At 35.4% G+C, this 118,870-nt stretch overlaps 20 protein-coding genes and 3 pseudogenes across 27 annotated transcripts in view; 16 read left to right on the forward strand and 7 right to left on the reverse strand.

The window, feature by feature from the left end:
• Positions 1–1,127, reverse strand: part of LOC9322172 (protein EXORDIUM-like 5) — a 1,548-nt gene extending 421 nt beyond the window's left edge. The window contains exon 1 of the mRNA XM_021032832.1: positions 1–1,127. This exon is cut by the window's left edge and continues 421 nt beyond it. Coding sequence (XP_020888491.1) covers positions 1–942 — 942 coding nt within the window. The 5' untranslated portion in view covers positions 943–1,127.
• A 2,724-nt stretch (positions 1,128–3,851) lies between these two features.
• Positions 3,852–4,305, reverse strand: LOC110230443 (annotated as a pseudogene).
• Positions 4,306–4,325: 20 nt separating this feature from the next.
• Positions 4,326–5,788, reverse strand: LOC110230159 (annotated as a pseudogene).
• Positions 5,789–10,087: 4,299 nt separating this feature from the next.
• On the forward strand, positions 10,088–11,262 carry LOC9322173. The gene is made up of 2 exons (XM_021033404.1): positions 10,088–10,375; positions 10,837–11,262. Exons 1-2 carry the CDS (start codon positions 10,136–10,138, stop codon positions 11,023–11,025), a joined length of 429 nt encoding a protein of 142 aa, XP_020889063.1. The 5' UTR covers positions 10,088–10,135; the 3' UTR covers positions 11,026–11,262.
• Positions 11,263–18,055: 6,793 nt separating this feature from the next.
• On the forward strand, positions 18,056–21,777 carry LOC9320111 (uncharacterized protein C1604.06c). The gene is made up of 15 exons (XM_021033620.1): positions 18,056–18,579; positions 18,671–18,763; positions 18,842–18,915; positions 19,000–19,058; positions 19,155–19,206; positions 19,347–19,447; positions 19,532–19,593; positions 19,704–19,805; positions 19,893–19,951; positions 20,038–20,212; positions 20,299–20,469; positions 20,611–20,752; positions 21,100–21,157; positions 21,247–21,352; positions 21,482–21,777. Exons 1-15 carry the CDS (start codon positions 18,208–18,210, stop codon positions 21,602–21,604), a joined length of 1,749 nt encoding a protein of 582 aa, XP_020889279.1. The 5' UTR covers positions 18,056–18,207; the 3' UTR covers positions 21,605–21,777.
• A 2,238-nt stretch (positions 21,778–24,015) lies between these two features.
• LOC9320112 (glutamate receptor 3.1) lies at positions 24,016–27,832 on the forward strand. Of its 2 annotated transcripts, XM_021032211.1 has the most exons (6): positions 24,016–24,812; positions 24,913–26,539; positions 26,627–26,658; positions 26,740–27,134; positions 27,224–27,693; positions 27,729–27,832. In XM_021032211.1, exons 1-5 carry the CDS (start codon positions 24,554–24,556, stop codon positions 27,674–27,676), a joined length of 2,766 nt encoding a protein of 921 aa, XP_020887870.1. In that variant the 5' UTR covers positions 24,016–24,553; the 3' UTR covers positions 27,677–27,693; positions 27,729–27,832. The 2 variants fall into 2 exon arrangements, with proteins under 2 accessions (XP_020887870.1, XP_002884045.1); XM_002883999.2 differs by having other exon boundaries at positions 27,224–27,794.
• A 77-nt stretch (positions 27,833–27,909) lies between these two features.
• Positions 27,910–29,266, forward strand: LOC9320113 (homoserine kinase). The gene has a single exon (XM_002884000.2). It carries the CDS (start codon positions 28,036–28,038, stop codon positions 29,146–29,148), a length of 1,113 nt encoding a protein of 370 aa, XP_002884046.1. The 5' UTR covers positions 27,910–28,035; the 3' UTR covers positions 29,149–29,266.
• Positions 29,267–29,473: 207 nt separating this feature from the next.
• LOC9320114 (mitochondrial phosphate carrier protein 1, mitochondrial) lies at positions 29,474–31,702 on the forward strand. The gene is made up of 6 exons (XM_002884001.2): positions 29,474–29,982; positions 30,168–30,517; positions 30,599–30,642; positions 30,782–30,996; positions 31,099–31,223; positions 31,324–31,702. The coding sequence occupies exons 1-6, from the start codon at positions 29,842–29,844 to the stop codon at positions 31,376–31,378; spliced, it is 930 nt and encodes a 309-aa protein (XP_002884047.1). The 5' UTR covers positions 29,474–29,841; the 3' UTR covers positions 31,379–31,702.
• Positions 31,703–32,618: 916 nt separating this feature from the next.
• LOC9320115 (phosphoglycerate mutase-like protein) lies at positions 32,619–34,537 on the forward strand. Its single transcript, XM_021032214.1, has 9 exons — positions 32,619–32,809; positions 32,913–33,020; positions 33,094–33,173; positions 33,299–33,461; positions 33,545–33,619; positions 33,707–33,795; positions 33,885–34,004; positions 34,109–34,153; positions 34,240–34,537. The coding sequence occupies exons 1-9, from the start codon at positions 32,756–32,758 to the stop codon at positions 34,316–34,318; spliced, it is 813 nt and encodes a 270-aa protein (XP_020887873.1). The 5' UTR covers positions 32,619–32,755; the 3' UTR covers positions 34,319–34,537.
• A 2,505-nt stretch (positions 34,538–37,042) lies between these two features.
• On the forward strand, positions 37,043–40,226 carry LOC9320116 (calcium-dependent protein kinase 6). 2 transcript variants are annotated; one of them, XM_021032213.1, is made up of 8 exons: positions 37,043–37,164; positions 37,472–38,282; positions 38,530–38,673; positions 38,758–38,910; positions 38,992–39,107; positions 39,201–39,368; positions 39,453–39,677; positions 39,761–40,226. In XM_021032213.1, the coding sequence occupies exons 2-8, from the start codon at positions 37,535–37,537 to the stop codon at positions 39,869–39,871; spliced, it is 1,665 nt and encodes a 554-aa protein (XP_020887872.1). In that variant the 5' UTR covers positions 37,043–37,164; positions 37,472–37,534; the 3' UTR covers positions 39,872–40,226. The 2 variants fall into 2 exon arrangements, with proteins under 2 accessions (XP_020887872.1, XP_020887871.1); XM_021032212.1 differs by having other exon boundaries at positions 37,475–38,282.
• Positions 40,227–46,507: 6,281 nt separating this feature from the next.
• Positions 46,508–64,324, forward strand: LOC110230550. 4 transcript variants are annotated; one of them, XM_021033881.1, is made up of 12 exons: positions 46,508–46,876; positions 47,105–47,202; positions 53,063–53,199; positions 53,865–53,955; positions 57,895–57,990; positions 58,330–58,478; positions 58,631–62,170; positions 62,276–62,336; positions 62,717–63,248; positions 63,333–63,432; positions 63,507–63,896; positions 63,970–64,324. In XM_021033881.1, exons 7-12 carry the CDS (start codon positions 60,797–60,799, stop codon positions 64,255–64,257), a joined length of 2,745 nt encoding a protein of 914 aa, XP_020889540.1. In that variant the 5' UTR covers positions 46,508–46,876; positions 47,105–47,202; positions 53,063–53,199; positions 53,865–53,955; positions 57,895–57,990; positions 58,330–58,478; positions 58,631–60,796; the 3' UTR covers positions 64,258–64,324. The 4 variants fall into 4 exon arrangements, with proteins under 4 accessions (XP_020889540.1, XP_020889539.1, XP_020889543.1 ...); XM_021033880.1 differs by having other exon boundaries at positions 58,336–58,478; XM_021033884.1 differs by having other exon boundaries at positions 58,336–58,478; positions 63,507–63,850; positions 63,970–64,097.
• Positions 64,325–67,780: 3,456 nt separating this feature from the next.
• Positions 67,781–68,683, reverse strand: LOC9322174. Its single transcript, XM_002886062.2, has one exon. It carries the CDS (start codon positions 68,454–68,456, stop codon positions 68,049–68,051), a length of 408 nt encoding a protein of 135 aa, XP_002886108.1. The 5' UTR covers positions 68,457–68,683; the 3' UTR covers positions 67,781–68,048.
• Positions 68,684–70,977: 2,294 nt separating this feature from the next.
• LOC9322175 (putative F-box/LRR-repeat protein At5g54820) lies at positions 70,978–72,755 on the forward strand. The gene is made up of 3 exons (XM_021033124.1): positions 70,978–71,581; positions 71,778–71,951; positions 72,082–72,755. Exons 1-3 carry the CDS (start codon positions 71,042–71,044, stop codon positions 72,379–72,381), a joined length of 1,014 nt encoding a protein of 337 aa, XP_020888783.1. The 5' UTR covers positions 70,978–71,041; the 3' UTR covers positions 72,382–72,755.
• A 1,060-nt stretch (positions 72,756–73,815) lies between these two features.
• Positions 73,816–75,124, forward strand: LOC9320118 (protein SUPPRESSOR OF NIM1 1). The gene has a single exon (XM_021032701.1). It carries the CDS (start codon positions 73,856–73,858, stop codon positions 74,987–74,989), a length of 1,134 nt encoding a protein of 377 aa, XP_020888360.1. The 5' UTR covers positions 73,816–73,855; the 3' UTR covers positions 74,990–75,124.
• A 1,111-nt stretch (positions 75,125–76,235) lies between these two features.
• Positions 76,236–78,583, forward strand: LOC110230516 (annotated as a pseudogene).
• A 4,508-nt stretch (positions 78,584–83,091) lies between these two features.
• Positions 83,092–86,282, reverse strand: LOC9320119 (uncharacterized protein At2g17340). Of its 3 annotated transcripts, none has more exons than XM_021031880.1 (12): positions 86,154–86,282; positions 84,934–84,999; positions 84,738–84,804; positions 84,589–84,657; positions 84,353–84,493; positions 84,135–84,263; positions 83,949–84,035; positions 83,774–83,848; positions 83,621–83,698; positions 83,452–83,529; positions 83,314–83,376; positions 83,092–83,194 (listed from the first exon to the last, which is right to left on the reverse strand). In XM_021031880.1, the coding sequence occupies exons 1-12, from the start codon at positions 86,195–86,197 to the stop codon at positions 83,114–83,116; spliced, it is 978 nt and encodes a 325-aa protein (XP_020887539.1). In that variant the 5' UTR covers positions 86,198–86,282; the 3' UTR covers positions 83,092–83,113. The 3 variants fall into 3 exon arrangements, with proteins under 3 accessions (XP_020887539.1, XP_002886109.1, XP_020887538.1); XM_002886063.2 differs by having other exon boundaries at positions 85,321–86,282; XM_021031879.1 differs by lacking the exon at positions 86,154–86,282 and adding an exon at positions 85,164–85,299.
• A 128-nt stretch (positions 86,283–86,410) lies between these two features.
• On the reverse strand, positions 86,411–89,261 carry LOC9322176 (uncharacterized protein At2g17340). The gene is made up of 12 exons (XM_021031877.1): positions 88,985–89,261; positions 88,551–88,616; positions 88,262–88,328; positions 88,115–88,183; positions 87,886–88,026; positions 87,674–87,802; positions 87,488–87,574; positions 87,319–87,393; positions 87,161–87,238; positions 87,004–87,081; positions 86,846–86,908; positions 86,411–86,727 (listed from the first exon to the last, which is right to left on the reverse strand). The coding sequence occupies exons 1-12, from the start codon at positions 89,152–89,154 to the stop codon at positions 86,647–86,649; spliced, it is 1,104 nt and encodes a 367-aa protein (XP_020887536.1). The 5' UTR covers positions 89,155–89,261; the 3' UTR covers positions 86,411–86,646.
• A 1,421-nt stretch (positions 89,262–90,682) lies between these two features.
• On the reverse strand, positions 90,683–91,511 carry LOC9322177. Its single transcript, XM_002886065.2, has 2 exons — positions 91,120–91,511; positions 90,683–91,031 (listed from the first exon to the last, which is right to left on the reverse strand). The coding sequence occupies exons 1-2, from the start codon at positions 91,297–91,299 to the stop codon at positions 90,858–90,860; spliced, it is 354 nt and encodes a 117-aa protein (XP_002886111.1). The 5' UTR covers positions 91,300–91,511; the 3' UTR covers positions 90,683–90,857.
• Positions 91,512–91,588: 77 nt separating this feature from the next.
• LOC9322178 (40S ribosomal protein S4-1) lies at positions 91,589–93,403 on the forward strand. The gene is made up of 5 exons (XM_002884006.2): positions 91,589–91,742; positions 92,139–92,216; positions 92,299–92,479; positions 92,558–92,655; positions 92,813–93,403. The coding sequence occupies exons 1-5, from the start codon at positions 91,740–91,742 to the stop codon at positions 93,236–93,238; spliced, it is 786 nt and encodes a 261-aa protein (XP_002884052.1). The 5' UTR covers positions 91,589–91,739; the 3' UTR covers positions 93,239–93,403.
• An 8,614-nt stretch (positions 93,404–102,017) lies between these two features.
• On the forward strand, positions 102,018–104,470 carry LOC9320120 (3-hydroxy-3-methylglutaryl-coenzyme A reductase 2). Its single transcript, XM_021033335.1, has 4 exons — positions 102,018–103,225; positions 103,311–103,492; positions 103,583–103,923; positions 104,045–104,470. Exons 1-4 carry the CDS (start codon positions 102,306–102,308, stop codon positions 104,294–104,296), a joined length of 1,695 nt encoding a protein of 564 aa, XP_020888994.1. The 5' UTR covers positions 102,018–102,305; the 3' UTR covers positions 104,297–104,470.
• Positions 104,471–105,120: 650 nt separating this feature from the next.
• LOC9320121 (AP-1 complex subunit sigma-1) lies at positions 105,121–107,298 on the forward strand. Its single transcript, XM_021033780.1, has 7 exons — positions 105,121–105,227; positions 106,140–106,226; positions 106,312–106,403; positions 106,499–106,607; positions 106,708–106,743; positions 106,836–106,922; positions 107,008–107,298. The coding sequence occupies exons 1-7, from the start codon at positions 105,225–105,227 to the stop codon at positions 107,077–107,079; spliced, it is 486 nt and encodes a 161-aa protein (XP_020889439.1). The 5' UTR covers positions 105,121–105,224; the 3' UTR covers positions 107,080–107,298.
• A 2,546-nt stretch (positions 107,299–109,844) lies between these two features.
• Positions 109,845–112,196, forward strand: LOC110230341 (ankyrin repeat domain-containing protein 2B). Its single transcript, XM_021032956.1, has 9 exons — positions 109,845–109,980; positions 110,096–110,152; positions 110,250–110,389; positions 110,484–110,696; positions 110,794–110,942; positions 111,014–111,170; positions 111,296–111,388; positions 111,667–111,806; positions 111,906–112,196. The coding sequence occupies exons 2-9, from the start codon at positions 110,113–110,115 to the stop codon at positions 112,003–112,005; spliced, it is 1,032 nt and encodes a 343-aa protein (XP_020888615.1). The 5' UTR covers positions 109,845–109,980; positions 110,096–110,112; the 3' UTR covers positions 112,006–112,196.
• A 1,318-nt stretch (positions 112,197–113,514) lies between these two features.
• Positions 113,515–118,348, forward strand: LOC9320122 (AT-rich interactive domain-containing protein 3). The gene is made up of 13 exons (XM_021031927.1): positions 113,515–113,732; positions 114,421–116,049; positions 116,148–116,187; positions 116,365–116,417; positions 116,520–116,565; positions 116,768–116,860; positions 116,967–117,074; positions 117,197–117,251; positions 117,345–117,411; positions 117,495–117,561; positions 117,647–117,697; positions 117,794–117,886; positions 117,967–118,348. The coding sequence occupies exons 2-13, from the start codon at positions 114,434–114,436 to the stop codon at positions 118,066–118,068; spliced, it is 2,391 nt and encodes a 796-aa protein (XP_020887586.1). The 5' UTR covers positions 113,515–113,732; positions 114,421–114,433; the 3' UTR covers positions 118,069–118,348.
• Positions 118,349–118,870: the final 522 nt, after the last annotated feature.

Raw genomic sequence — 118,870 nt, forward strand, 5'->3', positions numbered from 1 at the left:
TCCGCCGCTTCCATACAATCCTTCACACAAATCACCAATCTCCGTCGGAGCCGTCGGATCTTCTCCGGCGTACCAAGCATTAATCAACGGATTCGATACAACTTCAGCTAACTCATGACCAATCACACTAACCATCCCATCTACACCAGTCTCTCCGTTCGGTGGCCGGAGCTCTCCCGGACCACCGTGTCCCATATAACCCGGTAATGCAAACGGATAAGCACAAACCTCAGGACATTGTTTTCCCGATTGACCAACCCAAGCGTAAGGCATAGTGTAACCAACCATCGACGGGAAAGTGAAATAGTGAAAACCACAGACCGCGCGGCAAAAGTCTTGCATCGTGACGTCGTGTGACGTCAGAACTAAATACATTCCGTTTTTGTGATCCACCGGAAACGAAGCGGATCTCGCGGCGGAGGCGATAACGTCTTGAATCGTCAGACGAGTTAGGTGTTGGCCGTGGGAGTAATTCGAATCGGAGTATTCACCGGCGATTAAAACGGATCTTGACACGTTAGCTCCGGTTTGATCTGCGTAGAGAGAAGCGGTGCGCCACCATTCAGCGACGGAGGGAGAAGGAGCTTTAGCGTCGAAGATTGAATTGAGGAAATCTCTGATTAAGGATTTGTGTGGACGAGACCAACGTCCGTACCAGATAACGTAGATGTTGATCGGAGAAGAAGAGAGGACTGGTCCCATATGGTAACGGAGGTGGATTAGATTGGAAGATCCTTCGAATTTTTTGGAGGATGTGAGTGAGAGACTCCGCGGCGGAAGTTTAGGGTTAACGAGCTCAATCTCCGCCGCGGCGGAGGGGATGTTTAAGGAGTTAACAGTTGTTGTGTGTTTGTTGTTGTTTTCGAGAGAAGAAGAGATGTAGAAGAAGGAGGAGAGAGTGATGAAGTAGAAGAAGGAGGAGATAGTCGCCGGAGACGACATTGTTATTTTGAAGAGTGAGGTTTTGTTGGTAAGAGAAGAAGAGAGAGAGATTTGATGATTTAAAGGAGAAATGAGAGATTTTGGAGAAGAAAGGAATGAGAGGGAAATTGGCTGTTGCCAGCTGCTGTGAGCGTGGGCTTCACGCGCTAGCCTTGTTGTTGTTTGTCTGTCTTCTTATTAGGAATGACATAAATATGGGATGGGATTGATTTCTCACTTTTTTTTTTTTTTTTCAAGTCCTATACAGAATTAAAGAAAATAAAAGGTATATATAAATTTAAATAATAAATATGAACTTCTTGCCCAAAAAAAAAAAAATATAATTATGAACTTCAAGAGTAATTGTTGAAATAAAATTATAAAATAATACAGTATATTTTGTATGAAAATCTGAAAAATTAGAAATTATCATCGAAAATAGTATATAGAAGTATTATATGTTAGAGTTTAATCAAAAATTTGATAGTCAAATCTAATATTTGTATTGATTAGAATCGATTATGAATAAAGAAAATAACATTATTATTGTTGGTTTTTTTCATTAAATCATTTTTTGTATTTGATGTTTATGACTTGTATGTATATCATTAATAGTATTCAAAAGGCTTGAACAAAGTTTGTTATTACACCAAATGTCAATAGTTTAACTAGTAAACAAATTTAGACAAAGTCTAAAAATTATCAGTTCGAGTGATATTTGAGAAAAATCATATAAAATATTTTGGTGATTCAAAAAAAAGTTGTTACTATTAGATAAGTGTTTTTTTTTTAATTATGAACTAGATCTTGACCCGCACGTACGTGCGGGGTTTCATATTTCAAAAACATTTCTTACAAATTTTCATACAATATAGATTATTTTATTGTTTTTATGATGTATATTTTAGTGTATTAGATCTAGATCCACATGTACGTGAAGAGATATTTTTTTTAGAAATTGTTATATAGATTTTAAAAATATAAAATATTTTGTTGTGTTAGTGAACTTTGTAATAATATAGATATTATAAAGTTAGAGTAATGAACGAAATTTAGTTGCGTTAGTGCATAGTTATATTTTAAGATTCGGACCTACACGTACGTGTGAAATTGTATTTAATATAAAATTAAGATATTATTTAGTTGCAAAAGTTAAGTGATGTTACGTTTTTATTTTCTAAACTATTCAAAACATTTCTAATAGTTTGATTACATGTGTTAAATAGGATACATATTCGGTTTAGTTTGGATTATTTCATGTATATTAGCTAGGCGTAACTATTTTGGAACATGAAACCTATCCCGTCTTGTATATGTCATAAATTTTTCGTCCCATAACCCGTCTCGTATACGTGAAATAAAAATATTACGGTCCCGTATCTGTCATAAATTGTAACTAAAAACGTACGTATAAGGTTATGTGTGTAAACAAATTTATTTTATATAGTGCTCATAACACAAACTCATACCAGTTGAGTATTAAGTTTGATTTTTAATTTATGTCCCCCTGCCATCCCGTCTCGTAATTCGAATTCTCATTTCATTCCATTAAAACCATATTCCAAATTCTTGTTTGCTTACTTTAAAATACCATAAAATATATACTGTGAGTTTTGCGGATTAATATGTATGATGTTAAAGTTACAAATATTTTAACAAATTTATTAATGTTTCTTTCCTTAGCTAAATTTTGCATATTCTTCTTTTCATTGTTTAATCATATTTAGTTGAATATTTGGACTAAAAATAAAAGTTTTAGATACATCTATAAAAGGGATATGCTATTGCTGCATAATTTGTGTTGAATGCAAAATATATAATTAGTTTACATAATTTCAAAAACTGTGTGCAATATATTATGGATTTATTTAAGGAAGATCTGAGTTGAAAAGAAAAAAATAAAACACAAAATATTTCAAAATTAATATGTACATTCTATTGTTTAGATTTTTTCGAAAATTGCTCTAAACGAAAACCATTATGATAATTACTTAAAATTTATTATTATTTGAGTTTATTTCATAGTAAAAATAAATATTTGTTAATATTTAATATGGTTTTTTAGAAATTATGAAATAAAATTTCGTTTTATATTTCAAAATTTGTAATAAAAATATTATAACAAAACTGAATATTAAAATATTTGCATTTAATTTTTTTACCAAATTTCAAATTCAATCTTAAAATCCTCCATTGATAAATCTTTTTAAATGATAGTTTTTTTTAATTTTGAATTAAAATGATATTATTTTTATTTGTATTTTTGATATAGAATAGTCTATTAGGATTGGTTTAGAAAAAATCTTAGTTGGATATCAAATCTTAGTTTTTCAATTCCTATTGGTTAACAATTTTTAAAAAATTAATTTCAAATTTTCGTTTATAATTAATAAGAGAGAGAAAATTAGTTTATTTTTTTGGAAATTAATAAGTATTTAAAAGAATTAAACTATTTTTTATTTAAATATATTAATTTTGTGATTACTATTGTACCCTTAATGAAGTTATTTAAAAACACTAAAAACCAATGGCATTTTTTATAATTCTTTACCCTTTATAAGGTTATTTATTATCTAATGCTTCCCAATTAATAATATAGATTGTGACTCACGATTTGGGTACACGAGATAACTAAAGTATTCTATCGGTATTGAATGAAAAAGGATGATAATGGATATTGTTACATGTATTTGAACCGAATGTTTTAGTTAATTCTCGGAGTACCATTATTTTAAATCTTTGGTTTAGCTTGAATAGCCAAAAAAAGAAATATCTACTCCCTTTACTGTTTTCGAATTTGAATATCCAAGTCAATGCAAATACTGGCTCTCTTTTTCTATATGTACTTCCTTTTGACACTGACTATATTTTTTTTTTTTTTTTTTTTTTTTAAATAACTACTTATATATATATTTTTTTTTCTCCCAAATGGGCTTGGGCCGAATCTACAAAAGTCCAATCCAGTTACAAAAAGGAAATTGGCAATTCACCGGAAAAACAAAAGAGGCTCGCCGTTTGTTGATAGATGCCCGCAGAGCAACCGGAACCTGAAATCCGGCGGGCTCAAGACCCACAGTTTTGTGGCTACAACCGAAGACCGTGAAATTTCGGCGAAAGAGACCGGTTTCCGCCATCCATTACATGCCTCCGACGAACCAGCCCACCACAAGTCTCCCGGAAAGCTAGTCACTCCGACTAAGCACATCGACGGCATCAGATCCTGAAGAAGCAATCCGACACACTGGACGGAAACCCCTCTTTTCCAGACCGGAAAAACAAACCAAGATCCCTGAGCTTTGACGAATCAATCCGGCTCGAATGGATGCTAAGTTGTGGCGGATCTAAAGGATGGTGGCTCAAATCCAAAACCCTTACACCCGACATCCACAACCGCCCTCTAAGATCCTACGGATCTGCAGCTAACCACCGAGCAAACAACGAACCCACCTTAATCCCCCCAACTTCCGCCGTGAACGCAACTTGAGACTGACGGTTGAGCCGGAGGAACTGAAGCCACCCACGACGTCCCAACCATGAGAGATCCGCTGCAGTAGCCCTCCTCCATCAGACCCGAGTCACCTCCACATCGAAGGGAAAACGCCACACCACCGTTGACGGAGATACGCCTCGACTCTCTCCTGAATCGTCCAAGAGTAGATTCGGCTGGTTATTGAAGCGCTACAAGGATCTGCGAACTAGATCTAGGAAAAGAAAATCGTCTTCAAGGCGAGAGAAAAGCGCGGATTTCAAGGCAACGATTGTGCCGACACACTGACTATATTAAATTAAAGGAAAACTAGGATCGGATCCGCGGTCCACCGCGGGAGAATATTGGTTTACATATGTTGCATTTAATATTGTGTATGTTTTTTAGTAGAACGAATCGTGTAGTATACTTATAAATATTCATAATAACGAATTGTAGAGAAAATGTAAAATTGTTTATAAATATACCCATCGTAATAATTATAATTTACAAAATAGAATTTTGTGTTTTAAAATTCTAAAATTAGACGATTCATGAGATTGGGCTCTATCTGTTATGATGTGATAGTTCTCGTGGGGAAATAGATCGTTTTCCCCTAGATGAGAGATTGAAAGATGAAGTATAATGATTAAAAATTAATTATTATTTTTCATGATTCACAAAATTTAATAAATACTTATCATCTTGTTGAATAATTCTAAAATCATATTCAAGAAATCTTTATAAATTGAAAATTAAACTTCTTTGGTAAGCTATAGGTATGAAAATATCATAATTTCGATTTAATCTAATTAAATTAAAATTAGTTACATGGATTTCATATCTATTTAATTTACATGACCAAAATAAAAATATCTATTTAATTTACACGACCAAAATAAAAATATTAATTTAATTTATAAAACAGATGGGTTATTTGTGATAAATTTTTTAGAAATCTTTAGAAGTAAGTAAAATATCTTTCAATTAATGATAGTTGGCTAAAATAAGCGAAATTAATGACAAAAACGTTGATTGTTATGGAATTAGTCCAAAAAACATATGAACAAATTTATTATACGTAATTAATGTATAATATTTTTTGGAATATGCTTTTATTATTAGTTACCATAAGTACAATCATATTTTATTTGATTTCCATAAATATTTGATTTTATTTCGATTTTTCATTATTAATTCGAATTTATATTATAAAAAAATTTCAAAGATCCGATTTCAGAATTTCGGGTCAATTTCTGATTTTAACCCGACCCATTTTCATTTGTACTTCTCTTTTAATAGTATAGAGATTTTCTTGAGATATGTGGATGGAGAAAATATCTTAAGGTTTTATTGAAACTTTTGTGTCTTAATGCATGTCTTTTTTCTTTATTTACACATTTGAGTTTGGGTTTTTGTTTCCTTCTAAAGCTAAATCACATGTTTGTCAGTATCTTTGCTAAATAATGAAGAAACAGTAATAAATATAAAATCTACTTTTCTTTTTTTGGTTGTAAAAAGTAGGCATGAGATTTATATCCGTTATCCGGTTTTTGATATGAAAAACGGATATCCGGCCAAACGGATACGGATAGTAAAATGACGGATATCCCGGATATGGATACATATAGGAATAATCCTAAAATTTGGGCCGGATAATAGATATCCGGCAAAAAAAAAATATATATATAAAACTTAAAAGCCTTATGACTCTATTTTCAAGTGTTAAAGCCTAAAAAAACTTGTAAGTCCAACTTTTTTAATTTTTTTTATTTATTTTCAATGTTAATAAATAAATCATATGAAAAAGATATAAAAAAAATTTCTAAGAAAAATTTAAGAAGTTGATTGATGTCTCTTTTTTTTTTTCAAGAACATCACTTAAATCTTTTAAACTTTTTGCTACTTTAATAAATTATTTTTTTTTGTAATGTTTTGTATATATAATCAACTTTTAGATATTTTATAAAATTTTTAAGCTTTTTATGTATGATTTTAATGAATTTAGGATTTTAAAACACTATTTCCGGATCCGGATACGGATACTAAATTGGCGGATAATGCGGTTACGGATACGGATATGGATATCATAAAAAACCGGATATCCGTTCCGTTTACAGGCCTAGTAAGAAGAGGGGAGACAATAATCGCATTAGAATTTAGAAGAAATTTAATTTCTTTATGAATTTTTTTTATCGTCGTATACTCGTATTACTACCAAATGAAATAGTAATACGACGATAATTTATGCTTTCTTCTGTCTCTCCCTTTTTTTTTTGTTTAATTTGTATCTGATTTTTTTGATATAAAGATACTGTATGTCTGTATCACTGTATGTATGGACATAAAAAGTTATCATTTCGAAGAGATTTAGATTTATCTTATTATAATTTTTTGAAAAAACAGAAATAACTAAAAACTTTGAATCAAGCTAAAATTAAAAAGTTCTTATTGCTATTAGCCTATTATTAGTTTGGTTTCGAAAATCGATTAAATTGTTGTTTTTTCTTGAATTAAAGTGACAAATGCCAACATTAATTTTAGACAATAGACTAGATCATGACCCGCACGTACGTGCGGGATTTCATATTTTTTAAAAAATTCTAACAAATTTTAATTCAATATAAATTATTTCGTTGTTTTTATGATATATATTTTAGTGTATTAGATTTGGATTCACACGTATGTGTAGAGATATTTTTATAGAAATTGTTATATAGATTTTAAAAATATAAAATATTTTGTTGTGTTAGTGAACTTTATAATAGTACAAATAATATAAAATTAGAGTAATAAACGAAATTCAGTTGCATTATTGCATAGTTATATTTTAAGATCCGGACCTACACGTACGTGCGAAATTATATTTAAGATAAAACTGAGATATAATTTAGTTGCAAAAGTTAAATGATCTTACTTTTTTTATTTTCTAAACTAATCAAAACATTTCTAATAGTTTGATTACATGTGTTAAATAGGATATAGATTCGGTTTGAGTTTGGTTATTTCATGTATATTAGCTAGGCGTAACTATTTTAGAACGGGAAACATATCCCGTCCTATATCTCTCATAAATTCTTGGTCCCATAACCCGTCTTGTATACGTGAAATAAAAATATGACAGTCCAGTATCCGGCATAAATAGAATATGTGTAACTGAAAACGTACGTACAGGGTTATGTATGTAAACAAATTTATTTTATATAGTGCTCATAACCTGAACTCATACCAATTGGGTATTTAGTTTGATTTTTAATTTATGTTCCCCTCTCATCCCGTCTCGTAATTCCTATTCTCATTTCATTCCATTAAAATCATGTTCTAAATTTTTATTTGCGTACTTTTAAATACCATACAATACATACTGTGAGTTTTGTAGATTACTATATATGCTGCTAAAGTTACAAATATATTTTAACAAATTTATTAATGTTTCTTTCCTTAGCTAATTTTGCATATTCTTCTTTTTATTGTTTAATCATAATTAATTTGATTTTTGGACTAAAAATAAAAATTTGAGATACATCTTTAAAAGGGATATGCTATTGCTGCATAATTTGTTTTGAATTCAAAATATATAATTAGTTTACATTATTTGAAAACTGTGTGCAATATATTAGGGATTTATTTAAAGAAGATCCGGTTGAAAAACAAAAAATAAAACGCAAAATAATTTAGAAATTAATATATACAATCTATTGTTAGATATTTATCAAACTTGCTTTAAACGAAGGCTATAATGATAATTACTTTAAATTTCTTATTATTTGAGTTTATTTCATCATAAATATAAAGAGTTGTTAATACCTAATATCGTATTTTAGAAATTGTGAAATAAAATTTTGTTTTATATTTTAAAATTTGTGAAAATATTATAACAAAACTGAATCTTAAAATATTTGTATTTATTTTCCTTACAAAATTTTAAATTTAATTTTAAAGTCCTCCATTGATAAATCTAAATGATAGTGTTTTTAATTTTGAATTAAAATGATATTATTTTTCTTTTTATTTTTAATATAGAATAGTCTATTAAAATTTGTTTTATTTTTGAATTAAAATCTTAGTTGGATATCAAATCTTAGTTTTTCAATTCCTATTGGTTAACAATTTTTTAAAAATTAATTTCAAATTTTCGTTTATAATTAATAAGAGAGAGAAATTAGTTTATTTTTTTGGAAATTAATAATTATTTAAAAGAATTAAACTATTTTTTATTTAAATATATTAATTTTTTTATTACTATTGTACCCTTAATGAAGTTATTTAAAAACACTAAAAACTAATGACATTTTTTGTAATTCTTTACCCTTTATAAGGTTACAGGGGCGGATCCAGATTTTTTTTTAACCCAGGTCATAATAAGAAAGAAAGGTAAAAAATTTAACAAAAGATGTCCAACTGGGAATCGAACTAGTGTTTGGGGGGGGTCATTTAATGACAGATTTGCCAACTCAGCTGCAGTTTCTTTATGGAATCTTTTACCGAAAAATATTTATATGATTATTTTACCAGGTCAGTTGACCTTCCTCTCTTTTTAGTAGGTCCGCCCCTGTAAGGTTATTTATTATCCAATGCTTCCCAATTAATAATATAGATTTATGTTGATAATAATTTAGCCTTTTTGAATGGTGGTCCATAATTATGTACAGTTCTCTTGCTACATTCGAATCTTATTACATGTATAAAGTATACACATATGCAAATGTATGTATTTAATCGGAAATTGGCACACGATTTTAGATATTTCTCCATTGCCAACTGTGGGATACGTAGGCCAGCTCTACTTATTAGCACGAAGCGGTGATCCAAGTTTTTTAATTTTAACAGTGAGCTGAGTTCCCAACTAAAGTGCCACATACACTCGTTAGTAACTTGTGTAAAATGAAATTATTTAAAATATGAGATGATACTTTTATACAGTAAAATCTTTATAAATTAATATCCGATAAATTAATAAATTCTTCTGGTTCTAAATTGGGACCTGTGTAAAAAATGAAAAAAATCGATAAATTAATATGATAATAACTTTTTTGAAAATCCTATGTAAACATATGGTTCCATCAATAGCATAAATTAGTTTTTGTATAAATTTATCAATATATATATATATATATATAACATATATATTACTAGTATCATATATGTATATTATACGTAAAACATTTCGTGAAATATGTCTCTAATATTGTTTATTTTTCATAAATTTGTATTAATTTTTGGTTGATATATCAATTCTAATATTTTTACTATATCGAAAAAGTTGATGTTGTTTTCAAAACTTAATAATTACTTTTCAACTTGTAATTTGTTTAGAAAGATATTGATTATAAAGAAAAAATTATTTTTCAGAATTAATGTTTATAAGATATTACAAAATTAGTAAAATCTCTCTATAAATTAAAATTTATTAATAAATTAATACTTCTATAAATTAATAGAACTTCTCCGTCCCAAAATCATTAATTTATAGAAGTTTTACTGTACTTAGCGTCATATATATTATATATATAGTAATTTATTTATAGATTTTGATATCCATATTTTTATCTTTAAAATAAAAAATGCATAATTACGAAAGTATAGTTCACACTTCACACAAATCGTAGTATTGATGGGCCATCAAATAAAAGCCTTAAAAGCCCATTATCAAATAACGCAGACGCAGCATAAAACGTTTTTAGAAACCTGACTCGATAATTCTTGGTTGGTGGATAATCGATTTAGTTAGCTCCGTCCCGGGGAACCATGGCGTCGCTTTGCTCTGCGAAGTTCCTTCCTTCTCCATCGCTCGATGTTCTAGGGTTTCTATCTACGAAGAGGAAGATATCCTCCGACTCGCGCTCGCTTGTTTGCTCTTCGTCGCGTGTCTATGGTTTCTCTTCCATTCACCGTTCTTCGCGTCGCAATCGGAATCCGCTTCACGTTGTGTCTATGGCTCCTGAGGAAGAAAAGCTCACTCGTCGTAATCCTCTCGATTTCCCAATTGTAAGTTCCCCGGGTCGGGTCGGGTCAGGTCGGGTCTGATTTCGGATCTTTCACATTTCAATTCGCCGTGGTAATAAGTTTGATTGAGAACAAAGTGGCTTTGGTTTAAAGTAGCTATTGGCCAAACTGTTGTGAAAGAGTTTGTGATTTGTTCTGCGTTTTCGATGTTTCTGGTCCGTTCATGGCTTGTTTATGAATCTACTTGTGGTAACAGTTAAATCAATTGATACTAGTGTAGAGAAATGCTTTCTATTCATTACTCTAAATTGATTTGGTTGCTCATTAGGAGGGATTAGTGTTCATTGTTTCTCTGTAGATTTGATTATGAATGAATACCCGAAAATCTACTTAGGTTCGATGTAAAGAGCATGTCTCATTTGGTTGGCATCAAGGCATTAGCTTTCCTTTGGTATGTTCTTTACGATTCTCTCGATGTTAATTTTAATGTGATCGACTGTTAGGAGTGGGAAAGACCTAAACCTGGGAGGAGGCCTGACATTTTCCCAAAGTTTAGCCCTATGAAGACACCATTGCCACCGCCGATGCCTTATGATCCTCCGGAAGAAGATGAAGAAGAGGAAGAGAAGAAAGAAGAGGAAGAAGAGAACCCAGACCAAGAAGAAGAGGAACAACCCGAGAAGCAGCAATAGATTTTTTGGTTGGAGAAAATAAAGATGGGGAAACATGGAGAGATCAAAGAGGCTTTTTGTTTCAACTTTTGTAGTGTTTTGGAGGAGAAGAAGAATCAATCTTTTCTCACATTTAGTTGCTAGATTTAATCTCATACTCCTGTTCGTGTATTATATCTGTGTAATGCCACAGTTTCAGAAGCTATCTTTTAAGACATTCTCCTTTGGAAATTCGAACCTCTTGTTTTTGTTGAAAAATAGCATCCCAATCATACTTTAGTGGTTATAATTGAGAGAACCAAAATATCAGGGCCAAATATGATATTTTACATGATCTGGGGCGTATACTAATTTGCAAATTTTGAAATGACTCTCTTAGAAATTTGTTGTAAATTACTATATTTAATTTCGGTTAAATTTGGTTGTATTTGTTAGTTCATTTTGATTTACGGTACTTCGCTAATTTTGATTTATTTTAGCCTATTTTTGGTAATTTTGTTTGGTGTAGTTAGGAACTGAACCAAACCAATTATCTTGTGAACTGTGTCTTTCATTAATAGTATAAAGGATATATATACAAGGATAATAGGAGGATACAGAGAATAAGGTAAAATCCTAATGGGCCATGGGCCGGTTATGCAGTCCATCCATATGGTTTATAACACTCCCCCTTGGAAGACATAACCGTGTCCGATACTAAACCGGGATCTCTATAATGCGCTGGAGAATGTTGCCTCATTAAAACCTTACTAGGAAAACCCAGTGGGACAAAACCATGGTGAAGGAAAAAGAGTACAACACGCATTACTCCCCCTGATTTGAGTATCACTGTAGATCCTTAAGTCCGCGCATCCCGATCTGATGAATGAGCTTACGGAACGTTGAAGTCGGCAATGATTTGGTGAATAGGTCGGCTGAATTCTCACTTGACTGGATCTGTTGAACTTTGACCTGACCGTCCTTCTGTAATTCATGAGTGAAGAAGAACTTGGGCAAAATATGCTTCGTTCGATCCCTCTTAGTGTAGCCATCCTTGAGTTGAGCAATACAGGATGTGTTGTCTTCAAATATGATGGTCTTTGATGTAGTAGTAGATGCGCCTTAAGGAAGGCTGCCTACGTACCCTTGGAAAGGATCAAGCCACACATAGTTCCTATTCATTGACCATACCATAATCTGATCTTATGAATATCCTGCATTAGTAAATCAAACTAAACCAAAGCAAACTAGACCTTCTTTGGTTAGATCAGTATAGAATAAACCCAAGTAAACAACGCAGGAAGAATAGACTTTAAAACTTAATCAAACCTTCCTTTAAACCTTTCCAGTGCCTTTGGGTTGATCATGAACTAAATTTAGACAGGAGACTCACGGCAAAACAAATGTTTGGTCTAGTGTGTCTAGCCAAATTCATTAGAACTTCTATGGCACTGAGGTATGGCATTTCCGGACTGAATGGATCACTATCCAATCTGAGGCTTCTCACCACCATTGGGCCTGGTCAATGGGCGGGCCTGGTCCTTATTAAATCTCCTTGAGTACTCTTTCAGTGTATGCCATTTGATGCACAAGGATTCCATTATTCACGTACTCAGGTTGTAATCCCAAACAAAATTTAATTATTGCCTAGGTCTTTCAACTGTTTGATCGATTACCCAGAGGTTTAAATCATTCATATACACTGCTATGATTACAAATCCTTTGTTTGCAAACTTCTTGATAAAAATACATGGACTGATGGGATCATTTATAAACTTCTCTGATGAGATATTCGCTTAACCGGTTATACCACATACGTCCGCTTTGTTTCAGTCCATATAAGGATTTATCCAGCCTTATGCAGTGCTGTTCTCGAGAATCTTTCTTATCTTTGAGCTCAATACCCTCTGGTAATTTCATATATTATCCAGTGGACTTATATAAATATGCAAGCATTACATCCATTAGCCGCAAATCTTTCTCTTTTATATAGCAGACTTAGCACATATTTAAATGTCTTAGCATCCACCACAGGGGAGTATATCTCCTCTATTTCTGGTCTTTGTGTGAATCCTTGTGCGACAAGCCGTGTCTGATATATTACGCTTTCACTATGTTTATTTCACACAATCACAAAAACTCATTTGTCCCACTGGCTTTACATTGAATGGTGTCCTTTGTATTGGACCAAACACATTCTTCTTCTTAATGATTCTTAGCTCCACGTTTTATGGTCTTGTACCATTTTAATCAATCAGGTCTTTGAGTGCACTCTAGTATAGACGTGGGCTCCTGATCCTCATTCATTGTAGTTGCTACCTTGTGCGCAAATATTTTATCATTGATGTCGACATCTTTTCGGTTCCATTGTATTCTAGACATGATATAGTTTATAGAGATCTCTTTACACCTTCAGGACCTTGAGGTTTGGCGTCCCAAACCTCATTGATTGGTACCTTAGGGTTATGTCTATTAGCCGGCCATGTCTATGGTTTCTTGAACCTTCTCGGTTTCCCTTGCACCTTTCTTTGATTTCCGAGGGTTCTTGTCTTTGGAACCTTTTGGGTCTACCACGTTTCTTACGTGTTGTAGCCTCTGTAGCAACTTGATTATGTTCCTTGTAAACATCAATATGTACTGGTGCATTACAAGCTGGTATGTACGATTTTGTTACTCTCTTTGGGTCATTATAGGAATCTTGGCAACTGTTTTAGCTAGCTTTTGCAGATATATAGTCTTTTGGATCTCTGATGGAGTCCGAGGATCTTGCCATGTGAAGGATGTTTGATTCCATGTAAGTTCTTTGACCAGCTTGTTAGTCTCTCCACCTAGTGTTGGGAAAACGATTCATTGAGATGACAATCCTTGTATCTGGCCTTTGGCTCGAGATACTTAATGATGGTGGGAGAATCATTTTTAACGTATATTCCCATCCCCTTTTGAGGTCCCATTATTTGCTCTCTGTGGTGGTGCTATGGGTAAATAGGTGACACACCCAAATGTCTTTAGATGGGACATATCTGGCTCCTGACCTGTGAGTAGTTGGGATGGTGAATATCTATGCTCACTAGAATGGCCTGATGCGTATATGCTCTTGTTGCATGTAATATTGCGTGTCCCCAAGCAGCTATTGTGAGTTCAAGTATGGACATGTGCCACGGGGTATACTACTCTCCCCCTCATGGACATACTGTAGCCATAAAACGCTTGAGACATAATTTACCAGCATTATCTAGACATATAGTCTTAAGTATGTGGGCTCACAGACTTATGGTCTGGGCCAGCAATCTAGGAAACACCAAGTTTCTAGTTGCTTTGACTGGTGATGACCTTAGTATGGGTTTCCCTTTTGTACATGCTGCACACGTGAGGTCCTTAAGGAGTGTGCCCTTTTGATTTTAATATCAGCTTTACGCATCATGTTAGAACCAGGCTGGCCAAGCCGGTCATGCCATTAGTGAATTTCTCAGTAAACCCCTTTGTTTACTGTATTAGCCTCTATCATATTGACCTTGGCATAGTAAAGGTCTATGACGCGGGTATAGTCTCTAAGACCTTCTCATGGTCTTGGGTGCTCTTAGTAATATATGGAAATCCTTTGTTCCCTTCACCCTTAGTTTCAATGTGGAAACCATACAAACACATTTCTTTGAAACTCAACAAGCCCCTTTGAGCTGGGTGAATATGAAGCATCTGAGGCTGCGTGCCCTTGGGAATATGGGCCTACCATGGGCCTACCGTTAGCCTTCACTAAATTTAGCTATACCCGCAATTTGGCTAATGAACCATGTCTTCGTTTATTGAATTCTCATAATCATCTATCTCATGGTCGAAATCTTCTTCACCATCGTGATGAACTAAATGAGCTTCTTGATTCTTTTCAAACTCTCTTGATAGAGATCAACGAGATGCTTAGGTGTCCTGTACGTCTTAGTCCAATGGTTTCCCCATTCCTCATCAGTGGCAAACAAGTTTATTTGAGTGTTGTGGTTTGGGTATACCGTGGCCTACCTCGATTACGACCAAAGTCGGGTCGGTGGCCTTAACCATATGAATGGTTACCTTGATCATATAAATTATAATTTCCACTTCTACCACGTTCATTCCATTTACCATGACTGTGGCCATGATACTTATCTCTTTGGACGTGGTTAGACTCTTTAGTCTCTTTAGGCTCTTTAGGCTCTTCAGCCCAACGGGCTTCTGATAATGGGGTAGGACCAGGAGGTCTCATTTCACTATTTATAACTCATTGTTTTGCTCAGCAAGTAGCATATCAGAATCAATGTTCTCATCACGGTTTCTCCAAAGCCTCACTCCTTAGCACTCTCTACAGAGGAGTCCTCCCCAAAAACAAGAGTTTAGACTTGCATATGTGGTAAATACTTTTTTCACGATATTGTTGCTGAGGCAATATATTGTTTGTGTGAAAGGTCGAGAATGCTTTCTCTAGCAAGTCATTCTCAGTAACTTCCTCACCACAGAATCTCAGTATTGACACTATTTTAAATAGTGCTGAGTTATACTCATTCATGGATTTAAATTCCTGGAATCTGAGATTCTCCCGATCGAATCGGGCTTTTGGGTAATAGCACCGTTCTTTGGTGGTTATATTGATTTTTTTTTTTTTCAACTCTGTCCTGAGGTCCAGAGGATTGTTAATAGTGAGGTACTGATTTTGAGACTCTCATTGAGGTGATGGCGTATGTCAGTAATCGCCTTATATCTTTCTCTTCTGGTGACATTGTTTCCTTCCATAATAGATTCACCAAGCCCTTTTTCCTTTAGGACAATCTCAGTGTCCAAAGCCCATTTTAAATTATCACCAGAGGCATTGAGTGCCGTGTATTCATAATAGTTGATTTCTGATATCTATAATATATAGAGTTAAATGAGAACTCATGTAATCGGTTAGACCAAGTCATGCAGTATTTAAGACCGAGCCATGCTTGTCTTCAGCAAGTGTTTTCTAAACAATCATGTTATATATGGATGAAATCAACCCTAGAAGATTGATCTAGTATGCAACAACCAAACAATCGGATCATACTAGGTTAGGATATTAGGATTTCGCGGTTAAGTTTTAGGGTTTTAGCATCCGCGATTTATAGTACTAGGGTTTTTGCTAGGATTTCGGTTTTATGTATGGAACTTTCTATTTATGGAAACTTTCCTTATATGGAACTTTCCTTTTATGGAAAATTTCTATTTCTCATCTAGAAAGAAATCCTAAACAATTATGTACTTTAGTGTTTTGGAATATTTCCTTATGGAGGGGTTTCCTATTTTGGTAACTTTCCATTTTGGGAAACTTGCTATTTTAGGGAACCTTTTATTTTGGGAAACTTGCTATTTTACGAAACTTTCTATTTCTGTAAACTTTCTTCATATAGAACTTTCTATTTCTGGAAACTTTCTATTTCTGGAAACTTTCCATTTATGGGAAGCTTGATCTTAAACCTTGACTTAGGGTTTATTAAACCGGTTTAACCTAGGATTTAGGGTTTCAGTTTACTTTCGGTTTACTTTCGGTTTAACCTAGGGTTTATATTAAAACATTCAATCTATCATGCCATGCCTAAACATCTTTCCATTCACTAACTTCTCAATTAATTCTCCAATCATAAATCAAATCACATGTGCCAATTTTCATGCAAATTTTATCTTATCAAACTTTAATTGGATCATGTATATATAACATAATAAATAAATAGCACTTATCTTAATTGGAGAACTGAAACAGAGACCCGAGATCTGATATGGAGATTGGAAACAGTTATGTCTCTTAGCTGGTTGGGACCTCCTACAAAATCTCAATATATATAATCCTGATTCCTGAGAAACTCAGAATTTTGCTCATGGAAACATGGCTATTACATTAATCATCAACTTAGCCAAATAACAAACATATGTCTTCCACGGGAAGCCATAATTGAAATCAACATATGGAATAACTAAAGACATGAACGATTATATTTTCTAACAAACAAGATCTCGTCTTCGTAATAATTAAATCAACAGATCAATTATTTAAAGCATGATTCCATAAAACAGTTGAGCATGAATCGATCATGGGGTGAAACAAATCATAGAATTATTAACATGTATAGTCGTATAGAGAAAATAAAGATCTAGAACCAAACGTTTATTGAAAAGGAATAATCATATGTAATTAAATAAACAATAGTTAACATAATAACATCATCGGAAGTGGTATATTAAAGCGTGAGCATATATGAATTATTCACCCCACGTTATGATAAAAACTGTGACTGCCGAGAATAAAATTATGAATACTTATCTCGATATTGTTGAGATAGAAGATCGGAGACGCCACGTGGACGGAGACATAACTAGTTAGAGATTTCAGTGGAGATCCCGATTTTCTCAGATGTATAGGGTTTTGGTTTTTGTGAGAGAGATTTAGGGTTTCAGGATTTTTAACTTTTAGGATGAGAGGCTATCGTGCTGATAACGTGTTGTGAACTGTGTCTTTCATTAATAGTATAAGGGATATATATACAAGGATAATAGCAGGATACAGAGAATAAGGTAAAACTCTAATGGGCCATGGGCCGGTTATGGAGTCCATCCATATGATTTATAACACTTATTTTATTTTATTTTTACTGATCAACTTCACAAAATAAATCGAAATAGTTTATCAATTATCAATTATAATTGTTTCTGAGTTGATTTAAATCGCTAAATATGGAGTAGTAATTTTTGGAAACAACGATAAATGTTTCCGAATCGATTTAGATCGCTAAATGATGTGTAATGGGCTCCATCTTGAAGACAATTTATGAAAATGTTTAATTGGTTCGGTCAATGGTTGGATATTCCTTAATAATATACTAAATTTGATATATTTCAAATTTTCAATTCATTAAGGTATATTTAGTTAATCGGTTTTGTGGTTCCAAATGGAACCAATTCAATCTGTTCTGATTGATTTTACACAATAAACAGAATTAGCCTAAGAGTTCGGTTTGGTTTGGTTCGGTTTATGAGCTCTATGCTTAGTTGGAAAATAAAAACGTTTTGGGCCAAATCCTGATATGTTACATAGTTTGGGGCATAAACATAATTTAGTGTTTCTTGAGTGCTAAATACGACGTCGTCTTGTATGCAAATCACATCGTTAGGTTTTGTTGTACCTCTCGGCTAAACCCTTCTTCTTCTTCCACCGTCTCCGCCACGAACCAGAGAAAAACCTCAACAATGGCGTCAATCCTCTCAAAGAAGCAGAAGAAGAAAGAAAAATACACATTGAAAGAGCTCAAATCATTAGGCCATGACTTACTCACTTCTCGATCTCACATCAATAACCTTCCTCTCCTTCTCACCTTCGTCTCACCAGAATCTCCGCCGGAGTTCGTCGTCGAATCCCTCCTCTCACTCCAATCCTTTTTCACTCCTCTTCTCTCTCAGCTTCCTTCGACTTCTTCATCTCCTTCTTCAACCAAACGTCCTCGTTCTGAAGACGATGACCCTGAAGTTGTGTTCAAAGCTTGGCTCAGATCAAAATTCGACGAATTCGTCAAGCTTTTACTAGATGTTCTCGTCTCTCAACAATCAGAAAATTCTCTAAGGGTAAGTTTGTTCTATCTATCTTCTCTTTGCTCTCTTGAAGTTACATAGCTTTGTTGTTTTTTTTGTTATCTAATGGTTTTGGTTGATTTAGGGAATTGTGATGGGAACATTAATGGAATTTGTAAAGCTTTTGAATGTTGGAAGGTTTCATTCTTCAATCTACCACAGATTACTTCATGCTATTGTAAGTTTTAGTCTCAGACTTCTTCTTTACTTAATTGTTTTTGCAAGTGCTTAATGTTTTTGCTATTATTCTCTGTAGATTCACTCTGAAGTTGATATTGAGATATTCTTGGATATACTTACCTCAAAGTACTTCAAGTACATTGATGTCCGGTATGTTGATATCCCTTTGAGCTTATATGTAATTCTCCATATTTGGTCATTTGAGATTTGACTCTAGATTTTGATTTGTGCCAGCTATTTTACCTACATCAGCATGGAAAAGTTTGTGAAAACATTGGAAGCATCAGTGTCTGGTGCGTTTATTCGTGCTTTTCTTTCTTGACATTCTCTTGTTTTTTTTATCGTCATGATGCATAATGTAAGGTTTTATTTTTGTGTGTTACTTTTAGCTGATAGAACTGCGATCGAAAATAGTGAGGCTGAGAATGATTCAAAAGAAAGGTTAGTACCAGTAAATGCTTGATCTTTCTTTGCATATCTTATATTTGTTGTTCTTTCTTCCAGACTGTTTGAATGTAATCTTAAGCTGTTTTTTTTTAATTATTGTGTTGTTGATGATCTATAAAAATTCGGAATTGTAGCCTTGAACTCTCTGTTCGCAAGATCTATCAAGTTTTATCTCAAATTCCACCTCCTGAGAAACTAGCTGAAAAGTCTCACCACGAGATGTGGAGTGGGTCAGGTGATTGTTTCCGAGCTTTTGACTATCATGTTTTCCAATTTTGTGGAACGGAGATTTGCTAATTAGAGTTTTTGGTATTTCCAGATGAAAGTAGTAGTGAGAAACCAACAGATAAAAAGAAAAAAACTGAGGAAGGAGACAGCACTGTAAGTTTCCAGTTGCAAGTTTGCTAAATATACTGAATCCGTGAATAGGTTTTCTTCCTGGCATGTAATTGCTTACTTTTGCCTCTTAATTTATTCTGTTAAAACTTCAGCTTCTTTCTCCGACTACAATTAGCAAGAGGATGAAGTTGAAGTTCACTAAAGCATGGATTTCATTTCTCAGACTGCCTCTTCCCATTGATGTTTACAAGGAGGTAAGCCAATTTACTTTCCCAACTAACCATTCGTCTGGAATATGGATTGGATCAAGACTTACCAATATGTTATCTTCTGATAACCAGGTTCTTGCCAGTATTCACCTGACAGTCATTCCCCATCTATCTAATCCTACAATGTTATGGTGGGCAAATTTCCCAAAGCTTCTATCATTTCTGTACATGTCATTGTCCTTCAATAAACTTACATATGTTTCAACATACTTTGCAGCGACTTCTTAACAAAATCATATGACATTGGGGGTGTTGTCAGTGTGATGGCTCTTAGCAGTCTCTTCATCCTCATGACCCAACATGGTTTGGAGTATCCGAACTTTTATGAAAAATTGTATGCATTACTGGTTCCTTCTGTCTTTGTGGCAAAGCACCGAGCAAAATTTCTTCAGGTATTGCCATATTTGAGTAACCGATGAATTACTGATTACTTTATAATCTGTTATTCTCCCCTCTATATCTGAAACGCTTTCTGCAGCTTCTCGATGCTTGCCTGAAGTCGTCAATGCTTCCAGCATATCTGGCAGCTTCATTCACAAAGAAACTAAGCAGATTGTCACTTTCCATTCCTCCCGCTGGATCGTTGGTCATTACGGCTTTGATCTACAACCTTTTACGAAGACATCCTACAATCAACCATCTTGTGCAGGTACGACCTACCATTGTTAGTGCTTGAAAATGCAAAGAACATATTACCAGATGGGAAAATGAATTCTGTATAATATCAATCACAACTTAACAAAAGAATGTATATAAAACATGGACTTACAAAGAGGTCACCCTTGTTCAGGAAACCGTTGAAAACACCAATGAAGGCAACACAGAGGCTGATGAACACAATGAGAGCCAGCCAAAGACCATCAAAAAGCGAAAACTTGGTATTGACTATTTCAACAACCAGGAGAGTGATCCCAAGAAATCTGGAGCCTTAAGTAAGTGGTTTATCATTCTATTCCAAGTCTTTTTTTTTTTTTCTTTCCACGCCCCTATGTAGAAGCATGATTCATCCAACAAAAAACGATGATGTGTATGCTTTCAGATTTCCTGATTTGTACTTTCATAGCAGCGGCTTTGTAGCATAATTAGATATATTAATTTGATAAGCATGCCCGGGTTCTCTAGATTCATAGATAAAGTCATAAAGTATATTTTTACCGTTTTGAAAGTTCAAGAACAATGTGTTGTTTTGCTTTCTGTAAGTTGTTATCTTGTTAAGTCATTTTGAAAGAAAACTGATGATATTCGTTTTACTGGAAACCCCCAAACCTACTTGTTACAGAAAGTTCTCTTTGGGAGATCGACACTTTGCGCCATCATTACTGTCCACCAGTTTCAAGGTATATTTGCTCACCAAACGATTATATCCGAAATTTTTAAATTCTTTTTTACATTTGGTCATCTCCTTGATATCTCTTCACTTTTCTAGGTTTATCTCATCTCTAGAAACTAATCTAACCATCAGATCAAAAACCACTGAAATGAAAATTGAAGATTTTAGCTCTGGTTCATATGCCACCATATTTGGGGACGAGGTAATGTTACTCTGGTTCATATGATACCAACTCTTTGTTAATAAAAATCACTTGACTTTGGTCATCCATATATAGTTGCAAAACCGATACCATTAGCTGAACTAACTGTGGAGATCTTAATATTGGCAGATTCGTAGAAGGGTAAAGCAAGTTCCTTTAGCGTTCTACAAAACGGTTCCAACATCTCTGTTTGCAGATTCAGATTTTCCGGGGTGGTCATTCACCATTCCACAAGAGGAAGGCACATGCTGATTTCAAAGAGTAACCAACTCATGAACTAAAAAAACTGCAGGTTATTTGTGCTACCAAATTTTGTAGTTTTGATCGATCAGATATAGTTTTGGTTTTGATACTGAATGTGTCACAACTCACATACTTGATGTTGAGAAATTACTTTTTTGCGCCGGGTAGAAATTTTCGGCCCATGGATACGAGTCCCTGTCCAAATCGTATACGGAAATAGAGATGTGAACCATGAAAACAGGGCAGAAGAAAAATAGTCTAGATTCTTATAAAGAAATAAAAAATAGTATAAAAGCCATTATTCTAAATTATGATCTTAACATCTAAAAGTTAGATTTTAAACCCAGAATGGATGAACATATGATTGAATCATTGGTTAGTAGTTCGATGGTGTCGCCTTTAGTAATAACTAAAAAGGGTGTAAATTTGATGTAGCCTTTAGGTTTGACTCTCCCGAGTGCAAGCACTTGTTCTTGACAACTTGGACTTTGGTCCGAATGCTTTATTTGTTGTAGTTTACTAATAAAAAATTTCTATCAAAAATTTTGGATAACAAATACTGAATATACTAGGTATTTTATCCACACATGATGATATGATTGTTAAGTAAATACATTGTAGTTTTAGCTAAAAAATGTATTGTATTATCATCCAAAATCTAAAATATGAAAAACATCTAATTTTTTTTTATTCTATTCAAATTACCGATTTTTTTTTAAAAAAATTTTAAATAACAAACAATTATATACATTTTTGTGAATAGATTTTTTTTGTCAATAAATAAATTTCAAAAAAAAAATTGGATAATTATTTCACAATTTGCTTTATTTAATTTGAATTTTGTTTTATTTTATTTGCCCGAGATATCCTTATCTAATAAATCACAAGTCACTTCTCTAAAAACTGCAGCATTATTCTTCTGCCACGTGGCTTAAGTCTAAAATTATGCACTTTCACTTTTTCTTTACACTAATTTACGGGTAAATGATGACATTTGCTTTTATTCAAGGAAAAATAGGAGATTTGGTTCACTAATGGGAGTGCTTTGATAATAACAAAACAATTTTTTTACGGTATATATTATATATGTATATATGACTATATGTGGTCCAAATTTCAGTGGAGATTCCACACAAATCCCATATATTCCTTTGGATTATACTTTGTTTGCATCATTCCAAATATTACTCATTGCATTCTTTTATCAGTGCTTTGGTTGTACTATCAACACTAACACTAACACCACTACACTAGGTAAGCACAACCAAATATTTGCGAGCGTAATATTTGGAATGATGCACAGCACAAACAAAGTGTAATGAATAATATTTGGATCTACAACCTTATATTTAAATTATTTTACTTTTCAAAAATAAAGTGGTTTTCTATATACTCCCTCCGTTTTCGAATAGTTGTCATTTTAGAGCTTTTTTTTTGTTTTAAATTAGTTGTCGTTTTAAGGTAATAATGTAATTTATGCCAATAACTACCCAAATTACCCTCATTTTATTGAACACAAATTATTTGTAAATAATTACTTGTCATTTTTATGAGGTTAATATAGTCATTGTATATCTTTTCTTAATTTGTCCAAATACAGTTAAAACGACAACTTTTCAAAAACAGAGGGAGTAATATTTTAAAAAAATATTAATTCCGATTCTAAATATTTTATTTTCAAAACTTTTGTTAATTATTTTTTTTTGTTTTTTTTAAATAAGCAATTGGTGGCAAATAATAAAAATAGATAGTGTCATCAAGGCTAGGCTATAGAAAAAAAAAAACTGTTTTCAGATTTAATTTTTTTTTAAGGTTCTTTAAAAAAAAGAGGGATTATTGTGGTAAATCACCATAAATAATTTGATTAATGGTAATTGGCTAAATAGCCTTTATTGAAAACTTGATTTTGCACAAATAACCTTTCTACCAACTTCATTTAGTTTCAATATCGAATTTGTTGACATAATTTAGTTTTTAAAAGGTAATTGGTGGATATAATTTAGTAACTAATTTAGTTTCACAATTTTAAAACAGTAAAGTATGACCGGGTGTATAAAATACTTTTAATGATAAAATAGATAGTAAATTTATTAATAAATGTGAATAAAATAACAGTTTGAACGGTGGTTTACATGTAAAACATTTTCTTAATGGTTTGTGCAATCATATTTTATGCGAGACTACGAAACCACGTTTTTAAGATTTCGCAATAGTAATAATGACAAATATTTGGCTATTGATAATTTAGTTTTACCAAAATTTTTGTAAGAATGTTACAATAAATTTAAAATATAAAAATGCAAATTAGTGTATTAAATATATATATATTCTCTAACAAAAATATTTATCTATTTATTCTCTAAAAATATTTATCTATTTATTCTCAATCATTGCAATTTCTTCTCTTGTTTTTGCCTTTTTGGGGTTTGGAAAGAAAAGGGTTAGATTCAGTGTTTTGACAAGTCTTCTTCCTAATGGAGATCTTTGTTTCAGTGACCACTGTCGTAGTTGGCCATGTCATTTCCCACGTTTTCCTTCCATTAATCAAAAGTTTTCCTCTGTTTTCTCCTGAAGCAGCTTCTCCTCCATGGATTCTTTTTGTAAGAAGTAATCTAATTTCAAAACCCATTAAAAACATAAAGTTTCTTCGTTTCTCCAATCTTCAACTATACCCACGATTTATAATATTCCATGTCCTTTCATTTTCTTTTCTCTTGCTTGTTCCTCATGCCTTCCCTTTTTAGTCATTAATCTACTTCTTTAAGGATGATTTGGTTTTGGGGTTTGGTATAACCTCGGCTTCTAATTCATCTCCACCGTCTTTTGTGGTAAAAGGGTCTAAAAATTTCCCGTGACACTGGTGAAACTGAAAGCTACTTGCTTTGAATCTCTGCTTGTGAAAATTGTTTTTGGGTTTTAACTCAAAAGGTCTCTTATTGTTGTTCAGTGTTAAGCTTAATGAATTGGGTTCTATGGAGCTTTGTTATTGTTCTTGGTGGTGGGTTGTTACTTTCAGAGGGGGCTTCTAGTTCTAGGCCTCCTGTTATTAAAGTTGGTGCTATATTTGGTTTAAACACCATGTACGGTGAAACTGCGAATATCGCCTTTAAAGCTGCTGAGGAAGATGTCAATTCCGATCCTAGCTTCCTCGGTGGATCGAAATTGCAGATTTTGATGAATGATGCTAAACGCAGTGGATTCCTCAGCATCATGGGAGGTTCAAGAAGACTGAAAAATCCTATCTTGTTTCATTGTATCCATTTTCTTGATTGCTTTTTGGATGGATACTTACTTCACTTTATCCTTTGTTGTTGCAGCATTGCAATTCATGGAGACTAATGCAGTGGCTATAATCGGTCCACAGACATCAATAATGGCTCATGTGTTGTCTCATCTTGCCAATGAGCTTACTGTTCCGATGTTGTCATTTACGGCTCTTGATCCTACCCTGTCTCCACTCCAATTCCCATTCTTTGTCCAAACAGCACCTAGTGATCTGTTTCTGATGCGCGCCATTGCAGAGATGATTACATACTATGGTTGGTCAGATGTGGTGGCATTATATAACGATGATGATAACAGCAGAAATGGCGTTACAGCGTTAGGCGATGAGCTTGAAGAGAGGCGTTGCAGGATTTCTTACAAGGCTGTACTTCCGTTGGATGTTGTGATTACTAGTCCAGTTGAGATTATAGAGGAGTTGATTAAGATCCGGGGAATGGAATCTCGGGTTATCATTGTGAACACTTTCCCAAATACAGGCAAGATGATCTTTAAGGAAGCAGAAAGATTAGGGATGATGGAGAAAGGCTATGTTTGGATAGCTACAACTTGGTTGTCTTCTCTGCTAGATTCAAATTTGCCTTTGGATACCAAATTACTCAATGGAGTTCTAACACTGCGTCTTCATACGCCAGAATCGAGAAAGAAGAGAGACTTTGCAGCACGGTGGAAGAACAAGTTGAGTAATAATAAGACTATTGGGTTGAATGTCTATGGTCTGTATGCTTATGATACTGTCTGGATCATTGCTCGAGCCATTAAGACACTTCTGGAAGCTGGAGGTAATCTTTCCTTCTCCAATGATGCAAAGTTAGGCAGCTTGAAAGGTGAGGCATTGAATCTAAGTGCATTAAGCAGATTTGATCAAGGATCACAACTTCTTGATTATATTGTGCATACAAAGATGTCCGGTCTAACTGGTCCGGTTCAATTTCATCCAGACAGATCAATGCTACATCCTTCATATGATATTATCAATTTGGTTGATGACAGGATTAACCAAATAGGTTACTGGTCTAACTATTCTGGTCTTTCTATTGTACCGCCTGAATCATTTTACAGCAAACCTCCTAACCATTCTAGTTCAAACCAACATCTGAACTCTGTAACTTGGCCTGGTGGGACTTCAATTACACCTCGCGGATGGGTTTTTCGTAACAATGGAAGGCGGTTGAGAATCGGTGTTCCTGATAGAGCAAGCTTCAAGGACTTTGTCTCAAGAGTCAATGGAAGTAGCAACAAAGTACACGGATATTGCATTGATGTATTTGAAGCTGCGGTGAAACTGCTTTCTTATCCGGTTCCTCACGAGTTCATCTTTTTCGGAGATGGTCTAACGAATCCAAACTACAATGAGCTGGTCAACAAGGTCACTACTGGGGTGGACTTTGATGCTGTTGTAGGCGACATAGCCATTGTCACCAAGCGGACCAAGATTGTGGATTTCACCCAGCCATACATTGAGTCAGGCCTCGTCGTTGTTGCTCCTGTCACAAGACTTAACGAAAATCCTTGGGCCTTTTTACGCCCGTTTACTCTTCCTATGTGGGCAGTAACAGCATCTTTTTTCGTTATTGTTGGAGCTGCAATATGGATTCTTGAACACCGTATAAATGATGAGTTTCGTGGTCCGCCAAGAAGACAAATCATTACCATTCTCTGGTTAGTACACAAGAGTCATCTTATTTGTCTGCATAAAATGAAGGTTACTATAGCTAATGCAAGCTTTAATTGTTTATTACGATGCAGGTTCACCTTTTCGACGATGTTTTTCTCCCACAGTAAGTCTCAAAAACGCTCAAGCCAATTACTGCAATTTTCTGTGTGAAGTTCTTAACATCTTTATGAAATCAAACTCTCAGGAGAGACTACAGTGAGCACGCTTGGTCGTATGGTGCTTCTAATATGGCTTTTTGTGGTTCTGATCATTACATCTAGCTACACAGCGAGTCTTACATCGATACTTACAGTGCAACAGCTCAATTCACCTATAAAAGGAGTAGATACACTCATCAGTAGCAGTGGTCGTATTGGCTTCCAGGTTGGTTCTTTTGCTGAAAACTACATGACCGATGAGCTTAACATTGCCGGATCCAGACTTGTGCCTCTCGCCTCTCCTGAGGAATATGCTAATGCACTTCAAAATGGCACTGTTGCTGCAATTGTTGATGAACGTCCTTATATTGATCTCTTCCTTTCAAATTACTGTAAGTTTGCCATCAGAGGCCAAGAATTCACCAGATGCGGTTGGGGATTTGTGAGTCATCCTTACGAATTTTTTCTCTCTTTACCAGCATGTTTAAACATAATCCTGATCACATTTTTGCATTCTCTGTTAAAAAAAAGGCATTCCCGAGAGACTCTCCTTTAGCAGTTGACATGTCAACCGCGATTCTTGGGCTATCCGAAACTGGCGAACTTCAGAAGATCCATGACAAATGGCTGTCGAAATCTAACTGCAGCAGCCCGCACGGGTCTCAGTCAGGTGACTCAGAACAGCTCAACGTGCATAGCTTCTGGGGCATGTTCCTTGTGGTTGGGATAGCCTGTCTCGTTGCTCTCTTTATCCACTTCTTCAAAATAGTCCGTGACTTCTGCAAACACACACCTGAAGTAGAAGAAGAAGAAGCTATACCTTCACCAAAATCTTCACGTTTAACAAAGCTACAGACTTTTCTAGCATTTGTTGATGAGAAAGAAGAAGAAACAAAGCGAAGGTTCAAGCGCAAAAGAAACAACGATCTTTCTATGAATGCGAATAGCATTATCTCGAGGAGTGCATCTAGAAGACCTATATGAAGAAAACAGGATACTATCCTTATGATTTTGTTCATTTGTACATTTCAACACACCTCATTTGCAACCAAAATGAGATTTTGTTTAGATGCAGACTTGTTATATACACCATTTACAATCATCTAATGTCTAAACTAAAGCCATAAGAGCCAAACTGAAGTGGACAAGCTTCTCGGTTCGGTTCAATTCGGTTTGTGCTTAAACCGTTGATTATCACAGGTCACTCCACTTTTAAAAGTAATCAGCTTTACTGGAGAAAACATTAGGTTAGGTGGTCACGTTTGTTCATCTCTCTCTTTATATATCTGTTTAAAGTCTTCGTCTTTGTTCACTTGCTTTTGTGATCTCATTACTGTTCTTTAATGGCGAGTCTCTGTTTCCAATCTCCTTCCAAACCCATTTCCTATTTCCAACCCAAATCCAATCCATCGCCTCCGTTATTCGCGAAAGTCTCCGTCTTTCGATGCAGAGCTTCTGTACAAACCCTCGTCGCCGTTGAGCCGGAGCCAGTTTTTGTCTCCGTCAAGACTTTTGCTCCAGCCACCGTTGCTAATTTGGGACCAGGGTTTGATTTCTTAGGATGTGCCGTCGATGGTCTCGGTGACCATGTGACTCTCCGTGTAGATCCCTCTGTTCGTGCCGGTGAGATTTCAATCTCGGAGATCACCGGAACCACAACAAAACTCAGCACAAATCCTCTCCGGAACTGCGCCGGAATCGCCGCCATTGCTACGATGAAGATGTTAGGGATTAGATCGGTTGGTTTGTCTTTAGATTTGCACAAAGGCTTACCTTTAGGTAGCGGTTTAGGTTCTAGTGCAGCTAGCGCCGCCGCAGCTGCTGTGGCGGTTAATGAGATCTTTGGCCGGAAATTAGGGAATGATCAATTGGTTTTAGCCGGTTTAGAATCGGAGGCGAAAGTTTCCGGTTATCATGCTGATAATATCGCACCAGCGATCATGGGTGGATTCGTTTTGATTCGAAACTACGAACCGCTTGATTTGAAACCACTGAGGTTCCCATCGGATAAAGATCTCTTCTTTGTTCTAGTGAGCCCTGAGTTTGAAGCTCCAACTAAGAAAATGAGAGCTGCATTGCCTACAGAGATTCCAATGGTTCACCATGTTTGGAACAGTAGTCAAGCGGCTGCTTTAGTCGCTGCGGTGTTAGAAGGAGACGCGGTAATGCTTGGGAAGGCGTTGTCGTCGGATAAGATTGTGGAGCCGACTAGAGCGCCTTTGATTCCGGGTATGGAAGCTGTGAAGAAGGCGGCTTTAGAAGCTGGAGCGTTTGGATGTACGATTAGCGGAGCTGGACCAACAGCGGTTGCGGTGATTGATTCAGAGGAGAAGGGTCAAGTGATTGGAGAGAAGATGGTGGAAGCGTTTTTGAAAGTTGGTCATTTGAAATCTGTTGCATCTGTGAAGAAGCTTGATAAGGTTGGTGCTAGGCTTGTCAACAGCATCTCGAGGTGATCTTCTTGTGATGTTTTGATTATGCTGAGATTGGAACAAATCTTCCTATGTACTGTAATTTCTAGATGATAATAAAGATGTTTGTTTCTACACAAATAAAGGACAATGTTCTCTGAGTTTTGTTTAGTCTCTTTTTAGCACACTGCCTTTGGTTTCTTGAGTATCACAGTATCACTCTCCAAATCAGTAGCAAAATTGAGTTTCTTTCAATCTTATCAAGCTACCAATTTTAGTCACTGATTAGTGGAGCAAACCTTATAGTTGAGAGCCCAAACTCTAAGGCCCATGAAAGCCCAATTAGAAAAAAGAGAACTCATACATAATTCCGGTAACGGCAACGAATCTATCCGCCGGCATGAAACCTAAATTGAAATTACAATTTCCCTTAAAGATTCGTTTTTTCCGCCAACCTTCCCGAAAGCTTGGGACTTTATTTGTAGAAAAAGTAAAAGAGAGCCTTTGTGTTTATTTCTGAGCCTTGTCTTTGTCCGTGAGACGTGGACGAGCGATCTCCATCAGAAAATGAGAACCCTTCCACGTACACTCTTTGCCTTTTCTTCTATAGCTTCCTTGTGACGTGTTTCTTCGTTTCTGGGTTTTGGGTTTACCAGAGAAAAAGCCAAAGAACAACTTTTGTTCTGAGAGATTACGATTAGGGTTTATCAAGGATTTTGAAACGATTTTGGTAAGAAGATGACAAGAGTCAAGAGTAAACTAGACGATGAATTGTCGTCTCCTTGGTTTTATACTGTTTGCACCATGGGAGGAATGCTTAGTGCTGGAACAACCCATTTAGCTATAACTCCTCTTGATGTCCTCAAAGTCAATATGCAGGTTTGTGTTTCGTTTCTCTGCTTCTTGATGTCATCTTTGATGCTTCAAATCTCTAATCTCTTCTAGTTAGGGATGTATAATGATGGATATAGCTGCTAAATTTAGGATCTTTTGCTCTTCTCTGTGCTTAAATTGGAATCATTATGATTGATCAGTCAATGAGGATCGATCATTCTCTCTTGTAGGTGAATCCAGTGAAGTACAATAGCATTCCTTCCGGTTTCTCTACTCTCTTAAGAGAGCATGGCCATTCCTATCTTTGGAGAGGTTGGTCAGGGAAGCTTTTAGGTTATGGTGTTCAAGGTGGATGCAGATTCGGACTCTATGAGTACTTCAAGACACTCTACAGCAATGTGTTACCTAATCATAACAGAACTTCCATATATTTTCTCAGCAGCGCTTCTGCTCAGATATTCGCCGATATGGCTTTATGTCCTTTTGAAGCCATAAAAGTTAGAGTTCAGACGCAGCCCATGTTTGCAAAAGGGTTGCTTGATGGATTTCCAAGAGTGTATAGAAGTGAAGGTCTTGCTGGGTAAGCCTTTTTTCAGAACCATTCTGCTTGGCTGTCTCACTTTGCGTTTGTTTTTGAGTCTTTTTATCTCTACAAATGCAGCTTCCACAGGGGACTTTTTCCGCTCTGGTGTCGCAATCTTCCATGTAATATTACTGCTTCACGCAATACCTGTTTTCACTAAATCAATTTGAACACTCTGCATCATTTTGATCTTAATCTGTTTGTAAACTTGGTTGTTACCAAAACCATATCTTGTTGATTATATCTTCTATGTGATTTCAGTTTCTATGGTGATGTTCTCAACGTTTGAGCAGTCAGTTGAGTTTATATATCAAAATATTATCCAGAAAAGGAAGCAAGATTGCTCTAAAGCTCAACAACTTGGTGTCACATGTCTTGCTGGCTATACTGCTGGAGCCGTAGGTACAGTCGTCTCTAACCCCGCAGATGTGGTTCTTTCATCTCTCTACAACAACAAAGCCAAGAGTGTGTTGCAGGTAGATTCTTAACCATCATAAACATTCAATCTTTGAATTCATTTCACATATCATCAAAGCAAAGTATTCTTGATTGATGTTGGTTATTTGCTTGAGCTTCAGGCTGTGAGGAATATTGGGTTTGTTGGTCTTTTCACCAGAAGTCTTCCTGTTCGGATCACGATTGTTGGACCTGTCATTACCTTGCAATGGTTCTTCTACGATGCTATCAAAGTCTTAAGCGGATTGTAAGTAGACATCACTCCAAATTTCCATATCAGAAACTCTAATATTTCTGCTCCAAATTCTCACCTAACCAGCTTGATTATACAATTGTGAAAAATATAGCCCTACAAGTGGAGGAGTGAAGAAACCAGTGGATGCAACTAAATTATCAGTGTGAAGCTTAGCAGAGTAGATCAATCTCTATCAACAATAAAACCAGGAACTCAAAACATACTGTCATGTAAGATTCTCTCGCGAGTAAATACCGAGGCGTTGTGTAGTGGTTGGAAGGAACATTTTGATCTTTTTTGTTTTATGCGCAAATGCATTTGCTCAACCCCTGCCTAAAATTGGATTGTAAGTAAAGTGCTAATGAGTGATATTGCTGTAAACAGAAACTATGATCTTTAACTGATTGATGTCAAAGGAAGTGTCTGGTTTTTATCTTTGTTATGTTCTGAACCAATTTGTCTTAAGTAGAGAAGACTGAGATTTTGCTGTTTTTAGATTGTTTATAGCTTCATCCAAGTACCAAGTACTTGGTTTTAGGCTTTTAGCTGATTATGATCGGAGCATCAGCTAATTTTTATAGAAATAAAGAATTTTTTTTTTTCCAAATTAGTAACCCTAATTTTTAAAGCTTATTGGACGGCATATGTCCAGATGGGTTCGGCCCATTTGTTTGTGGACTAAATGGCTTCTAGCCCATATTGACCGCTTCGAATTTGGGCGAATTTGGGAATGACCAAATCCGGACCATTATAATTTGGAATGGTCTTGCCCATGGTCACGAAGCCCATTTGACATCCCTACATCCAAGTACCATAAAGGAATCATAAAGGAATCTCTCCACTGTAACAGTTATCACGTTCACATAACTTTCTTAAAAGTAGAAACATTCACCTTTCATTTCTCTAACATGGGTTCATTGCATCTTAACTAGGGTTAAACCCTCAAACTTATCTTTCCACTGTTCTAGGATTCTTTACTTTTTTCTTGTCTTCCTTAGTAAGCAGGTAAAGCTTTTTATTGCTACATTTGATTGACTTACTACTACTCTCTTAGATTGGCTGATTAACATTCCATTTTTGCTCTTAGTTTCATCAGTTTTCTTTCTTGGCAATGGATGTTTTGTTGTCATGAGTTTGTTATACTCTTCTTGACTATGTTATAAATGATCGAGTCTTTTTGCCAACTAAATTCCTTAGTGTTTTGGTACTATGTACATACAACAAGTATAAGCAAACAAAAAAAAACATACAATTATGATACCATGTGAAAAAAAAAAACAAAAGTGAGTTAAGTCGGCCGTGAAATACCTCTTATTGGACCAATGAAGTGACGGATCTATGGGCCTGTTTTAAGGCCCCTTTCTCTATCTCACACGTCTCTTTTTATTTTTTCAAAACAAATAAAATAATAATATTCGATTAGAGTGTGGCATATCCGGCGGTTTATTAGGATCTCTCATCTTCCCTAAACACCTGATTTCGCAAACTTTTTGCTTCTTCTTAGTTTCTCCTGTGGTCTATGAGATTCTGATCTTGTTGTAGCTATGGACGAAAGCATAGGTCTTTACCCTCTTCATCGTTGCAAAACCATTCACCTGGTGCGTTCCGTACAAACCGGTTCATCTGTGTGGTTCTTATTCTCTCTCTCTCTCTCTCTCTGTCTCTCTCCCAAGTTTCTTGACGGGTTTTGTTTTGTTTTAGGTGAGACATGCTCAAGGGATTCATAATGTAGCTGGTGAAAAAGATCACAGTGCTTACTCTTCTGAGGATTACTTTGATGCTCATCTTACCCCTCTTGGTTGGCAACAGGTATATCTCTAATCTCTGTTCTGTTCTCCATCTTATTGAACGATCTTGTTGTCATCATCTCTTTATGGCACAGGTTGATAATCTACGGAACCATGTTCTAGCTATTCAACTCTTGAACAAGGTTGAACTTGTCATTGTTTCACCTTTGCTTAGGTAAAAACGTTTCACAATCTTAAAAAAAGAAGAAGATTAGAAGCTCTGCTCTTGTGCTTTTTGGTTATTTAGAAAACTGAAATAAATATAAAGACTCAGTTCTTATGATTTGTTTCAAAATGTAGAACTATTCAAACAGCTGTTGGTGCTTTTGGAGGTGAAGAAGATACTAATGGAGGGGATGCAACACCGTTAATGGTGGCTAATGCTGGGAACAGCGATCGTCCTGCGATTTCAAGCTTAAATAGCCCGCCTTTCCTTGCTGTTGAGCTTTGCAGGGAAACTATGGTACATATGTAATTAAGGATTGTGTTGGTATATATAGATGAGTGAGGATCAAATTGTTAAAGATTGTTTATTTATGAACGTAGGGGGATCATCCTTGTGACAGGCGAAGAAGCGCCACTGAGTACAAGGCTCTTTTTCCCGCAATCGATTTCTCCATTGTAAATAAAACATCTTATTTGCGGTTAATATCTATCTCTGCGGAAGTGTTGGAGAGTTGCTTATGCTAGTTTTATCTATGGTTTTAGATTGAAACCGACAAGGATGTTTTGTGGAAGCCGAGTCCAAGAGAGAGCCTTGAAGAAGTAGCAGCCAGAGGTGTAGAGTTCATCAAATGGTGAGTTTCATTTTTGTTACTAATTTTCCAATAGAGATATGTAAACAAATGTATAGCTGAATCTCTCTACTGCCATTTGCTTTGTGAAGGATATGGACTAGGAAAGAGAAGGAGATCGCAATTGTATCTCACAGCGGCTTCTTGCACGGTCTCTTGAGTTCTTTCGGGAAGGATTGTTGCGATGACCTAAAGAAAGAGCTGTCTATACAGTAAGAGCTTAAACACAAACTTGCTGTCCACAAGCATCAACCTTTTGTATAACTTCAAGAATGCAGAAACTGTTTAACTAATCAACATCTTTAACTTTGTTCAGTTTCAGCAACTGTGAGCTTCGCTCAATGGTCATTGTGGATCGAGGGTAAGCAAAAAATGGCAGTAAGTTCTGACGTAATAAATATATAAGATTTGTGAGTGTGTTAGCTCATATTGGTGTTGGGTGTGTAGGAACCTGGGGACTGATTCTGCAGAGACCACAAACTATCCTGGAAAGCTTCCTCAAGGACTTGATAATCCAAGTGGCTAAATGGCTGAAGAGTAAGAGAGAGCACAAGTTTCTAAGAGTGTTTTTTCCTTATAAAAGAATAAATTACATGATGCTTCCATTGGACTAGAATTTGGAATTTTCAGTGATTGATGCACATTAGTGAAATTTGGTATGTAGTAGCCTAGTAGGATGACTCAATGAATTTACTGTATGATTGGTACTACCCAAACAAAATTTAGCGGTAGCTTTAATCTTTCTGCTCCAATTCTCTCATCTTAGCAGTGATTATACAATTGTGAAAATAATAGCCTTACAAGTGGAGGAACTAGTAGATGCAACTAGATTATAAGTGTGAATCTTAGATAAGTAGATATATCTCTATCAACATCAGAACCAGAAACTTAAAACATATTATTATGTATGTAGTCATGTAGATACCGAGTGTTGTGAGCATCGTGTAGCGGATGGAATGAGTGTTTCGATGTTTTTGCTTCGCGTACAGCCAAGTGTTAGGTTATCTTTGTTATGTTGTCGTCTTGTCGACCATCTTGTTTGAGAAGAGAAGACTGAGATTTTATTGTTCTTATTAGATTGCTCAAAAGCTACAGGTTCAGGTTTGTAATCGTTATTAATCCAAAAAGAAAATCGTAAATAACTAAAATTGTGATGTCAAAAAGAAAAAAAAAAGTACAAAACTAAATTTGTACCACGTGCGAGACAAATTTGTTGTCTGCGATCTTAGAGCAACCACAGTGATTAGTAAGTAAGGTTTCTATGTATTTTTTATTAATAAATTTTGATAGTTTTGTAGTTTAGAGATTTTGTAGAGTTTTTGAAAATTTATGGTCCATTGGTGGAATCCTTAAATGGGTTTCTAAAAAATAAAATAAATTTTTTAAAAAATATTTGTTAATATTTTTATTTGAACAAACATGATTATTATTAGGAATTATAAAATTTTAAACATACATGATATAAAAAAAAAGAAGACAAAAAAACATATTAAAAAAGCGAAAAAAAATAACGATTACATTTTAAGATTGATTCTGGTAATAATGTTGCCATACATGTTCAACTAAATCAGCTTTCAATTCTTCATGTTTAATCCAATCACGAACTCGGGGTTTAGTGACCATCATATTACCGAGATTTGAAGACAGATTTGTAGCATAGGTGAAATCCACTTGTGAAGAGTGTATGGTGAAAGTGACATGTCTCACGCCTTAGGGCTTCTCCAACGAGACGCCATCCCACTATATTTGGTGCAAAGTGTTCTCCAACGTGACGCCATGAACGACGGGATAATTTTTTTTTTGGTGTTTTATGAACAGTGTTACACCAAATATGGTGTAAATATGGTGTAACACTGTTCATAAAACACCAAAAAAAAAATATTATTTTATTTGTATTTTGATTTATATATTTTAATGAAATGATTATTTATCAACTTAAAATCAAATATACCTTCAATTTTTGTATGTTTTTATTTTTAATAATATGTACTTTAAAGTATAATTAATATGAATAATAATTTATACATAATTTTTAAGGAAATACTAAATTAATTAAAACTGAAAATACATATTAAAGTTCAATTAGATACTGACAACATAAAATTACAAAATTAAACTATTAGTATTTATCAAACTATTAAAAAATAGTGAAAATCTAAAATTTAATAATTTAATAATAATAAACCGGGCCTTGTGGCCTAGTGGGAAAGGGGTCACAGCTGTGACTTCCGCCACCAGGGTTCGAGGCACGGCCACTGGCATGTTTACATAGGGGGATTGCCAGCTTCGTGGGATTAGTCCTTGGGCCTAGGAAACCTTTGGGAGACCCGCGGTTATTCAAAAAAAAAAAAAAATTTAATAATACTAAATTTATTTTTGGTGTTTTGGTGTATTGTTGTTGGAGTTGCTCTTAGTTCTTGTAAGAAAAATCTTCTAATTATCGTTATTGGTCAAATTTTGCATTCCTTAATGGATTCACTACTAAATTTTTGTTTCTGAAATTTGAATTATAATTATCGCTGCAACGTACACAAACCAGAATGCTTATTCAATAGTAAATCTTATTTATTACAATCATGTTGCTAGTAAAAACATAGGAAAAGAGAAAAAGAATGTAGTACAATCTTGATGAAGCAATGTGAAAAGTCAACATAAATAACTTTACAATTTGTTTAACAACTTTTTCGTACTGTTAATCAAAGCCATTAATTAACTCTTAACTATATGCATCTAATAATAATATTTTGTAGTTAGCTTTAGCTAAGTTGGGCATAAAAAAACACATCCAACTCTTAAAAAGCTAGTATAACGTTAGTAGTATAACGTTAGGCTGATAATCATTCTCTTAAAAATAAAGTTATCCTCAATAAACCATAAACAAATTAGTACAATTTTATTCTTCCTACTTGCATTAAGTATCATTACACCAGTAAAAGAAGATATGATTAATCAAATACTAATTAAACGAGCAATTAACGAATGAAGAAGAAGGTGAGACGAAACCGCGTAAGACCTTTCTTCTCTGCACCATCCTCTCTCCTTCATCATTTCACAAATCCACAAAAGAATAAATCTTTTTAACACTCTAATGATTCAACGAATCCAATTACCCAACCAGAAACAGCAACACACACGTAGATATATCTTTCTATTAAACAAAACAAAACTAAACTAAACTAAACTAAAGAAAGAAACCATTTAAAAAAAAAAAAAAAAAGAAACCATTTTTTCTTTTGTTATTGACTTACAAAAACTATCGACGAATAATTATCCTTTTTTTGAGTTTTTCCCATTTCTTTCTTCGTCTCCCAGAAATATTAATCTTAATCCTAATTCCATTTCATCGTCTTCTCGCTGTTCTGCTATATTCCGGTACTAGATCCTCTGTTTTCTCATGTTTCTTTTATTACCAGTTGATTCTTCATTTATTGTTGTGTCTTTGATTCTTTTGTGCGATCTATAATATTGGTAATAAAAATGATCGATGAACATTTAAAGCTACGACTTTTCAGGAGCTCTTGTCTTTTTTTTCTTTAATCTTGATTAAATTACGGAAACATAATGATTTTTGAAGCTTGATCTGATGTGGGTTCTGTGATTTCGTTCCAAAGTTTGATACATTTTTGCTTCTCTGTTCTGATTCTTGTTTTTTTTTGTTTGTGTATGTTTCTTCATCAAGCAGTTTCGTTGGATGAGGAGAAGAAGAAAGTGAAAAAGGTTGTGAAATAGAGAGAGTTGTTTCATGGGCAATTCATGTCGTGGTTCTTTTAAGGACAAAATCTACGAGGGCAATAATAGTAGGCCCGAGGAGAATTCCAAATCCACCACTACTGTTTCTTCCTCTGTTCATTCTCCGACCACAGAACAAGATTTCTCCAAAGAAGCTCACAAACAGGACAACAACAACAACAACAAGAACAATCCAGCTCTTGTGATTCCTGTTAGAGAACCCATTATGCGACGTAACGTTGACAATCAAGCTTACTATGTTCTTGGTCACAAGACTCCTAACATTCGTGATCTTTACACGTTGAGTCGTAAGTTAGGACAAGGACAATTCGGTACAACGTATTTGTGTACTGAGGTTGCTACAGGTAATGATTATGCTTGTAAGTCTATATCCAAGAGGAAATTAATATCTAAAGAAGATGTTGAAGATGTTAGGAGGGAGATTCAGATAATGCATCATTTAGCTGGTCACAAGAACATTGTTACGATTAAAGGAGCTTATGAGGATCCTTTGTATGTTCACATTGTGATGGAGCTTTGTGCTGGTGGTGAGTTGTTTGATAGGATTATTCATAGAGGGCATTACAGCGAGAGGAAAGCTGCTGAGTTGACCAAGATCATTGTCGGTGTTGTTGAGTCGTGTCATTCGCTTGGTGTTATGCATAGAGACTTAAAGCCTGAGAATTTCTTGTTGGTTAATAAGGATGATGATTTCTCTCTTAAGGCCATTGATTTTGGTCTCTCTGTTTTCTTCAAACCAGGTAATGTGGTCTCTAGTTTAGTGTCGAAAGCATCTTAGGAAAATCGTAGAACCTGATTTGGTTGTAAAGTATTCGTTAGTACAACAATAGGTTTGTCTTCTCGTTTTGCTTTAGTTGCGAGTTTCTCTTATTGAAGTATCATGATGTTATTTGTGGTATACATTACTATGACTTTTTATTGATCAAATGAGTATGGTATTGTAAATGCTGCAACTTTGTATAATGTTTAGTCTTACTCTAATTTCAGGCCAAATATTCAAGGATGTTGTTGGCAGTCCTTACTATGTTGCTCCTGAGGTTCTTCTTAAACATTATGGTCCAGAAGCTGATGTGTGGACTGCTGGTGTTATACTCTACATTTTACTAAGTGGTGTCCCGCCTTTTTGGGCAGGTATGTGTGATGGCATATAGCCACTTAAATGTTCTTTTAGCGCCATAGATTTCCTGAAGTTTGGTTTTGTGTTTTTGGAATCAGAAACACAGCAAGGAATATTTGATGCTGTGTTGAAGGGATATATCGACTTTGAGTCAGACCCGTGGCCTGTCATATCCGACAGTGCTAAAGATCTGATCCGGAAGATGTTATGCTCCAGTCCCTCTGAACGTTTGACTGCTCATGAAGTCTTGCGTACGTAATCATTTACACTTAAATAAATGGTTATATTTGGCTACCACACAACTAAATCTCTTATATCTCTTTTTTTTTCAGGTCATCCATGGATCTGCGAGAACGGAGTTGCACCGGATAGAGCACTTGACCCGGCTGTTTTGTCTCGTCTCAAACAGTTTTCGGCAATGAATAAATTAAAGAAGATGGCTTTAAAGGTCAGTTTGTAGTTATACTCTATCTTCTAATGTCTCTGCATCACATTCGTTTTGAGATATGTTTACTCATATTACTTGTTATGGAATGATCAGGTGATAGCTGAAAGCCTCTCAGAAGAAGAGATTGCGGGTTTAAGAGCAATGTTTGAGGCAATGGATACAGATAACAGCGGTGCAATCACTTTTGATGAACTCAAAGCTGGCTTGAGAAGATATGGTTCAACCTTGAAAGACACCGAGATCCGAGATCTAATGGAAGCGGTAAAAATGAATTCATTTGAGAAATATACACTATTTCATTTCGCTATATAAAGGACAATAACCATATTTTGTGTTGTATCTTAGGCTGATGTGGACAACAGCGGTACAATAGATTACAGTGAGTTTATTGCAGCGACGATCCATCTGAATAAACTAGAGAGAGAAGAGCATCTTGTCTCTGCATTTCAATACTTTGACAAAGATGGAAGTGGTTACATCACCATTGACGAGCTGCAACAGTCGTGCATTGAACATGGGATGACCGATGTTTTTCTTGAAGACGTAATCAAAGAAGTAGATCAAGACAACGTAAGCTTTGCCTCTTGACATGATTCTTCCATTCCTTCACCATTGGTGTTTGCTGATAAAGTTTCGATTTTTGTTTCTTACAGGATGGACGAATTGATTACGAAGAATTTGTTGCGATGATGCAAAAGGGAAATGCTGGTGTCGGAAGAAGAACAATGAAAAATAGTCTAAACATCAGCATGAGAGATGTGTAGGCACATACACACAGCGTCTTTAAACTGTTTGCTGGGTGAGGCTGCAAATGTTTCCATGGAATAAACATTTGCAATCTTTAATCACAGAGGAGGAAGAGAAACCAGATTCATAGCTGCAGTGAACCAGCTAATTCAAGGTTTGAGTCTAAAATGTGAAAAACTACTGTATGAGTAAAAAATAGTGCAAGAACAAAAAAAAAAGTGTTTCGTTCTGTTTCATCAGTAGCTGTGAAGATTATTTCCATTTTCTCTCTGTTTTGTTTGTTTGTTTGTAACAATTCTTAAAATTTGGTGAGCTTTATTTCATCTCCATCGTTGAAAGCTTTTGACCCTTCTTGGGTTTTTGAAAGATCAATCATCTTCCAATAGAGTACAAGTATATAAGTGTGTAACAATCTTCTACCTTTTTGTTGTTGTTACAAGTTGATGTTCACTAATCACTTTCTCTAGTTACATCTTCCAATAGAGTAATTACATAAACATATACATGTATAGGAACACATGAGTATATATATGTTATACACATAATACATGTATATTTATTTATGTATGTAAATGGTGTAAAATGTGGATTGTGGAATATGATGATCGCTAAGAGGTCTCAATCATGTAATCAAAGTGATGTCTTGGAACCAAACTTAAGGTTGTTTGAAACAATCAATCATACATTGGTCCCAATGTGGTAGATTGGAACATGACAGGGAAACCATGTGCTCCCCACTTATTGATATTTTTGTATCGTATATGTATACTTTTCACACCACATGCATTGAGTTATTTATGTCACCTTTTATTAGCTTTTGGAAAAAATGGTGAAATAGATTGGTCAACATTCGCTTTGTTATCCTGCAAGTTTTTTTTTCCCCCTTAATTAAGGGGTTTCGTAATTATTCTGCGAGTTTAATAACAATCTTTTTATTTTATTTGTTTTAAAAATCGTTAGAAACATCAGAAATTAAACAAACAAAAAATAAAAAGGAAAAACTACAAAATCTATTACTTATTCCCAATTTCTTTCAAAATCTACCACATTTTTTCCCTTCTTTTAACTCATACCACATTTTGATGTAAAGTTACTATTTTGCCTTCCCTTTTTATCTTCCTTTTTATCTTTCCTCCCTAATTATTTCTCCTCCCTATTTATCTTTCTTCCCTATTTATCTTCCCTACAACATTAGCTTCTCTATTTATCTCTCTCCCTCGAAACACGTGCACTTTAACTAAGAAACATTATATCTCTTGTCCCCGATTGGAAATTCTCTGTTGCGTCTAGATCTTGTCCCCGATTTCATCATCTTGCTCTATTATCATGAATTCCACATCTTGTCCACCAATTGTTCTCATTTAAGGGTTTCGAATTTTATTTAGATTTTTCACCATCTATTTTGGTCCACAGATTAGTTGAGCATTATTGTCTTCACCTACCCTGATTATTGATTTTTTTTCCTTCTATTGCAAAATAACAAAAATATCCAGTTGTCCTCGAGTACTATTACTCATTCTATTACTCATTCGATATGAACTTGTCCCCGATCTAATTCTATTACTCATTCGATCAGAGCTTGTTCCCGATCTAATTCTATTACTCATTCGATCAGAACTTGTTTCCGATCTAATTCTATTACCCATTCGGTCTGAACTTGTCCTTGATCTATATCTATTACCCATTCGATCTGAATTTGTCCCCGATCTAATTCTCTTACTCATTCGATCTGAACTTGTCCCCGATATAACATATTCGATCTGATTCTCTTACTCATTCGATCTGAACTTGTCTCCGATCTAATTCTATTACCCATTCCATCTGAATTCGATATGAACTTGTCCCCGATCTAATTCTATTACTCATTCGATATGAACTTGTCCCCGATCTAATTCTATTATCCATTCGATCTGAACTTGTCCTCGATCTAATTATATCACCCATTCGATCTGAATTTGTCCATGATCTAATTATATTACTCATTAGATATGAATTTGTCCCTGATATAACATATTATTTAAATAACCGTGCAGCATTTATTGCAGACCTGCTCCTTCTTTGGAAACGCCAGACAAAACAGTCTCTGTCTCTGACACAGACTCTGTCCCTGACACAGACTCTGTCCCAATTAGGGGTATTTTGGTCCAGCATTCCACATGTGCTATTGAAATATGGTAGATTTTGAAAGCTTTTTGAGATTGTGGTAGATTTTGAATGCCAGTTGTTAAAATGTGGTAGATTTTGCAATATTCCCAAATAAAAAGATTATTATTAAACTCTCTTTCATTTATTTCTAAAAAAAAACATTTGGTTATGATCAAATTTGCCCAGCTGCATCCACTTTCCGGAGACCTTCCAACCGCTAATCTTAAAGGGTTTTTTCTATCTCAAAAATCATATTTTTAAGCACACCTAAAAACTAAATGCGTTTTTATTTTATTAGAAGAATTTGAGAATTGATGTTGAACAGAAACTAAAGCTCTCATGAAGAAGACGACGATAAGCTCGAGAGAATAATATGAAAATTATAATTGTTTCTGTTAAGTGTAAAATATGATGTACAAAGTATTTATATACACGATTATAAACTATCCGGTACAAACTGGTTCACTAAACCAAAATCAAATGTGTAAACCACATTATCATCTCTAATACTCCCCCTCAAGATGTAATCCCTTACATCTTGGACATGAATAACACCTAATGAATTGGAAGAGCCTTAAATTGACATCATAAAGATCTTCCGGGGGTCTTGGCAATGAACCATAAACGATTGCAGTTACCAAGCCAAAACGATCAGAAATAGCCACAAGTATACATTCAAATAAGCCATAGTCTCTGCTTTGTATCTGCAGAAACAACTGACGCAAACATTGATTCAGCAGCGTCTTATGACCAAAAATCTTTCTTCTGCAACATTGAACAATAATTTGCAGAAATTTCTTCAACAAGATAAAGCTTTGTTCAGACACTATCTCCGTCTCCTGAAGCAGTCTACCAAGCTCCTGTAGTCCATGTCTTATACGCAGAAAGGAAGACAGATCACACACCACATCACTCCAAATGTGTGGATCCTTGAAACCAGCAATCATCTTGCTATACTTCATCCCGAAATCAACTGTTGCATAAGCATGTTTCTTGACAAGAGTGATTAAACAAAAATAGAGGTTTAAATGCTGAACCGATGCAGCATCTCCAATGGTATAGAAGTCACTAAATGAACCATTATCAAGAGGAGCTATCACTTGCAATCCTCCTAAGTTCATCAACATTATGAAATCTACATCACAAGCCAGAGATTCTAAGAGCATAATCCAACTACAGACCAAGTCAGTGAATCTGTGGGAGGAACAAAAGGTGAAATAACTCTCAGGTGGCCGTGGAAGATATCCGTAGAGCAGCATAAGCTCTACCTTCAAATCCAACCATGAATGGTCTCCAAATATCTTGTCATTGACAAGAATCATTCCCGTTGAAGCAATAAGCTCAACCAAACCAGGAAACAACATATCTAAATCTATCTCAAAATCGGTCATGAGATCATTCACAATCACAGAAGTTGATCGCATTAGATCCGAAGAAAAATCTTCAGAAATGAAAGAGTTCCAAGCATACAAGCTTGCTTTACCAGCGGAACGCCCAACCTTGTGAGAAATCACCATCGAAGCAGCTGTAGAACGATCGGTGGAACAACCGAGAGATATCCAGAATCGATCCGGTTGAATGAACGAACGCGATTGCACTAGATCCAGAGATCCCGCAGATGTGACAGCGCGCGATGCTCCAGAGGCCTGATTGACAACAACTGGAGGAGAAATCGGACTCGAATCTGTCGAAACGGTGGATCGAGTCGATTTTCGCATAACTAATTCATTGAAGGAAGGCGTATGGACTGAAACCGGAGAATCTGCATTAACGGAGCTACGCGAAGCCAGAATCACCGGATTTGACTTCACCGGAATAGCTTTCTGAGCTGAAATTGTTGAAGCAGTGGATCCAATCGATTGACGCATAAATTTCTTCAGAGAAACCATCGCAAGAGGAAATCAATCGGTAAAATATACGATTGGGCTCTGCTATGGCAGAATCAAGCGGAAGATGAGCTCGATGGCTCTGATACCATATTAAAAGAATTTGAGAATTGATGTTGAACAGAAACTAAAGCTCTCATGAAGAAGACGACGATAAGCTCGAGAGAATAATATGGAAATTATAATTGTTTATGTTAAGTGTAAAATATGATGTACAAAGTATTTATATACACGATTATAAACTATCCGGTACAAACCGGTTCACTAAACCAAAATCAAATGTGTAAACCACATTATCATCTCTAATATATTTCTTCCTTTATGCACATTTTCATGTCGTAAAGTTTTCGGGAATTTTTTTATCTTTTCCTAACCATGTTGTCGTCTATGGAACGTCGTAAATGTTACAATTGAACGTCGTCCCACAGCCGGAATACAACAAAAGAAACTGAGTCCCAACAATCAACATGAGAGAACTTATCAACATGTAAAACCTAAACTTTTATGGGAAATTGTTAAAAATGCCCCTTTTGGTGTGCCACTTTTCAAAAATGCCCTTTTTAGATGCCCATTTTTAAAAATGCCCTTTTTAAATATGAAATTTTTATAAAGTTTTATTAGGTTTATAAGGTACTTATGGATTGTAACTACTACTTGAAGACTCGATCCAAGTATTTATAAGGTTTTATAAGGTGTTTTTAAAGGTTTTACAAGTTATTTTAAAGGATTTTTAAGGTTTTTCAAAGGTTTTACAAGATATTTTAAAGGTTTTTAAAGATATTTAAAATACATTTATAAGGTATTTATAAAGTATTTATAAGATTTTAGATACATAGAAATGTAGGGGGTGTTATTGGTTTATTAATTTGTAAATCTATATAGAATTTGAAAATTTCTATTAATTATGAAATCAAGATATATGGATTTTGAAATAACATGTGTTTACCCATGGATTTGAATCCTTCTATTTTTCTCTTTCAATTCCATTCAATTCTATTTAAAACATAATTTGGATTCTCAAATCCAAAAACAAATGACTAAACGAATAACATATGATTTTAACTAGTATTTATAAATCATAGAACCAATAACACATGAATTTAATTAGGATTTTAAAATCAATGATTGAATAACAAATGATTTTTGTTTGGATTTCTAATTCTATATAAATCCATGAACCAATAACCCCTCCGTAGTTTGTGTATGTTTTAATAATGTTACATACATATTTGGGTAAATCTTATATTTTTAAGAGCATTTTTTATAAAGTTTTAAAGAATGGGCATTTTTGCAAAAGCCCAACTTTTATTCTAAATGATATCTTCTACATTCTTAGCAAAAAAAAAAAAACAGAGAACTTATCAAATCATCGTGTTTTGTGTTTGAATAAAATTAGATTGTCATATTCTATTCCTTTTGTGATAAAATTTAATTTATGCGCTTTACAAAAATATTGTATAATTAATATTCCGAATATCTTCTATATTAAAAGAGAGATTTTTATGTTTAGGTGGCAAACCCACAATTTTTCTTAACTATATATATTTTTAATTTAAATCTACTATCACTACAAAATAAAACACTTTCGATAATGTCAAATAATGAAAGTCACTTAGTAAACTGACTTTAAATTTTTTACAAAGGAACTTGCCGTCGGTTTACTAACCGACTAAAAAGTTGATTTCAATTTTTTGTTTATTTTCAAAAATTTTAAAATTTGTAGATGAGTCATTGGGCCTATTACACAAAATATGTTTATTTGGTTTAATTAACTCTTATGGTTAGAGACCTTGTAGTCTTCAATTGTATTAAATATTTTTTAATAAATTAATGAAATGTATATATTCTAATAAATATATATAAATTATTTAAACTAAGTAATAATTTACTCGTGCTGTACCTAGTTTTTATATGAAAACTATATCAACACTAGCAAAAGTATTTTAAATACATCCTTAAAATCAGTCGTTACTAAAAAATACACATCCTCCCATTTCAAAGATTAAAAATAAAACAAAACTAAACAATACATGTAACACACGTAGAAGATTAGGGTTTTGAGTTAGGCGGCCTCCTACCATCTAGTATAAACTAGATGTTAACCCGCGGTACACCGCGGACATAAATATTATTTGATTATTTTATTAATTATTAATTATAATATTTTATTTGACATAATACAATTTTTTATTAATTTAGATGTATAAAACTCAATATACTTGTATATATTTAAATGTATAAAACTCAATATAGTTGTATATATCAATTTCATTTTACTAAAATAGATTTTAAAAATTTCCAATAGATCAGTTACTTGTATTCAAATTATGCCATTTCCAATTTTATAAAGTTAGAGAAATAAGATATTGTATTTGATTTCATTTGAATCTATTGAGTTTAATAAAAATAAAATTTATGGTATATATGAACATATTTTTGGTGGAAAAGATATAACAGTTTTAAAAGTGTGTAAATTTAGAAGATAAAGTGTTTTGGATTTAATTTATGTCATTAGTAATAGTTAGTTAGATACAAAAAGTTTGTATAGAATACTTAAATTAATATTACTGTATTTGGTCAGAAAAAAAAAAAAAAAAACAAACCAAAACCAAAAACAAAAAGCAAAACCGAAGAAATGGCTTGGTTAGATGATACCAAACCGGTCGGTGCCTTAACGGAATTTTCAATTCCGACAGGCTTAGATCTTCAATTCACGATCCTCTGCAATCTTCAAGCTCTGAATTAAGCTTCTCATACTATCAAGATTTCGATTAATGTTTCGGATTGCAAATAAGTTCTCTCAAATTCCGATGGGATTGTAGCAGATCAAAACCTCCGGCGATTCAAATCTCCATGCAGCATTGAATCTAATCTGGCTACTTCAGTATATGCATGTAAAGGTTGGTGCTATAAACCGAGTGCGTAATCAAGCAATGGAGTACAGAAGACAAATCAATCAATTGTTCATTTCATAATCGGATCATTCTAAAGGTTAGTGATTGTTCAACTCGATGATTGAAACTACAATTGTTTGTTAAGGTATGTTAAAAATGTAGTAATTGCTGGTGAATAATAGGTAGAATTGGTAGTAGTTTATAGAAATGAATCAATCTACTATAACTCAGGTAAACGAATATATTATAGTGTTAACTGAAATTCTAAGAGAAGCATAAACGCTTGTTCAACTATTGATCTTAAATTCACTTTGAAATATGCTAGTTTACTGAGCCTAACTCCAGCACAAAGTCTGACGAAGATGGACAGAGGAGTAAAAAAAATAGAAAGAGAAGAATGCATCAACTCCATAAGAAAGCAAGGTTAGTCTCCAGAAACCAATCATGTATGAAGAATAGTTTCTTAGTTTCAGTGTTTTATTTTAAACGGAAATTGCAGAACTTAAGAGTATGAAAATGACTTCAGATTAGTTCAGTATGAAGATAGACATTTGATTGCCGATCTCCTTGCATCTTTGAGTTTGAAACTGTCTTGTTTATTAGAAATCACGTTCCTACAATAGGAAAACAAAGACTGATGCATTAAAATGGTGTGTGGTGGTTTTTCATACCATAACTGAAATCTTAAAAAGGAAATGGTAACTAAACTTACTGAAATCATAAAAAGTAAAAGGTAATTAAACTTACCTCATTGCAGAATTTCTCTGTAGATAACATTGTTCAGTTAATGTTTTGGAAAACTTCCTTGAAAACAACATTCGTTGTTTTCTTCTCAATCTTCCCTTCTTTGTTGAGTATTAGTATTCTCAAACCTTTCTTAGAAGTCACTCTAGACAACGCAACATATAGTTGGCCATGAGAGAAAACTGGTTTAGGCAAGTAAAGTCCAACTCGCTCAAGAGATTGCCCCTGACTCTTATTGATAGTCATAGCAAATGCAACAGATAGTGGAAACTGTCTTCTACGCATCTTGAATGGCAGTTTGGTGTCTGAAGGTGTAATGTTTATGAGAGGAATAAAAACGATATCACCAATCCTGTCTCCTGTTATAACTCTTGCTTCCACAATCTGATTTAATAGCTGCGTAATCTGAAGTCTAGTCCCGTTGCAAAGGCCTCCTTTAGGATCTATATTCCTAAGCAACATAACAGGAGCACCAATCTTTAAACGCAAAGCATGATTAGGCAAACCTGAAACCTTGATACTGTTTAAGAAATCTGGAGTAATAACAGGATTGTTAAGAGCATCAGAATCTGAAGGATCTATACTATCAGCAGATAGATAAATTCTTTCTGGACCTGTAGAATAAATGGGATATGATTAGTTACAACAGTAGCAACTTAGCAACAAAGCTATATAATAAGAAAGTAAATAGGTAAGAGTTAAAGTATACTCACTATCCAAATGCTCAAGCATATACTGATTGATTGTGTTGACATCATCATTCTTTGGTGCTAAAATAGCTCTCATTTGAAAGAATTTAGGATCACGGATTTCATGAAGCTTAGTTGGATCTCCATAAATTTCCCTAGTAATTGCTTCTATTGGATTGTCTGCTTCTGTAATCAGCAAATCTTCAGGAATATCTATCACAACCTCACCATCATTAGGCTCATTGATCCTACCATCACCAACAGCCAACAACCAATCTGAGAATTCTTGTATTTCTTTAGCTTCCTGAGCACTTAAACTGTTGTTTAGAAGTCGCATGTTCTTGGTCAACTTTAAAACTTTGCAGTGATCCCAAAGGTATGAAGAATTTAGAGATGACATAACAATTTCTGCTCTACCAGCATTAGTAATAACTGGAAGTACTTGTCTAAAATCACCTCCAAATACAACAACCTTTCCACCAAATACCTTGTTCTCTGCGTGTTTGATAATATCACAGAAGCTTTTATCTAAAGCTTCGAAACAAAACTTGCTCATCATTGGCGCTTCATCCCAGATTATGAGAGATGTTTCTTTAATCAAATCTGCTAAATCTGATTTAGCTTTGATCTTGCAAACAGAAAACTCATCAGGATTCAATGGAATAGAAAACCTTGAATGTGCTGTTCTTCCTCCTTCCAACAACAAAGAAGCAATGCCACTTGAGGCGACATTAAGACATATTAGACCTTTAGACCTAATAGCCGCAGCTAGTGTCTTCCAAATAAATGTTTTCCCTATTCCTCCAGAGCCGTAAACAAAGAAAACTCCACCTAAACCATTGAAAACTGCCCCGGTTATCTCATTGTATACACCTCTCTGTTCAGGAGTTAGCTTATCTCTCCACTCTGCATGCTGTTCTTCCAAGTTGGATTCAATGTTATATCTCAACTCATCAACAATAAGACGGTTTGAATTATCAATTCCCTCTCTTGTAGGCTTAGGGAAATGTTCGAAATCTTCTAGAGTTCCTCCATTGAACAACATAATTTTCTCTATCTCCTGAAGCGTGTAGTTCTTTATTTGAGCTTCTGTGAGTGTAAGTTCTGCAAATAGTAGTGTGGAAGTTAAAACAGGCGATTTAAAAATTGTACTGAAAACAACATTTAAAAATTAGAGAAGCGTATTCTAAAACCTGGATTCTTGTACTCTAATTTCTTCTTAGCCAGGATATCTTCAGCTAATAGATGCCATGTTTCTGACCAAACATGTTCTGGTCTTGCTAGAGACATAGATAGAAGCATCATTGAAAAAAAATTCCTCAAAACAGGAGCAAAACTATGCTGACCTAATTCAATCAGACCATCAATGTAGACTTGATCATCATCTAATATGCCACGTGCGAAACATGCTTCCTTGTAAGTTGGATAAACCACACCTTGATATGTTTTTATGTCATCATAAGTCTGTGGACCTCTGACTATGTTGAGCAGTACTCGAAGATAGTATTCATCTTCCATTTTCCTAGGGACATAATTAATACGACCCAAAGCCCAGCCTCTAGATCTCTTCTTAAACTGCTTATTCTTTCCATCCCAAGTAAAATAGGCTGGTATTTCCGCATATAGACACTCTCTTGCACGCTTTCCATTCTTTCCGACTGCATTTTTTCTATTCAATGTCAACCAAGCCATAAACTGAGAATCTTCATTGGATACACGATCTAGAACATCTGCTATTTGTGACTTTGGATCGAAATATATTGGTTGCTTTCCTTCCACATGAAAAGATAATTTCAAGACTGGGGTTGATCTGTGTTGAATAGGAAATTTGAAAATTCTCCAAACCGCCTCTGAAGCTGATACATATCTATAGACATACAAAAACTGAATTCCAGAAAATTGTAACAGGATAAAAACTTTCTAATCTACATAATACTAAGTTAATAACATACCTGCAGTCAAACCAATCTTTTATTTCATCCTTCTTTTTCTCATTTGAATCTGGTTCTTGAGTTGTAGTTGTTGTATCACCAATTGCTGTAGAACCAGTTGCTGTTTCACCTGTTGTTGGCTGATTTATAGGCTCAACGATCACTGTAACCATATCTGGTCCTTTGTTTATATACTTAAATAAGTATTTGATAGAACCATTTTGATTGCACCATTCCACGTTGATATGAGCATTATATCGAAGAGAGAGCTTCTTATTATAAGGGACAACGTACCTATTGTCACATTTAACATCACCTTTCTCAATATAAGCTTCTGTGAGCCTCCTCCTATAGACAGGATAACCATCACTACCAACCTTAGTGATCTCTTGATGTTTTTTTGGGTATAGCTTAGAACACTGGCCATCAACCATACACGGAGAATTTGGATTCGCTGAGCCACATGGTCCATGAATCATAGAGTTTTTGATAACTTCATATAGCTCTGGTTCTTTTTCTTTGTCTGGAATTTCTGCAGATATGATCTTGTCAATGTCGTCCGCTGTTGGCAGTTTACTATTAACATCCATAAATAAGAGGATGTGAGCATGAGGCAATCCTCTTTTCTGGAATTCAACAGTATACATAGCTGGAAGAGGAAAAAAAGCAATAGTTAGGAAAAACAAATAGCATTTTCTGTATTCTTAAACTATAAAACCGACACTGTAAAATGAAAAACTTACATGCAGCTGTCTTTCCAAGCATTTTTCTTTCTGTTAAGTCTTTCATCAGAGAATCCAATTTCATTTTGAATATCCTCGCCACGATGTCCGGTCTATCATCAGCAGTTAACCCTCTTGCTTCACAATATCTTGTAATCTCAGGCCACTTAGGATTACATGTAAAGGTGATGAAAAGATCTGGGAAACCATAACGCTTACAGATAGCCATAGCATCGTAATAGCTTTGGATCATATATCTAGGTCCACCAGTGAAAGATGCTGGAATAAGAATCTGATTTCCTTCTTCAGCCATATCTTTGGTTCCAGAGTTAGCAGCTGCTTTAATGGAGTTGAAATTCTCACATCGTAGCTTAGACTGATTAAACTTGATATAAGAGAGGCGGTTTGATTCAATAGTTGTATATGCATCACACAGAAACTGTTGGAACAACCTCTTTGATTCAAGCAGAGTATGACACTCATTTTCCCTCTCTTGAATGCGGAAAGCAAACCACTGTCTCATACTTATACACTTTTTCTTCTTGTTGTTGCTTGATTTGTAACACTTCTCAATACCAGGCCTGTAACCATCTTCACCATAGCAAAATATTAGAGGGTATTGTAGAGCCAAATAGGAAATATGAATCTGGCTTATCCTCTTTAGGCGTCCATTTGAGGATTTTTCTAGAATTATATCACGAACTGGCATGTCAGGAATGAAATCACCAGGGATCAAAGCTGCAACCTCTCCAGCTGTAGGCATACTGTATTGCCTCCCATCAACACCTTGACGATCAGCAACAATCCGCATATGAAATGGTTCATCATCATTAGATTGAAACCTCTCTCTTGCAGACCTGAATTTCTTGACATAAGGGTTTGATTCATTCAGCATTTTTATTATTGCTTAAATCAGTTCCTTGTTCAGTTTTTTTTTCCAAGAGGTAGACTTTAGATTTTTACCCTTCCTGTAATGACCATAAGAAGACACAGAGTTAGATAACTACAGCTGAATATAGTATCGAAGTTAATATAACAGTAAATCTGCAATGTTTTTGAATACTATTATAACTCTTACCCGATGACAGTAGCTCTCTGATCAACTTCAGATTCAGTATCAACTATATAAAGTTGTGAATACTTAGCATAATCACCAGCAGCAGGTTTTAATCCCCCAATTTGATGATAGTTTCCTCCTTGCAATCGAAACATTGCAGGTCCTTTACCTTTAGGCATAGATTTATCTACCTTCCCACCAAGGGAGGTCATTGCGAAGAGCATATTATAAATCCTTAAATTCTCTCTGAAATTTCTACTAATTGCATCTTTTCCTTTAAGAAGCTTTTTAATAAGCTCTGGTGATTCCTTGAGAAATGGCAATTTCACACTGCCTTGCCCACAACATAGAGTAAATGTTGGATCCTTACTACTGTTTCTTTTGTTTATGCGCTCATCAAACCACATCAAAGCACCACAATACTTACACGTGTATGTAGGATCACCATGATCAAGATATCCTAAAGGAAAAATAGAGTGTTAGTAATATGTACGCAACAAAGGATGCTATATGTTGAGGTTTGCAAATAAATGTCTATTATGTATTATATTCTTAAGTTCTAACCTGTTTTTTTTGCTTTTGCTGCTGCCCTTTTCGAGGGGAAAGCCAATCTTGGCCTACCTATTTTCTTAGGTAGATTTTTATTTTGAGTCACTGCTTTCCTTTCTACACTTTTCCTAGTAACACTTACAGTAGGAGTAGTTAATTCTTCTCTTGATTCATCCGCTGAACTACTCAAGTCAATAACTTGTTGTGGAGAATTAAATATATGTTCAGTAGAAGGTTCCTGAACAGGAGCCGAGTAACCTTCTTCAACTTCATCTTCTGTGCTGCTAACAGAGTAGTCTTGTGTTCCATCAGATTCACTGTCATTCATTCCAATATAATTAATATGCTCCATACTTTCATCATCAGTGCTACAATCTGTTAAGGTTGGCAGTACTGGTTCTTTTCCTTTGCCTAGATAGTACAAAAACATATATAATTAAGTAATGTATTTAGATAGTAGATTGGTAAAACTCTGAAAACTAAGACAATAACTTAAGAAATGTCTGTTACCTTTGTCTGAAGGAGAAAATGATGCATTAGCAAAGGCGTCTTGTAAATTTCTGATATGGCAGTTATTTTCTTGTGGAACAGGTGTACAGTCTGACGGTTTGCCTAAGCATGAAGTAGGAAGAGCAGGACCAAGTGGTTGTTGTGTATGTTTTGAAGATAATGATTGCTGCGGACTCCTTGGGGTCTTACTTGTTTCATCATTTCTGCAAGGAAGATTGGTAATATCTCTAAACACTCTGCTAAAGGCTGATTTTAGAGGGACAACACCATTTGTGTTAAAGACAGTAGCTTGAGTAATTTGGCTCTGCGGTGTTGGAGTCTGAATAACACGTGATCTTTTAGCTGGTTTAGGAGAAGAGTTCAAGTCTATAAGAGGATAGTATTGCTTAGAGCCAGTAGCTTGAGTAATTTGGTTCTGCGATGTTGGAGTTTGACCAAACTGGACTGTTTTAGCTGTTTTAGGTGAGAAATTCAAATCTATAAGAGGGTAGTTAGGCTTAGAGCTAGTAGTTTGAGTAATTTGGCTCTGCGATGTTGGAGTTTGAGTAACACGGGATCTTTTAGCTGGTGTAGGTGAAGAGTTCAAGTCTAAAAGAGGGTAGTCTGGCTTTTTTTTCATATTTGCAAACAAAAGAAAAACAGCGAGTTTAAGCAAAATGGTTCTTCTGATAAACAATGAACTTCATACTGAAATAGCCTTTTAAAAATTAAATGGCAGATACGCCATTGATCAAGTAATATTGATCTGTTGATAAAATATAGACAGTTACTATATTCTAGGCATTGAGATCAAGTTAGATGGTTCAATGATAATATTTAGAAAATCTGTCCAATATTATCGTTAGTGATTCATATACTAACTGATATGTTTATAATTACACAGATTAAGGAAATACAGCAAGCAATGAGGATCTTGATAGATGCTTATCTTGATTGATGCTTGTCTAAAGCTAACCAATACCTTTAATATCTAGGTATGTTTTCTAAACATTTTCTTAAACCAAATCATTTAATTTACTAAAGTAAACGAATTAACCTAAATAGTTACTGTTTGAGATTTAGTTAGAATTAAATTCATAATTAATTTATAACCTTTTTTCTTTTAACAGACCTATCTTAAACTTGTAGACATCAAAATACCAAAAAACCACATAAATTGTCAAACAGATTCAATACAGATAAAATATTAAATAGAAAGAAAGTTTGCAAACTCTTGTGCAGAGTTGCCGTAGTAGTTGATAATAAACAAAAAGAAAATTAAAAACATTAAGAGTTCAAAACATAAACTTAAAACATAACACCAAAACATTCAGAGTTCTTCAAAAGAGCTAGCCACCGTAGAACATGCACAGATATCCCTCACAATAATTAGTTCTCCTCAACCATCTCCATCATGACATCTTCCTCATCACTTGAAGTATCTTCGAAAGAGCGCCTAACAGAAATATAGTTGCATTTATGTTAACACTGAAAAATGAAAAACATAAAAGAAGTGTAAAATATAAACGATACTTACAGGTAGCTTGGTAAGTCTAGCTCATAAATGGGATCAATGTAGAGACGTGAACAGCAAGATTCACTCATTAAGACATTTTTTCCTATAGTACAATAATAAACACAGTCAATATAACACTGCAAAAATAAGTTCAGCAATAGCAAAATCTCATTAAAACCTACCACAGTACGATGAGATCCTCCGGAAACGCAAGACTGCAACTATCTTATCATAGTTGTAATCTACAGAGCTAATTCTTCTGGACCAAGCGTTGATAAAGAACTCACACCACTTACCAATAGCAACGCATTTGATAGTCTCACCCCTAGATTTCATGTAGCCATCAAAGCATATTGTTTTTAACAGATATAACATGATAACAAAATTTTGAATCTTGTACAAAATTAGACAGAAATATAGTAAACTTACACATTGTTAGCAATCTTGAAACAGACATAGCGAGCTTCATAATCTGTCTCACCAGGACGACAAACAAAGGGAAACCTTTCAATGGTGGACACAGCAGAGATCACACCCATAGCATCTAAAAAAACAAAACACAAAATGGTTGGAAAGACATATAAATAGATAACTATATAACTTGAACCTAGGCTCTTTTATTACCAGTCACATAGGTTCCATCATCTGGATGAGGGTTGCTGATAGAATCATGAGTCATAAAGTCAAAGAAATTGCTATAACCCCTAGATCTAACAGGCCACATTGTTGTTTGTCTGATACACCTAATCTGAAGTGGAAATGGTGCAAATCTGGCTTGGTATTCTGAGGGTACGACTGGTTGGAAGTCAGACATGTAATACCACAAACCTTCTTTGAGTCCAGGTTGAAAGTTAAAAATGTAGTTGTTTCTAGCAATTGTTGCATCGCAGAAATTACCCTATACAAACAAAAACAAAAAAGTCAAGAGATATTAAGTAAGAGAAGAAAGTAAGTGGATGATCTTCACTATGTTTTAAAACAGAAGATAAGAATTACAAACAAACCTTTTCATCTACGAGAATCATGGTGGTTACATCACCATTCAATGGTGGATTGTGATGCCAGATACGCATTATCTTAACATAAACCCTCCACTCTGTAGAGTTAACACGAATTTGGGAAAAAAGATGCATATCAACCATGTTTTTTAACGATTCTGCTCTGCTTTGAGAAGGGAAGTTACAGTGTTTCTTTTTCAATTCTAAACGATAGGTCTACTTGGTTATATAGAGATATTGATGAAGAGGCATAATAAATTGTTAAAGAAAATAAGGGAAATCGAAACGTTATTAATTGTTTTATTAATATACTCTATATTTTTTAGATTATAGGGAATCATTGATAATGATTGAAAAGTTGTCAGTTACCAAAATGATTACTTTTGAAGATTGCATGTCAAATATGAAAGATTGAGTATACAGTATATATAGACACTATATATACATCTAAGAATTTTAATATCCTAAATATATCAAGTTATACGGAATCTTAGCACTTCACATATATGTAGATGTATCTATATTATGCTCTCTAATTAATTAGGTTTATAGATGAATTATAGGGTAAGCACGAAAGACTATATTTGCAAGGTTAATTAATATAGATTTAAGACTATAATTTTAAGAAATGATAAATTGAAATAAAATAGCATCCAACGAAGACTAACAATAGAAAGAAATCACCAAACAGAATAGCAAGCAATAATAGAAATCAAAGTCTTAGAAATCTGAAAGCAATAAGAAAACAAAGCAGGTAATAAATCAAATCATAGCAACCATTCTTCACTTCTTTTCAACCTTGACCTTCACAACACCTTTAACACATTTCCCCTCCTTCTTCACCTCATGTGTACCCACTCCACCATTGGATACAACATTGTTAGTCTTAGGCTCAGATTTGTAAGCATCATCATTAATCACCACAGCAACCTTGGCAGCTATGTCCTTCACATTTGCCTCTTGATCCTTAGTAATAGAATCTTCATCACCAAAGTCAATAGGTTCAATGCACAACTTCTTAGAAGAAGAAGAATGATCAGAAGAACCGGGATTGTCAGCATAAACACGTTTTGATGATGGAGTGACAGAGTCAGAAGTCTCTTGACTCATCTCCAGCATTAGTGGCACCTGTAATAAAACAAACGATGAAATTAATACTATAACTTAGCTTGTTTTAAGATCCATGTACTAACAATTGTTCTATGCTAAATATGTTCTGACAAAACAATCACCTGATCACCAGATACAATAGATGCAGGATTGACCAACTCATGAGAATCCTCCAGCAATTGTTCCTCAAGCAGAAGGCCATCTTTCTGCAACACTTTAGATACCTTGTATATCTCCTTCCCATCCCAAATATTCTCTTTATCAATAGACACCAGGAAAAGAAATGTCCTTCCAAATAGATTTTTAACTGCATCTGGTATGTTCTCCGGATCATCAATCTGAAATTAAAAACTATTCAGGAATTTGTGTGTCTAGAACAATGTAAAAAAGATATTAACATATATAGTAGTGCATCAAACCTCATCAACGGAACCATTAAGCACAGATGTAGCAGACTCTCCAATGATTTCAGAGCAAACTGAATCAAACAGCAACAATTTAGCTTCACCAGTGTTGTCCATCACCTTAGCATAGAGCATAAACCTGTATAAAATGTAAACAATAATGTATATGTAGATATAATTTTCGTCTATAGACTAATAACATAGCTATTTCAGAATTTTTTACCTAGCCACGACATTAGTGACCACAGATTTGCAAGTGTCACACCAGAACCTTGGCTTTTTCCCTTTGTTATTCACACCATTCACTCCATGGTGGATATGTGTGACTTTCTTATTGCAAGCACGACAGCTAATGTAATACCAAGCCCAGTCGGTATCAATTGCATAGATTGTACACATCAACCTTGCCTTGCCAATCTAGAAAAAAAGTAGATTTTAATATGGATATTTATAGACATTAAAACGTTTTCTAATGATAGTAAACATAACTAATTACCTCGACAGAGTTGAGGAGATCCACAATGGTTTTCCTGGGATGATCTAAAGAAGTATCATCCTGATTGGCAACAACAATCTCAAACTTCGGGACTCTCTCACGGAAGATACACATTGCACCATCACTTGGGAGACTATATGTCAAAAAAACATGTATATATATGTTAGTTCCATAGTACAGAAGTAAGCACAATTGGATAAACTATTAAATCACATACAAAATGTACCTTTGAACAAACACAGCAATTTCAGGGATTGCTGGATTAACAAAAACTTGTGAAGCATCAAATGAGTTAGACAGAGTCTTTACACCTGTAGATTACAAATAAGATATATGAGGCATAACTTCTATATAAACGGTCCCAGTATATTGATATGGTTGCTAAGATTATGTTTTATGTACCTTTGAAGGATTTGATCTTCACAAACCTCAACAAACAGACAACAGGACGTCCACCAGCATCCTGGCTTCCTCTGTAAACAGTCTCAGCAAATGATCCCCACAAGGTAACACCGATCCTTTCATCACTTTTATGTTCAAAACAGAACATGTTCAGTAGGATAAGTAAAGATACTAACCAAAAAATTGAAAATTCTTACGTTTCATTTCTCATTTCAAACTCAATCTTGCTAGTTAGTTTGTTATTGGCTTCAAGAGTTAACAACTCTCCAATCATAACAATCTGGCCAATTACATCTATAAAATAAAAATAGAGATAAAAATATATCATGTTCTGTTTCTAAAGTGTAGATTGATTTATTTAATATCTTTAAATAAAAAAGATACTTACCAACCAATATGTATGGATTAAGATCTCCATTTTGAATTCTTTTGAAACTGGCTAGTGACAGGTAACTTGAGTCAGAGACAGGATCACATGGAAAGACATGAGTTCCATTTGTGAAAGTCATCTTATATAGATGAGAGGTTGGACGAAATTGGCCACTGGCATAATTGAGAGCAAAGATCTCAATGAACACCCAATGACCAACAGGTAAGCTTGAGACATATCTGCTCACCAGTTCCTTCTTCACAGTAGCATGAATCTTTTTGCCCTGTTATAGTTTATAGAAACAGTAGAGTCAGATAAAAATATTAGCTTTAAAATGGTTTAATGCAAACTAATTAACAATTATTATGTAACAGATTTACCTCAATGTCAGATAACACCAACTCTAGAGTTTCACCAGTGTTGGATGTGTACTGATGCCAGGAGTGAAGTACCTTCACTTGGACTCTCCACTGTGTGGTGTATGGCCTGACATCTTTGAGGTAAGCAAATGTTGCAACAGCCATTATATGCTCGATTATGTTTAGAGAAAATAATATGATTAGAGGGGGTGAGTGCTGATGATGATGAGAGGTTTTGATATGGAACTATATATAGGGTGATAGAATAGGTTAAAGAAAACTTGATGACAAAGCATATTGGTATCGCAATCTCTTCCAAATCGGCATAAAATATATGCATTGTTAAGATTATGGAATATAGATTAATGGTTATCAATGAATTGGTTGAGGTTTCCAGAAATCTATGGGAAGGAGAGGATAACTATAAGATTCTCTTAAATGATAAGAACTGAGCGTAGGCGGGAAAATAAATTCAATTAGTAGAGGGAAAATGTATTTCGAAGTCATTTAAATTGATAGTAGCAGAAGCAAGATTTGTTAAAGATTGCATTGACGAAAATGGAGGAACAAAAGAGATGATAAGGTATGTGAGAAGTAATTTGTTTTGATTGTGTAAATATGAGTGGAATAAATTAGGTATGATTAGATTCCGGAGATATTTGATTAGCGAAATAGTTTAGGAATATGTGAAGTGCGGATTGGTAGATTAAATATGGAATTATAGAAGTAATTAGAGTGAATATTTCAATGTGGTTTTAAGACAACATTCCTTAAATCTCTTATCCTAGATCCGAATATGATTAAACCGGGTAAAACCCGGATCCAAAAGACTTTTTGCAAAAATCCCCTGTAAAAATGTATATGTAGATAAATCCAGCTTCTCTTGTCTCTCTAATATCTTCGTAAACCTCTCTAACTTTGATTTTTCCACATATGATTAGATTTTGATTCTCTATATCCTTCAAGCTTACGTCACTACAAGAAAACACAGCAACTCCTGACGGTATTTCTGACAGACAACAATCCATCGGAAATTACCGACGAATTACCGACGGAATTCAAGCCATCGAGACTCGTCCGTAGTCCGTCAGTAATTTCTGACGGTGTTACATCCGTCGGAAATATATAACGAGAACCCGATGGCGTTTTGACGGCATATGTGCGTTAGTAATATCTGTCGGGAATTCGTCAGTTTATTGTTACCGTTACCATAACCGTTTGAATATTTTAATTTCCTACAGAATACCGACGGCTTCGTGACGGAATATATCCGTTACCTATATCTGTCGGGAATCCGTCGATTATTTGTTACCGTTAAAGTAGCCGTTCTTTTAGCCGTTTGAATTTTTGTTTGTGACGGAATATCGACGGATATCCGACGGACGCCGTTAGAATTTTTTTTTTATAAATATGCATACCCACTCATTCTCAACAACACACTCATTCTAACACCATTCTTCCATTCTCTAAAAGAAAATAACGAAACAAAAAAAGATGTCTTATTTTAGATCGTGGATGGACGAACCAATGATGGATCCAGAGTCAAACTTATTAAGAGACGAATACGCTCAAGGGGTATGTGAGTTCGTGGAATTTGCTTGTCAACAACCAGAAGCAAAGAAAACCCGTAAGTTGAAATGTCCATGTTCTCTTTGCGGGAATGCCCATAATATTAGGATTGATTTAGTTTGGAATCACTTGTATTGCAATGGGTTTATGACGGGTTATAAGATTTGGTTTCTTCATGGAGAACGACCGGATTATGCTAGTACTAGCAAACCATATATTATGGATAGCGTAGAAGAACGTAGAACGGAAGTAAATTTTGGTGTAGGTACTGTTCAGATGGTTAATGATGCCTATAGAGAAAATATACAGTCGACTGGTACAGATGAAGATAGAATAGAGGAACCTAACTTAGAAGCCCAAATGTTTTTCGGAATATTAGACGCAGCTAAACAACCTCTATACAAAGGCTGTAGAGATGGTCATTCGCTTTTATCATCTACAAGTAGATTGATGACGATAAAGACAGGCTAGAATTTGGCTGAAGATTGTGTGGATGCGATAGCAGATTTTGTGAAAGACATTTTGCCTGAAGATAATATTTCACCAGCTTCATACTACGAGGTTCAGAAACTGGTAGCTGGTCATTCGCTTTTATCATCTACAAGTAGATTGATGACGATAAAGATAGACTACAATTTGGCTAAAGATTGTGTGGATGCGATAGCAGATTTTGTGAAAGACATTTTGCCTGAAGATAATATTTCACCAGCTTCATACTACGAGGTTCAGAAACTGGTAGCTGGTCTTGGTTTATTGTATCAGATTATAGATGTGTGTGTCGACAATTGTATGATATATTGGAGAGAAGACGAAAACCGGAGAAGATGTAAATGGTGTCGCAAACCACGATTTCAGGAAACATCTGGCAGAGTTCCAGTCCCTTATAAGCGAATGTGGTATTTACCAATAACTGACAGGTTGAAGAGATTATACCAATCAGAACGTACGGCTGAGGCAATGAGATGGCATGCAGAGCATAGAAGAGATGGAGAGATCACGCATCCTTCAGATGCAGAAGCATGGAGACATTTTCAGTCAGTGTATCCGGATTTTGCGTACAAGCGACGTAACGTATACTTGGGATTATGTACAGACGGTTTCAACCCATTTGGGAAGCACGGAAGGCAATATTCGTTGTGGCCGGTAATCCTAACACCTTACAATCTGCCACCATCGTTGTGCATGCGCCGAGAGTTTCTATTCCTCTCAATTCTCGTTCCGGGTCCAGAGCATCCAAAGAGATCACTTGATGTCTTCTTACAGCCATTGATCTATGAGTTGCAAATGTTTTGGGAGCACGGTGTTGAAGCATATGATGTATCATATCAACAGAATTTTCAGATGCGTGCCGTACTAATGTGGACCATAAGCGATTTTCCAACATATGGTATGTTATCTGGGTGGACAACGAATGGAAGATTATCGTGTCCGTATTTTCAAGATAACACAGATGCCTTCCAATTGAAGCACGGATGGAAGACATGTTGGTTTGATTGTCATAGAAGATTCCTACCTCCCGATCACCCTTATCGTCGCACAAGAAATTTGTTTAAGAAGAATAGGTACGTGTTTGATGATCCACCTCCAGGTGTAGATGGTGCGAGTATATTGACTCAATTCAGAGATTTTGGAGCAGCGAGGACTCCTGATGTTGGTGGTAATGGGCATGATCCTGTTGATGGTGCTGGTGTAAATCACAATTGGCACAAACAGAGCATTTTTTGGGATTTGCCGTATTGGAAAGATCTTTTGTTGAAACACAATATAGATGTCATGCACACTGTGAAGAACTTCTTTGACAACATCATGAACACCACTCTAAACGTCCCAGGGAAGACAAAAGACAATTTGAAGTCTAGATTAGACTTGCCAGATATTTGTTCTCGGCGTGAGCTTGAGGTAATGGCGAACGGGAGATGTCCAATTCCGATCTATCGGTTAAATGCGGCTTCAAAGATGGCTTTCTTCGATTGGATTACCCATGAGGTAAAGTTTCCCAATGGTTACGCATCGAATTTGCGTAATTGCGTAGATATTTGAGAAGGGAAGTTTACAGGAATGAAGAGCCATGATTGTCATGTTGTTATGCAGCGACTTCTTCCATTTGCCTTTGCCCATCTTCTACCAGCAAACGTCCATGAAGCAATTGCAGGTACATTTTAGTATTAAATTGCAAATATATCATTATATATAGTAAAACTTCTATAAATTAATAATATTGGGATTAAAATATTTTATTAATTTATAATGATATTAATTTATTGTTTTGATTGTAAAAATATTTTTATAAAAATATGATTTAAAACATTTGATCTACATAAAATTAATATTTTGAAAGTTATATATTTTATAGTTTTAGACTTAAGAATTTAATATTTCTAAAAGAAATAATTTATTTGACAATGAATAACAAAGATTATGCATATTAAATCTATTATTTTATCGTGTTTATTAATTTATCGACTATTAATTTATATAGGTTTAATTGTATCTACTATTTTTAATATATATTAAATTTGTTTAAACATGCAGGAATTGGTGCTTTCTTTCGCGACTTATCAAAAAGATCACTTACGGTTGACGGTATCCGAAATTTGGAACAAAATATACCCATTCTTCTTTGCAATCTTGAGAAGATATTTCCACCGTCTTTTTTTGATGTTATGGAACATCTACCTATTCATCTACCGCGAGAAGCAGCACTAGGTGGTCCTGTCCAATATCGATGGATGTATCCTTTTGAACGGTACATGTTTCACCTCAAGAAGAAGGTTAAGAATTTAAGCAAAGTCGAGGGCTCTATTGTGGCACAAAGCATTAATGAAGAAGCCTCACACTTTGCGGAATATTACTTTCCGTCAGATGTACGTACTAAGAGTCGACGTCCTTCTCGTCATGACGATGGAGGCGAGCAACCAACGTATCCTGTCTACGTCCCAAGCTTGTTTACTCAAATTGGACGCCTTAGTGGCAAATGGAAGAAACGAAAACTATCAGAGCAGGAGTATACGCACTTGCATATGTATATTCTCACAAACTGTGAGGATATTCTTGAATATGAGAGGTACGTATTAAAATTTGATTATGTCTAATAATAATTAAATTTTTTTAATTAATGAATATAACTCTAACTATTTTTTTTTTACAGGATTTACAAGGCTGTAGTACGCTCCTATTATCCGGAGTTTACAGAAGATCAAATTGTTGACCTTAAAGAGAAGGAGTTCTCGTGTTGGTTGCAATACTATGTAAGTTATAAAAGAAAATTTAAAAATTTCGGTGGTAACCTCTATATTAATTAACTGCCATAATAATGTTATAGGTATCAGATGGAGTTTCTAAAGGTCAATCATTTCCAACATGGTTACTAGAGTTCTCTAGCGGACAAAACTACATTGCAAAATCCTACCCGAGGTATTGCACAAGAGGATATGCTTTTAGGATTTATGAAGATGGAACTAGGAGGACCACAACTGATTCTGGTATATCTGTTCAAGCTGGTGGTGTTGTATACTATGGTATCCTTAGAGAAATATTGGAAATTTGCTACCCAGGAATGTTGAACATGAGATGCATTGCATTTTTGTGTGACTGGTACGATCCTGTGGTTGGTAGTGGTGTACGAGTTGACCAATTCGGTGTTACATCAATAGACTCAAGACGAAGGTTATTGAAATACGATCCATTTATACTTGCATCACAAGCAGACCAAGTATGTTCATTTATTAACATTCAGTTACAAAATCATAGATGATATAATTAAATATTTCCATTGATTGTTATAGGTATGCTATATCAATTACCCTCGAGTGACGCGCGTCAACGACCCATGGATAACAGTGACGTCGGTAAACCCAAGAGGTCAAGTATATGGAGTTGCAGCCCACGAGCCTCTACAGGCAAGCGGAAGTTGTCAGATGGCTTCAGTTGAGCATTCCCTTGAAGTTGATCTTATGGTTGACTTCACCTTATTTGAAGATGAAATAGTGCATTCAGAGTCAGAGGAATCAGTTGGAGAATTTGATGATGATATAGACTCAATTCCTTCTGACTATTCAACAGATTCAGAGTAGATAATAAATGTTAACTTTATGTAAGACAATATTTGGTACTACGTTTTATAATAAATTATTTATACTAGCTATGATTTAATTAATGATAAAAGAATGGGGATCGGAGGAACAAAATTAGAAAAGACAAGAACACATGAGATTGTCTAATAAATTTGGAAGACTAATGTTAAAATAAATGTATTTTGATACCTTGATGGAAATTTGGCATAAACATGAAAAAATCTGAACTTGAAATAAATCTTGAAATATATATTAACATCAAATAAATTGAAAATATTAGTATAAAATCAAATAATTTTGGAAACTAAGTCTATAAATAAATAATGAGTAAATTTGGAAATATACCCTATTTTTGTTTACACTTTTGAAAAATATCTTTTCTTTAATTTTCTTTTAAAAACTAACTTAAATATGTAAAGTTACTAAAATTTACTTAAACTTAATAACAATTGATCAAAATATCTATATTTTAAATAGAAAATAAATTTATTGATAATAAATAAAATATTTAATTTTACAAAGTTTTTATATAACTAAAAATTCCAAAAATTTACTATCATAAATATTTTTTATAAAATAATGCATAACAACATTCTACCGATATTAAGTCATGATTTTTGTTAAGTCATGTGTTATTTTTTTAAACAATAAAGAATAACAAACAAATTCAAAGAGAATCATTGATTGAAGCAAAGTTTTGTGAAATGTTGAGTTGAAAAATGTGTTTGGAGTGTTGGAGATTATTTTACTTTATATAACATGACAAATAATATTAAGTGAGATTTTATAATATTTTTAGATATTATCTTGTTAAATTTTAATATATAAATATGATAGACCATATTAGTTCTAAATATATATATAACTTTAATTAAAATTATCTTGATTTTTTTTTCTTTCCCTAAATTTCGAATTTAGTTTATTGATTAAAAATATAGCTTTAAATTTAAATTAATACCAAATTTTCATATATATAGATCAAAATTGTAGTTTTCATCAAAAAGATAAAGGTATTTTTCAAAGAATAACTTAAAAACAGGGTATTTTTCAAAATAACCCTAAATTAATTTGAGAACTGAGTTTAAAAGATAAATATTAAATTTGCCATTATCGACGGATTCCCGACGGACATAAGATTTTCATCGGGTTTAAGGTTGGTGAACGCGGTTACACGTGGATAACGGCGGTTACACGTGGATTACGGTCCGTCGGGAATCCCTCGGAAAATACCGACGGATTCCCGAGGGATTTGGGTATCAAATTTAGAAACTTTATAACTTACCGCATTGTAAAACATATTTTAATACGTCTTAAACTCTAGTAATTGGTTTACACCCATTGTATAACTATAATTTAAGTTTTTGTTAATGTTAAAAGAATTTCAATAAAAGTGTTTCTATATATACTTATAATGTTACTAATTAAGTGTTTGATGTTGTGAGTCTTCTAAACTTTTTTTTTTTATGAGAATTTGTTTAAGGAAACATGTATAAAAGCTGAGAACTTACACTAATGTTAGTGGTAAGTGAGTAACAAATAGATTTTTGAAACTATTTATGAACTTTTTTTAGGTTTTGTGTTAAAATCCCGTAATCCCTTGGTAATTCGTCGGGAATTTTGATCAGAAATTCGATTTCCGTCGGAAATCCGTCGGTTATAACCACAAAATTTAACCCGGGAACATTCCCAAAATATTTGGAAATCGCGGTTTATTTAATTTTGTTAATAAACCGAGGGCAACCCGATGAGTGTGTCTGTCAGGAATCCGACTATAAATACAAAAACCCTCTGTTTTGCCGACCCATTTTCTCCACTTTCTCTCACTTTCTAACCCAGAATTTTTTCCTCCGTATATCTCAACTTCTCTCTTCGAATCTTCCTAATTTCATCACCTTAACCACTCAACGATGTAAGCTTTTCATCCATTGAACTATCTATTTCATGTTTACATCAGATTTTTGGATTTGGAATATACAAATTAGGGTTTGTAGATGAGTCATTGGGCCTATTACACAAAATATGTTTATTTGGTTTAATTAACTCTTATGGTTAGAGACCTTGTAGTCTTCAATTGTATTAAATATTTTTTTAATAAATTAATGAAATGTATATATTCTAATAAATATATATAAATTATTTAAACTAAGTAATAATTTACTCGTGCTGTACCTAGTTTTTATATGAAAACTATATCAACACTAGCAAAAGTATTTTAAATACATCCTTAAAATCAGTCGTTACTAAAAAATACACATCCTCCCATTTCAAAGATTAAAAATAAAACAAAACTAAACAATACATGTAACACACGTAGAAGATTAGGGTTTTGAGTTAGGCCGCCTCCTACCATCTAGTATAAATAAATCCAGCTTCTCTTGTCTCTCTAATATCTTCGTAAACCTCTCTAACTTTGATTTTTCCACATATGATTAGATTTTGATTCTCTATATCCTTCAAGCTTACGAGTAATCGTACGTTTTTTTTTTTTACTGGTGGGTGTTTTGTATCGAACTTTATTCCTGATGAAGAAGAATTCCCATAAGATAGGAAGTGCCGTATGACACTTTACACAACAGTGGACTGAACGAGGATGCATCCGGTGATATCCCATCCCCCCGAGCAGTGTTCCCAACCGTATTCGGATCCTAACCCGATCTTTTTACGGTCGGGTTCGAGCTGCTCGGCCGGGTTATCTACCGTACTTCCCACCGTTCTGTGTCCGCTGTGTGGGTGATTTGACACGGGTTCGCTGAGGGTTTTATTGATGTTTTTTTGTTAATTATGATGAAATTGTCCGATGCCACGTCGGCGGTAGCTTTTTGGCTATGATCCTCGATGCTACATTGGACATAGACAAATGTACGTGTTTCGCTTACTGATAGGAACCTGTTGATATTGATTCTATACTATCTACGGAGCCATTTCGGCGATTACATTGTTTGTTTTTTTGAAACTAATTCGATTTGATTATTGGGAAGATTACCGATGATGATTATTGCTAAAATATGGAATTACCGTCTGAGTTTAATTACTTTGATGTGAAAAACGCTGGCTAACTGAGGCTTCCCAACCACATAATTCTTTTTTTTTTTAATTATAAATATTTGGTTAGAAGTATTATTATTTTCTGAGTTAATTACCATACGTACGATGGTCTTGAATGATAAAGAATCCAAATTTTTAGAATTATAGCCGTTTTAAACAATGTGCCACCCAGGCGATGATTCCTGTCCCCACCGACCAAAAAAAGCTAATGGCCACCTTGATTGTTGCCGACGCTTCGGAGATATATATACTCGTCTTTTTTTAAGACGCAACAACACGTCAAAAGCTATTTCTGCCTAATCACGCAAAGTCAAAAAGAAGTAAAAACAAAATTGGAAAACTCTATATATTCAGCTCTAATATTTTGACCTTTAGTTGAGATCTTCAAATGTTTTTAATTTGACTTGTATTTTGTAACGTTCTTCGATCTTTTCTCACCACCACCCAAATTAAGAATTTGTCTCGTTAATAAAAATAATGAAAGAATGGTTTTAACTTAATATAAAGACAACAACTATACACAACTTCTAAAACAAATGAAATAATTATACATTTTACATTACATGTGAAAAAAAAAAAATTAGAATGACGAATTGTAGGAAATAATTGCAAATTGTAACTTGAAGCATATTATACATAACTAAGTATCAAATAAGAGATTTTATTAGAATTAAAGTGACGCCACACACACAAAATCTTAAACCTCCAACGAGAGATAGAGAGAGCTCATGAGCAAGATAGCCACGTCATCGTTGTCCGTGTTTGCAAGAGAGTGGAAGAGAGTCGGAGGAAGGACGGAGGAGACGGCGGATCTCAGATCGGAGCTTAAAGAAGACGTGAGTGAAGCTATTCCCCAATGATGATTTGGTTTCGTTTTTGTTAACCTCAAGATCTGTGAAAAAGATTGGTAACTTCTTTAAAAGAATCCATGACCAACTCCATTCCCACCATTCTTTCACGGAGCTCCCTCCTTGCTCTCCCATGTCAGAGACCGACTTGGATCTTGAGACGGTGGAAGGTTGGTTACGTGAGAGGTTTAGAGAAAGAGAAGAGAGACGACGGCGGAGAAGCCCTGGCTCATCTGTGGTGGTGGAGGAGATAGGGAGAGAAGTGGGTTTACGAATCTGAAGGGTTTTCATAATTGAAGAGCTCATGGCTTGCCGAGAGAGAGAGGAAGATGAAGAAGGAAGATCTTGAGAGATGTGGTTGCTTTAGAGAGAAAAAGTGAGGAAGGAAGATCTTGAGAGATGTGGTTGCTTTAGAGAGAAAAAGTGAGAAAGGTGAGAGAGAGATTGTGAACAAAGCTTTGACACAGACTGGTTTTATTCCCGTGAATGTTGTGGACCTCATTCATTTTTATTCCTTGCCAATAATTACATGCCAGTTCTTTTCTATGATTTGCCGCAAAGTTGGTATAGTGTGTAATTTGTGTTGAGTTGTATTATGTAAAAAAATATAGTTCGAAAACTTAAACAACCTTTAAGAGTATGGAATGATCGATGAGAAAATTTTTTTCCCCTCGTAGGCTTTTACTAATTGGTAATAATTAGATGAAGTATTTCCACTAACTGGATTATAATGCGTTAGAAGTATATAATCCAAATTTAAATTTAAATTGTCATACACTGACGATACTATAATACATACTACTAGCTATAATACAAATTCATATAATTTTTTTTTTTCTGGTTACATCCGAAAACAAACGTACATAACTAACATATAAATATATGAAAGAGATAAATAGATAAATATGAAAAGAGCAATAAAGTGTTGAAAATGTGGAATATGATGAGCTAGAAAGTCTCAATAATGGAATCAAATTGATGTATTAGAATCCAAAACTCAGGTAGTTTGAAACAATCAATATATCTTATATAAAAAATTCTAAAATCTAAAGAAGATAATTATAAAAAAACTAGATATATCTTATTAAATAAAAAAAATTTAAGAAAAAAATTATAAGGCAACTATAGGTATATATCTTATACAATTTTATATAAAAAAAATTTCTATCTAATAAAAAATTTATCTTCTTATTTCTTAAATAGAGTTTCTATTCATAATAGAAAAATTTAATATTTTTTTTTCTTAAACTTAATTTTATTTTAAAATATTAAAATTCGTCTGTCGGACGGGTCATAATCTAGTTCTTGTTTAATATAAACAGTCATTGACACTAATTGGACTTTGATAATAATCATGTCAATGGGCACCAAAGCTCTGAATGTTGGGCCGCAACCTTTTGGATTGATCTTTAATGGATGTTTAGTTGTGCCTAGTGATTGTTGTCGATATCGTGGGCCTACCCCAATAGTGGGACTTCAAGCCGGATTAGGGTTTTTCTTGCACATGCCTTAAACTCAACTAAAATAAAAATAAAAGAAAAAAACACATGTTTTGTCCAATCAACTTGCTGGTTTCTTCTTTCATTATGACATGGACAAGATTGTCAATAAAATACTATACTGCCATAGATTTGTGCTAGTTTAGGAAACATCCACTAAAATGTGGTAGATTTAGAAATAAATCTTTCTAGTCCACTAAAATGTGCTAGATTTGGAGATAAATCTTTTTTTCTTTGCCAACTAATAAAGAAATCTTTTCAATCCCCTAAAATGTAGTAGATTTGGAAAAATATTTTTTTCAAAAGTGGAATAATAGATAAAATTCCTTTATTCTAAATAGATATTTCCACACAAATTTTTTTACTATATGTTGATTATATTGTATATTGTAGTATTATTTAATTAAAATTTTGATATATGTTTCTCCTTATGTCAATCTTTTTCTTTTTATATATGTTAAATTTAAGAAATAAATCACAAACTATTAAAAGTATTTTACTTCATCATATATTTTCCTAAATCTTGACATATGTGATAAAATACTAAAATCACTTTTTAATTTACCCAATAACACAAAGAGGAATTTAATAAGAACTATAAAGATAAAAAATATAAATGTAAAAAATGATTGAATATATTTTTCCATTAGTTAAAAAGTTTGGTATTCTTTTGGGTTTTTATATTAAAATTAAATTTGACATTTTTTGTAAAAATTGTTAAATTGAAAGGAAAAAAAGCATCTTCTAAGGAAAAATATATGCAAAAAATAAATAGATAAATTACTCCCTTTAGAGTGTCTACTATAGTTATAATATAGAAGAAATATTTATTCCAATTCAATTTCAGGTAACCAAAGTTTCATTTTTAAATGGATTTTCTCAGATATATTAATCAATTTTTTTTAGAACATTTACGCACAAAAAAGTCATTTACTTTTTATTTTTAAATAATAATTTAAGATAGATTTTTTACTATATAGATAACCATATTAAAGTTCAACTAACTGATAACATAAGATAATTTGAAAAAACGCGCGTATATCATTATTGGCCAAAAGTTTGAAATAGCGCGCGCATTACGTAGATCATTTGATTTTAGTAAAAATAGTATTTTCAATATTTCTTCTAAATAAAAACTAATGCTAAGCATTCTTAAACCACAACTCTCAATCTATGATATTTTTGTTCAAAACCGAAAGATAAATAGTTATAAGAAAAGCTAAACAGATGTCAAAGCGGTTTAATGAGTGAAACTAACATCAAAGAAAAAAATCTAGACTTTCAGAAGCATATAAATAGATAACTCTCTAAAGCTTTTAAGCCACTGGTTTATTCATAAACACCATCTTCTCTCTATATATCTCGTGTTTTGAATATCACCACATTTTCATAATGGATTCAGCAAAAAAATCAGATTTCTTTTCAAATTTACATGATTCTCTTTTAGTGTTTATAATATCAATGTTACCTTTCAAAGATTTGGTACGAACAAGTGTTCTTTCTAGGCGTTGGAGGTATCTTTGTCGTGAAACGACAAGCCTCGTTTTCAATGAATCTGATTTTGTGAATTTATCTGTTTTTGATAGAGAAATGGTAGAACCTGATAGGGTTTTCTTTGTACGTGTTATGCGTGAGTGGGTCTCAAGATTTACTGGTAAAGTTATTGAAAATTTTGAGATTCATCTCTCCCAGCCGATGGGTTTCGCAGGAGATATAATGTCTCTCACTGAATTCGCCACCTCCCGACAAGTCAAGAACTTAGTTCTTGATTTCTCAGATCCTGTCCAAAGAAACTTAAGTCAAGCCCAACAGACTATAAGAGATTGTCTACTCAGATGCAGATATCCTCAAAAGAACGATTTAGATGTTTCTCATCTCTTTTTCAATCTTTTATATGTTAGAACTTTAACGGTCTGCTCCTTTTTCCTTCAGGTAAATTAGTTTTCACTCTTTTAGCTATCTAACATTCATTACCTACATTCAAATTTCACACCTTCTGTCATGTAATATAAATCAAGTTCACTATACCATTCATTATATTTTTTCTTTGATTTTTGAAGAGTATATTCTTTAGTAGTATTTCATTTTCTTACCGTCATTTTAACATCTTTTTATTTATTGGAAGTAGGTCCTCCAAGATTGTGACGATCCTATGGCTTTGCACGATTCGATGAAAACTCGACATTTGGTGATGAAAACAAATATGCATGCAAATGACTTCGTGGGAATTAGTATCTTTCTCAATAGTTGTCCGGAACTTGAATCTCTCACGTTTGATTTGGTTACTACTAGTCGTTTCGTGGTAAGTTATTGATTTTTTTTTTAATCTGTAACGTTTTTAACGTTGATGAAGTCAATAAACATCATTACAATATACATCTATCTAGGTCATTCTATTTGGCAAAACGCTTAACTTTAATTGAATTTTGCAGAGAGCTCGATCGCCTTTAGTGATAGATCCAGTAAGTCATTGGCTCACTAGTAAAGCTTACGAGTGCTTGGAAAAAACGCTAAAGGTTGTGAAGGTAAAGAAATTCCGTGGAAGCTCGAACGAATTACATATGCTTCAATACTTGATTCGTACCGGGTGTGTGATGGAACGAGTTGACCTTTACGAGGCAAATGGATTGAACCATAATCAAAAGAGGTGGGTACTAGCTGCGGTTGAGGAGGTTCAGCAGAATTTCAAGAGAGCTTCGAGGCATTTACGAATTACTCTACACAATGCTTGATTCAAGCATCTTCTAGATTTTCTAGTGAAAAATAACTCATTGAATGATCTTTTCAAATTTGCTTTATTTCATATTGAGGGTGCGTATGTTTCATTTGGATTAGTTGTTTCAGTTGTTTAAGTTTATTCTTTTCCTATTTGGCTTTGTAAGAAAAATAATTGATAATTAAGAAATGAAAACTAGTTTGCTTAGTTTGGAGACTTGTCCTAGTTTTGATTTGGTTTGGTTTTTAAAATTTAAATATATGTTTGAAAATCAATATTTACAATATGATATTAAGTAAAAATGAAATCTAATGCATTTTTATTTTGTTTTTAATTTTTCTAATTTGATTCAATCTGTTTTTGTCTTTACGAAATGTTTTTATTTTATTCCATTTATAGTTTTGTTTGCTTATATAAATTTGAATCTGAGATATTGTACCTAAATGGGTTGATTTATTTCCATTTGTACATGTATATATTATTGATTTATTTCCATTTGTACATGTATATATTACAAAATTTTTTGAATTCAGTATATTTTTTCGAAGGTCCTTGTATTGTCCTAAGTGTACAAAGAGTCAGTTCTTAATTTTAAGTTTTTTTTTTCATTGTATTTTGTAGTTAATTTAATAGTCCATGGGCTAGAAGCCTAGAACATTTCCTTTGCAAAAATATAACTAACAATTACAATATTTTCTTGGTTTTACTACGAATTGATACTAGATAAATTAATAAAAAAAAAAAATTGGTCTTGAGTTGGACCAATGTAATATTTAGCATAATTCAAAAAGATGATATGATAATATTTTTTAAAAACAAATCTATGTAAATATATGTTCTCATGATCAATATCATAAATTAATAACTATATAAACCTTATAAAATATATATTTAAATATAAATATAGTAAATATGACTTTGTGTTGTTTGTTTTTTCTTGAATTTGCATTTTTATTCGAATTCCTTTCCAATAGTTTTATTATATCCAAAATTTTTGGTGTTATATTCTCAAATTACACCAAAAATTTTGGTGTTAATATTTATATATTCTATATAGAAAGAATACACTTATTTTTTTCCTTCTCCTACCGTTACAACATCATTTTCAGCTAGTGTTGCTTTCAAAAATAAAGTTAAAACCGACGTCTAGTTTTGTCATACTAAAATCTACTATTAATCTAACTTAATTTTTCATTAAAATAAGTGTTGCAGTACTTAATTGTTCTTGATTTGTTGTATATACTTTAAGAAAATTATTGGCTCAACAATTTAGAAATCAGTCTTTCACTTTGTTAATATGTCTAACGCATAAAAGTGACATGTTACTTACATATGTCTATATTCAATGTCAGAATCTAACTTTACTTTGCATTTAATAATTTTTCAAAAAAAAAAAAAGATCATTAAAGTTACTTTCCTTTGCTAGGAGAGGATAAATACAGTTTCTCTAGTCCTAATTTATCAGAAACTAAACTAAAACAGAAGACCTCATGGCTCTCCAAGTGAAGCTTCCATGGGAGTTGGAGGAAGACATACTCTCTCGTCTTCCACCTCAATCTCTCGTTCGATTCAGAACCGTCTCTAAACAATGGAACACTCTTTTCAACGACAAGACTTTCATCAAAAATCATTTGTCTCGCTCCCGTCCCCAGTTCATCCTCCTGACAACTTCCAAGATTTATTCCATAGACATCATCGATCACATCAACATCGATCCAACGATAAGGTTGCATGAGATACCCACCTATGATATTCGTAGCCGGGGTACAGATTTGAATCGCACAATTATACGTACTTGCGATGAGTTCTTGTTTTATAACTATCGGCATTGGGATAACAAGACAGCTCTCTGGAGTCCATGGTTGAGACAGGTTAGATGGATCGAGTACGCGAATCAAGAGTTCTGTGTTTTCGGCTTAGGGTACGATAATAGTAGACCCGAAAAGGTATACAAGATCTTGGGCCATATGTTTTGTCACGGTAAAGTCTTGAGAGATCAGAAAGTTGCGATCTACGAGTGTGCGGCTGACTCGTTGAGGTTTATTGATAGACCTGAGGATGACGACTGGCCCATAACTGAAGCAGCTAAACGATCAAATGTGTCCTTGAATGGAAATATGTATTGGCTTGCTTGTAGTAATTATAAGACTCATGACTACTACATCCGAATCTTTGATTTCTCGACGGAGAATTTCAAACCTTTCTGTCTCCTTCCGTGTAAAAAGAACCATGGTATTGATGGACTTATCCTCGCGGTTTATAAGGAAGATCGGTTTTCGTTGTTAAAGCAATGCAGTGTAACGAGGGAGATTGGGATATGGGTAACCAAGGAGAGGATTAGTAATATCAATGGGAACGGTGGGGAGGGCGTGGAGTGGATAAAGTTGATGACCTTGTCAACAACTAACTTGCCTAAGCTATTTGGTAAGTCTTATCCCAATAGTTACTTCATCTATGAGAAGACATTATACATGTGTGATGGCGACGAAGAAACTGCATTGGCTTGCATCTATATTGTGAGGGAAGATCTGTGCAAGAAGTTTCAAATAGGTTCTGGAAATATTAACTGTCGTCACTGTGTTTATACTCCCAATTTGCTCTCGCTTCCTTTATTTATTGGTTAGATCTCGGTTCCTCTGATGATAATCTCGTTTAATTTCGTCTCTTTAAGCATTTTCTTCTTCGACTTTTATGTAATATCGAGGTTCAAGCGAACCCTTTGATTAAAGATTTTATATCATCAGTGTTTTATTTGAAAACACTCTGCTCCATCCAAAAAATGGTTGTTGCTATTTCTAATCTTTTAAACAGTGCTATCCACCCCATGCATTGCATTGGACAATACTAGGTTCATAATCTTTTTCCGTAGTATGGTCCAATGCAATGCAAGAGGTGGATAGCATCTAGTTTTTCTTGTTCTTAAAATTGTGACGGTCCATGATATTAAAGTTTAGATAGTTTAATGGATGAAAGATAATAACCGCGCATTGTCTCTATCACCACCGACCAGAAAAAGTTGTAGCGGACGTTTTGTAGTTTCTCTTTCTTTTGGAACCCATAACAAATCAAAGCTACCTTTTGTTTTTTAAGAGAATACATAAAACCCCCAAAGAAGTAACCCTAGTTACCGGAAGAGCTTGCGTTTACGTAGCAATGAGAAGAGTCACCCGAATAAATCGATTGTAAGACATTAAAGCAATAAACAAGATGAAATATGGCACACATATTTGTTCTGCATTGAATAAAGAAGATTATAAACAAAGGAGGAAAGAGGTGATGACCTCTCACCTCTCTTTTGCCGGCTCTCAAGATAAGGTACTTTCGTCCAAAAGATATCAAAATGGTTACTTGTTACGTTTTCATAATTATATGACTATATTCTTTATTCTCCCTATTTATACATGTATGTATAGAATACTTATATTTTTTCCTTCTCCTACCGTTACAATTTCATTTTCAGCTTTTTGCTTTTGAAAATAAAGTCACAAAATACACCGATGTTTAGTTTTGTCATACTGAAATATATTATCAATCTATCTTTAATTTCCTCATTAAAAAGTGTTGCAATAAATTGTTCTTGATTTGTTGTATATACTTTATTTTTTGTTATTTTCTCAATAATTTTGAAATAATTTTCAATCTTTCACTTTGTTAAATATTAGACCATCACATGGTACTTACACATATGTATATATCTTTTCGACATATATACACTTTTATATTCAATGTTAGGATCTAATTTTACTTTGCATTAGTAATTTTTCAAAAAAGAAAAAGATCATTAAAGTTACTCTCCTTTCGCTAACAGAGGATTAAATACAGTTTCTCTTCTCCTATTTTTATCAGCGAAGACTAAACTAAAAACAGAAGATCTCATGGCTTTGCAAGTGAAGCTTCCATGGGATTTGGAGGAAGACATACTCTCTCGTCTTCCACCTCAATCTCTTGTTCGATTCAGAAGCGTCTGTAAAAGATGGAACTCTCTTTTCAGCAACAAATATTTCCTCAACAACCACTTGTCTCGCTCCCATCCCGAATTCATCATCTTGACCAATTCCAAGATTTATTCGGTAGACATCATCGATCACAAAAACATCGATCCAACGATAGAGTTGCGTGAGCTACCCTCCTCTGATATTCCAGACCGGGAAACAAATTGGAACTACGGAACCATCACCACTACTTGCGATGAGTTCTTGTTTTGCAACTTTAGGTTTTGGGAGAACAAGACAGCACTCTGGAATCCATGGTTGAGACAGGTTAGATGGATCGAGTACGAGAATAAAGAGTTCTGTGTTTTCGGCTTAGGATACGATAATTGTAGACTCCAAAAGGTATACAAGATCTTGGGCTATTTTGTTTCTCACGGTAAAGTCCTGATCAAAAAAGGTCAGAGAGTTGCGATCTACGGGTGTGAGTCTCACGCGTTGAGGTATATCGATACATATTGGAGATAAGCAAGATGTGTATCTTGCGGACCAAGTAATATGGACCGTTAAAGTCCATTATGAAGTGAAGCCCGTGAAGCCCAAACCGAAGAATATTCTAGATCTCTATATTACTTCTTGTACAAGTTATTTACTTATATGTTTAGGAAAGTTTTACATTATGTGGGTGTTAACATTATGTTAATGTTGACACTATATATATGTATCTTATATTCTCATATGAGAGACAACTCAATAAAGTATTTTATAGATTCTATAATATTTGACATGGTATCAGAGCAGTCGATCCTTGTGGATCTGAATTAAACGCTTCCGCATTAAAAATCTTGTGGTCACAATAACCATGGGATGTGAAGCCATCGAAGACGGTGGTGACGAAGACGATCCGGATGATGACGTGAAGCAAAGTTTGCTTTGACGTCCACATGAGAGTTTTATATTTCTTTTATTCTAAGTTAATGTTTTAGGTTTATTTTGAGTTTATGATTTGGTTTAGCACAAGAATTAGAGATCTTTGAGGAATTATTATGTTTTAAGGGTTTGGGATTTCACAAGTAGTTGTTTATTTATGAGATTTATTCTTGAGTTTAGAATATCTCATTTTTTTAATGTGAGTTTTGATTTCTCATATTACGGGGGAGTTTATTGGAACACTCATGTTTTAGGCTATTTTTTAGTCCGGTTTGTGGACTGTCCGAGATAGGACGATTATTTGTGGAGTTGCAGGATTTGCGCCCACGGAATATTGTTATTCCCTTTTACTAAGACCAAAGACGAGCTGAAGTTCCATCCTCTTTTGAAAATTGAAGTTTATACCTGAGGAGACTGTTGACATGATTTGTCCGTCCTCGACATGATGTCCACGACATAGGTGTTTCGCTTTGTGGTTGCATATTTTGCGTTTCGCATCCCACCTTTGTCGTGCGGGGGAGTATTGGAGATAAGCAAGATGTGTATCTTGCGGACCAAGTAATATGGACCATTAAAGTCCATTATGAAGTGAAGCCCGTGAAGCCTAAACCGAAGAATATTCTAGATCTCTATATTACTTCTTGTACAAGTTATTTACTTATATGTTTAGGAAAGTTTACATTATGTGAGTGTTAACATTATGTTAATGTTAACACTATATATATGTATCTTATATTTTCATATGAGAGACAACTCAATAAAGTATTTTATAGATTCTATAATATTTGACAATACACCTGAGGATGACTGGCCCATAATTGAAACAGCTAAACGATCAAATGTGTCCTTGAATGGAAATCTCTATTGGTTTGGTTGTAGTAATTATAAGACTCTTAAGTACTACATCCGAATCTTTGATTTCTCGACGGAGAATTTCAATTATTTCTGTCTCCTTCCGTGTCAAATGAACCATCGTATTGATAAACTTGTCCTCGCGGTTTATAAGGGAGATCGGTTTTCGTTGTTGAAACAATGCAGTGTAACAAGGGAGATTGGGATATGGGTAACGAAGGAGAGGATTAGTAATAACAATGGGGACGGTGGAGAGGGCGTGGAGTGGATAAAGTTGATGACCTTGTCAATAACTAACTTTCCAAAGCTATTTGGTAAGTCTTATAGCATTAGTTACTTCATCTATGAGAAGACCTTATTCATGTGTAATAACGCGATGAAACTGGATTGGCTTGCATTTATATTGTGAGTGAAGATCTCTGCAAGAAGATTCAAATAGGTTCTGGAATTTTAAAGTGTTGTCAGTGTGTTTATACTCCCAATTTGCTCTCGCTTCCTTTATTTTGAGGATAGATTGCGTGCTTTGCAAGTCTAGTTTTTATAGGTCAGATTGAAGATTACTAGAATATTTCTTATATGGCTTCCCGATAAAGCTTGCCTCTTCGCTCGAATGGTGCTTCGGGGATCCTCCTTTTCCTCCGATGATACTCAGAGTTGCTTCCTCTTTTCGTCTCCTTAAGCATTTTCTTCATTGTTTACTCGCCTATGGACTTTTATGTAATATCGAGGTTCAACCGTTCAAGCGAACCCTTTAATTAAATGAGTAAAGATTTTTATATTATTTGCTGAGGACTTTAGGCTTTTTCTTCATAACTGTTTTATTTGAAAACACTCTGCTCCATCCAAAAAATAGTTTTAGCTATTTTACATGATTGCTTGTGCGACCATTTTTGAATTCTAGCAGAATGTAAGCTCGGAATTCGTACTAATAAACCTGAGGTGACTCTACGAGACTACTCAAGCTCATAGAGAACTTATCACTACGTGGCCTACTTCTTAGAGTAGACTTCCAGCCAGACTTATGTTTTCCTTTGGTATCCTTGTCCAGCCCCGGCTCAGAGGGTAGGTGTGACGGCGGGATTCTTTATTTTTTTTCTAAAAAATTTATATATAAAAAAGCCCAAATATTTTTTAAAAATATTATTAATCTGAGAATTATGTTTTAAGAGGAAGAATTTTTACAAAATTAAATAAATATATAAAAAGTCCAAAAAATTACATTGAAAAACAGCAAATTTTTGAAATACAAATAGCAAATTTTTGAAAAAAAATAATAGTAGACTAAATTTTTTTTTTTCTTGCCTGGGATCGTGTGTGTTCGCCGAAATCAGCGGGGGGACTGGGGATTCGCTCCGCAAGATAGATGAACACAGCCTTATTGTCGAAAGCGGGCTGGCGGCTTCTCCATGATGATGTGGGTTTGTGGTCACGGATTTTACGGAGCAAATATAAAGTTGGGGACTCAAGGGTTTGTAATTGGTTGGTAACTAAAGGTACTTGGTCGTCTACATGGAGGAGTATAGCTCTTGGTCTGAAGGAAGTGGTGCTTCCGGGTTAAAGCTGGGTGCTAGGAGACGGGAAGCATATCAGTTTTTGGGGAGATAAATGGTTATTGGATGCGCCATTATGTGAGGTTGCTACTCGGGAATTACCAGGAAATTGGAAGGAAATTAAGGTCAGCGACGTTTGGCGTAATGGTACGGGTTGGGATTTTCAACGGATTAACCCTTTTATTCCGGAGAAAGCGCAACTTACACTAATGTCTATGGTGGTGGATACAGTAACATGAGCAAGAGATAGGCTGTCATGGGGACAGTACCGGCCCGGTGAATTTGGGTGTCCTAAGCAAATCAAAGCCCATGAAAAAAATTATTTTAAATTAGATTTTTACCATTAAAAAGAATGTTTTAGTTGTCTCTAAAAGCGCACAATATTTTTAAAAGGCCCTACAAAAATTATTGTATATAAGAAAACTTAACAAATGTTTAGGTAAAAAAGCCTTCAAATTTTGAGGCCCTAATCGGTGGCTTCGGTGGCTTGCCCTCTGCGCTGGCCCTGCATGGGGAGAGTGTTCTGATGGAAGGTTTACGGTGAAATCGGCTTATTCTCTCCTTAGTCGAGACATGGTACAAAAACAGAGCATGAGAGCGTTTTTTCTACGAATTTGGAGAGTGCGGGTTTTTCTTTGGTTGGCTGCGAATCAAGTGTTGATGACAAATGTGGAGAGACAGCGAAGACACTTAGGAGACTCGGGCCTATGCACGGTGTGTAAGAGTGGTGAGGAGACGATTTTACATATTTTGCGTGACTGTCCTGCTATGGCGGGAGTGTGGATTCGGCTCTTACCTCCACAGAGAAGACAAGTCTTTTTTTCTAAACCTCTTATGAATTGGATTTATAGCAACGTGGGAGATGAGACAGTGATTGGTGACTGTCCGTGGGCTACGACATTTTCACAGACTGCTTGGTGGAGTTGGAAGTGGAGATGTGGTAATGTCTTTGGAGAGAATGGGAAATGGCGAGACCGGGTTCGTTTCATTAAGGACTTAGCAAAAGATGTTTGGGCCGCACATAAAGCCTTGTCGACAAGCTCGGGTCAAGTAGTAAGGGTAGAGCAGATGATTGCTTGGACGCCGCCTATAGTTGGATGGTTCAAGCTGAACACCGATGGTGCCTCCCGCGTGAATCCCGGTCCCGCAACCGCAGGAGGGGTGGTAAGGGATGGGGAAGGCAATTGGTGCAGCGGTTTTGCGCCGAGTTATGGGGAATCTATTATGGCTTATACATAGCTTGGGAGAGATGTATTACATGCTTGGAGGTAGAGGTTGATTCTGAGATGGTGGTAGGTTTTCTGCGGACAGGGATTGATGATTCACATCCGTTGTCCTTTCTGGTACGCTTGTGCCAAGGCCTCTTATCAAAGGACTGGTCGATCCGGGTTTCACATGTGTATAGGGAGGCCAATCGTCTTGCAGATGGATTAGCTAACTATGCGTTCTCTTTACATTTGGGTTTTCATTTGTTTGCGTCATGTCCTGAGAATGTTAATTTGCTTTTGTTGGAGGATATTAACGGGTCTGCGCACCCTAGAAATATTCGTTTGTAGTTTGTAACTTCTTTTTAATAAAATGGGGGCTTTGTCCCCCTCCCTTACCAAAAAAAAAAAAAAGCTCCTAAATATATTGGGCCGAGGCTGCCTTGTCTTGAGGATAAGTGTGCTCGTTAAAATGCACCCACACCACTTGGACGACGCCTAAGGTTCTCTTCTAAGGATTTATTTTTGTTGGTCTTTATCTTTATCATAGAAGAAACTAAGAACCGTGTTTACTCCTGGAGAAAATTGGTAGTTTCTCTGAAAGCGGAGAGGACGATCAACACACCAATTTATCCGAACACGCACAAACTGCACTCTTACCACCGTTGCTTCATCAAAATCATGTTCCATGATGTCTCCAAGGGATCTAGCAATGCTGTCTATTTTGTATTGTTTCTTTTGTAATACAAATAAAAGAATATCCAAATTTGAATTTTAAAAATAAACATATATGTAGTTAAAAACAAACCGAAGATATAATAAATTAAGTATATGTTATATCAGACATCATATGCAAATATAAGAAATCACATTGTTTTTATATATTTCTCTTTTTTGATAAAAAAAGATAAATCACAGTAGTTGTTACTAACTCTTATTCGTAGATTTAAGAAATAGAGACATGATTCAAAATTAGTTTTTACTTTTTTGTTTCAACGTACCTAAACTATGGGTATTTTGTCCAGCAAGCATTTTCATGTTTGTCAAAAAAAAAGGTTATAAGTACCAAAGGCTTAGAGGCTTATGAAGGAGCTTGAAAGATTAGCCATGTCCAAACTCTTGATTCTTTATTTTTATTCTATCTCCTTAATTAACTTTATACCACGATCACTCACTCCTTGTTAAAATATACAAACATCAATTGATTTATCGCAAACACAATCTTTTCCACTTTAGCTTACTCATTCGCACCACCACCACTTTGTCCCAGCCACGATCCCACCAGCTCCAAATTTAATAACAGCAACGATTCAGAGATTTTTGTTAGCGACAGAGAAGAGATCTCGTCTATGAGTCTGAACACACGCTCCGTTGGTGGATTACAGTGCTCTGTTGGGAGCTTTCTCTGATCGAGTTATTCTTCTTCTTCGCCTGAATCTTAGAACTAAGCTCATCTTTTCGAAAATTTTCAAAGCTTTTGTTTAATTTTCTACGCTCTATACAATTAAGAAAGAAGAGTGCCATATGCAATCGTTTGAGACTATTGTTCCGATTAGGGTTTCGGTGTCGTAATTAAATGGCTCCCTCTCTCCTCTGGCGGTCGGGTGTGCATTGCTCGTCACCTCGTTTCTAATTTAGAGCATCGACAAGATTTTTAGAGAGCTCAATTTGGATTCTTTTACTGTTTTTTTTTGTGGGCACTTGGTTTGTATACAAACAAAAGTAATTGGGCTGGGCCAGAAAGTATTATCAGTGAGAGAGAATGACGTGGAACGGAGAAAGATTATTAGACCACCATTATCCATGGCTAAAAGCTCTTATATAAGAGTTCTTTCTTCACAAATCTTAGCTTAAGATTTGGCTAAGATTCATCTAAGAGCCCATGGATAATGGTGCTCTTATTGGACAAAAATGTTGAGATGTATTAATTGTTATGTTTTGATTGAATATCCATTTTAATGATGTGTCAGTCCGAGAAGAGCTTAAAAAGCTGAGGTGTCAAGCTTGGAGAGACTCTTAGAAGTTTTATCGTATTGATTAATAGTTAATAAAAAAAAAATTTCACTCACTATTACAAATATCACATATTTAAAGGATAGATTGTTGAGTGAATTGCAAGTCTTTCTTTTTATTATTATTAGGAATCAAGATTGATATTAAAACTGATGACAAAAAAAGAAAGGAATCAAGATTGATTTCATTAGATAAATGATATGTCGAATGGATGATTCCGTACAATATCGTAGTTGGGAAGAAGTCATAGTGAATATTACTGAAATGTATTAAATCTGAACTTCATTGTATTTAAAGACACAGTCGTAAAGTCGTCCTCCGAGAAACTGTGCTACTTCAACATGCTTCACCTTCATAACCAAAGGATGTTCATGAGAAGTCAGAATTATAAGAACTAAACAGAGAACATTTCTTTCATTACTCCGATGAAGAATAAAAGAGAGTAACGGTGACATAGCGAAAGTACTACCATTCCGATCTTGAGAGAATCACACTTGAACTGAGCATAAAGGTTTGTCTCGATCCCACGACCCTGAATAGAATAAAGCCAAGACTAGTTAAGTAGTTGTTAAAATCGCGCTTCACTTTCACACTGTAATGGCCTTACCATGCCTTCTAGGATGACTAAGTCTGCATCAGATGAAAGGTAAGCAAGCTCATGTGATACTCTTGAGAGATCGATAACCTGAAACAAATTTCGAGAAGAAGAAGAAAAAAAACCTTAAGAATCTAATGAATAAATCTATGTTTCTCTCTGGGAGCTTCTAATGTCTTACCGCTAAATCGTTCCCTGAATTTGCAATCAGAAGCTTTGAAGTATCAACGCCTATCAATTGGCCATTTCCATCCTTCAACTGGTAGACTAAGATTACTAATCAGATTCACTTTTCTTTGAATTATTTAATATCAAGAATTACTATATTCATTACCTGCGACACAATATCTGTAAGCTCGGTATATGTTACATCGTTGATAGCTGGCAGCTCGTTAGCAGCCAGCACCACCTTCAAGAAGAAAGATGAAGAGGAAGAACAATTTAGAGTAACCAGAAGCTCACTCAAGAGACGGTGACAAAAAGACATAGTCATTGCCAAAAGTACCTACCTGAGTTCCTCGACGGAGCAGCTCTCTTGCAAACGGCAAAATACCCAAAATTATGTCTGCACCAGAATTATCAACAAATATCACTGCCTGCCATGAAAAAGAGAATACAAACAATTAATTTTGTCAAGCGGTTAACCTCTGAAGTCTGAACATAGCATTAGATAAAGAAGAAAACAGACGACTGACCTTCTTCCAAGGCTTCTTGATCCATTTGGCTTGGAAGTTGTCCAAGTCATCAATGACCCATGGTCGTGGAACCAAGTTTTGACATGTAGCCAAGAAAGATATGCCATCCTTTGAGAAAGCCTCAGCAAGCTTCAATATGCGAAAAGAAAAGAGCCCGTAATTAGGACAAGCTTTCCTGTGGGAGCTGAAGAAACCAGGGTTGTTAAGTAATAGAATACCTGTGCAGAACCTAGATCAAAGATGTTTCCAGCAAATATCCCTCTCACCAAATTCTCTAACCGTTTTCCGTCATCTTCAATAGCATCACTCAGACTGACAACTTCAGGAAATAGTGATATAGCCTTTGCATTCTCTTCATCCTATTTCAATTTCATCAATGAATGTGAACTCATCTAATCAGAGAGAGAGAAAGAGTATCTTAAAACCTCAAGAGCCCTTGAAAAGAAATTCAAACCTTAACTTTCTTGAATATGTCCTTAAATCCAAACTCTCTGAGTAAATGCTCACGAACTCGGCCAAGCATCTGAAAACAAGCCCGAATAATCCATGACAACAAAGCTCACTACACCAGAGACAAAAGATCATGAGGTGTTTTGGACTTACAATGCCATCTGGTGGCCCGCCATTGCTCTCTGGATCTTTCTTCCAATCTTCAAGAATTCCCGCATATCTTCCAGATTCAAAGTAAGACATATTAAACCGCAGGACACAAAACTCGTCTAGTTTATGAAGTGACATTGCCAAAACATTTCTTACAAACCCTTGAGAATTACCACATTCATACGCAAAAAAAATGTACCTTTCTGCAAATATTTTAGCTCTGGCAGGAGCATCTGGAACAGTGATATCGCTCTCTGCTCGTTTCCTGCAAATGAGACACCTTTAAAACATGGAGAATTATGGAATATTTCTTGTTAAAATCAGGATTTCAACTGTTGCCTATAATCTTCCAGATTCAAGCTCAAAGATAAAAATTCATGATAACACATCAAAGTCAAAGCAACAACTAGCAAGACAACAGTAACTAACTTCACGCGTTCCAATTCAAGCAAACCATTTGGATATGAGCCTAAAAGGAGAAATTTTTTGGTAACAAAATCAAAAAACTTGATTCGACCCATGAACAGTATCTGAATCTGGTCATAGTAAAGAGAAACCAAATTTGGAAGAGAGAGAGAGAATGAACTTGAAAGAAGGGATGGAATTAGCGAAGACGTTGATCCACGAGATTTCAGTAGGAGTGGCTTTCTTGAGATTATCACAAGGGAATCTATAAGGAATGGTGCAGGCTCTGTAGTTGGTTTCAATCGGCGTTGGTAACAGAGGAAACGGAATCATCTCCGAATTGTTAACGACGAAGAACGAGTGTCTATAGAGCCGGGTCGGGTACGGGTCAGTGTTCGGATTGTATTTAGCACTTTAAATAGTAGCCAAGTTCCAAACTTTGTGATGATTGCATCTCTCGGCACACTAGCTAAAAGCCACTCTGCGTTTTTAAAAAACTCTGCTAATGTTTTGCCATTAGAAGTTCCGGTATGCAAGATTTCACAGTTGAGATAAGCTAATGTTTGAATAAAATCCACTGGCTATAACTTTGTTATGTAGATTCAAGTCAAAGAGAGAATACGGAAAAAATGAAGCAAGACATATGGATGTTGTTACTTATGTTCCACGAGAAGGACATAAGTAGAGAAATTATGGAAATAGGCAAAAGGTACCACAGTATGTAAGTTTTAGCTGGAACCTGGCTCACCCGACTGTCTATCAGCTTGAACACAAGCAAGAGCACGGGTTTGTCGTACAGACACTATCTTTTACTTCTTCCTTTTATGTTCTGAAACTCCTTAGACTTAAACCTGCTACTGCGTGCTGGTTTTTCCAAAGGACCAAGCTGCTAGAACAGGAGAGGGCACTCTAGGAGTTCACGGTAAGTGCTGTTATCTTCATACCCCAAACATTTGTCTATTATCAACAAACCAAAAATCACAGTTCATCACTCATGCATCCTCACATCTTTACCTGGTCATCTTTGGTTCTCTCCATACCATACGATGCTTGCACATTCAAGCTAAACCACCTGAAAATATACTTAGCAACAAAAGAATATGGAAAGACATGTCCCCGTGTTGCCATTGTGTTTCCTACAAACATTTATACTAAATAAACTACATCCATCATTCAGAAAGGCCTCAACTTCTACATGTCAGTATGAAGAAACGCATATATGATTTGACCAAAACAGAGAAGGAAGCACAGTGAATGATCATAGAACTCGGTTTGCTAAATATACATACTTTCTTCATTGAAACTAAATAGATAAACCAAGCATAATTCAACAAGTGCCTTTCCACTTTATCCATCATAAGCGAAAAACAAAGCTTTTTCTTATTGAATTACCATATCAAGATGGAAAGGAGCATAAAGTATTACTCTTTGTATCCTATGTTTTGAACCCGATTCAGTAAAAAATCACAGTAGGGGAGAAGTGAGACTGGCGATTACTGAAATATAATTAGCTCTGAACTTCATTGTATTTGAAGACACAGTCATAAAGCCGTCCTCCGAGAAACTCTGCTACTTCAAGATGCTTCACCTGCATAACAAAAGGATGGAACATGAGAAATCAGAAATAAGCAATAAACACATAACATTTCTTTTCATTAATCTGATGAAGAAAAAAAGAGAGTAACGTGACATGGTGAAACTACTACCATTCCGATCTTGAGAGAATCACACTTGAACTGAGCATAAAGGTTTGTCTCAATTCCACGACCCTGATTAGAACAGCCAAGAAGTCAGTTAACAAAAAAACCAAGACTAGTTAAATAGTTAACTCACGTTTCACTTTCACAATATAAATGGGACTTACCATGCCTTCTAAGATGACTAAGTCGGCATCAGATGAAAGGTAAGCAAGCTCCTGTGATACTCTTGCGAGATCGATAACCTGAAACAAATTTTGGGAGGGGACAAATAAGAACCCAATGAATAAAATCATTTTGTTCAGGGACTTTCTAATGGCTTACTGGTAAGTCATTCCCCGAATTTGCAATCAGAAGCTTCGAAGTATCAACGCCTATCAATTGGCCATTTTCATCCTTCAACTGGTAAATTAAGACTAAAAAATCAGATTCACTTTTAAAAGCTGCGAATATCAAGAATTACTCATTCATCACCTATTCACCTGTGACAAGATCTCTGTAAGCTCGGTATATGTTATGTCATTGATAGATGGTAGCTCATTAGCAGCCAGCACCACCTTCAAGGGGAAAGATGAAGAGGGTGAACAATTCAGAGTATACATAAGCTCACTCAAGAGACTATGACAAAGACTCAGTCATAGTCAAAGGTACCTGAGTTCCTCGACGGAGCAACTCTCTTGCAAATGGCAAAATACCCAAAATTATGTCTGCACCAGAATTATCAACAAAAATCACTGCCTGTCATGAAAAAGGAAAGATAAAAAATTGATTTTGTCAAGCGGGTAACCACTGAAGTCTGACCAAAGCATTAGAGAAAGAGCAAAACAAATGAGTGACCTTCTTCCAAGACTTCTTGATCCATTTGGCTTGGAAGTTTTCCAAGTCATCAATGACCCATGGTCGTGGAACCAAATTTTGACAGCTAGCCAAGAAAGACATACCATCCCTTGAGAAAACTTCAGCAAGCTTCAAGATGTGAAAAGAAAAGGGCCAATAAATTAGGACATGCTTCCTGTGGGAGAAACCAAAGAGAGGCGACTGAAAGATACCTGTGCAGAACCCAGATCAAAGATGTTTCCAGCAAATATCCCTCTCACCAAATTCTCTAACCGTTTTCCGTCATCTTCAATAGCATCACTCAGACTGACAACTTCAGGAAATAGTGATATAGCCTTTGCATTCTCCTCATCCTATTCATTGAATGTGAACCCATCTAATCAGAGAGAAAAAGTGCTAGCTATCTTAAAACCTCAAGAGCCTTTGAAAGGAAATTCACACCTTCACTTTCTTGAATATGTCCCTAAATCCTAATTCTCTGAGTACTTGCTCACGAAGTCGGCATAGAAGCTGAAAATAAGTCAAATAACCCATCAAAACAAAGCTCACTACACCAGAAGAAAGGATCAAGTGGGTGTTTTGACTTACAATGCCATCTGGTGGCCCGCCATGGCTCTCTGGATCTTTCTTCAAGTCTTCAAGAATTCCCGCATATCTTCCAGATTCAAGGTAAGAGATATCAAACGCAAATCCACAAGACTGAAACACTATCGTGTGTATCATATAATTCAAGGGCCTTCTGAAAGTATGAAAAAACGCAAACCACAGGGAACAAAATCCGTTCTAGTTTATGAAGGTGACATTGGCAAAAGATTTCCTACCCAATAAACCTCTAGAATTACCACATAGGCACATACATACGCAAAAAAAAAAATACCTTTCTGCAAATTTTTCAGCTCTAGCAGGAGCATCTGGAACCGTTGTATCGCTCTCTGCACGTTTCCTGCAAATGAAACAGCTTTAGAACATTGAGACCTATTGGAATTTTCTGGTTAAATCAGGATTGCAACTGTTTCCTACAAGCTTCCAAAAACTACTATAGCTTCCTCGTAAATGTAAGTAACCAAGTCAAAAACCAAGTAAACCCAGGAAAGTCAACACACACAACAAACCAACGACATTAGTCGAATTTAGCTGAAGGACTAAAAATTTCCTGAGCTTTTTGATATATGAGCCTAAGAGAAGCAATTGTTGGTAGCAAAATCAAAGCTTGGTCTGACTCTGACCCATGAACATGATCAGAATCTGAATCTGGTCAAAGTGAAAAGATAACCAAAGGTCGAAGATAGAAGCAGTGGGAAGAGAATGAACTTGAAAGAAGGAATGGAATTGGCGAAGACGTTGATCCACGAGATTTCACTAGGAGTGGCTTTCTTGGGATCATCAGAAGGGAATCTATAAGGAATGGTGCAAGCTCTGTAGTTGGTTTCAATCGGCGTCGGTAATTGAGGAAACGGAACCATCTCTGAATCGCTCTCCATTTTCTTAGCTTGTGATGATCTTCAGAAATGATTGATGACGATGAAGAACAAGTGTATATAGAGCCGGGTCGGGTACGGGTCAAAGATCCAGATTAGTGTTACCACGACCACACGAATTAATGTTGCATTTTCTGCGTTGGGTTTGGTTTGGATTTTAGTTTAATACTAGTGTCAAAGATCCAGATTAGTGTTACCACGACCACACGAATTAATGTAATAATGTTGCATTTTCTGCGTTGGGTTTGGTTTGGATTTTAGTTTAATACTAGTAGCCAAGTTCCAATCTTTGTAGTGTTTGTTTCTGCAACTACCTAAAAGCCACTGAGCATTTGTTTGAGGGAGTGTTAAGGTTTTTGTTCTATACAATTCAGTCATCTTTCGTCTCCAAACGATTTGATACCTTATCTGTGTTCAGCTTTTAGCTGAAGCAGCAATCTGAATTGTAGAAACCATTGAAATGCCTGCATTACAGAAGAACTTGCTGTTCGCTGCAGCTATTTGTCGAACGGAATATCAATGCTCTCTTGGATTAAGGAGAAACCTGTTTTGGTAAGCAAATCTAAAGGAAGCTGGAGAATATAGAAAACATTCATATGCCATAAGTTCAAGTATGCAGGAGTTTACAAAGAAGCTTTCCCAGTTAGATTTAGTCACTGATCCAATATCAACCTAGCCCCAACCCCTAATGCTTGAATAAAGCCACTGAGTTAGAAAGTTTGTTTTAGATTCAACTCAAAGAGAGAATGTACAAAGTAAAGAAAAACCTATGGATATTTCCTTCTGATAGATACATACCGATGTCCGTCGGACACATTTCTCAGTCAAGCAAATCTAACAGGACCAGGAAAAATTCATCCTTCGGAATAAGATATACAAACCTAAGTAAAGAAATTAAGAAACCAGCAAGAAATATGGATATAGGTACAATGTACCACGATGTAAGTTGTAGCTACAAAACAATTATTCCTATTGTAACATAGAGGATAATGGACCTAGCTCAACAGTTTGGCTATCAGCTTAAAAACTAACAAGAGCACGGCACAACCTTCTACTTCTTCCCTATGTTCTGAAAAGTGAAACCCCTTAGGCTTGCTACTGGGTGCTGGTTTCTCAGAAGACCAAGCTAACTATAACAGGAGAACGAATTCTAAATGCTGATATCTCCCTAATCCCTACCCCAACACATTTGTTTATTGTTTAACTCTCTTCAGTCACCAATCAACATGATACATACTAACACCAATAATCACTGTCAACAATCACTCATGCATCCTAGCATCTTTACCCTGGCCATCTTTCGTTCTCTTCATGCCATAAGATGTTTACAGAATCAAGCAAAACCACATGAAAAATCCTTAAGAACAGAAGAAAACGGAAAGATATGTTCCGGCGTTGCCACTGTTTTTCCTCCAAACATCTATACTAATCAATCTACATCCATCATTCAGAATGACCGTGATCTAAAAATACCCCAATTTCTACACAGCAATCAACAGAAGTTTGTATAGAGCAAGGAAGCACCTTGAAGTGATCAGAGAACTCTCTTTCCAGAAAACACAATACTTTCTTCATTGAATTTAACAATTTACACAAACCAAGCATAATTCCAACAAATCCCCTTCCCATTGCATCCATCATAAACGTAAGAACAAATCTTTTCCTTTTGTGCCCTATGATTCGAATCCAGATTCCAATTTCGAACCTCATTTCTTAGCCTTAGAGAATCTAAGACACCGATATTTCTCACCACTCACAGTAATTTCAAGAGCACCATCTTGATTATCCTGATTCGACGCAGTCCCCATGAGAACACTCTTCTCCTTCTCCAGATTCTCTCTCTCCATCTTCAACCTCGCTTCCTGTCTAGCAATCTCCGTCTATCAAAAATCATAAAAAAAAAATCAGTATCCCAACACAGATTTCCCCAAAAAAACCCTAAAAATCAAAATTTTTAAAAAAACGAACCTCACGGCGAGAGAGCTCAGCTTTCCAGGCAGCTTCTCGCTCAGCGACTTCTCGCTCACGCTCTTCGATATAACTTTGCATCTCTCTCTCCTTCATGATCCGATCTTGTATATCAGCGTCAAGTGCTTGCTTTAGCTCCTCCACAAACTTATCCACCACTAATTTAATTCTCAGCGACATCGTTCGTCTTCGAAACAAATTCTAACTATATACACACTAACCGCTGCTACACATAAATACAATCTCCTCTTCTTCTAATTCTCCGTCTTTTAATTACGGCGGCGCTTCACCGACGGGAAGATTCCGATCTTTTCTCGTTGAAGCTTGCGTGAGAACTGAGGAAGGGGACACAGACATTCACGACCTTTTGTTTTTTTTTTCCTCTTTCTAATCTTCTTCTTCAGAGAGGGAAAAGTAAATAAAAGCGGGCTCTTATTGGGCCTATACTGGGCCTGTATACATTAAACATAGGTCACACGTGTGGCAGCGGATTTTTTGGATTACACATGTTAAAAACTTAAAATTAGGGTTTTGTGTTTCGCTTCTTCTGAAACCCTAGAAGATATAAGTGAGACTGGTTTGCTCAGCCGCGGAGAACTCAGAACTCATTCGCTGCAAACATGGTTCGTAATCTTTGTCTCTTTCTCTAAGTTTCATATTCACAAGCGAATTGCGTCATGTGTTCTTTTTGGTTTTGGATAGTTTGTCTTAATCTGTGAATTCATTTTTGTGCCGGACGATAAAATCTCTGTTTGTATCTAGATAGCATTTCCATGTAATGATGGGTTCTTGTTAGTGTTTATAAAGTTGATTGCTTTGTGCGATCTGTGAAATGGGTGTGGGATCGATGTTGAGATCTCAAAAGATAGGATTCAATTAGTCAGATATGGAACATCACAGGCGTTATCCTCTTGTTCTGTGTGATTTGAGGTCTTGAGTGATGAGACTTTTAGTGATTGAGCTATTATGAAGATTTATTGTGTTTTGAATTTTTTATATTTGTTCGATTTTTTTTGCAGGCAAGAGGTTTGAAGAAGCATTTGAAGAGGCTCAATGCTCCTAAGCATTGGATGCTTGATAAACTTGGTGGTGCCTTTGTAAGTTTCACCTGTGTTGGACTGAATCTTATTAGAGCTTATTTTCGATTCTATCGGTGCTTATAATGCTGTTTCTGTCCAGGCCCCCAAGCCGTCTTCTGGGCCACACAAGTCTAGGGAGTGTTTACCCCTGGTTCTTATCATCAGGAACAGGTTGAAGTATGCCCTTACATACAGAGAAGTGATCTCGATCTTGATGCAAAGGCATATTCAAGTTGATGGGAAAGTGAGGACTGACAAGACTTACCCTGCTGGTTTCATGGGTGAGTCTGGCTATTGTTTTTTGTGCTGCTTGATGTTCATGCTTCTTGATCTAACTAAGGATGAATATTTATTTGCAGATGTTGTTTCTATCCCGAAAACAAATGAGAACTTCCGTCTTTTGTATGACACCAAGGGACGCTTCCGTCTCCACTCCATCAAGGATGAGGAAGCCAAGGTTTGTTCTCCTAAATACCTTACATTGCCTAATACTCAATCTGTCAAAACTAAGTCAAGTCTGTATTAATGAGATACATTGGAGGTCTGATGTATCTGCATGTTGATTACCAGTTTGTAATATGTTCCAACAAGTATCCTCATTTGTTGTTGTGCAGTTCAAGCTTTGCAAGGTGAGATCGATCCAGTTTGGCCAGAAGGGTATTCCCTTCTTGAACACATATGATGGTCGCACCATCCGTTACCCCGACCCGCTCATCAAGCCTAACGACACAATCAAGCTCGACCTCGAGGAGAACAAGATTGTGGAGTTCATTAAGTTTGATGTGGGCAATGTAGTTATGGTCACTGGAGGAAGAAACAGAGGGCGTGTTGGTGTGATTAAGAACCGTGAGAAACACAAGGGAAGCTTTGAAACCATCCACATTCAAGACTCAACAGGACATGAGTTTGCTACAAGGTTGGGAAATGTGTTCACAATCGGGAAAGGAACAAAGCCATGGGTGTCTCTACCAAAGGGCAAAGGTATTAAGTTGACCATCATTGAGGAAGCCAGGAAGAGACTTTCTGCTCAACAAGCTTAATACTATTCTCTGTTTTCCAGTTTCAGAACAAACCATGCTTTAGTTTGCAGCTTTTCAATGAGTCTACTTTTGTTTTAAAACTTATCTTTTGGGATTGTTATGAGCTATTTTTTGGACCTTTTGTGCTATTAATCTTGTGTGGAATTTCAACCTTTAATTTTTGAATTGACTTCTAGTATTTAAGGGCCATCCCATTTTATTAAACTTAGGGAAATCACAACCTCTGCTTACAACAGTGTGACAAATGTCACCAATAAACATGTGGCATCATTCTAATTGATGTTTCAATTCAAATTTCCGATCTCGATGTCATTTTTTGGTGTGGGAAAACAAGGTTCATGGGTGTGTATGGTTCGTACGTTCAAGAAAGTCTTACATTGATTTTGGTGCACAAGCCTATACGTGTCTACTTTAAGAAGACTCCAGTTATGTTAATATCGTTATTGTCGCTAACTTCACGTGGGTAGTAGTGGAGTGTTACTTTAAAAATCGTTAGTAGAAAGAAGATGCTCAAAGATTCTTCTCGTTGGTGACTTGGTCACAACAAAACTAAAGTAACAACAAAAACAACACTGACGTCAATGTAGAACAAAATGCCTCGGAAATGCAAGAACACTCGGGTATTATTTATTGAAAACAAAGTATCTCTAGTATGATATCAAACGCCATGCATGCATCTGTTTTAACTTTTAAGCTCGGGGAAATTATAAGAGTAATCAATAAAATACTCATCATTATACCATTTTATACTTTTCTTAAAGTAATGTTGTTTAATTTGGGTTTCGATTTTTCAATGATGTGGCAATGAGTCAACATCAACCCAAAGTTAGTAGCTCACTTCATTGAAATTTTGTAAGAACTATAATGTGAGTTCTGCGATCCAGTTTCCGAAATGGGCCAGAGTTTATTGTTGATGGGCCTAAGCTAAGTCTAGAACAGGCCCAACACAGGAAGATAAGCTCAGGTAACGGTCTAAAGTCACAGTCAACTTTTCTGCGTTTGTCTTCACTCCCAGGTACGGATACAACACTCCATTAGGCGATAAGATTTGTTATGCCTAGGTTAAAATGTGAGCTGTAAGGGGAGCGTACCTAAGGAGTATAAAGAGGTGAGCAGAGGGTGGTGACGAGTGAGAGAGGGTGTGAGTTGCAAGTAGAAATAGAGAGAGATTAAGAGAAAGAAGCAAGACCTTATTTTCTTCTTCTCGGTTGTGTAATCTCTAGGCTACTCTGTTGTCTGGTTACTTGTACTCGGTATTTCAAACACTCTATAAAACCTTGTGAGCTGGTTAGTAAGCTCACCAAGACGTACCTTGGTCACATTGACCTTGGGAACTTGTAAATCCTGTGTCATTTCCCTTCTCTTCTCTGTTTTCTTCTTCTGCAAACAAACACAAACAAGAGCAAGTTTAGCAACAGACAAACAGCAAGAAAGGAAGAATCATCAACAAATGGTATCAGAGCCTCGTTGGAAACGTTAAAGGTGGTGTTTTTCCTCTTAAAGTTTGTGTTTTGTCTGAGTATTTATTGAGGATCTAGATCAGCAAATAAAGGTTTCTTTTTTATTTGGTTTCCGATCTAGGGTTGTTCGGTGAATAAATACTAGTGTGATAAATCTAGTCGCATATCTGGTTAGTGGTCTGCAAGGTGTGGTTTACTCTGTAGTAAGTGGTGTTCTGGATACCTCTCTCTTTGACTGGGTTCTGATCAGATCTGGTGTGGTTAGGGTTGATGGATCCTACTCGGGGTAAGTTTGAAGTGGATAAGTTTGATGGGGAAGGTGATTTCTCTATATGGAAGCACAGAGTGCTGTATACTCTAGAGATTCTTGGGTTAGATTCAGTTTTGAGAACTGATGAAACAACTACATCTGAAGAAGAGGAGAAAGTGGATAAAGAAGATCCTAAATGGATAGCTAAGGACAAGAGGGTAAGGAATCTCTTAGGCATGAGTGTTACTGATCTTGTGTTGAGAAAAGTTATGAAGAACAAGTCAGCTCAAGAATTCTGGGATGCTCTAGAATCTCAGTATCAAGACAAGTCAGTCCCAAACAGATTCTACCTAAAGCAGAGATTCTACAGCTTCAAGTTGGAAGAAGACAAGAATCTAGACAAAAACTTGGATGTGTTCAACAAGCTTGTCTTAGATTTGGTAAGTCTTGATGTTGAAGTAAGTGATGAGGATCAAGCTGTTATACTCCTAAACAGTTTACCATCACAGTTTGCTCAGCTAGTGCATACTCTGAAGTATAGAGGAGGAACAAAAACTATAACTCTAAAAGAGATTGTTCAATCCGCTTATTCCTTGGAGACAGAGCTGAAGCAGACATGAACCTATCTACCAAAGTCAAGTGGTGAAGGTTTATATGTCCAACATAAACCTAAGTTTGAAAAGAAGACAAATCCTAAAGCAAAGGTGACCAAAAAGGGAAAGGAAAAGGTTAAAACAAAGAAGGTGGTATGCTGGATTTGTGGAGGAGAGGGACATTTCAAGAAGGATTGTCCAAAGAAGGGCCAATACAGTGGAGAAGCTGGTGTTGGTCAGGCCATCGACTCTAAGCTAATGATGTTGATTGCCTCAGAAAATCAAATAAGAGACGGATGGGTGCTTGATTCAGGATGTTCCTATCACTTAACATTCAGAAAAGACCTCATGTTTGATATTGAAGAAATCAATGGAGGAAGAATATTGATGGGAAATGATACCTACTGTGTGATCACGGCTATAGGGAAGGTGGAAATTGTTAATTATGTCAACACTATAGTCATATTAACAAAGGTGAGATATTCAGTTACTGCTAAGAGGAATCTGATTTCCCTGGGACAACTAGAATCACAAGGCTGTTGGTTCCAAAGAAAGGATTCCAGGTTAAGGGTTTTTTACAATGATAAGGAAGCTCTAGCAGGTGATTATAAGGACACTCTCTATATACTCGATGGAAAACCAGTGGTGGAGCAAGCAAACACAGCTGTTAAAGATGGAGACAAGACAATGCTATGGCATAGCAGACTGGGACACACAAGTGGGAAAAACTTATAATTGTTAGCTAAGAAGGAGATGATCAAGTCTTGAGAGATCTCAGAGCTTAAGGATTGTGAGCACTGTGTTTTAGGAAAGTCACATAAGCTACCCTACAAGGCTGGGAAACATACATCAAAAGAAAATCTGGAGTATGTTCACTCAGATTTATGGGGGTCTCCAAATGTTACTCCAAGCCTGTCAAAGTGTCAGTATTACATATCCTTTGTGGATGATCACTCAAGAAAGGTATGGGTCTTTTTTCTCAGAACTAAAGATGAAGCGTTTAGCAAGTTTGTTGAATGGAAAGTGCATGTAGAGAACCAGAGTGGTAAGAAGCTGAAGGCTCTCAGAACAGACAATGGACTCGAGTACTGTAATTAAGTATTTGATGATCATTGTAAGGCTCATGGCATCATGAGACACAAGACATGCCCTTATACTCCACAACAGAATGGGATAGCTGAAAGGTTAAATAGAACAACTCTGGAAAAGGTAAGGAGCCTACTGAGTGAAACAGGTTTGGGAGAAAGTTTCTGGGCAGAAGCAACGGCTACAGTGGTTTACATGATAAACAGGACACCATCGACCCCTTTGAATTTTGAGGTTCCTGAAGAGATCTGGTCAGGGTCAAAACCAGGTTATGAACACATGAGGAGGTTTGGGTGTCTGACTTACTATCATGTGGATCAAGGAAAGTTAAAGCCTAGAGCAAAAAAGGGAATCTTCATGGGGTATCCACAGGGAGTCAAGGGATATAGGCTGTGGAGTTATGAAGAAAGGAAGTGTGTGATCAGTCGAGATGTTACTTTCAGAGAAGACATACTTTACAAAGATGTGATGAAAGAAACTGAGTCAAAAGGAAAAGAAAAAGTTGACATGGTTTTATCAGAAGAGGCTGAAAGTAGTGAAGGACTAAGAGAAAATGGTGAATCTTCAGCTGGAGGTGGAGCTTCTTTAGAGACAGAGGCTGAAGAGGACTCAGAACAAGAAGCTGAGTCAAGAAAGTCACCATTGAACCTTGAGAATTATCTCTTAACCAGGGATAGAGCAAGGAGAACTATAAAACCTCCTAGCAGATTTGATGATAGTGATGTTGCGGCTTATGCACTTACCATGGCTGAGTTGTCAGAAACAGAAGAACCATGGACCTACCAAGAAGCTATGAATGGAAAGGATAAAATGAAGTGGGAAGGTGCAGCAGATGAGGAGATGGCATCACATGAAAAGAATCAAACTTGGAAGTTGATTGAGAGACCAGAAGGACAGAAAGTTATTGGGTGCAAATGGGTATTTAAGCTAAAACCTGGGATTCAAGGAGTGGAAGAACCAAGGTTTAAAGCCAGGCTGGTAGCAAAAGGCTATGCTCAGGTAGAAGGTATTGACTACAATGAGGTATTCTCTCCAGTGGTAAAGCACACGACCATAAGATTGATGCTATCAATAGTAGTTGAGAAGGATCTTGAGCTGGAACAACTTAATGTCAAGACAGCTTTTCTACACGGTATTCTGGAAGAAAGAATACTCATGGAACAGCCTGAAAGTTACTCACAGGGAAATAAGGTATGCTTACTTCAAAAATCCCTATATGGTCTAAAACAGTCTCCAAGACAGTGGAATCTGCGGTTTGATAAGTTCATGAAGGCTCAGAAATTCTTAAGGAGTGAATATGATTCATGTGTGTATTTCAAGTGTTATGAGGAAGGGAAGTTTGTGTATCTACTATTGTATGTAGATGACATGTTGGTTGCGGCTAAAGACATGAGAGAAGTGGAAAAGGTCAAGTTGATGCTGAGTAAGGAATTTGAAATGAAAGACTTAGGACCAGCAAAGAGGATTCTTGGGATGGATATCATCAGAGACAGGAGTAAAGGTACCTTAATCCTATCTCAGGAAGCCTATATTGAAAAAGTCTTAAGGGATTTTGGTGTTACTGAGTCAAGACCAGTTCAAACACCAATTGGGTGTCATTTCAAGCTATCTAGTACTAAAGAAGAAGACAAGGCAGAAACTGAATCAAGAATGAGACACATACCGTATTCAAATGCAGTAGGAAGTCTCATGTATGCAATGGTCGGGTCGCGCCCAGACATTGCCCACGCTGTCGGTCTGGTGAGTCGTTTCATGAGCTCTCCTAACACAGAACATTGGAATGCAGTTAATTGGATACTTAGGTATCTAAAAGGAAGCTCGAAGTGTCGATTAACTTTCAAGAAATCTGACAAGTTCGAGATAAAGGGATTCTGTGATAGTGATTATGCTGCTGACCTTGATCGGAGAAGATCGATTACTGGATATGCTTTTCAGGTGGGAGGAAACACTGTAAGCTGGAGGTCCGGTCTGCAACATATAGTCGCAGTATCATCAACGGAAGCTGAATATATGGCTTTAGCTGAATCTGCAAAGGAAGCCTTGTGGCTGAAGAGAATTACCTGTGAATTGGGATTCCCGCAAGAAACAGTCGAAGTGTTTTGTGATTCACAGAGTGCCATTTGCTTGTCCAAGAATAGTGTCTTCCATGAGAGGACCAAACACATTCAGGTACGGTATCACTTCATCCGAGATGTGATAGCTGAAGGAGATCTGATTGTAACCAAGATTGACACCGAAGTCAATCCAGCTGACATCCTTACCAAGGCTCTACCGGGAAAGAAATTTGAGGATGGAAAGAAAGATCTGAGGGTACTCAGAGAATGAATCTAGCTCGAAGTGAGCTAGGGTTTCGGCGGTGAAGTCGGAACAAAGAGAGAGGACAGGTCGGTCTTCTCGGGTATTGTCGGAAAGAGGATCGAGGTGGAGAATGTGAGTTCAGCGATCCAGTTTCCGAAATGGGCCAGAGTTTATTGTTGATGGGCCTAAACTAAGTCTGGAACAGGCCCAACACAGGAAGATAAGCTCAGGTAACGGTCTAAAGTCACAGTCAACTTTTCTGCGTTTGTCTTCACTCTCAGGTACGGATACAGCACTCCATTAGGCGATAAGATTTGTTATGCCTAGGTTAAAATGTGAGCTGTAAGGGGAGCGTACCTAAGGAGTATAAAGAGGTGAGTAGAGGGTGGTGACGAGTGAGAGAGGGTGTGAGTTGCAAGCAGAAATAGAGAGAGATTAAGAGAAAGAAGCAAGACCTTATTTTCTTCTTCTCGGTTGTGTAATCTCTAGGCTACTCTGTTGTCTGGTTTCTTGTACTCGGTATTTCAAACACTCTATAAAACCTTGTGAGCTGGTTAGTAAGCTCACCAAGACGTACCTTGGTCACATTGACCTTGGGAACTTGTAAATCCTGTGTCATTTCCCTTCTCTTCTCTGTTTTCTTCTTCTGCAAACAAACACAAACAAGAGCAAGTTTAGCAACAGACAAACAACAAGAAAGGAAGAATCATCAACATATAATTTACCTGTTTTGAGTTTATGATCTAAAGATTACCAACAAAAACAATGAATCAACGTTAAAATGGGATTGTTCTTTGGAAAATTTGCATCAATAACCAACAAAAATTTAATAATTTACTAACTAACCAAAACAAAAAAAGTGGATAGTATTCCGTATATTTTCTATAATATTTGCCATTATACCCTTGTTTCTTACCTTCTTTTCACTCTTCTTTTTAACTGTACTATTTATTTCTACCGTCAACGTAACCACTATCACACCGTCACCACTCACCACCATAACCTTTTATCATGGTCGACTTCATCGAAGTCATAATTACCACCACATCTCGTTCCATTTATAAACACCACCACCACCATTTTCACCATGTCATCACCACCATCTCCACCACAACCACCACCACACCATCACCGCAACCACTATCACACCGTCACACCAACACGCTGTTAGAGAGAAACCTTTAGTCATCGTCGACCTCCTCAAAGTGATAATGGCCACTACGTCTCGTTCCATTTATAATCACCACCACCACCACAACCATTAGTCCATTACCACCATGTCATCACCACCATAGTCTCCGCGACGCAACCATCACCACCATGCCATCACCAATACCAGTCTACCACCACCACACTATCACTATTACCGTAACCACCACCACCACACCGTCTCCAGAATCATCATAGCCACTACGCTTCGTTTCTATACTGTTTTCACTTTATTCTATACTACTTTATTTATGTCAAACTATTTACTATTTTAAAAAATACGTATCCGATTTAAAAAATCCAAACTATATCATATGTAAAAAAAGAAAATATGATTTTTAGCAGAATCACAAAATTGAATAAATTCTTACAACAATTATTAAAGCAAAAAAACTTGCCATGGGGTATAATTATTTTTTGCTCCATGTAGGATAGAGAAATCATTTTTGCCTCTCACCAAAACCCAAAATGGTAATTCTCAACAATTTTGTGCTATTGACTTAATTTCTAAGATTATGATGCTATATTCTTCATTTGCTTATCAAATATGGTTATACACCTAATTGACACTTGTTCTTTTTCTTTTCTTTTCTTTTTTTTTTTTTTTTTTTTTTTTTTTTTTTTTTTTTTTTAAAAAAAACCCTATCGGCTGATCCGGTCAGCCCGGTAGAAACGTACCGAAGTGCTTCAGAGTGGACTTCTTCCCGAAGGGCCACCACACTGTCTGTCCCGAGTTTGGAATGCTTTCCGACTAATGTCATGGGGTAGCCAGATCGCCTGTTACTGGACTACTAGGTAAACTGCTTGAGCCTTTAGCCCAAGTCTAGACTTCCCACACAGATGTGTTTTTTGTTTTTTTGTTCTTTAAAATGAAATCGACTCGGTGAATTGGTTCAACCTCTGAGAAATGAATTGTATTTACAACACAAAAATGATCATGTAACTTCATGACAACAAGGAATTGTATTTTTTTATAGTTTTCTTTTTCATTTTTTAAAAAAACATTTCATTTTATGTGAATTGGTTGGACCTAGCGTGGTAAATTAATATGGAATAGGAAATTCCAGCAAAATAAGAAAAGAATGATAGTATTTAAAATAAAAACCTATTAAAATTTGAATGCCAAATTAAGGTTTAAAATTTAAACTACACTAGATTTTAAACTGTATTTTTTAATATTGTTTAGTTTGTTAAGTGCTTAAGATTGTATAATTGTATTTTGATTGTTAATTTTAGAATTTCACTTGTGATATTAATACCGTCCCGTATTAATATTGATCCAAACCCGTCCCACTATATAATCCCGTCCCGTGAAAATAAACATCAATTTGTTATTTTTAATAATATTTTATCTAATAGACATATAATTCGAGTCAATTTAAAAGTTTGATTTTATCTATATATTTTTAAATTTTAGTTAAATAATTAATTCTATATAATAATTCCTGAAAGTTTGATGTTTTAGAGTTTACACATATATTAATAAACAATCATGATTTAATCATTTGATAATTTTTTCTTTTTATTAATTTTTTTTAATAATCTATGATCCAATAGTAATCTAAAACAATTAATTATTTGTAATTATTACGTCTTGAAATCTACGATTTGTTAAAAACAATTAATAGAATATAAAATAAATAGCTAAAAAATCAATTTTTGTGGAACAAACGTAAAACACTAAAACATCAAACTTTGAGGAACAGAGGAAGTATATTTTAGAGACTGAATTTTTACCATTCCCTTTTTTTTTTAATAAAAATCTAAAAGCTTTGAATATTTGATTAAAAAAAAAACGCCTCATCTTTATGTTAATTGTCTGAATAATTCTTCAGTAATTTGTTTTTGGACTAGAAACAATCAAAATCCATAACATTAAATATGTTGAAAAAAGAATCAAAAGTAACAAAAACCATAACCCTACCCTAATAACCATCCCAAAAGTGGAAATAATAGAAGAAGTAGTTAGATTGTGACGGGAGACAAAATCATCTTCTCTGTTCTTCTTCTATGATGATGACCCAACAACATTGACGTTGATTTCGATGTCACCACCATCACTATAAATATACACTCTTCACCTATTTTTGTCTCTCAGACTTTGGAGCCCAAAAAACTCTCACAACCATTAAAAAAAATTCCAATTTGTGGTCTCCTTCTCGCCGGCGTCAATGGAGGATCTCCGTCGTAGACTTCCGACCAAAAAGAACGATGACGACGAAGAAATCTCCAATGTCGCCGTCGCTCTTCCTCCTCGTAAAGCCTCTGACGCGCTTCCTCTTCCGTTATACCTAACCAACACTTTCTTCCTCGCGCTCTTCTTCGCTACTGTTTATTTTCTTCTTAGCCGATGGCGTGAGAAGATCCGTAACTCGACGCCTCTTCACGTCGTTGATCTAAGTGAGATCTGCTCTCTCATCGGTTTCGTTGCTTCTTTTATCTATCTCCTTGGTTTCTGCGGTATCGATTTCATTTTCCGATCTTCTTCCGATGATGATGTTTGGGTTAACGATGGGATGATTCCATGTGGTCAATCACTAGATTGTCGAGAGATTCTTCCGATTAAACCTAATTCCGTCGATCCTCCTCGGGTTTCGGATCTTGATTCGGTGGAAGATGAAGAAATCGTTAAATCGGTGATCGACGGAACTATCCCTTCGTACACATTGGAGACGAAACTCGGAGATTGCAAACGAGCAGCAGCGATTAGAAGAGAAGCGGTTCAGAGGATAACCGGTAAATCCTTAACCGGTCTTCCATTGGAAGGTTTTGATTACAATTCAATCTTGGGGCAATGCTGTGAGATGCCAGTTGGGTATGTTCAGATCCCAGTAGGAATTGCTGGACCTTTGTTACTCGATAGGATTGAGTATTCAGTGCCAATGGCCACAACGGAAGGTTGTTTGGTTGCTAGTACCAATAGAGGTTTTAAAGCTATTCACTTGTCTGGTGGTGCTTTTAGTGTTCTTATGAAAGATGCCATGACTAGAGCTCCAGTTGTTAGATTCCCTTCTGCAAGAAGAGCTGCTCTTGTCATGTTTTATCTTCAAGATCCTGCTAATTTCGAGAGATTGTCTCTCATTTTCAATAAGTGAGTTTTGAAAGTTTCTCCTTTTAGTTAGTGCTAGGATGGTGATTTGAATGGTGTTACTGACTTGTCTTACTTTTTTTCATAGATCGAGTAGATTTGCTAGGCTTCAGAGTATTACATGTAAGATTGCTGGAAGGAATCTCTATCCGAGGTTTGCGTGTAGTACTGGTGATGCTATGGGGATGAACATGGTCTCCAAAGGTGTTCAGAATGTCTTGGATTTCGTAAAGAGCGAGTTTCCTGACATGGATGTTATTGGCATATCAGGTAAACTCTTCTTTCTTTCTTTGGTATTGTCTCGATTTTCGAAATAAAGTCTTTAACTCTTTTTTGATTAAATGGTGTTATGGTGTTCAGGGAATTACTGTTCGGACAAGAAGGCTTCGGCTGTAAACTGGATCGAAGGACGTGGTAAGCATGTTGTATGTGAAGCCTTTATTAAGGCTGAGATTGTGGAGAAAGTGTTGAAGACTAGCGTTGAGGCTCTTGTAGAGCTTAACACGCTCAAGAACCTTGCTGGTTCAGCCATGGCGGGTTCTCTTGGTGGGTTCAATGCTCATGCAAGCAATATTGTCAGCGCTGTGTTCATCGCCACTGGGCAAGACCCTGCTCAAAACGTGGAGAGCTCACACTGTATCACCCTGATTGAAGCTGAAGGCAACGACCTTCATATCTCTGTCTCAATGCCTTGCATTGAGGTATAATGCATGTTCTATCTGAAATTAAACTAAACTCATTATTGCAGAGAACACAAAGCCGTTAGTTTTTTGAATATTGCTGGATCCAACTCATGAACTTTATTTAATGATGTGGCTCTAGGTTGGTACTGTTGGAGGTGGAACACAGCTTGCATCACAATCAGCTTGTTTGAATCTGCTCGGTGTGAAAGGATCTAACAACGAGGAACCTGGATCGAACGCACAGCAATTGGCAAGAATAGTGGCTGGTTCGGTTCTTGCAGGAGAGCTTTCACTAATGTCAGCTATTGCAGCTGGACAGCTTGTGAAGAGCCACATGAAATACAACAGATCCAGCAGAGACATTGGCCCTTCGTCTCAAGTCAACAGATGATGGTTGGAGCACGACGAGACGGATAATAATAAAACAAAACAAAAACCCAAAATTAGATTTGATGTAATTTTAACTTCATTTTATTTCTTCTTTATCGATCTCTTTTCTCTCTATTTTGTACTCTTTAAGTCTCCAAATTATCTTAATTTATGTAAAGTCATTTTTGTCCTTCCATATTTATGGCTTTTTATCATTGACGGCAAAATTGTTCTGTTGTTGTGAGATTAAAGCTTTAAGCCATGACTTTGTAACATCGAATAGATCACTGTGGGAGTGTTTGCTATGCGATGATGATGTTAATGTACATGACAAAGTTAGGTTACTAATAAATGTAGAAATGTGGTTGAGGATGTTGCAGAGGATGGAGGAGTGTTACGGGAGTTTGACAAATGAAGCTATGAATATGGAAATTGGCGCAGTTGGAGACGATAAAGTCCCTCTCCTCATGGCACGCGTGAGTCTTTCTTTGATGATATGTTAGCAAGTAAAGCAGTAGAAATTAGAAAATGTGCAGAGCTAATTTTAATTTGGTTTACTATTTTCAATTTCTTTTTCGCAAAAATAAAATGTCTTTTATATTTTGTCAACCAGAAATAAAATGTTACAGTTTTTATTCTGATGTAAAAATCCAACCCGATTAATTCTGACCGTCGGATCGGTTCCAATTTTTTAGTTCAACGGTCCGGATTCAAAAGACTACCCAGTAAATACAAAAACCGACTGAAATAAAAAAAAATAGAAAGAAAATAATTTTGTATGAATCCGACCCGGGACAAGATCCGTATCCAACAAAGTGATATTACTTTTATAACCCTGAATTTCAGGCCATTCTTCTAATGTGTGCCGGGGACAGAAGGATTCATTCGACGATCATCATCTTCTGGAGATCTCTTCTGGGAATCGAGCTTCGCTGTTCAATCGGCTAAAAATGGTAACAATCGGCACTCTCTTTGCTTTTGGATTCTATTTTATGGATCTGCCTTCGATCTTATGCCATTGTATCGAGTATTGACGATGCTGCTCGTAAACAACAACTATTGAATCTGAATTTCGCATCTCTGATACTATCTTTATGATTATGATTTGATTTGGTAGTGAAATCGATTCTAATCCTCCAGTATCCGTAGATCTCGCGTACAAATTGATCGATGGTTATGAAGTGAAAGTATTGGTTTGTTTCGTGGATCTTGAAATTGCCCGTTCGAATTTCTTGTGAGTTAGAAAATTCAATTCCTGTTTTTGAACCACTGTTGCTTGTGTGGAAGTAATTGACCTTCTTGGTTTCACATATAGTAGGATCCATCCAAGCTCTATCTATATATATGTCAATATGTGTGTGCCTCTGTTTCTGAATTGGAAACACAGGCTCTTTGATCTCTCCATCTTGATATGCCTTGTTTTTTCTATGTGTTGTTGAAAACCTTTAGATGGTTTTAAAACTTTTCTTGAGATGCTTGTGTTGTGGCTTGCGTTAGCGGACAGTTTAGGTGTATGATTGTTGAATGTTGATGATTTTCGAGTTCCGGTACTTGAATTCCCCCTTTTGCTTTCCTTACCCATTGTGTGCATCATTTCAAATATTTATGAGTTTCCAGAAATCGTGATATATACTACTGGTTTTGACTGGTCCTGTTTTAATTTTCTTCATCTCGATACTGTCTTTGTGATCTAGAATTTTCTCATGCTTGATAATTTTCCATGGGTGAGGAGACGTGAAAAACTAATTAGGTGCTGTATATTTCCATTCACAATGATTTTCTTAGTTGGTGAATACCATCTAGAGTAATGCTTTCTTGAGAAAAAGAAAAACTTCTAAGGTGTTGGGTTATGTTTGTATTTCCAGATACATTTCGTGCTACTAGTTAGTCGGCAAGGGAAAGTAAGGCTCACCAAGTGGTATTCGCCTTATACACAGAAGGAAAGATCTAAGGTATGTACAGCTTAGGTATTATTGAGTTAATTGGGTTATGCTTTGCATGCCTTTGATCTTACATTTAGAAACATGATCTGGACAGGTCATACGCGAACTCAGCGGTGTGATTCTGAACCGAGGTCCCAAGCTCTGCAATTTTATTGAATGGAGAGGATACAAGGTTGTCTACAAAAGGTATAAAACGCTGTGTCGGTGTTTGTATACGCAGCATATTCTTGCGCTGCTTAGAAAACACGGGTTCTAAACATGATGGTTGTGTATTTGTACAGATATGCAAGCTTGTATTTCTGCATGTGCATTGATGAGGCGGATAACGAGTTAGAGGTACTGGAGATAATTCATCACTACGTCGAGATACTTGACCGTTACTTTGGCAGTGTGAGTAAAGCGCATATCGAAAAGTTGTTCCTCCACTCTTTTGATAACCTCACAAAACATCTAGATTTTGATTAAGAGCTGTTTATTCTATGATCTTCAGGTGTGTGAACTCGATTTGATTTTTAACTTCCACAAGGTACACATACACAACTCTACAGGATCAATGACTCTCCACTCTCTGTAATTTACTTCACTATGACATTTTCGAAACTGCTTGTTTTGTTCTAGGCGTATTATATACTCGATGAGCTGTTGATCGCTGGTGAACTTCAAGAGTCGAGCAAGAAAACAGTTGCAAGGATAATATCAGCCCAGGTATGGTTTCTTAATAATGCCCATTGATATAAAAGGATTAGTCCTTTAAGGATTGTGTTAATGATGTGTATTACGATATTTGAAGGATCAATTGGTGGAAGCTGCGAAAGAGGAGGCGAGTTCCATAAGTAATATAATTGCTCAGGCTACCAAGTAGAGTCTCTTTCTGATCTTTACTTACGCACTTAAAACAATCGTAAATGATTAAATGTTTCCTTATCTTCTGAGAGATTATCTTCTAAATCACACTTTGTTTGTCATGTCATGTGTTTGTTTGATTGACTAGAAGAAAGAAGTATTCATCGTTTTGGTTGTTATAAGTAGTGATTGTTAGTTTGTTACTGATCTTTGCGTATAATATGTCTTCACATATTAAGATGAGCATGTCAAAATTATAATTGGTCTGATTTATTGGATATATTATCCTCGCGAGGCCTCAAAACTTGTATGCCCAAAACTCTAACATCTTTGCGCCTCGTTCTTTCTTCTTCAACGTTCGTCCCTGAACTTGTACTTCCGGCAACCTAAACCACATTTTGTATCACCGTGATCCGCCATTAGAGGAACTCTCCTCAGAAAATGCATCTATCTGCGCTCCAAGAGTTATCCAGGAGAAAGGACCCCCTTGGTAAAGGCCCAATCCTTAAGTGGCAATCAAGGATAGCTTTTGCTCCTGGAGACGATGCTTGGTATCCAAAGAACAGGAAAGCTAATCTGTCTATTACAGTAAAAGAGCTCGGACTCTCAAAGCATCAGGCTTATAGGCTAAGGGAAATTGTGGGGAATACCAAAATAATCTTAATAGGATTTTGAATACAATGAAATATGTTATATCATTTATGGTGGAGACTGGAGGCCTCTAAATTTACACTTATGGGAAGCACACGTCTTCAACACGTGTCAACGCCTAAATCATATTTGTGTTAATCTTTATCTTCTGTTAAAATGTGATTTAGTTTTGGGCCTGGGCCGTAATTTCGTTATAAGTCTTCTGTGCACCTTCTGTTCTTTGTCTTTATGAGATTTATATGGCTTCTTTTAAACAATGTTCTTTGTCTTTTAAACAATGCTCTTTCAAATAAACAGGTAATTTGTATCAAAAACAGGCAATTACTTCTGTGTACCAACATAGAGACACCAATTTGTATCAAAAACAGGCAATTACTCATTTGACTAATTCTGGTTGTGTTATACGTACGTTTATTATTCTTTCAATTTGCTAACGACCTTATATGTGACTATTTAGTAGAGCTGCTGATTTGTATAGGCAGATTCTTCAGCTAAAGCCATTGCTGGAGTACTTTATTAAAATTTCTGACTCAAAAAATTTATATGTTTTGTTTTATATACGTTTATTATATTTTCACTTTCACTTTGGCTAATGATCTTATGTTTGACTATTTAGTAGAGCTTAGCCTAAGGTGCATTAAGTGAATGCACCATTTTACTAAAAGCACTAGACACAGTGAACAAGGTATCATCCATCTGTTTTCATATATTATACTTGATTTGACAAAATTCATGTTTGCTTTTTTATTGTATTCAAACCAATAATAATCATATTGAGCTTACATTTCTTGGGTGTGAAAGTAGCTTGATTACATAAAAACTCCAAAATCAGAAACGTATAAGAACGGTTGAAGAAGACGAGAAGGTTCTCAAAAGAGATTTTTATTTTATTTTATAATGCAACATTTTCTGTTTTTTCATAGATATTTCAATTAAAAGTCCAAAGGGTAAAATACAGAAAAGACAAGTGAAGCCTAATTAAGGCCCAATACATAATTACACGTCTTTAACATAAATTAGTTTTCTTTTTTCGAGTTTTTTTTTTTTTTTTTTTTTTTTTTTCTGTTTTCTTAGGTAAAGCATGAGACATTATTTGACTATTTTTTATACAATTAGAGTAATTTAATTTGTCTTTCGAAATTTTGTCTTTTTGGTTTATTTTAACACATTTATAACACACATATATAACACTATATAGCATTATCAAACAATTATATAATAAACAAAACTTTATTATATTCAGATTAAATAATAAATTATATAAGTAATGAGTATAAATTTTATCCCACTAATAAAACTTACTTAGTTTTAAACTTTGGGATAGTAATTTAATAACATGTATCTTATTCGTATAAATATTTAGTCATATAAAAGCCAAATAATACTTTAGGAAATGTTTTAATAAAATTATTATTAAAAAGAAAATTACAAAATGATGTTTAATTTCACGGGATGAGATTATATGGTGGGAGGGATTTGGATCAATATTAATACGGGATGGTATACTACGGATAAAATCCTAGAATTAATAATCAAACTATAATTATACAATCTTAAACACTAAACAAAACAAATATAACTTAAAATTTTGATTTTTAGTTGTAAAATATCGTTATGCGGTATACTATATATCTATAGATTATCTTAAAAATTTTAATTTTTTTATTTAGTAAAAATATAGGTCCGCGGTGTACCGCGGGTTAACATCTAATCAGGCTTATAGGCTAAGGGAAATTGTGGGGAATACCAAAATAATCTTAATAGGATTTTGAATACAATGAAATATGTTATATCATTTATGGTGGAGACTGGAGGCCTCTAAATTTACACTTATGGGAAGCACACGTCTTCAACACGTGTCAACGCCTAAATCATATTTGTGTTAATCTTTATCTTCTGTTAAAATGTGATTTAGTTTTGGGCCTGGGCCGTAATTTCGTTATAAGTCTTCTGTGTACCTTCTGTTCTTTATCTTTATGGGCTTTTCAATGAAATTAATGGCCGACAAAAAAAAAAAGTTTACACTTATGGGCTTGGGCCTAAGGCCTCTAAATTTGTATGCCCAAACTTAAACGTGATTGCGTCTCGTACGTTCTAACTTCTAACCAAATGGATATTATAAATGATAATAATTCATCTTTCCATATATAAGTTTTTTAATTGAAATAAAATGAGGGAAAGAATATCCGTTTTCTTCTTTGCCACAAAACATTTTCCTTTGGGGCTTTTCATATATTTGGTTCTTCTTCAGCTCCTCAAGTTTCGATAGGTATCGTCTTCACCATACTTTGGATTTTTCTGATCATGTTTCAATTCCAATCTGAGAGATCTTCTTTGATTCGATTTCTGAATAAATCTCTGTACCTTTTTTCTGGCTTTTTTAGGGTTTTAGTCATATCCAATGGCTTCAAGTTCAGAGAAAACAACTCTTCTTCCTCCAGGTATTTGTGTTAATCTCGATTTAATCTTTGTAATTTTAGATTCGATTTGGTTGTTTCTTCAAGTTATATAGAGAAATTGTTTTCATGTTTTCAACAGATGAGAAAAACGATACTAAGGAAGAGAGTAAGAGTCCTAAACCAGAATCAGCCTCAGGAGCTTCACCTTCACCATCACCGACTGATCCTGGGCTTGATTTCAATGCTTTTGATTTCTCCGGCATGGCTGGTATTCTCAATGTAAGTTCCCTCTTTTGTGGGTTTATGATAATTGAAATAGTCAAAGGTTGGATTTTTTTCTTCTTGTGTTGATGGGTTTGTTTTGTTTAATCAGGATCCAAGTATCAAGGACTTAGCTGAGCAAATAGCTAAAGATCCTGCTTTTAACCAGTTAGCTGAGCAGCTTCAGAGATCTGTACCAACTGCTTCGCATGAAGGAGGTCTACCTAACTTTGATCCACAACAGTATATGCAGACAATGCAGCAGGTTATGGAGAATCCTGAGTTTAGGACAATGGCCGAGCGTCTTGGTAATGCTTTGGTGCAGGTACCTAAAATACAAGCTCTTTCGGATCTTCTTGTTATTGTTCTTAATCAACACTTGAGGTGTGATCATGGCATTTGAATCTCTGTTTGGTTTATAGGATCCACAAATGTCTCCCTTTTTGGAGGCTCTTGGTAACCCTGCAGCAACAGAGCAGTTTGCGGAGCGTATGGCGCAAATGAAAGAAGATCCGGAATTGAAACCTATACTAGCTGAGATTGATGCTGGTGGTCCTTCTGCTATGATGAAGTATGCCATCATTTGCTATTAATTATTAGGTTTACTTTTGTTTATGGCTAAGAATTGATTACTCGTGTTAGGTACTGGAATGATAAAGATGTGTTGGCAAAGCTAGGTGAAGCAATGGGTATAGCTGTTGGAGCAGACCAGAGTGTTGCAGCTGAACCTGAGGAGGCCGAAGAAGGGGAAGAGGAGGAGTCTATTGTTCACCAGACCGCTAGCCTCGGTGATGTCGAGGTATACTGATTCGTACACTGTTAATCTCTCATGTTTTTGATGGTCTGAATTTTATAGTGAAGTTGGGATCATTGATCGAGGTTAGCTTTTAAACTCATTGTGCATTGATTTCCTGAACCAATCAGGGTTTGAAAGTTGCCTTGGCATCTGGCGGTAACAAAGATGAAGAAGACTCCGAGGGAAGGACTGCATTGCATTTTGCATGTGGATATGGCGAGGTATGTCAATGTCTTAACAACAAAACGTAACAACAACAACATTTCAAAATGTAACTATCACAGAATCATGGAAAACAATTTATACTACCACTATTTACTATCATGCACTTGGTGGATTAGTAGCTTTGGCTTCACTTAGTAGATGATTACACAATTATCTATAGCATTCTTTACGAAGGAAGTTGACAATTACCATTAATCTATATGCGATTAGAAGTTGTTATAAAAGCTTAATCGCAGGTTTGAATCCAACTGACCTTGGTTGAGTTTGTATGTAGGTGAAATGTGCTCAAGTTCTTCTGGATGCTGGAGCAAATGTAAATGCGATTGACAAAAACAAGAACACACCATTGCATTATGCTGCTGGTTATGGAAGGAAAGAGTGTGTAAGCCTTCTCCTAGAGAATGGTGCTGCAGTGTAAGTTTGCAACAACAAAAAACACAAATTTGATTTCCAAACAACTTGATAATGGTTCTATATGACTCTTAAAAGTGTTGTTTCATTGTGTGTTTGCAGAACTCTACAAAACATGGACAGTAAAAATCCCATTGATGTGGCCAAGCTAAACAATCAGCTAGATGTGGTGAAACTACTTGAGAAGGACGCTTTCCTCTGAGCTGCTTTGACTCTTGAAGGATATGTTTCTTCTGTGTCCTGTAATAGTGTCACAGAGTCTGATTGCAACCTTGTCTTCTGTGGGTGTTTTTCATCATTAAATCTGAAAAAGAAAAAGATGGAGAAAATGGATGTTTATTATGGTTTTGTAATGAAAATTATTTTCTTCTTGAATTGGTTCTCTTTTGGCTCTTGAGGTCTTTTTTATTTTCCTTCTTTATGTGTCACATGGATTAGTTTAGCGATCACAAAACATAACCTTAAACATATTAGAGAAGGGATAGAATGAAAAGTAAGAAGCCTATAGAGGATAATGATATTGATAGATGAGATGTCGACATAAATAATGCAGAATGCGAAGTAGATAGAATAATAGTGGAACTATAAAATGCAAAAGCGAATTCAAGAACGACAGAGATGATTAAAGGTCCAAGTTTCTCCTCTTACCCTTACTTTTTTTTTTTACAAGAAAATCTCAAAATTTAAACAAACATTGTTACTTTTTCAAATTTACGGTAGTAAAATTTTCAACACAAATTAAAAAGAAAAAAAAAAGACATCTTAATTTTATGAAATGTAATAATGTATATACAACATTATATCTTGCATCTTGGAACTTTCTCACCCGTAGACGCTGTTATAGCAAAAAAAAAACCCGGTTTTCTGTGGACTCTGAGGATTAATCAGGATTTCGGTCTAAAATTTCCATGGTTAACGAAAAAAGAAGTACAACGTTATAATTTAATCATGCTAGCAAATGAAAAGAGTTAGCAAATTTTTTGTTGTTGTCTCTTCTGAGGATTGAAGGTCCAAGTTTCTCTCTTATTACACTTACTTTTTTTTCTCTTGAACTTGAAAGTATTATTAAAAATACATTACAAGAAAATCTCATACTTGAAACAAAGTAACGAACATTGTTACTTCAATTTAACAATAGTAAAATCATCAACAAAATTTTGATTTTAGAAATGGATATACAACATTTATCTTGCACCTCAAAACTTATCTATCTAAAGACCCCAAAGATTAGTTTAGGTTTCGGCCTGGAATTCTTCTGGTTAACAAAAGAAAAAAATGTACAAATAAAAAAAGCCTCCAAAAAGTTCATTATTATTCGGAAAATTCTTTCAAAAAAAATTTCAACATTTTTTTTTTGGTGTGCAGTGTCACATATGCACACTTAACAGAATTTACACTTTGATACATTAGACTATTAGTAATAATGTACTAACTAATGTGTACACACACAAAAAAACTCTATAAAAATGGGTATTTTGAAAGATACAGTAGTTTTAACAATAAAACGATTTTACAAAAAAAAAAAAAAGGCATTATTTGGAAAAATAATACCATTTTCCCCAAAAGAATGTTTCAATATCGATGACAAAAAAAAAAAATTGTTTCAATATTATTATTCTTAAACCAAAAAAATAAATAAAGGAAAATTCAAAATTCCTTCCGACAAAATCTGATACGCGTGAAAATGAAATAGTGAGTAGATCGGGCCAAGATTAGGTCAAAAAGCCCGTGAGCCCAAAAACCTAAGGAAACCCGGTTCAAATTGCAAACCCTCGATTTCATTTCTTCAATTCGATCGCTGGGTACAATTTTGAGGACGACGAAAGAGCAAAGAGTGTGTTTCAGTCACTGCCCAAGGAGAGCTCGGACAAAAAACTCATCCCCCTTTGTCGTCTCCTTTTCCACTTCTTCTTCTTCTTCTTCACCAAGGTGCGTTTTCGCTTTCAACGCCGTTTGGTTTTTATTGGAATTTGGAATCTGTTTGCTTTTTTTTTTTTTAAGTTTTAAATTGAATCCGGAATTTGCGACTTTGTTACTTCGTTTGTAAATCGTATTCTTCTGTTTAGAAATCTTGAATTGGCTGTGTAATAGAAAGAATTTCAATCTCAATTTCAATGTCTCTTATTCACCTTCGTGGAGTTTTTGTAGGAAGGAATTATTAGGCTTTTTGCTTGTACTGTTAATGAATTTCAAGAAATGGGTTTCTGATTTGGTCGAAAGGAGCTTCTGGGTTTAAAGAACATGAGATAAAGTGTTAATCTTTTTTACTGGATTCTTTCACAAATAAAAAGGTTTTTGCTTTCATTTGTGTGTGTGTGTTGTGGTTGTTTGAGTCTGGTGTAAGTTAGTTGGTAATCAAGTTTTATTGATCTATTACAATCTAGAACACAAAACTAAACCCTAAGAAAGAACTACCTATCTTGGAGATTTCTTGAAAAGATCTCTCACAAGTGACAACCTTTAAGCTGTTCTCCTTCCCATTTTATTTGTACTATGTTTATCACATGCTTTTTTGTTTTGTGGTTTGTCTAAGTTGTGAGCTTCAATAAACCTGTGGTTATTTTTTTTATTTTCTGCAATTCCTAATTTTATTTCTTGTATGCGTGAATTTGTATAGGAATGCTGTTTAAATGGAATCAACAATTGAGAATTTGACGGAAATGGAATCAACGATGGAGAATTTAACGGAAATGGAGAGTGAGAGAGTTGAACAGGGCACTGTTCAGGAATTTGAAAGTGGAGAGCAAAGGCAGGATGATGTAAAGGAAACGGAGAATGAGAGTCCAGGAGAGACAGTAGGAGAGGAAGCTCCCGGCAGGGAACATGAAGATTCTCCATGTCCCATGGTCATTGAAGAAGGTACTTCTCTTGCTTCCCTTGAGGGGGGGACCAATGCCGATGATCTGCCGAAGATTGATGAGGAAACCCTTGATGAGAAGAATTCCCAATTAGAAACAAGCCCGCATCCAAGCCCTTCTCCTTCGGTAGCTTTAGACACTGACGAAGGGTTAATCAACCCTATTGTGGAAGACACTGTAGAACAGAACACAGGGTCTAGCGAATTAAGTTCGGATATCTTGAAAGATGACGGAGATGCTGTCAAGGTTGACAGATATACTGCAGTAGTCCATGAAGAAACGGCCAAAGTACCTGACTTCAAACTCTCGGAGGAGGAAACAGGATCACCGCATCATCATGCTGATATTGTGATGGAGCAGGAAAAAGCTGCAGAAGAACATGACATGATAGCCTCAGGAGACCATGACGAATTTCCAGTCAATCCTGATAACAAACACTCGGAAGATAAAGGAACATTGCATCATCATACTAATACTGTCATGGAGCAGGACCAAGCTGCAGAAGAACATGAGATCATATCCTCAGGAGACCAAGAGGAATTTCCAGCGAATTCTGATACCAAAGTTGTTGAGGAGAACAATGACAGTATGGATGAGGGTGAGGCTAACAATATGAATTTGACTGGCGATGGAAGTGGACCAGACGATCATGATCGTGGGACCATAACAGAGCTTGACAAAGGGCTAGAGGTGCCTGGTTCTGAGACCATATCAGAACTGGAGGATAAGCCATCTGAGCCTCTCTCAGAAACCTCAATGAACGTAGAAAAAGAACTAGACATGCCTGCCACAGAAAATTTGACAGACAATGACAAAAACTCTGATGTGTTGGCAGTTGGAGTTTCAGGCGACAGTGACAAAGGGTTATCTGTCTTGCCCGCTACCCAAACTTCCTCTGATCATGATGAAGGAATGACTACAGTTGATGCTGAACCTACGGAAGACATGAAACTTGATGTTCCAGATTCTAAATTGGTTGCTGATATTACTGTTGACTCTACTAATAACAAGGATGCCAATGTTGAGGCTAATACTGAAAAGCAAGATAATTCTAGTGCACTTGTGCTAAATGATGCAAATAATGAAAGTGCACCAGTGAGACGTGAACACGGTCCTCCTTGTGTTGCTTCTTCTATTATAAAGTCTGAAGCGCGGGGTAGTGGAGATTTGAACAATGGAGTCCATAAAATAGTTCGGACACCACCTGGCTTTGATGGGACCATGCGCGCAAAGCGCTCTTTCCTCTTGGATGATGCGTCTGACGGTAATGAATCTGGAACGGAAGAGGACCAATCTGCTTTTATGAAAGAACTGGATAGCTTTTTTAGAGAGCGAAACATGGACTTCAAACCTCCAAAATTTTATGGGGAGGGACTGAACTGCCTCAAGTAAGCTTGCTACCCATCATTATTTGGTCACTTTAGTGTGTTATACATTGTAAAAATTTCAGCAGGAGCTGATATCTAATCAATTTCTTTGGCACAAGGTTATGGAGAGCTGTAACTAGATTGGGCGGATATGACAAGGTACGGGTCACTGTGAATACGTCGGATGAATATCACAGCATCTTTTCATCTTTTCTTCCATCCTGGCTTATTTGCATGCAGACTGTTGTTCATGATCTAGCAGTGGTGCTTTTGGTGATTCTCTATGATTAATATATGTGATTCTCTATGATTAATATATGCTTTTATACTGGATAGGTTACTGGAAGCAAATTATGGCGGCAAGTGGGAGAATCTTTCAGGCCCCCAAAGTAAGAAGAATGCTTTTCTTATTAGTGGTTTGTCTTAGAAATTTTGGAAATCATGTGTATATTTTCAAGAATTACCCTCTAATTGGTCAATTGTTTGTTCAGGACATGTACAACAGTATCATGGACTTTCCGAGGTTTCTACGAAAAGGTGAGATAATATTCACCACCTTTTCCACTCTCTGCTTTTGATTCGTGTATGTGACTTTTGTATACACTGGCATGGGACTGGGACTCTATGCATCAATCCTTCTGAGAAATAATTTAAATGATTGAACAGAGAACAACTGTGAATCATCTTGAGATATGTTTTCCTTTAGATACAGTAACATTATAGTTTCTTCATTTTTCAGGCTCTTCTTGAATATGAGCGGCATAAAGTTAGTGGAGGTGAACTTCAGATACCCCTTCCGTTGGAACTAGAACCAATGAACATTGATAATCAGGTAAAATTGAGAAAATTATATCATGCATCTGTAGGTTTTGTTTGATCTTCTTCTTATGATTAATGTCGGTGTTTTAACTTAACCCGCTGCCTTGTTTCTACACTAGGCGTCTGGATCAGGGAGGGCTAGGAGAGATGCAGCAGCACGTGCTATGCAAGGTTGGCATTCACAGCGTCTTAATGGTAACGGTGAAGTTAGTGACTCTGCAATCAAGGTCCGCTAGAATCTTGTTATATTTTTCATTTTACATTCACTCTATATCTCTTTGTTTTTTTTTGTCAAACATACACTCTATATCTCATAATCTGAACGAACATGCTGTTTTGTAATTGGTAGGATAAGAACTTAGTTATTCATCAAAAGCGCGAAAAACAGATTGGAACCACCCCTGGTATGAGTTCTGTTTGATGAAGAAGTGGTTGTTCTCATTGTTATTTTTGAATTTGAAATGAGTTATATTACTTACATCTCGCAATGTCATCAGGTTTGCTCAAACGCAAGAGGCCTGCTGAACATGGTGCAAAAAATGCCATCCAAGTATCTAAACCTATGTACGGTTTTTAGCTTTGTGGTCTGGTTTTCGATGGGTGATAATTCACGTTTGAATTCTGATTCCAGTTGTTGTTTTTCCTAGGTTGGATGTTACAGTTGTTGATGTTGGACCACCAGCTGACTGGGTGAAGATTAACGTACAGAGGACGGTAAAATCAATCGTTACTTCCTTAAAAACCTGAGAAATCACTTTCTGGTTTTACATGTTTTAATAATCTCCTCCACTATCTGCAGCAAGATTGCTTTGAGGTGTATGCATTAGTCCCAGGACTAGTCCGTGAAGAGGTTAGCTCTCAATTTTGAAACTACACGTTTTGTTTACATATGGATCCTAAGATTGAGTTTAGCACTCAGTTTTTGTCTTGGCAACAAATAATACAGGTCCGAGTCCAGTCAGATCCGGCTGGGCGGTTGGTAATAAGTGGCGAACCCGAGAACCCTATGAATCCCTGGGGAGCGACTCCTTTCAAAAAGGTAAATGCTCGTTACGTGATTTTTCAGCTTATACATAGAATGTTTAATGACATTTTCAAACCTCCCCATTGGAACTGCAGGTGGTAAGTTTGCCGACGAGAATCGATCCGCATCACACATCGGCTGTGGTAACCCTAAACGGGCAGTTATTCGTCCGTGTGCCTCTCGAGCAATTGGATTAGAAACATTTACAGTTTAACAAAAGCCTTTTGAAGATCTGAAAGAGAGAAGATTGTTAGAAGTAGTTGTTGAGAGTATTTTGTCTGTAAATTATGAGAGCATAAACACAAGCTGAGAAGAGCAGCCTTTAGGAATCCTTAATTAGGTCATCTAGTTTCTATGGTCTCTCCTCTCTTTGATTAGATTCTTCTTCTAAGTGTCATCACTATTGATTTGTTGTAGCACCAACATCTTTTAAACCTTTTTATTAAGAACACACAAATCTACAACCTTTTTTTTTAATACTGTTTATCAGTGTGATTTGATTTGTGTGGTAGTGATTTTTTTATATTATCTTACATGTTAGCTCTAGATTGCATCTCAATTTGTGGTAATAAGAAAAAACAAAATTAGGCTTTTTTTTTGTTTTTTGTTTTTTGTTTTGTTTAGGTGTTAGGGATAGCCGGATAGGGTTTATTCTTCTCAGTTAATTACTATCTAGGATTTAGAGTTTACTATTTCAAAATTTTATGGTTTAATTTACTCTCTCGGATTTAAAGTTTAGGTCAATTTTTTTAAAAAATGTGGTAAATTTTAAGAAATCTAGAATATTTTTCTAATTTTACTTTAAATTTTAGACTAAATAATTAATTCAGCCTTCTATCTTATGTGTCAAATTTGCAAGAATCATTTTGGCTTGTAATAAAATGTAACCCACTGTTTTAATATTCAAAGTGATTTTATTTCTCATGGAAACTAAACAAAAAAGGAAGTATGTTACTAGATTACAAGAGAACCACTGGGCTTGAGTGGTGGTTTAGCGGT

The sequence above is a fragment of the Arabidopsis lyrata genome, assembly GCF_000004255.2.
Source record: "Arabidopsis lyrata subsp. lyrata unplaced genomic scaffold ARALYscaffold_3, whole genome shotgun sequence".
NCBI classification, from domain to species: Eukaryota; Viridiplantae; Streptophyta; class Magnoliopsida; order Brassicales; family Brassicaceae; genus Arabidopsis; species Arabidopsis lyrata.

Excerpts from the sequence above, each read along its gene's own strand:
- LOC9322175 (XM_021033124.1), top strand. The coding sequence starts at position 71,042 with ATGGATTCAGCAAAAAAATCAGATTTCTTTTCAAATTTACATGATTCT. Across the intron at positions 71,582-71,777 it reads TCTGCTCCTTTTTCCTTCAG|GTCCTCCAAGATTGTGACGA; the intron begins GTAAATTAGTTT and ends TATTGGAAGTAG. Across the intron at positions 71,952-72,081 it reads TTACTACTAGTCGTTTCGTG|AGAGCTCGATCGCCTTTAGT; the intron begins GTAAGTTATTGA and ends TGAATTTTGCAG.
- LOC9320120 (XM_021033335.1), top strand. The coding sequence starts at position 102,306 with ATGGAGGATCTCCGTCGTAGACTTCCGACCAAAAAGAACGATGACGAC. Across the intron at positions 103,226-103,310 it reads TTGTCTCTCATTTTCAATAA|ATCGAGTAGATTTGCTAGGC; the intron begins GTGAGTTTTGAA and ends TTTTTTTCATAG. Across the intron at positions 103,924-104,044 it reads TCTCAATGCCTTGCATTGAG|GTTGGTACTGTTGGAGGTGG; the intron begins GTATAATGCATG and ends ATGTGGCTCTAG.
- LOC9320119 (XM_002886063.2), bottom strand. The coding sequence starts at position 85,472 with ATGATTCCGTTTCCTCTGTTACCAACGCCGATTGAAACCAACTACAGA. Across the intron at positions 84,805-84,933 it reads GCTAAAATATTTGCAGAAAG|ATATGCGGGAATTCTTGAAG; the intron begins GTACATTTTTTT and ends TGAATCTGGAAG. Across the intron at positions 83,699-83,773 it reads TTACAGATATTGTGTCGCAG|TTGAAGGATGGAAATGGCCA; the intron begins GTAATGAATATA and ends TTAGTCTACCAG.
- LOC9320111 (XM_021033620.1), top strand. The coding sequence starts at position 18,208 with ATGGCGTCAATCCTCTCAAAGAAGCAGAAGAAGAAAGAAAAATACACA. Across the intron at positions 20,213-20,298 it reads ACCGAGCAAAATTTCTTCAG|CTTCTCGATGCTTGCCTGAA; the intron begins GTATTGCCATAT and ends CGCTTTCTGCAG. Across the intron at positions 20,470-20,610 it reads CAATCAACCATCTTGTGCAG|GAAACCGTTGAAAACACCAA; the intron begins GTACGACCTACC and ends ACCCTTGTTCAG.
- LOC9322174 (XM_002886062.2), bottom strand. The coding sequence starts at position 68,456 with ATGAGCTCTTCAATTATGAAAACCCTTCAGATTCGTAAACCCACTTCT.
- LOC9320122 (XM_021031927.1), top strand. The coding sequence starts at position 114,434 with ATGGAATCAACAATTGAGAATTTGACGGAAATGGAATCAACGATGGAG. Across the intron at positions 116,861-116,966 it reads CAATGAACATTGATAATCAG|GCGTCTGGATCAGGGAGGGC; the intron begins GTAAAATTGAGA and ends TTTCTACACTAG. Across the intron at positions 117,562-117,646 it reads AGATTAACGTACAGAGGACG|CAAGATTGCTTTGAGGTGTA; the intron begins GTAAAATCAATC and ends CACTATCTGCAG.
- LOC9320118 (XM_021032701.1), top strand. The coding sequence starts at position 73,856 with ATGGCTCTCCAAGTGAAGCTTCCATGGGAGTTGGAGGAAGACATACTC.
- LOC9322173 (XM_021033404.1), top strand. The coding sequence starts at position 10,136 with ATGGCGTCGCTTTGCTCTGCGAAGTTCCTTCCTTCTCCATCGCTCGAT. Across the intron at positions 10,376-10,836 it reads ATCCTCTCGATTTCCCAATT|GAGTGGGAAAGACCTAAACC; the intron begins GTAAGTTCCCCG and ends ATCGACTGTTAG.
- LOC9320116 (XM_021032213.1), top strand. The coding sequence starts at position 37,535 with ATGGGCAATTCATGTCGTGGTTCTTTTAAGGACAAAATCTACGAGGGC. Across the intron at positions 39,108-39,200 it reads TAAAGAAGATGGCTTTAAAG|GTGATAGCTGAAAGCCTCTC; the intron begins GTCAGTTTGTAG and ends TGGAATGATCAG. Across the intron at positions 39,369-39,452 it reads TCCGAGATCTAATGGAAGCG|GCTGATGTGGACAACAGCGG; the intron begins GTAAAAATGAAT and ends GTTGTATCTTAG.
- LOC9320115 (XM_021032214.1), top strand. The coding sequence starts at position 32,756 with ATGGACGAAAGCATAGGTCTTTACCCTCTTCATCGTTGCAAAACCATT. Across the intron at positions 33,174-33,298 it reads ATTGTTTCACCTTTGCTTAG|AACTATTCAAACAGCTGTTG; the intron begins GTAAAAACGTTT and ends TTCAAAATGTAG. Across the intron at positions 33,462-33,544 it reads AGCTTTGCAGGGAAACTATG|GGGGATCATCCTTGTGACAG; the intron begins GTACATATGTAA and ends TTATGAACGTAG.
- LOC9320113 (XM_002884000.2), top strand. The coding sequence starts at position 28,036 with ATGGCGAGTCTCTGTTTCCAATCTCCTTCCAAACCCATTTCCTATTTC.
- LOC9322178 (XM_002884006.2), top strand. Across the intron at positions 92,217-92,298 it reads ATAAACTTGGTGGTGCCTTT|GCCCCCAAGCCGTCTTCTGG; the intron begins GTAAGTTTCACC and ends GTTTCTGTCCAG. Across the intron at positions 92,656-92,812 it reads TCAAGGATGAGGAAGCCAAG|TTCAAGCTTTGCAAGGTGAG; the intron begins GTTTGTTCTCCT and ends GTTGTTGTGCAG.
- LOC9320112 (XM_021032211.1), top strand. The coding sequence starts at position 24,554 with ATGAATTGGGTTCTATGGAGCTTTGTTATTGTTCTTGGTGGTGGGTTG. Across the intron at positions 24,813-24,912 it reads ATTCCTCAGCATCATGGGAG|CATTGCAATTCATGGAGACT; the intron begins GTTCAAGAAGAC and ends TTGTTGTTGCAG. Across the intron at positions 27,135-27,223 it reads CCAGATGCGGTTGGGGATTT|GCATTCCCGAGAGACTCTCC; the intron begins GTGAGTCATCCT and ends GTTAAAAAAAAG.
- LOC9322177 (XM_002886065.2), bottom strand. The coding sequence starts at position 91,299 with ATGTCGCTGAGAATTAAATTAGTGGTGGATAAGTTTGTGGAGGAGCTA. Across the intron at positions 91,032-91,119 it reads CTGAGCTCTCTCGCCGTGAG|ACGGAGATTGCTAGACAGGA; the intron begins GTTCGTTTTTTT and ends GATTTTTGATAG.
- LOC9320114 (XM_002884001.2), top strand. The coding sequence starts at position 29,842 with ATGACAAGAGTCAAGAGTAAACTAGACGATGAATTGTCGTCTCCTTGG. Across the intron at positions 30,518-30,598 it reads AGAAGTGAAGGTCTTGCTGG|CTTCCACAGGGGACTTTTTC; the intron begins GTAAGCCTTTTT and ends CTACAAATGCAG. Across the intron at positions 31,224-31,323 it reads ATCAAAGTCTTAAGCGGATT|CCCTACAAGTGGAGGAGTGA; the intron begins GTAAGTAGACAT and ends TGAAAAATATAG.
- LOC110230341 (XM_021032956.1), top strand. The coding sequence starts at position 110,113 with ATGGCTTCAAGTTCAGAGAAAACAACTCTTCTTCCTCCAG. Across the intron at positions 110,153-110,249 it reads AACAACTCTTCTTCCTCCAG|ATGAGAAAAACGATACTAAG; the intron begins GTATTTGTGTTA and ends TGTTTTCAACAG. Across the intron at positions 111,389-111,666 it reads TTGCATGTGGATATGGCGAG|GTGAAATGTGCTCAAGTTCT; the intron begins GTATGTCAATGT and ends GTTTGTATGTAG.
- LOC9320121 (XM_021033780.1), top strand. Across the intron at positions 106,608-106,707 it reads TTGACCGTTACTTTGGCAGT|GTGTGTGAACTCGATTTGAT; the intron begins GTGAGTAAAGCG and ends TATGATCTTCAG. Across the intron at positions 106,744-106,835 it reads TGATTTTTAACTTCCACAAG|GCGTATTATATACTCGATGA; the intron begins GTACACATACAC and ends GTTTTGTTCTAG.
- LOC9322176 (XM_021031877.1), bottom strand. The coding sequence starts at position 89,154 with ATGGAGAGCGATTCAGAGATGGTTCCGTTTCCTCAATTACCGACGCCG. Across the intron at positions 87,803-87,885 it reads TTGATCTGGGTTCTGCACAG|CTTGCTGAAGTTTTCTCAAG; the intron begins GTATCTTTCAGT and ends CACATCTTGAAG. Across the intron at positions 87,082-87,160 it reads ATTCGGGGAATGACTTACCA|GTTATCGATCTCGCAAGAGT; the intron begins GTAAGCCATTAG and ends AATTTGTTTCAG.
- LOC110230550 (XM_021033881.1), top strand. The coding sequence starts at position 60,797 with ATGACGATAAAGATAGACTACAATTTGGCTAAAGATTGTGTGGATGCG. Across the intron at positions 62,171-62,275 it reads TCGATTGGATTACCCATGAG|CGACTTCTTCCATTTGCCTT; the intron begins GTAAAGTTTCCC and ends GTTGTTATGCAG. Across the intron at positions 62,337-62,716 it reads CGTCCATGAAGCAATTGCAG|GAATTGGTGCTTTCTTTCGC; the intron begins GTACATTTTAGT and ends TTAAACATGCAG.